The following is a 121896-nucleotide window of genomic DNA, read 5'->3' on the forward strand; positions in this document are numbered from 1 at the left end:
CACTGCTGGTGGTAATTATGACTTACTTGACTTCCTGTCCCAGCTGAGATGTCCTTATCATCTGTGAAGGTTCATCAGTAGTTTGTACTGCTTGGGCAATGTAGTTCCAGAATGCATGTATTAAGTGATCCAGATGTGGATTTGGCTTCTCTTCATTAGATAAGTTGGCTTGGCAACCTGTTGTGAGAATTGAACATATCAGATAATTCAAAAGTTATTTAGCCATTTTGGAGGTTAAAAAAAAAAAATCACATTTTGTGCACAGAGGAGACAAAGCCATGCAGGTTTGCAATAGCATATTTTTTAACAATAGCATATTTTATTTTATATTCTTATAATTTAGCTTCTTGTGGAAAGAGGATGTTTTTCTTCACTGCCATACCAACTCATCCATTACAAAATAGTAAATTAATGTTCATTTTATAAAGGAATTCATACAGTTGCGTAAAAAAGTATGGCAACCACTTGCAGAATCTGTGAAAATGTGAATAATTTTAACAAAATAAGAGAGATCATACAAAATACTAGAGGTCGACCGATATATCACCGATATATCGGGCCGATATTTGTCTTTTTTTAATATATCGGCATCGGCCGATATCCGTGTTTAGTAGCGCCGATTTAAAGCCAGGCACGTCCGCGGGCAGCCCTGTGTTATTGGTGCGGTGGAATGTGCTGCATCCATCGCATGTAAATTGAAACTTTTGGAAGATTCAACAACAGTCCTGGGAGATAAAGATAGCCTAAGGCTTAAATTCTGATATTTCAAAGTCCTATGGCCATATATTTACTGTATATTACTAGTAAACTATGAAGTGTTGCTTCACTTAGTGAAAGAAACAACGGATAGCATAGAACCGTCGGGAACTGGCATAATGCTACAGCTGGTTGAAGGTTCGCTTACTTGTAGTTAACTTTAAGGACTGTAGTCCAAAACTACCAGCAGCTTGCTTGCTAACATATTAGCCCCAATGTTATAAGTTCTGTTTTATTTTTCCTGTATTGGAGTCGGAGAATTTCACTCTGTGCTTGGGGTGGAGAAGGCGGCAGCTCTCACAAACACTGCTGCGTGATTGAGGGCTACGTTACTCCGACAAATATTGGCAATATTAAGAGGATTTGGCATTTCCAATTAATGTAAGCCTGTTACATTCTTCTAGTCTATTATTATTACTATTAGGTAAGCTACTTTTATTATTAAATTAATATCATAATAAATTTGCCCCGCAATAATTTCACAGCGCATCACCGCATAACTGACGTGCTGTGAGGATAATAAAAGATTAGGCTATCAGCTCCTCTTTAAAAATGTTTTAAACATTTTTTAGGTCTATTATACAATGAATTAGACCTATAATTAAAATTATTAAGTCTATAATATTTCCTAACACTGCAGTCATAAATGAAAATTAAGAGCAGCTTTAGGCTACTTCACCAACTTTAAGAAAAAAAAACAAAAAAAAAAACAAGCTGTTTAACACGAAATACTATTCTTCTAATTTTTTCACTATATGTACGGGCCACAAGAGAAATAATGGAATAAATTAAGACAGTTATATACCGTTATCAGCATATTATGTTGAAATTCGTCTCTGAGAGAAAATGCTCCGTTAATGCAGCGTCAGGCAGCTCCGTCACTTTTACTTTCACTTTGAATACTGACCGAGTTTAAGCTTTTGCCAGCATAACTTTTCCGCAAAGTTTGCACGTTGATTCTTGTGTGATATCCATTGGCTCCCCTTCTTGGTTGAACCCCCGCGGATTTGCGCTACGCCACTGCGCAGAAGTGTATGACATTTGTTCGGAAGCATGGTTTGATGCGGACAATAGCCGGGTTTCCATCCAACTTGCAATAATGAAAATTCAGAGAATGAGAATATGCGCATCTGCGTGTGTTTCCATCAACTGTGTAATGCGAAATGGACATCACCCTAATAAAGTGATGTGTTCCGACCAATGACTATATATATATGTCGCACAGTTATTATCCTCATTAAACCTGTCTAACGTTAACCGTCAAGAATGTCAGCCTTGCATACAAGGCTGTATATTTAAGTTTACATTTATGTTCCAACAAACTTGAAAAATTCAGCTTGATAAATGCTCTAAAACTTTTATGTAAATCAAGTCAGTGTTCAATAAATGATGTTAAGTTTAGAAATGTTGTGCATCCACTTATTATTAGTGTGACATTTTAGCATGCAAATGAAGGGGAAAACTTCAAGATATCAGCCCTAAAAATCGGCAGCACATATCGGCCATCGGCTGACCCTGACCTCTAAACATCGGCATCGGCATCGGTTATAGAAAAACCCATATCGGTCGATCTCTACAAAATACATGTTGTTTTTTATTTAGTAATGCCCCAAGTAAGATATTTTACATAAAAGATGTTTACATATAGTCCACAAGACAAAAAAATAGCTGAATTTATTAAAATAACCCTGTTCAAATGTTTGGGAACCATTGCTTCTTAATACTGTGTATGGTTACCTGGATGATCCACGGCTGTTTGTTTGTTGTTGTTGTTTTTTTTTTGGTGATGGTTGTTCATGTTTGTCCTGAGCTCTGTTCTTCAGAAAAATCCTCCAGGTCCTGCAAATTCTTCAATTTTCCAGCATCTTTTGCATATTTAACCCTTTCCAGCAGTGACTGTATGATTTTGAGATCCATCTTTTCACACTGAGGACAATTAAGGGACTCAAACACAACTATTAATAAAGGTTCAAACATTCACTGATGCTCCAGAAGGAAACACGATGCATTAAGACCAGGGGGTGAAAACTTTTTGAATTTGAAGATCAAGGTAAATTGTATTTAATTTGTCTTCCAGGAAACATGCAAGTATCTTCTCTTGCTTCCGAAGGGCAGTACTAAATGAAAAAAAAAAAAGATATTTAAACAAAATAAGAAAGATTTGGACTTCTTCATCCTGTTTAAAAGTTTTCACCCAACGGCTCTTAATGCATCTTGTTTCCTCATGGAGCATCAGTGAATGTTTGAACATTGTTTGAATAAGATGTGCAGTTCTGGACGTCATTTGAAAGGACCAGGCCCATGAGTTACTGTGTACACTGTATGTATCAGCTCTGATAATGAAGTACGGACATTAACATAATGTATGATCTGTCATTAGTACAACCAAAAGTGACTGGAACCTTATCTAATCTTTATTATGTGTTACAAGCAATCATTTGAGATGACCTTTATCATTTCTGCATGTCCTTTGTTAGAGTTGGTTTATTTAAATAATCCTTTTGACACTCATACAGACTTTTAGAAATATTGTTTAAATCTGTGTGTGTGTGTGTCTATATATATATATATATATATAGAGAGAGAGAGACACACACACACATAGTGTCAAATGCCACATTTGAACCTTTCGAACTTGACAGTGACTATTGTATTTTTGTTTTTAAAAACACTTCTCATGAGTAGATAACAAGGCCTTATTCTTTTAAAGAAAAAATTTCTATTTTGTCTGGTGATTTCATTAAAAAGTATGCAAGCCTTATGCATTTTCAGAGGGCTACTTAATTAGATAAAAAAAAAAAGTGAATAGCATAAATGTAATATTTAGAATGACAGTTCAGCTATGATGATCTACGCAACTGGACATAATATTCAGAAACGTGTTAATAAATGGCAGGTGTTTTATTGTTGATAAATAAGACAAATGATTCACTTGGCATTTATAAATTTCCAAGAAACAACACATTTTCTGTCAGAGGTAATAAACTGAAATAAATACACAACAGAAAGAGAGCAAAATTTCTGAATCTGTATAGATGAATGGTTATGGTGTAGGAAGAAGTCTTTGAAGCATCTAATTTCTCTTGATGAAGGATTCGTACAGGGAGGTGAGCTGGTCCTTCAGGTCCTGTGCGTAGGGGTCCAGCTTTTCCTTCAGGTCTTCAGCGTAGGGTGTGAGACTCTGCTGGACCATCTGGGCTCTCTCTCTAATCTGGGTCTGAAGATCCTCAGCCAGAGGGCTCACGGTCTTCTGGAACTCCTGCAGACGCTGGTCAACCTTCTCCTTGATTTCAGCAGTGTAGGGCTCCAGCTGAGCCTGCAGCTCCTTCACGCTCTGCTCCAGGTTTCCTCTCAGCTCCTCACTCTTCTGGAGCAGAGTGGCCTTCAGGGTCTCAGAATCCAGGGAATCTGCATATGGAGCCATGGCCGTCCTGAGCTCCTCCACTCTCTGCTGGATCTGGCTCTTGAGGTTGTCAGCATAGGGCTCCAGCTGGTCTCTCACAGTGATCAGGTCCTGGCCCAAACGCTCCCTCAACACTTCAGCTTCCTTGGTGATTTTGGTCATCAGCTCTTCAGCCAGAGGATCCATCTGTTTCTTGAGGGTGACGGCATATTCGCTGGCCATGTCGGCACTCTGGGTCAGTCTAGCACTGTTAAATGGAGAAAGATGTTCGAGTTTCATATCAGGGCATAAGAAATAGTCTAAATAACAGTGTCCTGCAGGTAAATATTCTTCACTTACTTGACTTCCTGTCCCAGTTGGGAAGACCTGATCATCTTGACGGTTTCCTCTGCGGTTTGTGTTGCCTTGGAAACATAGCTCCAGAATGCATCAGTCAGCTGCTCCAGCTGTGGCTTGGGCTCATCAGCGTAGAATAGGTTGGCCTGGCAACCTGTTGATTGAGCATTTCACTTTGATCAAATGGTTTTGTTAATAGACTGTAAATTTATCAAGCCTTAAAACATTTTCATATTGTAATTTTCTCTGAATTCCTCACCTGTAAATACAGCAAGTGCAAGCACCACAAGAACCTTCATGGTGTTCTAGGTTTTAGTCTAGAAGTAAAAAACACTTTCAATGAATGGCTCTGTCTTTTACATAAATGTAAAAAGTGCTGTATTTTGAATTTACTAAAAAGTTTGAAAGTTCTTACCCTAATCAGTGTGTTTTAACTGATGCTGTCCTGTCTGAAAAACCAGTGTGAAGGTGGCTGGTTCACATCTGTATTTATATAGCATGGGAAGGTGATTGCTGTAGTGCAAACCCAAAGTCCAGTGGGTAGTGCCTTGCTGTCACTACTCCACATCATAATGCCCTGACTGTACCTTCAACCACTACAGACTTTCAGATTCAGTGCAGATAATGATAACAGTGAACTTTGTCTTTAAAAGCAGTAGTGAATATTTTAATTAAGTTTTAATTTGGTTAAAATCAAAATACATATAAAATATTTTAGGGCTTAGCACTTAACATTACACAGATGTCATTAAAGGGAATTAAAATAGAATCCCCAACTGCCTAAAACAAAAAAGAAAAGTATATGTAAAAATATTTGGAAACATTCAATTAATAAAAATCATAAAGCCTAGAAAAGGAGTCATCCAGAATAATCAAATTATTTAAGGTCTATCTTAGGTACTTAAATCAGACAGAGCCCCAAATTTGAACATTTGACCTAATAAAACAATATATGATAAAAAAACATTCTGCATTCCCTGATAAGGTCTGACACGTCACTCGAAGCTCACTTGATTCTGTGTCTGCTGGCATTAAGCATTGTTACTCTTGTCCTTTAGCTTTAAATCTAGGAGTTAACTTTATTAACATTTACAATAATTTGCCATTAAAGTAATAGTAAATAGTTTCAAAGGAAATAGACTCCACTCCACATAAACTGATTGAAAGTATGGAATTATCATGATCCCAACACCAGGTCTGAAAGAACAGAAAGCTGTATAATTATTTAATAACAATATTTGTCTGGTTAAACTACGGTAAGGTAATTCATAATTTTATAATATAAGTCCTTTCACCAAAGTTTACAAAAGTAGTATGCCTCTACATATAATCTAATTTGAATCAGAGATGAGGAAAATGTGTTTCTCTCCACTAGAGAGCACTGCCACTACTAGTGAAGCTATATAGGTTATTTTACTATTTATCAATAAATTTTGATTCTGGTCAAGGAGGAGGCAAGGGAGATGTGATTAAAATTAACTGTTTTTAATCTGTCACTTATTATACATATTATAATACATAGGTGTATTTTATTTGAATATTTCTGCACGCTCATACAGTGCAAGATGACCATGAAGGTCCACAAAACAGTCTAGCATAACCAATGGTGAAAGCAAGGAATTATTAAACTTGTGGGTTTTTCTGAATTGGACATATAGCAATCTTCTACATATCAGTGACAAATAATAATATATGGCAGATGTTTTATTGTTGCAATAACAAGAAAAATGCTAGAAACATCACAATATAATATAGAAATGTGAAATTAAATCTGGGCCTGGAGGTCTTCAGTTGATGCAGCAAAAGATTTTTTCATTTCCTGCAGGTTTTGGTGCACATTCTCCTTGAGTTCAGCAGTGTAGGGCTCCAGCTGAGCCTGCAGCTCCTTCACGCTCTGCTCCAGGTTTCCTCTCAGCTCCTCACTCTTCTGGAGCAGAGTGGCCTTCAGGGTCTCAGAATCCAGGGATTCTGCATATGGAGTCATGGCCACCTTGAGTTCCTCCACTCTCTGCTGGATCTGGCTCTTGAGGTTGTCAGCATAGGGCTCCAGTTTGTCTCTCATGGTGTTCAGGTCCTGGCTCAGATGCTCCCTCAACACTTCAGCCTCTTTGGTGATTTTGGTCATCAGATCTTCAGATGAAGGAGTCTGTGTTAGTCTAGTGTGGTGATGTGGGGGGGAAAGGTGTAATTTATGACAGAAAACATTTCTAATTGTGCTAAAAAATAATATTGCTGGTGGTAATTATGACTTACTTGACTTCCTGTCCCAGCTGAGATGTCCTCATCATCTGTGAAGGTTCATCAGTAGTTTGTACTGCTTGGGCAATATAGTTCCAGAATGCATGTATTAAGTGATCCAGATGTGGATTTGGCTTCTCTTCATTAGATAAGTTGGCTTGGCAACCTGTTGTGAGAATTGAACATATCAGATAATTAAAAAGTTATTTAGCCATTTTAGAGGTTAAAAAAAAAAAAAAAAAAAAATCACATTTTGTGCACAGAGGAGACAAAGCCATGTAGGTTTGCAATAGCATATTTTTAACAATATAATATTATATATTCTTATTTAGTTTCTTCAAACAATGTGGAAAGAAGATGTTTTTCTTTACTGCCATACCAACTCATCCAGTACAAAATAGTAATTTAAATGTTCATTTTGTAAAGGAATTCATATAGGCATAATTTATATTTGCCTACAAAACTATTGTCAAGCATCTACACACAAGCCTATATCAAAAGTGTTTTGAGATCACAAGAAAAAAAATCATGTATCCAAACTTTTGTCTTGTAGAACATGATGTAGATAGTTCACCTAAAAACAAAAATTCTGTCATCATTTACTCCCCCTCAAGTTGTTCCAAACCTGTATAAATTTCTTTGTTTCTTTGGAAGAATGTTTGTAACCAAGCAGATCTCGCCCCCATTGACTACCACAGTAGGAAGAAAAAAAAATACTATGTCAGTCAATGGGGGTCAAGATCTGCTTGGTTACAAACATTCTTCCAAAGAAACAAAGAAATTTATACATGTCCCCACCACTTTTTGCCAGGGTCGATATTGTCCCCACCACACTTTTTGAAACATCTCGCGGCATGGATGTATACTAATACAAAAGAAACATCTCTAGTTGATTAGCAATTCATTCCTGTGTGTTAAATAATAGGCGATCTATCGCTGGGATGTGTTGTTTTTGAAATAGTGCCGAGTGCTCATTGCCGCTGTTATCAGTGGAGCAACAGTGTTCTCTTGGCGCTCGTGCACACTGCGCAGTCTTCACACGGACGAGCGCTTCAATCTATCGGAGACTCTCTATTCATTCCGGTGAAATCACAAAACAAAATGCACATAAACGTGTCCCTGGTCATGATATACAATCACCGTTGAACATGTTTGGTTTTAATGAGAAAAAAAAAAATTACATGAAGGTGGATTAGAACCCAAAACCTCTGGCACGCTGATTCCACATCAGCTCCAAATCTGGATTAATGAACAAAAATTATACCGCTAGTCCATCTAGACAATCTAATGTAAAGTGTGGATCCACGTATTTATTGGCTAATGTAAATACTCTCAAGACTAGCAATATATTGTATTATAGTAGATGTAAGGATGAAACTATCATATTAAACATGATGTCTATGTCAATACATTTTGACATAGACACACACACACACACACATTCCTGTCCCACCCACTCTTTAAAACAAAGTTACACCACTGCTTCCAAATATATTTCTTCGTGTACAGCAGAACTAAGAAATTTATACAGGTTTGGAACAACTTGAGGAGGAAATGATGACAGAATTTTCATTTTTGGGTGAACTATCCCTTTAACATGTATAATAATTTTATATCCTGTTTGGAATTTGGAACCCTGTTTTTCCTTTTTCTTCTTTTTTTTTTTTTTTTTCCTAAGTAATTTATATGAATGGTTATATATCTAACCTGTAAAAACAGCCAGTGCAAGAATCACAAAAGCCTTCATAGTTTTCAGTGCTTAGCCTGTAAAATAACAACACATCTTGTTAATTTAAACAATTTAATATAATGTAGAATATTTTACATAAAACATATTTTAAACTGGTATAGTAAATTTTTCTTCTTACCTTTGTCAGTATGATGTCCAGTGTGAATAGCAAATGTGGTGATGATTGTTTCATATCTGTATTTGAATGGCATTAGGAATATATTTTAATCTCCAGTGGATGTTTTTATCTAGTTATGTTGTGACTACAGACTCTGTGTGACAAGATGTGCAGTTCTGGACGTCATTTGAAAGGACCAGGCCCATGAGTTACTGTGTACACTGCATGTGTCAGCTCTGATAATGAAGTGCAGACATTAACATAATGTATGATAATGAAGTACGGACATTAACATAATGTATGATCTGTCATTAGTACAACCAAAAGTGTGTGTGTTTGTGTGTGTATATATATATATATATATATATATATATATATATATATATATATATATATATATATATATATACAGGTGCTGGTCATATAATTAGAATATCATCAAAAAGTTGATTTATTTCACTAATTCCATTCAAAAAGTGAAACTTGTATATTGTATTCATTCATTACATACAGACTGATATATTTCAAATGTTTATTTCTTTTGATTTTGATGATTATAACTGAGAACTAAGGAAAATCCCAAATTCAGTATCTCAGAAAATTAGAATATTACTTAAGACCAATACAAAGAAAGGATTTTTAGAAATCTTGGCCAACTGAAAACTATGAACATGAAAAGTATGAGCATGTACAGCACTCAATACTTAGTTGGGGCTCCTTTTGCCTGAATTACTGCAGCAATGCGGCGTGGCATGGAGTCGATCAGTCTGTGGCACTGCTCAGGTGTTATAAGAGCCCAGGTTGCTCTGATAGTGGCCTTCAGCTCTTCTGCATTGTTGGGTCTGGCATATCGCATCTTCCTCTTCACAATACCCCATAGATTTTCTATGGGGTTAAGGTCAGGCGAGTTTGCTGGCCAATTAAGAACAGGGATACCATGGTCCTTAAACCAGGTACTGGTAGCTTTGGCACTGTGTGCAGGTGCCAAGTCCTGTTGGAAAATGAAATCTGCATCTCCATAAAGTTGGTCAGCAGCAGGAAGCATTAAGTGCTCTAAAACTAACTGGTATATGGCTGCATTGACCTTGGACCTCAGAAAACACAGTGGACCAACACCAGCAGATGACATGGCACCCCAAACCATCACTGACTGTGGAAACTTTACACTGGACCTCAAGCAACGTGGATTGTGTGCCTCTCCTCTCTTCCTCCAGACTCTGGGACCCTGATTTCCAAAGGAAATGCAAAATTTACTTTCATCAGAGAACATAACTTTGGACCACTCAGCAGCAGTCCAGTCCTTTTTGTCTTTAGCCCAGGCGAGACGCTTCTGACGCTGTCTGTTGTTCGTGTGGCTTGACACAAGGAATGCGACAACTGAAACCCATGTCTTGCATACATCTGTGCGTAGTGGTTCTTGAAGCACTGACTCCAGCTGCAGTCCACTCTTTGTGAATCTCCCCCACATTTTTGAATGGGTTTTGTTTCACAATCCTCTCCAGTGTGCGGTTATCCCTATTGCTTGTACACTTTTTTCTACCACATCTTTTCCTTCCCTTCGCCTCTCTATTAATGTGCTTGGACACAGAGCTCTGTGAACAGCCAGCCTCTTTTGCAATGACCTTTTGTGTCTTGCCCTCCTTGTGCAAGGTGTCAATGGTCGTCTTTTGGACAACTGTCAAGTCAGCAGTCTTCCCCATGATTGTGTAGCCTACAGAACTAGACTGAGAGACCATTTAAAGGCCTTTGCAGGTGTTTTGAGTTAATTAGCTGATTAGAGTGTGGCACCAGGTGTCTTCAATATTGAACCTTTTCACAATATTCTAATTTTCTGTGATACTGAATTTGGGATTTTCCTTAGTTGTCAGTTATAATCATTAAAATTAAAAGAAATAAACATTTGAAATATATCAGTCTGTATGTAATGAATGAATACAATAGCACTTTTTGAATGGAATTAGTGAAATAAATCAACTTTTTGATGATATTCTAATTATATGACCAGCACTTGTGTATATATATATACAGTTGTGGTCAGAATTATTGGCACCCTTGATAAATATGATCACAGATGACTGTAAAAATAAATCTGCATTGTTTATCCTTTTGATCTTTAATTCATAAAATTAGCAAAAATATAGCCTTTCATTGAAGGGAAAGAATTGAAAGTGGGGGGAAAATCACATTATGAAATAAATGTTTTTCTCCAAAACACGTTGGCCACAATTATTGGCACCCTTTTATTCAGTACTTTTTGCAACCTCCTTTTCTCAAGATAACACCTCTGAGTCTTCACCTAAAATGCCTAATGAGTTTGGAGAACACCTGAGAAGAGATCAGAGACCATTCCTTCATGCAGAATTTCTCCAGATCCTTCAGATTCCCAGCTCCATGTTGGTGCTTCTTCTCTTCAGTTCACTCCACTCATTTTCTTTAGGGTTCAGGTCAGGGGACTGGGATGGCCATGGCAGAAGCTTCATTTTGTGCTCAGTGACACATTTTTGTGTTGGTTTTGATGTTTGTTTTGGATCATTGTCCTGATGGAAGATCCAATCACGGCCCATTATTGAATTTCTAGCAGAAGCGGTCAGGTTTTGATTTTTTATCTGTTGGTATTTGATAGAATCCATGATGTCATGTATCTGAACAAGATGTCCAGGACCTCCAGCAGAAAAATAGGCCCACAACATTAAAGATCCAGCAGTATATTTAACCGTGGGCATGGGGTACTTTTTATCCATGTGTGCACCAAATCCATCTGGAGGGTTTGCTGCCAAAAAGCTCTTTTTTTTTAGTTTCATCTGACCATAGAAGCCGGTCCCGTTTAAAGTTCCAGTCGTGTCTGACAACTGAATATGCTGGAGATTGTTTCTGGATGAGAGCAGAGGATTTTCCTTGAAACCCTCCCGAACAACTTGTGGGGATGTAGGTGCTGTTTGATAATTTTTTTTAGGCTTTCTGAGACTCAAGACTCAACTAATCTCTGCAATTCTCCAGCTGTGATCCCTGGAGAGTCTTTGACCACTCAAACCTTCCTCCTCACAGCGTATTAGGGCGATTTAGACACACGTCCTCTTCCAGGCAGATTTATAACATCTTTAGTTGATTGGAACTTCTTAATTATTGCCCTGATGGTGGAAATGGGGATTTTCAATGCTTTAGCTATTTTCTTATAGCCACTTTCTATTTTGTGAAGCTCAACAATTTTTTGCTGCACATCAGAACTATATTCTTTGGTTTTACTCATTGTGATGAATGATTACGGGAATTTGGCCTTTGTGTTTCCTCATGTTTATACTCCCGTGGAACAGGAAGTCATGGCTGGACAATTTCATGTTCATGATCACCCTGGTGTGCTAAAAAAAATTTAAATATGAATGGGAATATACTTCAGAGATATTTTACTCATAAAAAATTCTAGGGGTGCCAATAATTGTGGCCAATGTGTTTTGGAGAAAAACATTTATTTCATAATGTGATTTTCCCCCCACTTTTAATTCTTTTCCTTCAATGAAAGGTTAGATTTTTGCTAATTTTATGAATTAAAGATCAAAAGGATAAACAATGCAGATTTATTTTTACAGTCCTCTTTGATCATATTTACCAAGGGTGCCAATAATTCTGACCACAACTGTATATATATATATATATATATATATATACACACACACATACACAGTGGTGTGCGGTGGTGTTTTAAAATGAGGAGGCAACGTCCTCATTTATGTCCCTGTTACACAATTTTCCTGGTTAAGTTAACATTACATTAAAAGAGAAACCAAATACAATTCTATTTTGTATTTTTACACCATGTAATGTTCTATTTATTAAAACCAAGTATAAATTTCATCAAGTTAGTGTTTTTACGCATTTTTACATTTATTCCAAAATAATAACTAAAGGCAGTAACAATTTAAACAATATATATTATTTATAAACATTCAGCTTTTCTTTTTAAAAGTCAATTTGTTTTCAGCAATCATCAAGCTTGTACACACTGGTCACTCACTCACAGACACAAAGATGTACCTTTAATTTCACCACGCTGATTGCTCACTAAAAACCCCCGCAGGCCTCATGTTTTCAGGCCATTTCGAGTTTGATTTTGACATGAAATAAAGCAGTGATATCTAAGTGACAGTTGTTTACTTACTTTTTAATTAGTCTTCCCATTAACACCATCACTGTCTTCATTCAGGCCGATTCGACGACAACGCGCACGAAAACAAGAGGCGGGATTTATCACATGAACCAATCATGTCCAACTGTAACCGATCATATCCAATAGCGCGATGGAGGCACTGCCTCCTCTCACGTGACTTTCCCCCATTCATTCTCAATTAGCCCCCACTAAACCCACCGCATGCTTTAGAGGCTCTGCTTTGTTTCTATGAGCTGAAGGGAGGCAGAGAGACACGGACTCCCCGCTGTAACTTCACCTGCGGGTGTCGCTGTTTGACATTGTTTCTTTAGAAAAACGAGTGACATTTACACGTTTTAATGTCAAATTTTGTAACTTTTGCGTTGTTTTATTTTTGTAATATTGTTTATTTTCTCATCCAGTTTTTTTTGAGGAGGCACTGATCAGGAAACGCCCCTGATAGATAGAGATATATATCTCTAAGTGTCAAATGCCACATTTGAACCTTTCAAACCAGACAGTGACTGTTGTATTTATAAAAAAAAAAAAAAAAAAAAAAAAAAAAATTGTCTGGGGATTTTATTAAAGTATGCAAGCCTGATACATTTTCAGACGGCTACTTAATTAGATAAAAAAATAACGTATGAATAGCATAAATGTAATATTTAGAATGACAGTTCAGCTATGATGATCTACGCAACTGGACATAATATTCAGAAACGGATTTTAGCCAAAAATCACCTTTCCTGTATATTAGTGTTTGGTCTATCAACCTTAAGATATAAGACCAAAAAGATCTTGTTAATGCCCAATAGTATAATGTAGGTCATGGTTATGGAGAGAAATGGGAATTTGGAGTCACAATGCTCATGGAAGGAAAAACAGTTCTGTTAGTGACACAGGAAGAAGTCTTTGAAGCATCTAATTTCTCTTGATGAAGGATTCGTACAGGGAGGTGAGCTGGTCCTTCAGGTCCTGTGCGTAGGGGTCCAGCTTTTCCTTCAGGTCTTCAGCGTAGGGTGTGAGACTCTGCTGGACCATCTGGGCTCTCTCTCTAATCTGGGTCTGAAGATCCTCAGCCAGAGGGCTCACGGTCTTCTGGAACTCCTGCAGACGCTGGTCAACCTTCTCCTTGATTTCAGCAGTGTAGGGCTCCAGCTGAGCCTGCAGCTCCTTCACGCTCTGCTCCAGGTTTCCTCTCAGCTCCTCACTCTTCTGGAGCAGAGTGGCCTTCAGGGTCTCAGAATCCAGGGAATCTGCATATGGAGTCATGGCCGTCTTGAGCTCCTCCACTCTCTGCTGGATCTGGCTCTTGAGGTTGTCAGCATAGGGCTCCAGCTGGTCTCTCACAGTGATCAGGTCCTGGCCCAAACGCTCCCTCAACACTTCAGCTTCCTTGGTGATTTTGGTCATCAGCTCTTCAGCCAGAGGATCCATCTGTTTCTTGAGGGTGACGGCATATTCGCTGGCCATGTCGGCACTCTGGGTCAGTCTAGCACTGTTAAATGGAGAAAGATGTTTGAGTTTCATATCAGGGCATAAGAAATAGTCTAAATAACAGTGTCCTGCAGGTAAATATTCTTGACTTACTTGACTTCCTGTCCCAGTTGGGAAGACCTGATCATCTTGACGGTTTCCTCTGCGGTTTGTGTCGCCTTGGAAACATAGCTCCAGAATGCATCAGTCAGCTGCTCCAGCTGTGGCTTGGGCTCATCAGCGTAGAATAGGTTGGCCTGGCAACCTGTTGATTGAGCATTTCAGTTTGATCAAATGGTTTTGTAAATAGACTGTAAATTTATCAAGCCTTTAAAACATTTTCATATTGTAATTTTCTCTGAATTCCTCACCTGTAAATACAGCAAGTGCAAGCACCACAAGAACCTTCATGGTGTTCAGTTTTAGTCTAGAGGTAAAAAACACTTTCAATGAATGGCTCTGTCTTTTACATAAATGTAAAAAGTGCTGTATTTTGAATTTACTAAAAAGTCCGTCAAAAGTTCTTACCTTAGTCAGTGTGTTTTAATTGACGCTGTCCTGTCTGAAGAACCAGTGTGAAGGTGGCTGGTTCACATCTGTATTTATATAGCATGGGAAGATGATTGCCGTAGTGGAAACCCAAAGTCCAGTGGGTAGTGCCTTGCTGTCACTACACATCATTACGCCCTGACTGTACCTTCAACCACTACAGACTTTCAGATTCATTGCAGATAATGATAACAGTGAACTTTGTCTTTAAAAGCAGTAGTGAATATTTTAATTACATTTTTAAAATCAAAATGCATATAATATATTTTAGGTCTTATCACTTAACATTACACAGATGTCATTAAAGGGAATTAAAATAGAATCCCCAACTGCCTAAAACAAAAAAAGTATACGTAAAAATATTTGGAAACATTAAATTAATAAAAATCATAAAGCCTAGAAAAGGAGTCATCCAGAATAATCAAATTATTTAAGGTCCATCTTAGGTACTTAAATCAGACAGAGCCCCAAGTTTGAACATTTGACCTAATAAAACAACATATGATAAAAGACGTTCTGCATTCCCTGATAAAGTCTGACACGTCACTCGAAGCCTCTTAATTCTGTGTCTGCTGGCATTAAGCTTTGTTACTTTTGTCCTTTAGCTTTAAATCTAGCAGTTAACTTTATTAACATTTACAATAATTTGCCATTAATTAATACGTAAATAGTTTCAAAGGAAATAGACTCCACTCCACATAAACTGATTGTAAGTATCCTATGGAATTTCATGATCCCAACCCCGGGTCTGAAAGAACTGAAAGATGTTTAATTATTGAATAACAATATTTGTCTGGTTAAACTACGGTAAGGTAATTCATAATTTTATAATATAAGTCCTTTCACCAAAGTTTACAAAAGTAGTATGCCTCTACATATAATCTAATTTGAATCAGAGATGAGGAAAATGTGTTTCTCTCCACTAGAGAGCACTGCCACTACTAGTGAAGCTATATAGGTTATTTTACTATTTATCAATAAATTTTGATTCTGGTCAAGGAGGAGGCAAGGGAGATGTGATTAAAATGAACTGTTGTTTTTAATTAGTCACTTAATATACATATTATATTATACTACATAAATGTGTTTTATTTGAATATTTCTGCACACTCATACAGTGCAAGATGACCACAATCGTCCACAAAACACAGTCTAGCATAGTCAACAGTGAAAGCAAGGAATTATTAAACTCGTGGGTTTTTCTGAATTGGACATATAACAATCTTCTACATATCAGTGACAAATAATAATATATGGCAGATGTTTTATTGTTGCAATAACAAGAAAAAAATGCTAGAAAGTCACAATATAATATAGATATATGAAAACTCAAAAAAAAAAATAAATCAGTGACTGGAAGAGGTCCATTTTTGGAAAGTTCTCAACCTTATCTAATCTTTATTATGTGTTACAAGCAATCATTTGAGATGACCTTTATCATTTCTGCATGTCCTTTGTTAGAGTTGGTTTATTTAAATAATCCTTCTGACATTCATACAGACTTTTAGAAATATTGTTTAAATCTGTCTGTTATGTATGTATGTGTGTATATGTATATGTGTGTGTGTGTGTGTGTGTATGTGTATATATAATATATATATATATATATATATATAGTGTGTGTGTGTGTGTGTGTGTCAAATGCCACACTTCTCATGAGTAGATAACAAGGCCTTAATCTTTTGAAGAAATAACTCCTATTTTGTCTTGATTTTATTAAAAAGTATGCAAGCCTTACGCATTTTCAGAGGGCTACTTAATTAGATTAAAAAAATAACGTATGAATAGCATAAATGTAATATTTAGAATGACAGTTCAGCTATGATGATCTACGCAACTGGACATAATATTCAGAAGCGTGTTAATAAATGGCAGGTGTTTTATTGTTGATAAATAAGACAAATGATTCACTTGGCATTTATAAATTTCCAAGAAACAACATATTTTCTGTCAGAGGTAATAAACTGAAATAAATACACAACAGAAAGAGAGCAAAATTTCTGCGTCTGTATAGATGAATGGTTATGGTGTAAACAACAGGATTTTAGCAAAAAAAGAAAAAAAAAGAAAATCACCTTTCCTGTATATTAGTGTTTGGTCTATCAACTGTAAGATATAAGACCATAAAGATCTTGTTGATGCCTAATAGTATAATGTAGGTCATGGTTATGGAGAGAAATGGGAATTTGGAGTCACAATGCTCATGGAAGGAAAAACAGTTCTGTTAGTGACACAGGAAGAAGTCTTTGAAGCATCTAATTTCTCTTGATGAAGGATTCGTACAGGGAGGTGAGCTGGTCCTTCAGGTCCTGTGCGTAGGGGTCCAACTTTTCCTTCAGGTCTTCAGCGTAGGGTGTGAGACTCTGCTGGACCATCTGGGCTCTCTCTCTAATCTGGGTCTGAAGATCCTCAGCCAGAGGGCTTACGGTCTTCTGGAACTCCTGCAGACGCTGGTCAACCTTCTCCTTGATTTCAGCAGTGTAGGGCTCCAGCTGAGCCTGCAGCTCCTTCACGCTCTGCTCCAGGTTTCCTCTCAGCTCCTCACTCTTCTGGAGCAGAGTGGCCTTCAGGGTCTCAGAATCCAGGGAATCTGCATATGGAGCCATGGCCGTCCTGAGCTCCTCCACTCTCTGCTGGATCTGGCTCTTGAGGTTGTCAGCATAGGGCTCCAGCTGGTCTCTCACAGTGATCAGGTCCTGGCCCAAACGCTCCCTCAACACTTCAGCTTCCTTGGTGATTTTGGTCATCAGCTCTTCAGCCAGAGGATCCATCTGTTTCTTGAGGGTGACGGCATATTCGCTGGCCATGTCTGCACTCTGGGTCAGTCTAGCACTGTTAAATGGAGAAAGATGTTCGAGTTTCATATCAGGGCATAAAAAATAGTCTAAATAACAGTGTCCTGCAGGTAAATATTCTTCACTTACTTGACTTCCTGTCCCAGTTGGGAAGACCTGATCATCTTGACGGTTTCCTCTGCGGTTTGTGTTGCCTTGGAAACATAGCTCCAGAATGCATCAGTCAGCTGCTCCAGCTGTGGCTTGGGCTCATCAGCATAGAATAGGTTGGCCTGGCAACCTGTTGATTGAGCATTTCACTTTGATCAAATGGTTTTGTTAATAGACTGTAAATTTATCAAGCCTTAAAACATTTTCATATTGTAATTTTCTCTGAATTCCTCACCTGTAAATACAGCAAGTGCAAGCACCACAAGAACCTTCATGGTGTTCTGTTTTAGTCTAGAAGTAAAAAACACTTTCAATGAGTGTCTCTGTCTTTTACATAAATGTAAAAAGTGCTGTATTTTGAATTTACTAAAAAGTCCGTCAAAAGTTCTTACCTTAGTCAGTGTGTTTTAATTGACGCTGTCCTGTCTGAAGAACCAGTGTGAAGGTGGCTGGTTCACATCTGTATTTATATAACATGGGAAGGTGATTGCCGTAGTGCAAACCCAAAGTCCAGTGGGTAGTGCCTTGCTGTCACTACTCCACATCATAATGCCCTGACTGTACCTTCAACCACCACAGACTTTCAGATTCAGTGCAGATAATTATAACATTATCTTTAAAAGCAGTAATGAATTTTTTTATTATGTTTTCATTGGGTCAAAATGAAAATGCATATAATTTTTTTTTTTTTTTTTTTTTAACCTTATCACCAATGTAATTAAAGGGAAGTTAAAAGAGAATTCCCTGCTGCCTAAAACAAACAAGAAAAGTATACATAAAAATATATGGAAACATTAATTTAGTGAAAATCTTAAAGCCTAATAGGAGTCATCAAAATTAATCAAATTATTTAAGGTCCATCTTAGGTACTTAAATCAGACAGAGCCCCAAGTTTGAACATTTGACCTAATAAAACAACAAATAATAAAATACGTTCTGCATTCCCTGATAAGGTCTGACACGTCACTCAAAGCCTCTTGATTCTGTGTCTGCTGGAATTTTTCTCTTGTCTTTTAGCTTTAAATCTAGGAGTTAACTTTATTAACAATTATAATAATTTGACATTTGTTAAATAATACATAAATAGTTTTAAAGTAAATAGACTCCACTCCACATAAACCGATTCTATAAGTATCCCATGGAATTTTCATGATCCCAACACCAGGTCTGAAAGAACAGAAAGCTGTTTAATTATTCAATAACAATATTTGATTGGTTAAACTATGGTAAGGTAATTAGTCATTTTATCATACAATTCCTTTCACCAAAGTTGACATAAGAAGTAGGCCTACCTATAATCTAATTTGAATTGGAGATGAGTGGAAAAAATGCATTTCTCACCACTAGAGAGCACTGCCACTACTGGTGATGCTGTATGCTTTAGTTAAACATTTATCAACAAACTGTTTGTTTTGTTTGTTTGTTTTTTAAATAATCGTTTACATTAATAACAGAAGCAAAACATTTATCATGTGACATAAGTACACCAGTATTTATTAAAAATCAATCTTGAAGTGAAAAATCAACCTCAAATGAAACCGCTGTAGAACAATATTGATGGAGTCAAAATTATTGAAGGATCACAAGAAAACTCGCTCATAAAATGCCACTGGTCCAAGGAGGCAAGGGAGGCCAAGCCTCTTCAAATATGTGATGTGATAAAATGAACTGTTTTTAATCAGTCACTATACATATTATAATACATATGAAGCAGTGCATGCCGGTTAGAAATTTTGTCCGACTTGAGGCTGCGTCGATGCCACGTGACTGTGACGTATGGCATCAAAGTACTGCAAGAGCGATTCGAGAGCAGTCGGCTCTGATGACGACACAGCTGTTTCACGATTGGCTGGATTCACTGCTTGGCAACAATCACGTGTCTTTCGTGTTTATTTTGAAACCTTTAGTTCCACTAATGCTCCCAAATCTGTATTTTTATAACAGTAAAAGCTATTTCCATGTAGTCGCGATGCTATATTGTGTAATGTTTATCAAAATAAAACTGATAAAAATGAAGACCTCACTTCTTTGGTATTTAAATAGTATATGCTTATGTGGAACTTTATTCTTGTACAAAGAGACGCTGTAAGCAGTACATAAAGTATTGAATGAAAATGTCCCTGAAACATCTGTGTATTTGACAAATATTGCATTTATTTCACTTAAACTGTGATAAATATGCAAACGCAGTGCGAGCATTACTACAGTAAGCAGAAAGTGTCCAACTTCATGTCTCCGTTTTCAGCTCCTCCCCAACTGCATCCAGCAACTCCTGCCGATTGGTTGCATCCAACTGCAGCCGATGTCAAACACACCTATAGTCTAACATAATCAATAGTGCAAGCAAGGAATTATTAAACTCGTGGGTTTTTCTAAATTGGACATATAGCAATCTACTACATATCAGTGACAAATAATAATATATGGCAGATGTTTTATTGTTGCAATAACAAGAAAAAAACGCTAGAAACGTCACAATGTAATATAGAAATATGAAAATTCAAAAATAACTGTGCAGATTAAATCTGGGCCTGCAAGTCTTCAGTTGATGCAGCAAAAGATTTTTTCATTTCCTGCAGATTTTGGTGTACTTTCTCCTTGAGTTCAGCAGTGTAGGGCTCCAGCTGAGCCTGCAGCTCCTTCACACTCTGCTCCAGGTTTCCTTGCAGCTCACTCTTCTGGAGCAGAGTGGCCTTCAGGGTCTCAGAATCCAGGGAATCTGCATATGGAGCCATGGCCGCCTTGAGTTCCCTTTCAGTCAGTCATATTCAACGTTACGTCAGAACTGAACTGACGAATTGGGATCTCATCTGAGAGCCCAGTTCGTTTGACGGCCACGATCACTGTCTCACATGCCTGGGCATAAGCATGCTGAGAATGCATTTGTGGGTGGCTCATCTCTCGCCTTTCTCGTAAAAGCTTTTCAGTGTGTTGTGTGCCGTCCAGCTGACAGCGCAGGTTGTCACGGCAACCCTGCGCGTCATTCGATGCTCTAGATTCATGCCCCATCGAGACTCGAGTACCTCAAATGAGGTGGAGTCCCCTCTGCTATGCCCCGATCTAGTTCCTCCTTCCAGGGGAGGACTACTTCGGTGAATAGCCAGGGTCTGGCTAGCACTCGCCAGACCATTTTGTTTGCTCATTCGGACCATCAGACTCGGCTATGTGAATCATTTCGACCAGCGTCCCCCCAGGCTCGATATCTTGGCCTGCGGGCAGAGATTGTAGTTCTACTGGCGAAGGATGTGATACAGCCGATGTTGAAGACACGGTTTTACAGACCGTACTTCTTTGTACCCAAGAAAGGCGGTGGGTTGCGGTCAATCTTGGACCAGCGCGTTTTGAATTAGGCCCTTCATATGCTCCCATTCAAAATGTTGATGCAGGGATTCTATGCTTTGCATTCAAGGCACGAGCATATCAGTACAAAGTCCTCCTCTTCTGGCTTTCCCTGTCGCCTCTTGTCTTCATGAAAGTCGTGGAGGTGGCCCTTGTTCTTATGAGGGAACACAATGTTCGCATTCTCGATGACTGGCTAATACTGGCCCACTTGCGATTGTGAATACAGGCCCACTCGTGGTGCGAATACAGGGACCTGGTGCTCCAACACCTCAGCCATCTGGGACTTCGGGTCAACTGGAAAAGTAGCAAACTCTCCCTGTGCAGAGGATCTCTTTTCTCAGCATGGAGTTGGACTCTGTCAACCTGACAACACGTCTCACAACCGATCGTGCTCAGTCGGTGCTGAACTGCCTGAATTCGTTCATGAGCAGGAGAGTGGTTCCACTGAAACATTTTCAGAGGCTCCTGGGGCATATGGCATCAACAACCACTTGGGTGAGACCGCTTCAGCACTGGCTTCACGGCTGAGTCCCGAGATGGACATGACAACATGGCATGCACTCTGCCATTGGCTGGGGTGCCTTGTGCACTGGGCATGCAGCATCTGGCTCCTGGACAGACCTCGACTGCATTGGTACAGTGCACAGCATAAATGAGTACACCCCCATCTGAACAAATACAAAAGATGTATTTTCTTTATGATCACTAATTGGCTTGCTTAGTTGGGGACACTTGACATTTGATATTTAACAGTGCTTTGCATCTGCCTGCATTGACACCATTTTCTTTAAGAGCTGCTGTGCAGCCAAAATTATATACCAGTTATCACTGTAAAGCTGCTTTGACACAATCTGCATTGTAAAAAGCGCTATATAAATAAAGGTGACTTGACTAATACAATTCATGGAAAGATGGCAAAACTAAAATGTATTAAACATATACATAATAAACTGAGAAATGTATGTCATTAATAGCCATAAAATAAGTAAATTGGCCAATTTTGTTTAAATTAAGGATTGCAGAAATGAGTACACCCTAGATTTAATTCAACAAATGTATAATATTTTAGTACTTAGTATGCCCTCCATAATTTTGAATATACTACTCTGACCCTTCTTGGCACGGAGTGTACAAGTTCATGACAAATTGTCACATCTGTCCTGGATGATGAGCTCCTTAAATGCCCTGATCTTTAATAGGGAGTGTTGCTCAACTCATCTCTACAAAATACCCCACTGACGCTCAAGTGTTAAGATTGAGTGCAATACATGTCCACAGAAGGTTTTTCACCTTGGGAGAATGCATATCCTCATTGTCATGTTGAAAAAATGCCAACAATGCAGGGAATGAGGAAAGGGTAACATCTTCTGTTTCAAGTTTGTGTATTAAATTACACAGTGGTGTGTAAATTCATGACAGCATTTATAAAGCACAACTCCCTCACACCTTCAGCGCTCATACATCCCTATATAAGAGCTTTTCTACCACTGAACTTTACTGTGGGAACCAAGCACTTCTTACTGTACTCCTCCTCTAGCAACACCATAACATTTTGGATGCTGTTAGATCCAAAATGATTGATTTTGGTCTCATGAGACCAGAGTATTGATTCCCAGAATCTATATTTTGTAAATATGGGCTTTGGAAATGGCTAACTGACTTTATTGTGCTTTGGCTACAGTGGGTAGTTCCAGTGAGAACAACAACCATGCATGTCACTTCTGCAGGCTGCATCTTACTCTGTGAGATAAACAGTCACTCTTTTCATAGCTTTTGCTGGCTCTGAGACACTCACTTGGTATTTCTCCTGCTCTTTGTCTAGCAAAAAAATCCCTCATCACTAAATGAAAGCTTAAAATGAAGGCCTGATTATTTCAGGGGCCTTGTCACAAGTCCATTGTTTTTGAATTTCTGTGTTACTTTTGCTACATTTTCACACTTAAAACAATGATTTGGTAATCCTCTTGTACCACTGTCCTCTTTTGTGCTAAGAAATAAGTCTCCTGACAGTTCTCTCCCAAGTGCTTCCATTGTTGTCAGCATTAAGTCTGAGAATGATTCAGTGGGCTATATAACACTTTTAATTGTCAAGAAATTACTTCTCTTTGAATGTTTTGGTTCAACATACTTACCTGTTGATCAAACATTGCCTTAAACTTACACCAGAAAATTTTTATTTTGTTTTATTTAGTAACTTTTTTGAGGGTCTACTCATTTTTGTTACACAACATTTTATCACCTTGATAAAAAAATCTTATTTTCCTGAATAATTTTGACATGCTTCTTTGGTAATTGATTAAGCAGACTTGCTGGAACATTATATCTCTAAAGATCCCTAACATGTCTTCTTAGTAATTGAGTAATTGCTGGCTTTCAGAAGTTTCAGAGGGGGTGTACTCATTTATGCTGTGCACTGTACATCAGTTGCCTCGAGATGCTAGCTGTATGGCTTGCTCTGCACTGCTTCAAACCGCTGCTGCACAACAAGCACGCACTGGTCTGGACGGACAACACTGCGGCCGTTGTGTACATTAACCATCAAGGTGGTCTATGCTCCCGTCGCATGTCGCAACTCGCCTGCCATCTCCTCCTTTGGAGTCAGAAGCATCCGAGGTCACTTTGTGCCATTCACATCCTGGGCAAGCTTAATTGCGCAGCCGGTGAGCTCTCACAACAGCCTGTACTCCCGGAGGAGTGGCGATTCCACCCCGAGATGATCCAGCTGATTTGGAGATGCTTTTGGGAAGCACAGGTAGACCTGTTTGCCTCTCCAGGACACGTACCGCTGTCAGTTGTTTTATTACCTGACCAAGAGGACCCTCGGCACAGATGCGCTGGCACGCAGCTGGCTTCGCCCATGTCTTTCCCTGGCAGAGCTGCTCTGCCGTCTCTGCTCGGTATTGTTTTTACCCAACTAGGCTTAGTCTACCACAGAGATCTTCCATATTTAGCACTTCCCTGATTGGACAGTCCATGTGTGTAATTTCCACATAATATATCCTATTTGCAGGATGTGGTCTCCGCAGCATTCCCTTACAGGGATATGCTTTTCCAGTGTTATCCAATCCCAGACAGCAACATAGTGTTGTCCCAGATCCAGCCCACATCTGGTACATGTGGATTCCACACGGGCCAGATGTGGGCCGACACTATGTTGCTGTCTGGGATGTCTCACTGTACAGAACATAAGTGATATACACTTCTCTGTCTAAGCCCTTTCCTTCTTCCGCCCCAGCAGGTGCGGGGGGATTTAGCGGCTTATACAGGGCATTGGAAGGGTCAGCAATAGTGGCGCTTTGGTATGGATCCCAATTCTTCAGTTCAATTCTGACATAACATCAGATGTGACTGACTGAAAGGGAACGTCTCGGTTACATATGTAACCCTCGTTCTCTGAAGGAGGGTACAGAGACGTTACATCTTGTCACCACAATTGCTGTACCACCGCTGAAGTGCTGGGACACACTGTCTTGGCTCCTCAGCGAAAACATAATGTCCGTCAACACTCACTCTTCCTTTATACCCGTTTCGCGGGGTGGAGTGCGAAATGCAAATCTCGCACACCAATGTCCATTTGGCTCATTCGGTTTACACTCAAAGGTAATTGGGCTCTGAGACGAGATCCCAATTCGTCAGTTCAGTTCTGACGTTAACGTTTCCATTCCCTCCTCATTATTACAACCAAAAGTCACTGGAAGAGGTCCATTTTTGGAAAGTTCTCAACCTTATCTAATCTTTATTATGTGTTACAAGAAATCATTTGAGATGACCTTTATCATTTCTGCATGTCCTTTGTTAAGAGTTGCTTTATTTAAATAATCTTTTTGTCACTCATACAGACTTTTAGAAATTTTGTATAAATCTGTCTGTTATATATGTATGTAGATTTTTTGTTAAAGAAATAGGCCTAACTTTTATTTTGTCTGGTGACTTTATTAAAAAGTATTCAAGCCTTATGCATTTTCAGAGGGCTACTTAATTAGACAACAAAAAAAAAACATATGAATAGCATAAATGAATGTTTAGAATGACAGTTCAGCTGTGCTGATCTACACAATTGAACATAATATTCAGAAACATTGTGTTAATAAATGGCAGGTGTTTTATTGTTGATAAATAAGACAAATGATACACTTGGCATTTATAAATTTCCAAGAAACAACACATTTTCTGTCAGAGGTAATAAAAGAGTTGCTAAACCGAAATAAATATACAACAGAAAGAGAGCAAAATGTATTCTGCATCTGTATAAATGAATGGTTATGGTGTAAACAACAGGATTTTAGCAAAAAAACACCTTTCCTGTATATTAGTGTTTGGTCTATCAACTGTAAGATGTAAGACCATAAAGATCTTGTTGATGCCTAATAGTATAATGTAGGTCATGGTTATGGAGAGAAATGGGAATTTGGAGTCACAATGCTCATGGAAGGAAAAACAGTTCTGTTAGTGACACAGGAAGAAGTCTTTGAAGCATCTAATTTCTCTTGATGAAGGATTCGTACAGGGAGGTGAGCTGGTCCTTCAGGTCCTGTGCGTAGGGGTCCAACTTTTCCTTCAGGTCTTCAGCGTAGGGTGTGAGACTCTGCTGGACCATCTGGGCTCTCTCTCTAATCTGGGTCTGAAGATCCTCAGCCAGAGGGCTCACGGTCTTCTGGAACTCCTGCAGACGCTGGTCAACCTTCTCCTTGATTTCAGCAGTGTAGGGCTCCAGCTGAGCCTGCAGCTCCTTCACGCTCTGCTCCAGGTTTCCTCTCAGCTCCTCACTCTTCTGGAGCAGAGTGGCCTTCAGGGTCTCAGAATCCAGGGAATCTGCATATGGAGCCATGGCTGTCCTGAGCTCCTCCACTCTCTGCTGGATCTGGCTCTTGAGGTTGTCAGCATAGGGCTCCAGCTGGTCTCTCACAGTGATCAGGTCCTGGCTCAGACGTTCTCTTAACACTTCAGCTTCCTTTGTGATTCTGGTCATCAGCTCTTCAGCCAGAGGATCCATCTGTTTCTTGAGGGTGACGGCATATTCGCTGGCCATGTCGGCACTCTGGGTCAGTCTAGCACTGGGAGGTGAAAAGTTGAAACGTGTATTTATGTTAATGCAGTTTGAGATTTTAGTATTTCAAACATAAACTGAGACTTCTGGACATTACTTACTTGACTTCCTGACCCAGTTGAGACTCTCTGATCATTTTCAGGGTGTCCTCTGCTGTGCGTGTGGCCTTGGCAACATAACTCCAGAATGCATCAGTCAGCTGCTCCAGCTGTGGCTTGGGCTCATCAGCATAAAAAAGGTTGGCTTGGCAACCTGGAAAAAAATACAAATAATTCTAAGTCCACCAGACAGTTTCCAATCTGCTCAAACAGCTAAACATTGCGGTATGTGTACGTGTTCTTGTTTGCATTTTTCTGTATAATTAATTTCTCTTTTGTTTTTTCCCCATATTTTTGAATACTTTTTATTGCTCTTTTAGTATAGTTTTTCAACATAAAAATTTAAATCCAATTGAAGTCTTGACAAAGGCTTTATCTAATATTACAAAATGTGTTGATAAATAGGTAGGGCATTTCAGCTTCTTGGCCACAAAAGACAACAACATGATTTACCTGTGAATGCCACAAAGGCAAGAATCAGATACAGTTTCATCTTCACAGTTGTTTGCTAAAAAGGAGAAAAAAAAATAAATTAATTATCTACATTTACATGTTTTAAAACATTTAATATTTATTTACACAATATATTTTACTGACACTAAAATACTATTTGCAGAAGTATTTTAGTAATTTTTATAGTCTGTTAAGCTTAAATTACCTTCAAGTCCCCCAGGTATTGCTTAGTCCAGTAAGCCTCTGTGAGTCCAGACAGTCTGAGGCTTTATATATATATGTGTGTGTGTGTGTGCGTGCAGTTGAATAATCTACAGAAAGAAATCAAAGTACAGCATCCAGTGCCATGCTGTCAGTGCCGCTCCCCCCACCGTCACTTCAGCCTGCTGTCACATGATGTTGTGCTTTGAACCTACTGATACTGAATCTACAAATGGATCGCCATAGACATTTTTATTTTTTTTTATTTTTCTCTAGAGTCTAGACAGAGCCTTGGTGTATTCAGTGGGAATTGAACTCAATCTCTGTTGTTTGCTTTAGATAATGAGATCTTTAAAAAGGAATTTTTGAATTTACAGTTTTTGGTCATTATAATTCCATGATGATCAATGATTCATTAACTTTTATTTAGTTTAATATCACAAATAAATAAGTATACTGTTATAAGCAAGTGGGTAGAAAATGCAGTTTCTCTAACTTTTTTTATTTCATATTTTTAATTAAGTACTATAAAGTTATGACCTTTGTGCCTTCACAGTATTTAGTTTAGATTGGGATGTAAACTTTCAACTGAGGGGGCAGTTTTCTTGTACATGTGGCCACATCACCTTTTTTTTTTTTTTTTTTAATCTTTATATCATAAAACATCTTTTAATGTAAACTTTTTTTTGCAATTTACTTTTACTAGACAAAATTAAGAATAAGAATACATTTTGTCATGATACATTCTGTAGAAAACATATGACTTGAAAAAGTGCTTTAAAAATGTTTCTAATTATGGGGACTGCTTATGCAAGCTTTTCCAAGTCTCAAGCCATATGATATGTTTATGTGAAAAAGACAATCACCAAAAATAATAATTTTATTGTAATTTTTATTTATGATAATGATTATTTTAATGATGACAGAATTTTCATTTTTGTGTAAACTATGCCTTTAAAACAATAGTGGTTTTGAATAAAAATAGCAACATAGGAAACACTGGAGCATTAAATGGGGTCATACTTGTTTTGGATTACATGTGCCATTTTTCTGATTCAGATGGTTTTTGTGTTATCTGAAAAGTGACGAGTGTGGACAGGTGATAAATAGCTCTGCTCAAGGACAATGGTGCTTTTGTTGAGTAGATTTTGTTGAAAAAATTATAGATGGATTTTGAAACTAAATGCTTATTTGATGCAATAACACTAATAACTGTATACCAAAAAGTCTTTAAATGCTGTTATTAGTACTTAAGAGACTTGACTCTCCACATTCACTTAGATTGTATATTTTTAATGTACATAATTTGATGTAATCATTTGTGTTGAGCTTTGATTTGCAAGTGAGAGTTGTTGTTTTCATATAAATCAAGCTATAGAGTTTACACTCATGGCTCATTCAGCATTACAATCTGTTAAACCCCAAACCAGACACACCTCTCCCGTCATCCAGCCAGCGTGGAGGGGCAGAGTCCGCTTACAACACTTCAACTGGATATCTGATTTCCTCCACACATAAAAAACATTTACTGCAGCCTTGGGAATTTAGAGCACAGGGGAAAAAAAAACATGCAATCTGTGTCACTCTCTTATGAGAATGTACTGTTTTTTGTAAACATATTAGTGCAAACTTATTTTCATGAGGTTTCAACTTATGTTTGATTGTCCATAAAGAATTAAAAGTAAAACATCTCAAACCAAATCAGACTTTATTACAGTATGACCAACAAATGCATGTAACAGTTGCCTGCCTCACTAAGTTGTATGCATGCACAGACATAGTGGGTATAGCATCAATTGACTCTACAGGATACTTTGGAGTCAGAGAATGTCAACTCCCAGAGCCCAAATGCGACTCATAGACTCCTTAGTGGAGCCACTCCTTGAGCCCAGTATCTCAAATAGCAAGAGAAGGTAACCAGGCTTCTATTCCCTGCTGCCAGGGAAGTCCTGACCTGTGCGACCTTCCTCCTTCCCTCGCAGGGAAGGCAAGAACCTTAAAGGCCTCAAGAGTAAAAGCTCTGATAAAGGTGCTAGCTGTGTCCATACTCTTCATGGACAAAGCCCTTAATGAGTATCTTACCAAAGGGAGTAGTATTTCAACTACAACCTTCGATCTACTGCTATATTCAAGGGGGAGAATAAACCCTTCGCATTACAAGAGTGACATAGAATAAAAAGCCAGATCTTGCCAGTGCAACTCAACCCCTAGGGAAACTGCAGGGGAGCTTAAGCTCTACTTAACCCTATTGTCATGGGGGAGAGCGCTCCACCCTACTTAAGCAAAGATCTTCTCCAGGAACCAGGAGACTCCATGCACTCGTCTGATTATATAGTGGTACCATTTCAAGAAGGGAGGCCACCAGGCAGACTGCCTACTTGCTAGGTTCTTGCAAGGCTTTGCACAAAACCCAGGCATAGGGGAGCATACGGCCCTACTTCAAGACCCAACCAAATTTGCGTTCTACAGAAATAATAAAGCAATACATGACTCATTCTGGAAGATAGTTGGAGAATATAATTTTCCTCTTTACACCAGTCCCAAACCCTAACCCTTTCCCGAACTGACCTTTTTTCAGTAATTCACTCACCCAGCATCTAACAAAGACTACAATTTATCCAATCATAATCAGCTTCCATGCCCCCATTTCCCTCACATTAAATACTTAATAAGCTTCCCAACAGATGGCGCTTCAATACTTTATTACATCATGACTCAGACTTCGATAGTTTTATTAAGAGTGGCCATTCTTTCTGAAGATTAACCACTCTCCAGAAGTTTCACCATCACTATTATGGGAAACGGTTAAAGCAGTAATTACAGGAAAGATAATATCATACTCATAAAACAGGAAAAAGCAGCAACAACTGGAAAATAATGTAGAACAGAATTAAACACCTCACAGATATTAACTCCATCAAGCCAAGTGAATAAAAACAAAGTGAACTGAATTATCTTAAAGGGGACCTATTATGCAAAATTCACTTTTGCATGGTGTTTGGACATAAATGTGTGTTGGCAGTGTGTGTACACAACCACTCTATAATGATAAAAATCCAACCACTCCTTTTTTTTTAATCCCTATAAATCATAAGCTCAGAAAAAGCCTGTTTCCAGATCCCTGACAATGTGATGTCACTTTAGCCACAGGCCCCGCCCACGAATGTTGACAGACACTGCCGTTTTAACATAGAACCGCCCTGAGCGAGTTCACAGCGAGTTCACGCAGTCCGCCATTACTGCACTGACGAGAATGTCTCCCAAGCGTTTTAGGTGTTCTGTAGCTGGATGGATTAATCCACATAGCTCTCTCCATTTACTCCTGAAATCTGAGCCGCTGAAAACGAGGTGGATTAATTTTGATTTCCAAGAAAATGCTCCCTCAACTCTACCGAAATTCGTTTATGTCTGCACGAATGAATTCACACCGGACTGCTTTGTGAACGAATATCAATACAAAGGGACAATACAAAACAGAGGTTGTGCTAAAAATGTGCTACTCAATGATATATAAACACTGTTCGTGATAAAGCTTAAGCTGTAATTACAGTCTCCAGAGTGATACTGGATACGGAAGTAATGAAGGCGAGAGTACTTTATTACAGTTCATCGGAGTTGATTTACGGAAATAAAGTGTACCAGTTTATTAAGCACCACCCGAAAAAGCATAAGGTCTTTATATATTTGTTTACTGTTGTAACGAGTGTTTCTGTGTACTTCACTGTGTACAGTATGTTGATGATAATACAAGGGAAAGAGAGAGAGTTTATGGATAATATTTTAATGCACACTTGCACTGTGTTTTATTAAGCACTTACAGAGATTTTCTAGAGTGAAAACGGATGCTTCTTATTTTGTGTGAAGTACAATAAACATCATAAAACTCATCTGTAAAGTTTTGGCCATCATTCAGACGGTACAACAGGCTTGTAATAATATAGTGGATAAAAACAAGAAGACAATATAAGTTATAACCGTAATTAAACTAAACTATACCTGTTCTATCTCCACGCAGCATATATTCACATATATTTCTGTCATTATAATGCGTCCTGACTGAATCCTGCATTTAAAGGGCCCACCCTGAAACGGCGCGTTTTTGGTCAACCACAAAAAGTGGCGATTTTAACATGCTATAAAAAATTATCTGTTGGGTATTTTGAGCTAAAACTTCACATACACACTCTGGGGACAACAGAGACTTATTTTACATCTTGTAAAATGGGGCATAATAGGTCCCCTTTAAAACTTGACAACATAAACCAAAAAACACAGTTCATTATACAAAAACTTAAATACAAACAATATCAGTATTGCAACAAAATGAGTAGCCAAAATACCTAGCAAATCACCTAAAACTAAAAAGAAAAAGCAATTGTCCCATCTATACAAACAGGCAGAACAGCTCAGAATCCACAAGAAATTAATAATGTATTCCAAATATTATACTCTTCTGAGCATAATCTAGATGAAACAGAAATGGAACTTTTTTAAAAAAGAAGTAAAAACAATATTAAAAGAACAGGCAAATGCATAGATGGACCCCTTACTCCTGATGAACTCCATAAAACACTAAAATGCCAAATAACAAATCACCCGGACCTAATGGATTCCCAGCTGAATTCTATAAACATTTTTGGCAAATTTTATCTGTTATTGCTTAGAGTAATCACAGAAATTAAGATTACATCCACAATATTGACACATAGACTACGAACACAGCCAGTATGACACTTTTATTAAAACCAAACAAAGACCCAATTTACCCTTCTAGTTACTCTCCTTTCTCATTAATAAACACAGATCATTACCAAAAATCATTACCAAAGCTCTAGCTACTAGAATAGAAGCAATTATCCTGATGTTAATCCATCATGATCAAACTTGTTTTATTAAAAACAGAAATGCTTCAGATAATATCCGTAGATTATTCAACCTAATTAGTATTGTTTACAAAAATAATCAAAACATTAGATGCTGAAAAAGCATTTGTTAATGTAAACTGGACGTTTCTATTTTGCACTTTAAGCAGATTCGGTTTTGGAGAGTTGTTCATCCATTGGATAAAAATACTATACACATCACTTAGGGCCACAGTGGTCACAAATGAGGTCACATCACAAAGTTTCACACTTCACTGGTGAACCAGACAAGGATGACCACTCTCTCCTTCCCTATTTTCCATTTTTATAGAACCACTTGCCTCAGCAATATAAAACAATAACATAAGGAATAAGGAATACAAGATATCAACACACAACATGAAATCTCTCTTTATACACATGATGTATTATTATGTTTACAGGACCCCTACAATTCACGACAGGAAACCTTCAAAATTATTATTTTTTTCCAAAATGTCAGATTACACAATAAACTGGAATATATCAACTATACTACTACTTTCTGAGGATGCCTGCAATTCTACAACTCAAAACTCTACTCCGCACCAGGAACATTACATACTTGGGTATCAACATTTCCCCTAAATGGTCAGAGTTGTTTAACATCAATTAAACCCCCCTTTTAAAAAAAAAAAAAAAAATTATCTCAATAATCTAACTCAATAATCTCTCACTTCTACTGGAAAAACAAAACACCTAAAATATCCCTGGCAAAATGACAAAAGACAAAGTCACAAGGTAGCCTAGAAGCACCAAACTTTCAATAATACTTTTAGCAAACCAGCTACAATATTTAGTTAAATGAATAAACAAAAACATTTATAATAACTTATGGAATTGGAACAAAATCAATGCAAAAACACTTCAGTGCTAGACCTTGCTTTCTTAACAAACTCAATTAAGAAAATGAACTACTTTAAGAATATTACCATTATATCAGCTCTGACAGCCTGGTGGAAAGTGAACTAAATTAAAAATTCACCACTAACACCATGTAGGTACACCCCAATAATTTGGCACAACTTATTGATAAATGATTTTCAACTGTACAATAATCCTATTCATTTTCTATCATGACAGTACAAGGGAAATACTCATCTCCATCACTTATTCTGCAACCTTCGTGGGAATTGATGTCAGGAGGAGCCAGGATGAAGTTAGCGGCCTGAGAGATCTGGAGACCCGGTCAAAGCTGAGGTGATGCTGGGACTGGATGTCACCACAGGATTCAGAGGCCTAGGGGGAGCTGCAGTGACAAGCACCTGAGGTAAAGCCACAGTGCCGGTGTACTGAGGCGACTCCGGTGGGACCGAGGGCCAAGCCTGAGACGGAGGGAAGGCGGAGCCCGACGAAGCCAAAGGGGTGGAGGGATGAAGTGTAGCTGATGGCCCGGAAGTCTGTGGTGCAGGCAGAGCGACAAGGGTGCCCGGTGGAGCCTTGAGGACAATGGTCTCAGGTGAAGCAGAGGGAGCGAGGAGACAAGGTGGAGCCGACTGGTCGACAGGCCAAGGTGGAGTTACGGGAACAGCGGCCCAAAGCGAAGCCCGGGGATCCACACTTCAAGGCAGAGCTGGTGCCCAGCAGATCTGAGGTGGAGCCAACTAACAGTATAAATCCAAAAGTGGAGCCAAGGGACTGAAAGGGCGCCAGTGAAGCTTTCTTACCCTTAAAGGATTAGTTCACTTCTGAATGAAAATTTCCTGATAATTTACTCACCCCCATGTCATCCAAGATGTTCATGTCTTTCTTTCTTCAGTCGAAAAGAAATTAAGGTTTTTGATGAAAACATTCCAGGATTATTCTCCTTATAGTGGACTTCAGTGGACTCCACTGTTGAAGGTCAAAATTACAGTTTTAGTGCAGCTTCAAAGGGCTTTAAACGATACCAGACGAGGAATAAGGGTCTTATCTAGCTAAACGATCGGTCATTTTCTAAAAAATTCAAATGTATATGCTTTATAAACACAAATGATCACCTTGCGAGTGCTTCCGTCTTCCGTATTCTTCAAAAAGCTTACGCTGTATGTCCTACGCCTTCCCTATTCAACTTACAGAATGAACACGGCGCCAGTTCAGTTTTTTCCGTATGTTTTCATCAAAAACCTTAATTTCTGTTCGACTGAAGAAAGAAAGACATGAATATCTTGGAAGACATGGGGGTGAGTAAATTATCAGGAAAATTTTATTTCAAAGTGGACTAATCCTTTAACTTGTCACAGTGCGCACATCCTGCTACCTCAAGAGCTGTACACATGTGCTTTAGTCCGAGACAGATCACACAGAGTTCGTATGAATCCTCCGGTGTAAGAAAATCCTTACATGTTGGAGCACACTGTCTAAAACCCTTGCCACTGCCATTGTTCTCCAAATAAAAAAACAGCTCTTGAAGACAAAAAAGCTGATGACGTATTTTGCAGGTGCCCTCTTATACTCACAGGCTCTCCACCTGTGACATCATGGACAATAAATTTGCATATATGGTTCACATGCTCAGACACCGGTCATGCTGAGGAAGTTCCCCATAGTGTCATTGTTAACGCAGCATTGAAGTTCTACTTCGTAAGGGAACTGAGCTAAGCAAGGTGACATACACAACAGATGCCTCGTAAAACACTTCAACCTGCCCATTACTCAGTAATTATTTAGGGCCCGAGCACCGATGGTGTGAGGACCGTATTGTAATTGCTCAGTCAATTATTCCTCTCCAAAATGAATCGCATTTTTGAGGGCCTAAACATGCTCGAAAACTCATGAATTTGCACACGCTTCAGAAGTGGTAAAAATGTATGTCTGATATGGGTTTCAGATTTAGGTGTGGCAAAATGGCTCTATAGTGTTACCTACAAAATTTCAATTAAGTGCCCTTTGCGCAACGTTTCACGTACAGGTATGAAATTCGGTAGACACATGTAACAGCCCAATACCTACAAAAAAAGTCCCTGGGCGCAAAATCTGAAAACCCAACAGGAAGTGAGATATTTTGAATTTTTTCTGCAAAATTTTTGCTGTTTTTGCCATTTCCAGACATTGTACTTTAACGTGGCAGCCTGACAAAGTCTGATGTTTCGCCATGAAAGAGGAAGCTGTTGTAACTCAGGCTTACAGACTTATGAAAAGCCATATTTCTCCTGTATTTACTCGCTAACATGTATGTCACCCACTATTCACAGTTCTCCTAAGGCCATCGGGTGGTGGTGGCCCTGAGTGCGAAGGTCCATTCATTGCTGCTTGCAGCTTTAATTGTACTTGATGTTAGTTTTTCAAGAGTACTGTTTTTTCTCCCTGCAATGATGCGCTTGATGAATTAATTATACACAAGTTATTTGTATCTTGCAAAGAGAAACACACAGACTACAAATACATTACCAACCAAACAAAAACACATTATTTCCATTAGTGTCGTTACGAGTCGCTCTCTAAAATGTATCATTGTGGGAGGGAAAAAAACACAAGCTTTTATGTCAGGTTGTTATGTTGTGATGCTAAGTATAACGGTAAAATTTTGAATATTATGACCCACCGGGCCTGATGTGAGATCCTTCAATCAGAGAAGTTCTCAAATCTTAATCGTTTTTTTTGATTGATATAATGAATCACAATCACTCCTGCCATTCCACAGTTTGCATGCCACAAGGCCACACTCCAAAACCCAGCAGAAAAAGAAAGAGTCCACCCAAAGGATCCGTGAGATGCTGCCCCAGCACCCACAGTACCACACTCCAGAAGGTGGATTTGAAAAAGGCCTAGGCCTCAAACTTCCCAGATTTAGAGTTCTAGAGTTCTGTGGTAATCCAATAGCATCCAATAACAATAAAACCTCAAGAGATCCCGAACTGTTGTCCTTAGGAAATACCACCATTTCAGGCCCAGATTGGATAAAACATCAGGCATAAAAACATAAAACCTCAGACCTCAGATACTCACACAAATACAATGAGCTGACTTGGCTGCCATCAAGGATTGGATTTGGGGAAGAAGAAAAAATTAACGCAGCAGTTTGCTTCAATCTTTTTGAGTTATGAGCAAAAGGATTAATGCAAATTGTTTAACAGAGTTGTTCAACCAACAAACTAATTTCGGTAACACTTTACAATACGGGTGCACTAATATGCATTAATGCATGCACAGATAATCATGAGTTAATGTATGACTCATGAAGAACTAAACCATTAATTAATGATTACTGCTGATTACTGATTACTTACTAATTGTTAAGTAATATGTCATTATGGTTTTGACATCTCCACTAAGCCATGGATTTCAATTTCCAGCCATCTACAACTTTGATTCCACTGTACCAGATAAACTGCCACATCCAGAACCTTGTTGTTCATGGCACAGGAAAGTGTCAGGTTAAGCTTGAGGTCAAGGATTCAAAGGCAGAACGCTGAGAACATGTGGCTGGACACTGCTATTTCGTAACACTGTGTCAAGATCGGACAAAGAGAATAGAACCCATTATAATCAGTGGTAGTGATAATACACTGGATGCGGCACTAATGATTGTGTCCAGTTTAAACACAGTGTAACGGCGGTCAGTAGTTCAGATCCTGGTGTGCTGATATTTGTGTGCAGCCCAACTTACCCATCCTTCAAACACATTTTCTGTCATTACACTCAAAACCCATTAATTACATATTACTTAACAATTAGTTAATAGTCATGTGCCTCAACAAGTAAAGTCATAACATAATGATACATTTTCAAATCATTAGTTAATGATTAATTAAAGCAGACAACTGGAAGTTGAAGTACATGGCTTCAACCCATTGTGGTAGTTAACACATTAATTTACACTTTTAGTTAATAAAATATGTTATTAAGGAATTAATACATCATGACATTTAATTAATAGCAATTCATATATTACTTAATCTATTAATCATATTGACTCTTTATTAGTTGCTGATGCAGTAATCATTAATTAATGGTTTAGTTCTTCATGAGTCATACATTAAAACATGATTATCTGTGCATTAGTTAAGCATGAATTAATGCATATTAGTGCACCCTTATTGTAAAGTGTTACCCTAATTTCATTATTGATTTATAGTTGATTACTCAAAAACAAAAACATGTGTGATAAAGGTCTATTACAGACCTAATGTAAATATTGTGCAGGGAACAGAATTCGGATTAGTTATGCCTGATTGGCTCATGGTGATCGCTTGCTAATGCCAAGTGCAGAGGCAGCATGTTAAAGTGTTCAAAGTGACAAACATTCCAAAAAAAAAAAAAAAATGCACCTATGGGAACAATGCCACCTTGAAATTCAGCTACAGTATGTTGCTATACATATATCACAACATTCACAAGTTACCCATTAAATTTATATACTTTAAACAAAGGCTACATGTTAAATCATGTAAATTATATATAAATTATATGGTCGGTCATATAATTCAGAAACTTCAAACTCATGTACAATCATTCTGCCATTATTGTCCTATTATACCAAGCTGGTGCTGGCTGGCAACTTAAAAAAAACAAAAAAAACAACAACAACAACACAGCAACACACAATTATCCAAATAGTTCATTTTCAGGCCAAAACAATATTTTGTTAAATAAATACAAACTCTACACATTTCAAAATGCTAAAAAACTTTTTCTATACTAACTCTATCAAAACACAGCAAACCTGATTTAAAATCGAGTCATTCTGTCAAAACACCGGCACTAGTTTTCTATCCAACATGAACATATAGTCAATCATAGCACAATGACTGTCAAAATACTAACAGTTGATGACATTATGAAAACTGTATTATTGTCATGTTTCAGTTCTGCCCTACAGAAATTATGAAATCCATAGTTTTTATCTCACTTTTTTTTCTTGCAGTTTTGAGTTTACATCTCACAATTCTGACTTTTTTAAGCGAGTAGAAAAGTCAGAATTGTGAGATATAAAATAGGAATTGAGAGAAAAAAAGAGTTTTTTTTTCTCTGTCTGCTCCTCTGAGTTGTTTTGTATCCACACTGAACAAAACCAGTTCAAGGAGTCCTATTTTACTGTATGTCTTTGTAATGAAAAGAACTTCAACACCTGACTATGCCTCCAACTGAGATTGCAATCTGCTATTTCTGAATATTTCAATGATTAAAAAAATGCTTATCAATTGTTTCAGGATTTATTTTATATAGTTTTCAATACGTTTGAGCTGCTGTTGTTGCAGAAGTAGAGGTTTTACACTATATTTAAAGATTAGAACATTAGGTCTTCATTTCTGACATGCTGTGTTTAAGCATTTGAAATGAGATCAGAAAGATCCATGATTTTAGTATTGAGTAAGCTTGTAATAAAAGAAAATTTAAGCATTTTAGAAACGTATTGATTGACTGCATTTTGTGTAAAAATGACATGAATTGTGTTAATAGTTACTAGGTTACAACAGACGGATGTTGAGCTAATTGCGTTTAGAGTTTTGAAAATGTAACTACACATTGGACAAAAGTATGTTAGCAGTTGAACAAAAACTGTAAATCATGTAAATTATAAGTAATAAGGTTGGTCATATAATTCAGAGATTCAGAAACTCACTCAATCACTTCTGCTGTTATTCTTCTATTACAATCTTGAACAGAGATTCTTCTAGCATAACAGTTTTAGAGAGAAATAGCTAACAGTACAACATCATAATCAGGTATATCTGGAATGTTGTCATTTGTTCATGAACGTCATTCACCCTTGTTTCTGCATGCGAGGAATGATGAAGAGATGCTGGTTTATGTGTAATTTCAGAAACAAAAACCTCAGGATGGTTTTATTCCATTTGTGATGGTTCTAAAAGATGTTATCAAGATTGCTTCACTTTGAGTTGAAGTGGATTTAAATCATTTTATTCCGATTCATAGTTTATGTAGAAACTATTATAGAGCAAAAGAAGAATTAAGCATTTACTCCTCAGTCAATATATAATTATTCTGTAGTAAATGGTAAATTGATGGCTGGGGTAGTTCACAATTAGATAATCAGTAATTTTCACCAGTAAGCACTGCAGTTCATTTTCTACTGTAAGAATGCCATTAGTCAAGGCACATAAAGCCTAAATTATATGAGCCTAAGTTAGCACTTATGCAACTGAAGCAGGAACTAGCCTTTTTTTAACTTCGGAGAGTTGGTCAGGGTCTTCCAAAATCTTTTTAAAAATATGATATATTTATTTATATATATTTATTATTTAATTATAGTTATTATTTAATTGTAATCCATATATGCCAAAAATTGTCCGTGGGTGTGTGTGTGTGTGTGCGTGCGTGCGTGCGTGCGTGCGTGTGTCATTGTTTCCAATGAGAGCTCAATATAAGGAAGTACAAAACTGTACTAACTGCATATGTAAATAACTTGTCAAACTTTCAGAGAATCTCACTTTTGCTCGGTAGTCAAGCAGTTATATGTTTTAACTTTAGCCGTTAATGACTGAAAACTGGTATGTATCCTACTTTTATTTTTTAATAACAGATTTCCATGGTAATAAATGTAAGTGAGATACTAGTATTTCAAAAATATTAAATACTTTGTGTATCCTTTGAATTCTGCTTGCAAATTTTAATGTAAATGATAAAACATCATTCATAAAATGTGATCATTATGATTCCCAGTAAAAATGCAGTTATGTACTTTTCTTCTGCTGAGTTTGGCTGTGGCTCTTTGTCTTGCATCACCAATGGTAAGTTGGATAGTAGAAGGCTTATGTTATATACATTGTCATTGAAGGTGATATATAACTGTTGATTTTTTTAAAATATTTTCGTAATGTCTGAGTATTGTTTTCATATTTCTTGTTCTCAGCTCCCACCAGATATAAATGGTAAGTACAGCACATTCACTGACATTAATCTGTTGTAAAGTTATTGTAATCTCTCAATTGTGCAATGTAAAAGATCCTGTTTTGATTTTGCTGTCATTACTGTGTGAAGTTTTTATCGTTCTTTTTTTCTCATTTAACTTTCAGACTGTTTCACTAAAATTCTTGTTGTCTAGCATTCAGTTCTATTTTCCAACTTCACCTCTCTGTCTTTTGTTTTCTTCATTATATTTTCCTCAAAGGCACTGAGGAATGGAAGGACATTCCTGATATAAACAAAGGTAAAATTACTGTATTATCTCAAAAACCCAAATATATTTATATAAGCAGTATGGTACCTTATATCTGTTTTTGTTCATAAATCATTATTCAGATTTACTGTAAACTGAATGCTATTTACTGTAAACTGAACGCAAGCAGATTTACTGTAAATAACGGAATGCTATTTACTGTAAACTGAACGCAAGCAGATTTACTGTAAATAACGGAATGCTATTTACCGTAAACTGAACGCAAGCAGATTTACTGTAAATAACGGAATGCTATTTACCGTAAACTGAACGCAAGCAGATTTACTGTAAATAACGGAATTCTATTTACTGTAAACTGAACACAAGCATGTTTACTTTAAACTGAATGCTATTTACTGTAAACTGGACACAAGCATGTTTACTGTAAACGGAATGCTATTTACTGTAAACTGAACACAAGCATGTTTACTTTAAACTCAATGCTAGGTTTAAATCTCAGAGAAGGGGACATCATGATGGTGAGTTCTGTTCTAAGAAATTCTAAAAGTACATTGAATACTGGATAATTCAGAAATCAGTCAGTATTATATTTATACGTAAAACAATTGCTTTAAAGCCTAAACAAAGGAGCGCCATTCTTGGGAATCGGTGGGATATTCCCGTCCCATATGAGCTGAGTATGAATCTAAGTAAGAAAAGATGGATTTATCACTTACAGTTTACTAAATCAACTTTTAAATTAGTGTTACTTTTATGTGTTTTTCATCCATCATGTATTTTTGATTGTGATTATAGATATGAACTATAAAGGAGTCATTTTGAGAGCCTTTGAACAATTCAGACTGAAATCATGTATTGACTTCAAGCCCAGAGCAGCAGAAAATTTTTACATCTCTGTGGAGAGTCGTGAAGGGTACAGTATGGTTCCAGTTAGTAATGCACAATATTAGTAATATATGGTATTATAGACTATTCTGATACAGCCTAAAATATGCTATACTGAATCAATAGTATAAAGGCCTTTTACACTACCAGTCAACATATTAATGCACATACACTATGTGCTACATGAATGTGCTGTTATGTCTCACTTATTTTGCAGCTGTTGGTCGTATGTTGGGCGCATATTTTCTGGAGGTCAGACTCTTTCCATTGGAGATGGCTGTGGAACAAAAGCCATTGTTGAGCATGAGTTTCTCCATGCACTAGGATTTTGGCATGAGCAGTCAAGATATGACAGAGATGATTATGTGACCATCAAATTTGAAAACATCATAAAAGGTAGCCCTGCACTTTTATTATTTTTTAGGAAAAGAGTAAAACAGTTAAATACAGACATACACTGACATACTGTTTGCAGCGCCCATTTAACTAATCAGCTCTTAAGTAAGCCATTCTGTATAAACAATCACCTTAATAACTCAACTGGTCTTTATTTTCAGGCTATGAGAGCAATTTCGATAAATACGGTGAGAATGTGACCACCACCCAAGGCACCCCATATGACTATTACTCTGTGATGCATTATGATAAAAATGCCTTCGGTAATGGTAATGGATCCACGATCATCACCAAGCGTCCTGAGTTCCAGGATGTGATTGGTCAACGAATGGACATCAGTGAATATGATGCGATTGAGCTCAACAAACTCTATAAATGCAGTGAGTATTTTAAACATATTGTTTTCATTTTTCACTTTCACTTAAATCCTGATGTTAACACTTTAGTATAGGAAACACATATAAACTATTAACTATGACTTTTCCCTCCATAAACTCCTAATTTACTGCTTATTAATAGTTAGTAAGGTAGTTGTTAAGTTTAGATATTGGGTAGGATTAAGAATGTAGAATAAGGTAATGCAGAATAAGGCATTAAGGTGTGCTTAATAAGTACTAATACATAGCCAATATTTTATTAATATGCATGCTAATAAGCAACTAGTTAAAAGACCCCAAAATAAAGTGTTACCAGACTGATGTAAGGGAGACCAGGGAAAATATGTCATGAATGGGAAGATGCAAGGAAATGATTTTGCCTCAATGTTTGTCTTTTTGCATTACAGATTCCTCCATCTCTTTTCTTGACCACTGCAGTTTTGATGATGAATCTCTGTGTCAGATGAGCGTCTGTTCTGCTGCTGATTATGGCTGGCAGAGAGTGAAGTCAGTGAGTGGCATCAGTGTGACTGACCACACCTACTTGGGCCAAGAACAGAATGGTGAGATCTGTTACAGTCAGTCAGTCAATGTAAAGTGTCTGTTTTGACATCACAGGAAGTGACTTTACTTATACTAACTGCCCAGAAAGAAATGCTTCACTTTGATCCACAGTTGCAGTCACTGTACCACCCAGTTCCACACATCTACCTGTTTTCATGCCTGCAGGGACGTCTTTTTTTATGCACTTCAGCACTGAGGGCAGAAAGGAGGGGAATGCAGCCAGAATGGAGAGCAAGACAATGACCCCTAAAAGAGACTGCAGTGTCCAGTGCCTGCAGTTTTACTACTATCACAGTGGTAATGAGTCTGACCAGCTCAACATCTGGATCCGAGAGTACCAGAATGAAGCAGACAACAGAGGAACTCTCAGACTTATGGATCAGATCACAGGTCTGTCTCTTCCTCAAGTACTACATATTACAAAACATATAGGTCTGTTTTTCAAGATGTTCGTAAGATGTTTAATGTTACTGATTAATTTCTTGCAGAACTCCCTGGTAATTACTGGAAGCTGCATCACGTGTCACTGAATGCAAATAAAACCTTCCAAGTTGTATTTGAAGCCCGTAAAGGAGCTGGAAACTCCAGTGGAGGCTTTTCACTGGATGATATCAATATTTCAGAGACTGAGTGTCCCCACACATGGCAGATAAGGAACTTTTCAATAATGGAATATTCAATACATTACAGTCCATTGTATTACTCTAGTGATGGCTATCGCTTTCAGGCTGCATTAGTAGTGTATCAGAGTTTTCTTGGCATGTATGTTGGTCTGGTATCTGGTGCATATGATGACCAGTTGCAGTGGCCTTGTCCATGGAGACAAATAACCTTCCAGATGCTTGACCAGAATCCACACATACAGAAGCGCATGTCCTCTGAACAAAGCATCACCACTGACCCTACTTCAATTTCTTCCAGTGAGAATCCTATTATTTTTCTCTCACATCACGTTTATATGCAGAATTTTATTTAGCTAAAGATCAAATACATTGTTATCTCTAACTTTAAAGGGCTTTTTAAAAGACATATTTTGTTGTAACAGATGGCAGATTACTGGGACAATCCTCGAAAAAATGGAACTCAAGTCACCATTGGCAATGAGACCGTATATGTGGGTCTTTTTTCGGTCTATACATATGCCATTATGAAAGATGATCTGATCAGAAGAGAGTTCATCAAGGGTGGTGACATCATATTTCTCTTCAATATGCAAGGTAGGTTTTGTGAAGTAACCTCAGAAAAACCCTGTTTTAAGTACAAAATGGGCAGAATAATGGCCAGTGTACATAGAACACTTTTTTTTGTTGTTGTTTAATGGAAACGTGCTAGACAAATGTCTGTGACCGCTCTGTCTCATTGCTTTTTCCACATCTCACACATTAATGCCACGCTATGTGAAATTCAACTTCCTAAAATTGGTCATGGAACACTGTATTTTTTCCATTCCTTTCACGTTCTGAGAACATTTAGCTAAATGTTGTTTACTAATCCTGAATACTTTTTCATAGATATCTCAGGGCTACTTCAGAATCATTCTCTACCCTGCTCTAAAGTGACAGTGAAGAATTTCAACATTTCTCCTGATGTGAGTGCCCGGCAGGGACCATGTGCTACAAGGTGAATATCCTTTTAACTTTTGTTAAAAAAAAAAAGTTTTAAAGGTAGGCCTAATGAAAAATTAAACACTATATTTAAGAAATAAGGTATGAGACTAATAGCTTTTATAAGATAGTAACCACAAAATACTAAAGCTACACAATGTAACTTTTGGCCCTCCAAAAGAAGAATAAAACTGAAGAAGAACATGGTTTCATAGTACGGAGCCCCTAAAGGAACATGGTGGTGGGAAAAAATGAGATGGGAGGAAAAATAATCAAAATAATAATCAAAAATAAAATGCTTTTGCATTCTCTTGCAAATGTTTTGCGTTCCCGCAAGAAACTTTACATTTGCTCACAAGACTTTTGTGTTCCCTCCCAAAAACATTTGCATTTTCTGTGGAATGCAGAACATTTGCGAGAAAATACAAAGGCACTGTCTTATTTTTCCTCACGTCATATTTTTTTTTCTTCCCATATCATGTTTTTTAAGGGCTCCGTAAAGTTCACTTAAGTGATGCTGTAAAAATACAAGTGCGAAGCACCGCGCAGAAGTCTCTCTTGAGAACACACATTTCAGTAGAGAACACAACAGGTTTTGCGAGAGAATGCAAAAGTTTCTCGGGAAATACAAAAGTTTTGCAAAAGAACACAAAAGTTTTGGAAAATACTTTTTCCTCCCATCCCATATTTTTTCCACCACTATGTCACTTTAGGATCTCTGTATCAAAGTGTATTAAGTGAAGACATGGTTTAGAAGATGTTTTTTGCACTCTCTCATTAATAACATTTTGAGGCATTTTAAATAATAATAATAAAAAACAACATAGCATACCTTAAAAAAAAAACATTACACTTATTAATCATATTCATTAAGTGATATTCTTAGGAAATTGTTTCTTGAATAGAAGGTCGGAGCTTTGTAATTTTGAATAATCATTGTTTAAAACACTCTAAATCAGTGGTCAGAGTTTACTGAAGGAAATTTGATACATTCATTTAGTATCTGTTGAAATAAACCTAACAGTATCTTCCCTCCTAGAGCTCTTCCCATACCTCATCAGACAACAACTTCTACACCAAAATCTACTAAGGGGTAAGCCACAATCTCATATGGTTAGATTTTTTTATGTGGATGGAAAATGTTGAAAAAAATCAAAAGCTGCTTTATTATTTGCCTGCAATTATTAAGAAATAAGATCCGGGAGGCTGTGCTATAATGTGTAGGCTATATAGTCATCATAAATAAACTGTATTGTGAGGATTGATTCACAGTAGCATATATTCACAAGTTCAACAGATACCAAATGTTAAAACTTCACATTTTTATAAGCAAATTTATTAAGTTGCATTCTTCTGCTAGAAGATTGCTGAATTCTAAATAGCATACTACTATCAATCAGAAACCAGGACCATTTTATAATGATACATTAAAATGAAACTCCAAATGAACTCTCCAAAATGTGATGAAATTAATATTTTTCCATTGAGGGGCCATTGCGTAGGCAGACAGTGTTTTAAGTTTTTGTATTTATCACATCTATATTTCTCTCCTCTTTTAGTGAATGTCTGGACATATTTTGCAATTCCAGTGCCAAGACAGTTTCTTCTCTGATCCTCTTGGTGGTTTGCTTCCTTTTGCTGGTGAATTAAACACGGGAAGCCACTTTTAATCAATATCCAGGGTCTGACTACACAAGAGTTGTAATCATTGTCAAAATACTGCATCTATCTATGATTCCATTAAATCCATTGATCCATTTTCCAAGGCAACTGTCCTTTTCAGGATTGCACAGACTATCCCTTTGTAGCCTATCCAAGCATCTCAGGTCAGAGGCAGGGAAACACCCTGGATGGATGGCCAGTCCATCACAGGGCTAACACACACTTAGACACATTCACTCTTTCACCCATGCCTATGGACAAATTATTGTCTCCAATTCAAGTATGCTAGATGTCTTGTGGAGGAAACTGAAACACCCGGAGGAAACCCATGCTAAGATGGGGAGAGCATGTAAAGTTCCTGGGCTTGATAACATTGAATGTGCAATTTAATTAAGCTCTTTACACAGACTGTATCTATATAAAGCAATCAACATGTTAATCTTAACTGTAATTCCAATGATTGCAAGTGTATATCTCTTCAATGTTTGATTAAAATTTTGACTTAAAGACTTTCCAAAGTGCCAAATTATTGAATCATTTGGTGACATCTAGTGGTATCATATGGTAGAACTGTAAATCAATTGGGCAGCATGACGATTTCACTGAGAACAGCAACAACATTTTCATAACATAGAGTTTAAATGCTGTGTTCTACATTGGAGAAGTAACCTTATTAAGCCTACTCAAATCTAAGTTTTCCATGTTTCCTTTTTTAAAGTGAGATTTAAATCAAATATTAATCGGGTTTTAACATTTGGTGGTATGGTAGCTTATGTATTGGTGCCACTGGCACATGCCGTTGGCAGTTGTGGCACATTCTGTGACATACCTGGTTTTGAGAGGCACATGCCACTGGAAGTTACAGCACAATAGTGATGTGACAACTGACAGTAGAGTTTAGAAGTGTTCAAAATCACTCACTTGTTAGCTCATTCACTAATCTCAGTAGGCTTAGTGCATGACAGTTGAGTGCACTATATCAACAGTGAATTAAAAACAACTGTAAGAATAAACACATAATATCAAGTGAACTGTTTCACTTGATATTATGTACTTATTATTTTTAACTCAGCTTTTGCACTTAAAGGGAGTGTATAATGCTATTTCATGTATTCTGACTTATTTACACTGTTAAAGAGTTGGATTCTCATGCTAAACATGGCCAACGTTTCAAAACACCAGTTGAACGTATGACAGAGTATTTCTGTGCCAAAATATCCAAACCCTCATAAACTTCGCAATCTTTTTTTTTCGAGTATGGGCCTTTGTAACGTCATAAAGGTCGGAATTCCTTGTACGGGCGTTCGGCTTTACGGAAGTCATTGGCAGCCCTGCACAGGACTTGCTCGAGAAAGATTTATCACTTTGTTTTTAGACCACGAAATCAACAATGTCACCAAAGAAGCGTGTTTTTGGTTGTGAGGGAAAGATAACCTTGCTTTCCAAAGAACCCAGTGTTCAGTGGAGCTGAGAGATTTGTGCTCACGCATTACATTGATGCGCTCTCGATATTTGCTATTAAAATAACCATAGAAACTGATAGTTGCAATCACTTTTTTATTGGTTAAAATGAATGGAGAATATCTTGTGTTTTTCCGTGGTTGCTGGGGGCCTCAGGATCAGTGCTTATGCTTTCAAGGCCCAGTTCTACGTTGGATTTACAGATCGTTTGAAACTGAAAGATGGAGCGGTCACAGCGGTAATGATCCCGGTCATGAGTCGTGAGTAAAACTGCTTCAAATGTCTGTTTTGTCACAAACGTAGTGAATTCATAAATTCATTATTCATCATTCTTCATTCACTATACACTATATTCACTATAGTGATTCAAAAGTTTTCCAGGGATAATGTGATGGTGTATTGTGTGTATAAATACATTTGTTTAGCTGACCATTGATAGCTTGCAGATGATGAAAGATGCACTACTACTCAATAGGTACTCAAGATTAACATGAGATTGGCAGAAACTGTGTGATTTTTAACTTTATTTAGATATAAATAAAGTTAAGCCAAAGTAGTGGAAAGATCTCAAATGCTCATGGGGTTACCTTTTTGTCTATTGTTTTATTCAAATTGCATAATGTAAAATACCAAACAGTCTTTAAAACATTAAAATGACACTAAATCTTGAGCTCAGTTGTAGGAAATTTGAATCCTTAGCATCCCATTATACTGTAGTTTCAGTAATAGACCAAAAACTGAAGTACAATAAAGGTGTGACTTTCTGGAGACATCCTACTGGTCTACTGTCAAAGTACTCAAGTAACACCTGTGTGACATTTTGAATGAAGAAAAGCAAGAAATTGTGGCGTTACCTGTTCCTTAAAAATAGCAGCATGATTTAAATATTACACATTCATTTTCTCATGGTAACCACCACCTTAGGTTAAAAGCACTTGATCTCAATGTAATCTACTGTCTGCTGCTTTATTGCTCAACACCATTGTTCTAAGTCACAAAATGTGCCTTACATGCATAAAATGTTTTTTATCTAATGTTTCATGTAGATAATGAGGTTATGAGATGTGACAGCATCTGAAATACACAACTGAGTTTAGAGTTACAGTGCCAAAACTAGATGAAAAAAGTTTGTCGAGACAAACTTTAAGTTGGCTTGAAAAAGCCGGTCCAGAAAGTTTTGAAGCAGTTATAAAAGTTTTAAAAGTTTTCAGTTTGAAAGTTTCAGTTTTAGTTTAGTAGTTTTGTTAGTTAGATGAGTTTGAGTTTGAATGAGTTTAGATAGATTTAGCATGATTTAGCACGTTGCTAGCATGATTTATCACATTACTATCATGTTCCTAGCATGATTTAACATGTTGTTCGCATTAACACATTGCTAACATGATTTAGCATGTTGCTAACATGATTTAACATGTTGCTAGCATGATTTAGCATGTTGCTAACATGATTTAACATGTTTTTAGCATTTTGCTAACATGATTTAACATGTTGCTAGCATGATTTAGCATGTTGCTAACCTGATTTAACATGTTGCTAGCATGATTTAGCATGTTGCTAGAATGATTTAGCATGCTGCTAGCATGATTTAGCATGTTGCTAGCATGTTGCTAACATGATTTAGTATGTTTGTTAGCACGTTGCTAGCATGATTTAGCATGTTGCTAGCATGATTTAACACATTGCTAGCATGGTGCTAGCATGATTTAGCATTTTGTTAGCATTTTGCTAACATGATTTAACATGTTGCTAGCATGATTTACCATGTTGCTAACATGATTTAGCATGTTGTTAGCATGTTGCTACCATGATTTAACATGTTGCTAGCATGATTTAGCATGTTGCTAGCATGATTTACCATGTTCCTAGCATGTTGCTAACATGATTTAACATGTTGCTAGCATGATTTAGCATGTTACTAGCATGATTTAGCATGTTGCTAGTATGATTTAATACATTGCTAGCATGATTTAGCATGTTGCTAGTATGATTTAATACATTGCTAGCATGATTTAGCATGTTGCTAACATGATTTAGCATTTGCTAGCATGTTGCTAGCATGAGTTAGCATGTTACTAGCATGATTTAACACATTGTTAGCATGTTTTGCTAGCATGACTTAGCATGTTGCTAGCATGGTTTACCATGTTGCTAGCATGATTTAACATGTTGCTAGCATGATTTAGCATGTTACTAGCATGATTTAACATTGTTAGCATGTTACTAGCATGATTTAACACATTGCTAGCATGTTGTTAGTATGATTTAGTATGTTGCTAGCATGATTTAGCATTTTACTAGCATGATTTAACATTGTTAGCATGTTGTTAGCATGACAGCATGTTGTTAGCATGTTGCTAGCATGATTTAACACATTGTTAGCATTGTTACTAGCATGATTTAACACATTGCTAGCATGTTGCTAGCATGATTTAACATGCTTTAGCATGCTTGCTAGCATTATTTAGCAAAGTTCCTAGCATGTTGCTAGCATGACTTAGATAGATAGATATTAGTTAGATAGTTAGATAGTTATTAGTTAGATATTAGTTAGTCAGTTATTTGTTAGATATTAGTTAGATAGATAGATAGATAGATAGATAGATATTACTTAGATATTACTTAGATAGATATTAGTTAGATAGATATTAGATAGATAAATAGATAGTCTTGATAGTCTTGGCTCATTTGAACATTTCGTCAATGGGATTTTTCCGAGTTTTAATAGTCATTTTTAGGAAAACCGTAAGTCGGATCAGTTAGAAAAGATATAGCACACCAAGTCAGAACAGTTTGAAGGTCTGACCCAAGTTGAGTTTGTGGAGTTAAAGCTCTAGGAGGAGTTAGAGTTGGAAATTTACCGTAAGAGGAAGAATAATAATAAGTTTAAATAGCATTACAATAGGTTGGCTTTTTCAAGCCAACTTAATTAGCAATAATGGACAGTTTGTGAACTCTTTACAATGTAAAAGGGAACATGATATAAGGTCATGAGATTATGTTGCTTTCTATGGGATCAAAAAAACTCTTACGGGTTTGGAACGACAGGAGGGTGAGTACTTAATGTCAGAAATTTCCTTTTTGGGTGAACTAACCCTTTAAATACTTGAACATGTCTCAGTATAGCACTTCTATTTTCCTTGTAAATTTTAATGCAAATGATAAAACATAATTCATCGACATTTCATCAAAACACCTTTCATCAAGATCAGGTCTTTCTCTTTACTAAAACACATAAAATAACACTTAATTGACCCTTAGCAAAGAAGTTACTGTTGCTACATCTGACAAGCCATGATGCTCTCACGCCACACATCATGTTCTCATGCAGTGAAAAATATTAAATGGGTCTGACCCTTAGTCACTTTTTAGATACCAAATACAGACATTCCATGTAACAAAAATACCAGAATAAATGGAATATGACTAAGAAAACTATGATTGCCTATTCCTTGTAAATTAAAAGAGGAGGGAATTGTAATCAACCCCTTCAACATAAAATATTAATGTAATGATCAACAGAATTCATCAACTGTTTGCAACTTAAAAAGTTGAATTTGTAATGGATTGTACATAAGTCACAACAATCTCATGCTATATGGGCACTGCCACTGATACACGCTAAAGAAAAAGTTACTGTTTAAAGCTTCTGCCTTTGAACGCATGTGATAAAGATCTATTACAGACCTTTATAGATAACTATTTCTATTATAGAGAGTTATTTATAGATAGACCTTATTACAATTAAATATTGTAAATATTGACTCGTGGTGATCACATGTTAAAGCACAGCATGTTGAAGTGTCAATAAGTGTTTAAATAAGTGAAAAACAACCCACACAAAAAAATGCACCTGATGGGAACTACGCCACCTTTAAATTCAGCTATACAGTATGTTGCTGTACATATATCATGATTCATGACAGTTAAATTTATACACATTGCACAATGGCTACATGTTAAATGATGTAAATTATATTATACAGACTATAACACTTGTTCCTTGATTTACCCCTTGTTTAGTCTGTGTATATATGCCATCAGTTTCAGTTGTTTTTTTGTCAGTTGTTTTCTCATCATGTATGTTTTGGTTTCATGTACTTCTGAGTTCAAGACTGTTTTGTTTTCATTTAAAAATGTAGGCTACTGCTCACACCTAGATACTCACCTCTACTCTTTTTACTGCCATCACCCGTGACATTAGCCTAAGGGCCCAAAGATGTCACAACCCAACTGATGTAACTTCCTTATCAGAAATACAATGATTTACTTTCATTTTTATTGTTTTTAATTTCAGAGATTTGGTGAGGGTTGTTCAAAATCTTTATAATAATACTGTGCTATGATATTTATTATTTAAAATGTAAACAAAGTTGCTTTAATAAAAACAATAAATTTTGCCAAAAAACAGAACAGAACATATTACCAGTGAAACTTCACTGGTGACATGTAATAAGATTTAATTGTTCTTTTTAAAGCTCTTAATGTCTAAGCCTCAATTTAACTCAATGACGGACTACTTCAGATCTGCAATTAATGATTACTCCAACTCACATGCAAAATATAGTAATATAACAAAAAGGAATTAAAAAATTCAGCACTGTAGTTTAATTCTAGTGTTTTCCATAACTTCAAAAACTTTTAATTTCTTTCAGTTTAGCTTTTAAATAAAGTAACCAAAATATATTGTATCATTATTATTATTGATCATTTGTACTGTGCTGATATGCTGTTGAACAAGTTCTGAAAACTTGTTCATTTAAACTGTCTGTACAAAACAGTTTATGCATGTATCATTCTTTCCAATGGGAGCTCATTATAAGGAAGTACAGGACTGCACTACCTGCATATTTAAATAACTTGCCAAACTTCAAGAGAATCTCACTTGGTTATTACCTGCCAAGCTCAGTGGACAAGCAGTTTTATGTTTTATCTTTAGCCGTTAATGACTGAAAACTGGTATGTATCCCTATTTATTCAAGAGTTTTTAATCACATATTTTGATTGTCTTAAGTGTAACTGAGATAGTAGTATTTCAGCATTAAAATACTATTATTATTAAAAAATGTTATATAAATATCATAAAAAAATGTCAGTGAATCCCTTCCATTTTGCTTGAAAATTTTAATGCAAATGATAAAACATCATTCATAAAATGTGATCATTATGATTCCCAGTAAAAATGCAGTTATGTGCTTTTCTTCTGCTGAGTTTGGCTGTGGCTTTTTGTCTTGCATCACCAATGGTAAGTTGGATAGTAGAAAGCTTATGTTATATACATTGCCATTGTAAATGTGATATACAGCTGTTGATTTTTTTTAATGTATTTTTCTTAATGTCTGAATATTGCTTTCATATCTCATGTTCTCAGCCCCCACTAGATATAAATGGTAAGTACAGCACAGTCACTGACATTAATATGTTGTAAATTTATTGGAATGTTTTTGGCATGCAAGATGTTTTTGATTATTGTCATCACTGTGAGAATATGTGATGGCTCATTTTTTTTTTGTCATTTTACTTTCTGGCTGTTTCACTAAAATTACATTTTTTGTCTGCTACTGTCTTTTTCTTTTCTTCATGATATTTTATTTAAAGACACTGAGAAATGGAAGGACATACCAGATATAAATAAAGGTAAAACCAAAATTTTATTTGAAGAACTCAAGTATGTTTATATAAGCAGTAAGCTAACATATCTGTTTTTGTTTGTAAATGTCTATGTCTGTTTTATTCAAGCATATTAACTGTAAACAACACTGTTGTTGTATTAGGTTTAAATCTCAAAGAAGGAGACATCATGGTGGTGAGTTCTGTTCCAATACCTTCTAAAAGTAGAATATTGGATAATTCAAAAATCAGTAATATATAATATTCTCAGGATACTTAAAATAATCATCTGCTTTAAAGTCTAATCAAAGGAGCGCCATTCTTGGGAATAAGTACCAGTGGGATATTCCCGTCCCATATACGCTGAGTGTGAATCTTAGTAAGAAAACAATTATTCACGCATTTTATCAAATCTGAAATATTTAAATTACCTTTAATATTGTTTTCGATTATTGCTTCTGATTTTGGTTATAGGTATGAACTATAAAGGAGTCATTTTGAGAGCCTTTGAGCAGTTCAGACTGAAATCATGTATTGACTTTAAACCCAGAGCAGCAGAAAATTTTTACATCTCTGTGGAGAGTCATGAAGGGTACAGTATGGTTCCAGTTAGTAATGCACAATATTATATATAGTAGCATATAGCCTAAACTGTGCTATATTGAATGTGTAGTATAAAACATTCATGAGTTCATAAACTCCTATACACAACCAGTCAAAAGTTTGGATAATTTGACTACTCCTTATAAAAACTTTTGGCACAATATTTAGAAAAATATACATTTTATGGAAGTATCAGGTTTTCTGGAAGGAAGGACCCAAAAGCAGACAGATGCTTAACTTAGACATAAGAAACTCAAACAGAAGACTGTGGTGAGCCAACTGGCTCCAGGCCAACTCTAAGATGGGTAAATCAAAAGAGGTATCAGACAGGCGAGGGTTATGCTGCCACGTGCTATCGGAAATTTGATAATTCCCACTTTTAAAGTTGTGATTATGAGCTCATCACATTCAAGTTTTAAAATGGGAGGGTATTTATGTGCAATTTTTATCTGGGAAACTCGTATTTACGATAATTCCGAGAGCATGTGAAAGCAGCATTTGACCAGATCCAGACGGGGGAGGAGTTAGATAGGAGAGAAGGTCATTACCATGAGGATACCTGCATAAACTCTTAGGAGAAAAGGTTCTTTATATAGAGTCTTAAAGGGTTCTGTCAAGCTCTTCATACAGAAACTTTCAGGGATTATAAAATAACCCTTTAAATAATTACAACCAAGTTATTTCACCTAAAAATTGTCATCATTTACTCACCCTCATGTCGTTCCAAACCCGAAAGACTTTTGTTCATCCAACACAAATAAAGATATTTTTAATGAAATATATTTCTCTCCATTGGCAGCCTACGCAACTACCAATTTGATACTACAAAAAGTTCATAAAGAGATCATAAAACTAATCCATGAGCTGAGCAGTTTATTTCAAATTTTTTTGAAGAGACTCGATTGCTTTATATAACAGATTGAATTTAGGCTTTTATTCACAGATAAACATTGATCAGTGAACATAAACAGAAGCTCAACCGTACTTGATTTAACGCACGAGAATGAACTTCATTGATTCTTGCACGTCAAGCAAACATGCTTGAGCTTCCACAATCGATGTATAAGTTGATGAATGTTTATATGTGAATAAAAGCTTAAATCTGTTCATCATATAAAGCGATCGTGTCTCTTTGACTAAAACGCTCTATTCATTTTTATTATTTTTATGATATCTTTATGAACTTTTTGAAATGTCAATGTGGGTTGCATAGACTGAAGGGACAGAAATATCTCAGATTTTATATTTTATATTTGTGTTTTAAAGATGAACAAAAGACTTACAGGTGTGGAACGACATGAGGGTGAGTAAATGATGACAGAATTTAAATTTTTGGCTGAACTATCCCTTTAAATTTGTTTTAATCCATTTTTAATTTGTTAAATTTTATGAATTAAACAGCTGATAAACAAAATGAAATAACCCATTGAACATGAATGTATAATACAATTTAAGACATTTTGCTTTATATAGAACCTTTTTGGCATAAAGGGATCTTAAAAATTGAGTCAAGAGCCCTATAGGTTCTATACAGAACCCCACTGAACCTTTTTTCTAAGAGTGTAATGTGAGATGCACACAACACACTGACAAAGAAACAGATTAGATGGAAGAGAATTTAAAGCAGAGAAGTCTTAAAGAATTTTAAAGGGTTAAAGAAATTGGTAACACTTTACAGTAAAGTTGTATTAGTTAATGTTAACTAATGCATTAAATAATGTTAACTAACCATGAACAACACCTCTGTTCAGCATTAGTTAATCTTTGTTAACGTTAACTCAAGCTTATATTAATGCATCTATTCATGTTAACAGCTCAAGTAGTTAACATTAGTTAATGCATTAGATAACATGAACTAATCATGAACAATGCCTATAAAAAGCCTTAATGTTTTAAGGTTAACTTACTGTACATATTTACATTAGTTTATGTAGCAGTTGACACACTAAGGGTGAACATTTCTAACTCACCACCTTACCCTAAAGGTAAAAATGCCATTGTGTACCTTATCAGCATTATTTATTAATAAGGCATTGATTTGGGCTGTAAACATAATTCTGAAGTGGATACCATCTGAACAGTAACAGATATTGTTCATGCACTTTACTATCATTACTTACATTCAACAAAGCATTTATTAATGGAATTTATGAGCCTTACTGTAAAGTGTACACTATTTCAACATTAACTGATGTGTAACATTTGTAGACCCTTTATTAACATGACTTACCATTAACAAAGCATTTAAATGAATACAATTTCTGTAATTGTTTAACCATTTTGTAATATTTAGTTTGTTTGGCATTTTCTCCTATGCAGTGACTGACAATACATAAGATTCACCAAACATTTATAACAGTATAGTTTTAAGAAATGGTTATGGGTAGGTGTAGGATTAGTGGCTCAAAAATATCATTTTAATGTTATATTTTTACTAAAATTGTAATTTTTCTAAACCTTTATGTCCATTATATTATTTTAACATTCTGTATAAAATGTTTAGGTTCGGGATGGGGTTTAGGGATCTTACATTTATCTACAAAAAGATAAAAGGGAAATTATACATATATTTATGACAAAAGGTTCGTAAATATTTTACGTTTTTTGCAGTATTTTTACATTTTAGTGCTATAAATGTCAGTATTGTACATTTCAGCACCTTTCTAAACGTACAAAAATGTACATTGTGTCTTTGAAAGTTACATATTAATACGTACGTATTAACAATGAGACCGGACTGGTAATAAAGGTTCTGAAAAGGTAATTGATGAATTGCTTTCACTCATTTAAGGTTCAGTAAAATCAATAAGGTTCACAAATTCCATTAATGAATGCTTTGTTAATGGTAAGTCATGTTAATAAAGGGTCTACAAAATGTTAGTAATACATCAGTTAATGTTGAAATAGTGTACACTTAACAATAAGGTTCACAAATTCCATTAATAAATGCTTTGTTGAATGCAAGTAATGATAGTAAAGTGCATATAAACATGAACAATATATCTGTTACTGTTCAGATGGTTTCCACTTCAGAATTATGTTTACGGCCCAGATCAATGTCTTATTAATAAATAATGCTGATAAGGTCCACAATGGCATTTTTACCTTTAGGGTAAGATGGTGAGTTAGAAATGTTCAGCCTTGGTGTGTCAACTGCTACATAATCTAATGTAAATATGTACAGTAAGTTAATGTTAAAACATTAAGGCTATTTACAGGCATTGTTCATGATTAGTTCATGTTATCTAATGCATTAACTAATGTTAACTGCTTGCGCTGTTAACGTAAATAGATGCATTAATATATGCATGAGTTAACGTTAACAAAAATTAACTAATGCTGAACAGAGGTGTTGTTCATGGTTAGTTAATGTTAATACAACCTTATTGTAAAGTGTTACCAAGAAAGGAATACTTTTTCAGCAAAGATGCAATAAATTGATCAAAAGTGACAATAAAAACATTTATAATGTTACAAAAGCTTTCTATTTCAGATTAATGTTGAACAAAGAATTGATGAATTATCAAACTGTGTTCAACATAATTATAATAAATGTTTTGAGCAGCAAATCAGCATATTGAAATAATTTCTGAAGGATCACTGGAGTAATGATGCTGAAAATTCAGCTTTGCCAGCACAGGAATAAATTGCATTTTAAAATACATTCAAACAGAAAACAGTTTTAAATTGTAAAAATATTTCACAATATTTTTGTTTTTGCTGTACTTTGGATCAAATAGATGTAGCCTTGGTGAGCAGAAGAGTTCTTCTAAAAACATTTTAAAAAATCTTAATGGTCTAAAACTTTTGAATGGTGGTGTATATAAACATTTAACATTGTTTGGTCAGTAAGTGTTAGTTTTGGATACTTTGTGAAGATTATCATTTTATTTCTAGGCCGCTTTCACAGGCAGGGCTTAGCCTAAGCCAGGATTAGGCCTTAGTTTAATTAAGATTTTTAAGTAGCTTTTATAAACGTACACAAGAAATCATATGGTGTTCCTCTTGAGACAAAACGTCTCAGGTTACGTATGTAACCATGGTTCCCTGAGAACAGGGAACGAGACTCTGCGTTTACCGCTATGGGGAACCGTCACTTGTGACAGGTGTCCGAATGCCAAAGAATCACACCACTCCAATCCTATTGGCCGGCGACAGCCTATGACGTCATCATAGCACGAACCCGGAGTATAAAGGGAGCGCCTCAGGAAGCAGTCGACATCTACTCGTCTTGAGGGACTGTTCAGCAGGCAGCCCGAAGCATGGCAGGGCAACGCAGAGTCTTGTTCCCTGTTCTTAGGGAACCATGGTTACATACGTAACCTGAGACGTTCCCTTTCGAAAGGGAACTTCAACTCTGCGTTTACCACTATGGGGAACGATATACCCACGCCGCCATGCTAAAGGAGAGTGCATGCCAAATGACCAGACAAAGGGAACCATGTTTTGGATACTTTTGGACCCGAAGGGGAGAAATGCCAGGGGCAACTCCCCTTCGGGTCACGCAAGGCTGTCAGTGACAGCATTCCCTACGGCCAACAGCCCAAGCTGAGCCTAAAAGAGACCTTCCGCAGAAAGCCTTCCAAGGCTGCTCAAAGCATCTGGGACCAGCATTCCGTGGAAAGTGGTCCCTTAAAGGGAATGTGGCCAGGAAACCAAAAGGAACCCTGGCCAGTCACTAGAGGGGAACAAAGTCACCCTCAGCGCCACAAAAGGAGACTGTACTAATCTGGTGAAAGCCAAATTTAGTCTGGGCCAGCCCTGTCTGATACACAGAATCTCCAAAGCGCATTCTTCAGGGAAGAGAGCAGGTAAGAGCGACTGCGAAAGGGCAGTGAGTAACTCAAACCCACGCGCAGAGATGGGCATCCTGGAGAGCAGAACTCAGCTGAGCGCTATAAACCCTCGTATTGAGGGGAGTATAATCCGCTCATCCTAGGATCTACTCAGTGTCTGATTAAAGCACTGAGGAGGCTGTGCGCTAGAAAAACCCTGGTACAGGGGAGCACAAACCAGCCTAGGGCTGGTCTCAACGGGAGACTTCATAGAAGTCTACAACCAATGACCAGCTTAGGGAGCTAAGCACAATTACACAGCCAACCCAAAGGGAAGTACGAAGCTCAACCTGACAGACAGACCATACTGTAGGCACGTAGTCATGGAGGCCGGAAAAAGGGCCTTCAACATAACTAAAGTTCTTAAAATCGAACTAAATATCACACAGAAACTCAAATGGTATGGTGGTACTCCAGGATGGCCCAAAGGCCACTCACCTGAAAATAGCATGCTGGGTGCACAGCCAACCAGTAATTAAGTAGCTGTGAGTGCCCACGAAACAGTCCGTCCAACACAATCCAACAAGCAGTGTACTCGGTAAAGAACCTTTTACTCTTTAAGCAAGAGTAGTACAGCGTACGCCATCACACGCTAAAGAAGGCCCCATGGGCCTATAACCTCAGCAGACACGTGGCATCAGCTCGTGGCAGTGTTATCAAGCTCCAGGCAGAACAATCCGACTACAAAAGGAGGTTAATGAGTCAGCCGGAGCCCTGGCCAGCCAGCGACATAGAGTCCCTTTTACTGTCTTCAGTAAAGAATGTCAAAGAAACGCAAGAGGTACATGCCAGCATGTTCCCAAAGGAGGCCCAGAGGGCCTACCTGTCACACGCGGCATCAGCTAGCGGCCACTAAAGTTCTAGGAGCAAAATAGAACAGAGTTAAAAACAAGGTAACTACTTAGCTCAACCAGAGCTAAAGGAGACCATGTTAAAGGAAGTAAAACCGAACAACCAGCTGGTTTTAACACAAGAACTCACCCTGAGAGGCAAGCCACTCAGAACATGTACTCGGTAAAAGCACCTTTTACTCTCTAAACGGAGGAGTACACAGCCAAGCTCCAGCATGATACATAGGAGACCTACAAAGGCCTACGACTCGTAAACACGTGGCGTCAGCTAGTGGCAATCACGACCCATCCATGGTGATGAGTCACATAGAAACCAACACACAACTGTGCCAACATGCAAACTGAAAGGAGGCCCTTGTGGGACCTCAACCTCCATGAACACATGGCATCAGCCAGTGGTAGCTTCATGACTAAACCAGCCAGTAGGCCAAGTACTCGATAAGACACCTTAACACTTGGATAAGAGGAGTACACACTGCGCCACAGTGCTCTGAGAGGCCTGACCTAGGGCCTACTCTACAGAGGTGGGAGTGGCCGATGGCGGTGAGAGTCAGCAAACAAGACTCAACCATGGAAATGAGTCTAAATATAACCAAACCAGCTGGGCCAACATAAAAACTGAAAAGGAGGCCTGGCAGGGCCTACTACTTTTAGCACCATGTGGTGCCAGCCAGTGGTCATAAATAGGGACCAAGCTCAAAGGGGACCAGCTCTAGACCCAACAAGCCAATTGTGGGTAACTAGCTACACAACCTGAGCTAAGCCTACACATTCCAACAGGCAATGTACATGGTACAAATAAACATGCTATCATGGTCTAAGGGAGGCCCACAAGGCCTACCACCTCAAACAAACATGAGCATAAGCCTGAGGCAGTGCTAAGATACGTGAGCAAATTCGCGATCGTAAACCAACAGCGTCTGATACAAGCTGTACTCAGAAAGAGGCTATCAAAAAGAGCCAACAGACTTAACAGTATATGTAAAACAGCTGCTGTGGTCATGATCAAATGGGAGCTAACAGAGATCATACTATTCTAACCAGAGTAAGACTCTACACTCAACCTGAGTGTGCAATCCAACAGGTGATGCACTCAGTGGAACACAAACCCTAACCGGGGAGTACAACAAAACACCACGTTCTTATATAGAGGCTAATCACAGCCTGCTATCACGGAACCAGGTGCTAACCTGTGGCAGCACTAGAGTAAGCGCACATATATGAAAGTATGTAGGGCTAAAGCTTAGAACCCAAAGCAAAAGGTAAATGCTTTGTAATACATGCCATCCAAACAGGATAAATGTTTTCACAAAACAGATCTGAGATCTGTATTGAACCCTTGAGAACGAAAGCTAAAAACATTTAGCACCGTATACTCAAACTTGAATATAATTCAAGGGGCTCATGCGAAGACATTATAAGCATGACAAATTTACTGCATAACTTATCTTCTCAAAGATAAGGGCCTAACACCTGGGAAAAACAGCACCAGGAAGGCTAATAACAGCCTACAACCTTAGCCGTTAACCTCAGCCATAGCACCTACATAATATCAAAAGTGGAAATGGGCATACGGCCAGCAACTCCCTCAGGAGGAGACCAGAACTAGGAACTATACAACCTCATAGGGATAGTAATAAGGGTGATGTAACAAACAAGCACCTAAACCTAGCTCTAGCCTAGCCGCTAGCTAAGGCGTACTGGGCCAAGCAAAGCTTGGGCTCCATTTTGAATCCTTCAAGTATGAGGAGAAAATGAAACACTACAAGCAAACAGTGTCAGGTGGCTGATAAAGCCGACCTGCACACAAATAACTGAAGTGACGAGTGCTAACTCAAACCAGAGTATTAGCGGAGAAGCTACTCTAACATAGGAGGCTACAAAAAAGCAGCCTGCATGTTTTGAAAACTAGCCAACCTAATACTACAGTTATTTTGCCCAAAAGAACCCCTTCTAACTTTACTGACTACATACTCAGGAAAGCTATACAGGAAAAACAAGGTCTACATTTTTTATATACAAAAATACAGACCCAGCTTACCTTCCTGCGGCTCGTAGAACAAAGATTTTCCCCTCCTTATTTTTATACATGGAGGATGAAATCAAAAAGTTCTTTCAAGCCTAAAAGCACTTTCACTATCAAGCCAGAAGGTGGCCTTTAGAAAAAATATGATCAAAGGCCCAGCCGTCAGCCTAACTGTAAAAGACACACCTGAGCAGGATATAAAATATATATACACAGATATATATAAATATATACAGGAGGTGAAAGAAGAGAGGGTAGATAAAAATCGCCCTTTAAATAGCTGGGGGATCGATTACAAACGCAACGGTGTTTACAACCGGTCACCCAGGAGCGCTCGCTACGATAGCAGCCGCCGTACTGCCTCAGCACACACGGGGCTAGAATCACCAGGCACAGATGCAGACACCTCTTCCCTCGAGAAGAGTGCCGAACGAGAACGGAGCGTCCCGATAGGGAGACGCGCACAGTAAACAACAGACAAACACACCGACAGCGCCCTCAAGCACCGTCTATGCGCGCTGCTCTCCAGACAGAAAAAACGCCAGAAACGTGTAAATCAAGTGTCAAAAACCTGGGACACGGATGAACACATTCTCCTGAACGTTTGTAAGGCATATATAGAGTAATTCTTTACCGGTGCTGAAAACAATGGCATAAACAGAACAATCCCTCAAGACGAGAAGATGTCGACGGCTTCCTCAGGCGCTCCATTTATACTCCAGGTTCGCGCTATGATGACGCCATAGGCTGTCGCCGGCCAATAAGATTGGAGTGGTGTGATTCTTTGGCATTCGGGCACCTGTCACGAGTGACGGTTCCCCATAGCGGTAAACGCAGAGCTGAAGTTCCCTTTCGAGAGGGAACAATATTTTAAGACATGTCAGTGCAAGTTGCTTTCAGTTAAAACAGCTCAAACATGCATTTTAGTCTAAGACTAGCTTAAGCCTTGTCTGTGAAATTGGGGGCTAGTGTTATTAACATTACATTATTGTAACTATGTGCGACGTGAATGTGCTGTTATCTCTCACTTATTTTGCAGGTGTTGGTCATATGTTGGGCGCACATCTTCTGGAGGTCAGACTCTTTCCATTGGAGATGGCTGTGGAACAAAAGCCGTTGTTGAGCATGAGTTTCTCCATGCACTAGGATTTTGGCATGAGCAGTCAAGATATGACAGAGATGATTATGTGACCATCAAACTTGAAAACATCATAGAAGGTTGCCTTGTAGTTTCATTATTTAGTTTTTAACTTTATTTGTTTTTTTAAAGAGTAAAACAGTTAAATACAGACATACACTGACATACTGTTTGCAGTGCCCATTTAACTAATCAGCTCTTAAGTAAGCTATTCTGTATATTCTGTATAACTCAACTGGTCTTTATTTTCAGGGAAGGAGAGCAATTTCGATAAATATGGTGAGAATGTGACCACCATCCAAGGCACCCCATATGACTATTACTCTGTGATGCATTATGATAAAAATGCCTTCGGTAATGGTAATGGATCCACGATCATCACCAAGCGTCCTGAGTTCCAGGATGTGATTGGTCAACGAATGGACATCAGTGAATATGATGCGATTGAGCTCAACAAACTCTATAAATGCAGTGAGTGTTTTACACACTGTTTTCATTTGGGCTTTTCTAGATTTTATAGATTTTATAGTTTATGTGGATTCTATGTAAGTTTAAAATGTTGCAGTTTTTTGGTTGTTTAATATTTCAATAGGACTTAAAGCCTGATGTAAGGGAGACCAGGGAAAACATGTCATGAATGGGAAGTTGTAAGGAATTGATTTTGCCTCAGTGTTTGTCCGTTTGCATTACAGATTCCTCCATCTCTTTTCTTGACCACTGCAGTTTTGATGATGAATCTCTGTGTCAGATGAGCGTCTGTTCTGCTGCTGATTATGGCTGGCAGAGAGTGAAGTCAGTGAGTGGCATCAGTGTGACTGACCACACCTACTTGGGCCAAGAACAGAATGGTGAGATCTGTTACAGTCAGTCAGTCAATGGAAAGTGTCTGTTTTGACATCACAGGAAGAGATTTACATTTTTAATTGCCCAAAAAGAAATGCTCCACTTTCATCCACAGTTGCAGTCACTGTATCTCCCAGTCTCACACAACTACCTGTTTTCATACAGGGACGTCTTTTTTCATGCACTTCAGCACTGAGGGCAGAAATGAAGGGGACACAGCCAGAATGGAAAGCAAGACAATGACCCCTAAAAGAGACTGCAGTGTCCAGTGCCTGCAGTTTTACTACTATCACAGTGGTAATGAGTCTGACCAGCTCAACATCTGGATCCGAGAGTACCAGAATGAAGCAGACAACAGAGGAACTCTCAGACATATGGATCAGATCACAGGTCTGTCTCTTCCTCAAGTACTGTACATATTATGGGGAAAAAATACCTCGGCCTATGCTTTTAAAATGTTGCTAAGATGTTTAATGTTACTGATTAATTTCTTGCAGAACTCCCTGGTAATTACTGGAAGCTGCATCACGTGTCACTGAATGCAAATAAAACCTTCCAAGTTGTATTTGAAGCCCGTAAAGGAGCTGGAAACTCCAGTGGAGGCTTTTCACTGGATGATATCAATATTTCAGAGACTGAGTGTCCCCACACATGGCAGATAAGGAACTTTTCAATAATGGAATCTTCAATACATTACAGTCCATTGTATTACTCTAGTGATGGCTATCGCTTTCAGACTAAGTTATCAGTGAATCAGTATAATCTTGGCATGTCTGTTCGTCTGGTATCTGGTGCATATGATGACCAGTTGCAGTGGCCTTGTCCATGGAGACAAATAACCTTCCAGACGCTTGACCAGAATCCACACATACAGAAGCGCATGTCTTCTGAGCGAAGCATCACCACTGACCCTACTTTGATTTCTTCCAGTGAGAATCCTATTATATATTTTTCTCTCACATCACGTTTATATGCAGCATTTTACTTAGCTAAAGTTCAAATACATTGTCCAATGAGAATCCTATTATTTTTCTGTCACATCACATGTTTTTATGCAGCACTTTATTTAGCTAAAGATCAAATACATTGTTATCTCTAACTTTAAAGGGCTTTTTAAAAGACATATTTTGTTGTAACAGGTGGCAGATATTACTGGGACAATCCTCGAAAAAATGGAACTCGAGTCACCATTGGCAATGAGACCGTATATGTGGGTCTTTTTTGGGGCTATACATATTTCATTATGAAAGATGATCTGATCAGAAGAGAGTTCATCAAGGGTGGTGACATCATATTTCTCTTCAACATGCAAGGTAGGTTTTGTGAAGTAACCTCAGAAAAACCCTGTTTTAAGTACAAAATGGGCAGAATAATGGCTGGTTCACATAGAACACTTTTTTTTTGTTTGTTTTTTTTTTGTTTAATGGAAACGTGCTAGACAAATGTCTGTGACCGCTCTGTCTCATTGCTTTTTCCACATCTCACATTAATGCCACGCTATGTGAAATTCAACTTCCTAAAATTGGTCATGGAACACTATATTTTTTCCATTCCTTTTACGTTCTGAGAACATTTAGCTAAATATTGTTTACTAATCCTGAATACTTTTTCATAGATATCTCAGGGCTACTTCAGAATCACTCTCTACCCTGCTCTAAAGTGACAGTGAAGAATTTCAACATTTCTCCTGATGCGAGTGCCCGGCAGGGACCATGTGCTACAAGGTGAATATCCTTTTAACCTCTGTTGTGTTAAAACATAAAATTATTATTGTTTTATAAATGTATTCAAAATTGTATTTATTCAAAAATATTTTTCTAAAAATGTACTTTAAAAACAAACACTATATTTGAGTCAGTACTAAAATAATTGGAGTCAGAACCCAAACCCTAACCTAATCTGACTCCATTAAATTTGTTGTTATCCCTTAACCTCTTATTTTTAAGTGTTAAAAAAAGTCGGTAACACTTTATTTTACAGTGTCATTGTTACACACGTTACATGTAGTTACTGTAGTAATAACTATTAATTATGCATAATTACATGCAATTAACCCTAAACCAAACCCTCATCCTAACCTCAACGCTTTAGTAAGTACATGTAGTTAATTATTATTACTCAGTACTTAAATATATAATTACACTGTAATACTGACACTTTAAAATAAGTGTAACCAAAAAGTCCTTCTTAGAACTGATAGGAAAATGTAGCATTTAACCTGAACATGTAGATAATCACTAGCTTTCAACATTATCAGTTATAAAATGATTCCTAAATCCTTTAATGCAGGCAAAGTGACATGTTTAAATAGAATGGAACAACATACTGTATAGAAACAAACGTTAACAGTTCATGCACTGATGTGCAGAAGAGGCAGAGTAAAAGCCTTTCTCCAAGATCAACAGTTAACTTTCCTTCTTGTTCACCTCATGTTTAATGTAAGAGTGGGCACAGCCATTTGTAAATTGAATGTTTGGCTTCTGGTGTCATCTGCTTCCAGTTATTTTTAGATGTACAAAACAGATTTTTTTTTTTTTTTTTTTTTTTTTTGCTAACTTGTATTTCTTACCATATTATTTTAATGTATTGTTGAAATTATAAACACACTGGTTTGTTACTTCACTGCACTTTGTTATTCTTCTAGTTATTTACCTATAGCGGCGGTACCGCCGCTCCCTATACGCAGAGTACGCAGTTTGCGTAGGGCACCAACTCCCAGGGGGGGCAAAAAAAAAAAAAGTCTAAATATATAAATAAACTAAGAACTAGGTAATATAGTAATATTACTATTTTATATTAATATTAACCTAAAAATAAATGTAAACAGAAACATAGATATTAAAAAGAATTATTAAGAACGCACATGCCATTCCCTCTTCGCCCCGCCCCCACCTCACACTGACAACAGCAGTCTGGCGCTGAGAAGCGAAAAAGTAAAGAAAACAAGATTAATCATGTGTATCATTTTTAGGTATGTTCACAAACATGAGGAACTTTTTATTTATGACTATTGTAGTTAATGGGTGAGATTAATTCAACGTGTTTCACGACGTTAAGGATTTGACTACCACCAACGCATCTCTCTGATTTGATACTAATGCAATTTTTTCATCGCTATAATTCCAATATTTTAATGTGCTAGGTATTGGATTTTCAACCATGGTAAAGATATTTGTAGCCAGATTTCACGATTCAATTCATTCTGAGTGCTCGATTTCGCCAAAATATATAAAATAAAAAGTAAAATCATAATTAGACCGTTTTCTAAGGCTTCACGATATATTAAACAATTTAAAAGATGATAATATAGCAAACCCTCTCTGACTCTGCATGTTTTGATGACATGTTCTTGTTGAAGAAATTACAGTGACTGCAGCATTTATATCATAAAGATGTGGCCAAATATTAAAGATTAAGTGGACATTTGAAATAAATGTTGCTTGGCCAATATTAAAAGGATTTGATCATGCTGTAAAAACAATAGCAAGAAGTGTAACAACAACAATCACCTAGCCGCTGGCGCCCTCTGCAGGCATTTGATATAATACATAATGTACGTAAGTTGATTGTTGTTTACATAATGTATTTTGACAGTGTTGTTTAAAAAAAAAAAAAACATAAAATAACTTGCTTTTGTTACTTTCGTTGAAACATTTATTATTGCCTCTATGTTATTATATAGCCTATGTATTTTAAGTCATTTTAAAGACTGTTGTTTGCTTAGGTCTATTGTTATAACCACAAAAAAAAAAAAAAAAAAAAAAAGTTTGTAGAGGGGGTTGGGGGGCAACAGCAATACAGTCAAGTCAAGTCATCTTTATTTATATAGCGCTTTTTACAATGTAGATTGTGTCAAAGCAGCTTTACATTGATAACTGGTACATTGTTTGGCTGCACAGCAGCTCTTAAAGAATAGTGTCAATGCAGGCAGATCAAAGCACTGTTGAATATCAAATGTCAAGTGTCCCCAACTAAGCAAGCCAGAGGCGACAGCGGCAAGGAACCCAAACTCCATCAGGTGACATTAGGTGGCAGACAAGTGGCAAATTGGTGTTAAAATGGAGAAAAAAACCTTGGGAGAAACCAGGCTTAGTCGGGGTGCCAGTTCTCCTCTGGCCAACAGTGCTTTGTTACAATTCAGGTTGCTATCATAAGTCCAATAGGATCGCAACATTAAAAGTATTTATTTCAGTTCCATCCAATTGAGGATCGTATTGAGGATCACGCCGGTATGGACGGTTGTTGAGGAACTGTGTCGTGGCTGTCGTGTCGATGAGGCCCTCACAGTGGATGATCTAGTTGACTCAATCTCTGCTGATACGTCAGGGCTGCGTTGTGGTCATGTCAAGGTGCAGGTCCTTGGTCTCACCTGGATACGGCCCGGATCCGGTTGACTACGGTGAACCTCGGGATAAACAGAAACACTAATATTAGCGTAGATGCCATTCTTCTTCTGATGTAACGAGTACATCAGGCGTTATAGGAAGTGTTCCCGGTTCCGGCTGACCTAATTTATGCAGCCTAATAATCCTTTAATGGATTTGAAAATATAAATTGGTAATGTGTTATGTGTATGCCAGGTTAAAGAGATGCGTTTTTAGTCTAGATTTAAACTGACAGAGTGTGTCTGCTTCCCGAACAATGCTAGGAAGATTGTTCCAGAGTTTAGGTGCCAAATAGGAGAAGGATCTACCACCTGCAGTTGATTTTGATATTCTAGGTATTATCAGCTGGCCTGAATTCTGAGATCGCAATCGACGTGAAGGACTATAATGAATTAGGAGCTCGCTCAGGTACTGGGGAGCTAAACCATTTAGTGCTTTGTAAGTAATTAGCAAGATTTTAAAATCTATACGATGTTTAACAGGAAGCCAATGCAGTGTTGACAGAACTGGGCTAATATGGTCATACTTCCTGGTTCTAGTAAGAACTCTAGCTGCTGCATTTTGTACGAGCTGTAGTTTATTTATCAGGCGAGCAGAACAACCACCCAGTAGAGCGTTACAGTAATCTAGCCTTGAGGTCATGAACGCATGAACTAACTGTTCTGCATTTTTCATTGAGAGCATATGTCGTAGTTTAGATATATTTTTAAGATGGAAGAATGCGGTTTTACAGATGCTAGTAACATGGCCTTCAAATGAAAGATTGGTATCAAAGAGCACACCCAGGTTCCTAACTGACGACGAAGACTTAACAGAGCAGCCATCAAGTGTTAGACAGTATTCTAGGTTATTACGTGATGAAGTTTTTGGTCCAAAAAATAGAATCTCTGTTTTTTCTGAATTTAGTAGTAGGAAATTACTGGTCATCCAATTTTTTATATCAGCTATGCATTCCGTTAATTTTGTGAATTGGTAAGTTTCGTCAGGGCGCGAAGAAATACAGTTCTGCTTAGGGCACCCATTTGGCCAGCAGTGGCTGTATAGCAGCTAATGAATCAGAAGTCTACTTCCATGTTGCAAAATAAGGTGGATACACTAAACAAAGCATTGTTAACACATGAGTGGAATACAAAGATCAAAACCAGCTAAAAAAAAATTAAAAGACCATAAACCTGAAGGCAAATGGGTGGTGATCTAGAGGGAGAGAAACACATTAACATATTCTCCTCAATGCACATTAAAAGAATAGGTCCTAGATTGTACATTAGGACAGTTCTATCAGTTTACAAGCTGTCAGATGAGACCAATCATGGTGTTACATGTTAGAACAAACAAGTTATTAGTATGTAGTAGGAAGCAAATGGTTGTGTACTAGAGGTACAGGCAACTCTGCCGCCCCAAACAGAACCATCCTGTGCCTGGATTGTCCGAACAGTCCTCATTCAATCATCATATTCATGATTCCCTTGCACCAGATAGGCCTTAAAGGGTTAGTTCACCCAAAAATGAAAAATTCTGTCATTAATTACTCACTCTTATGTTGTTCCACACCCGTAAGACCTTTGTTCATCTTCTGAACACAAATTAAGATATTTTTGATTAAAACTGAGAGGTATATAATTCATCCATAGACAGCAATATAATCAACACTTTCAAGGTCCAGAAAGGTATTAAAGACATCGTTAAAACAGTCAACGTGACTACAGTGGTTCAACCTTAATTTTATAAAGTGACGAGAATACTTTTTGTGTGCAAAAACAAAACAAGAATAATGACTTTATTCAACAATATCTTCTCTTCTGTTTCATACTCTGTTTGCGTTCAGCGCTTCCCGGTTCTACGTCAGAATGCCAACCTGGTCTCATGGAAAGATGTACTTGTGGGAACATTTTTGCAAGTCGCAAAATACGTACCAATGCTTACATATCACTGCAGTTTCCAACAGAAATGAACACTAGAGGCAGTAAAACAGCAAGCACTTTAAATTGTTTTCATACACAGCTATGATTACAGGGTCAGATTATGGATGCACAATATTATGTTATGATCTCAAAACACTTTCACCAAAGTGCACAATTTGTAAACAAATACATTTTGGACTTTGCATCGCTTAACCTGCTCCATATGTTTCGCTTTTCTGACATAAGTTTGCTCGGTAGCTCAGCTGATACGAAGTTGTACTTGGGCTTGGGAACGAATCCCGTGAAAGACGAGTCATGGTAAAAGAGCTTAAAGATGAGAGATCAAAAACAAGCTAAAATGCCATGATTACAAATGCTCACATTTGCTTTTGTTAACACTATCGGGTAGGTTTAGGTGTAGTGTTTGTGGTAAGTTATTTTTAAATGTATCATAAAACCAACGTAATAAAAACGTACCATATTCACATTCATCTGTTTCGGGAAAAAAGTGAACACGCTTTTAGCGCTACTCAGTGGACATTTCACATTGAAACTGCCACGAAACGTGTATGGTGCTACGTATTTTCGTTTTGCAAAAATACAGGTACGTTTTTCTAATGTGCCTGGGCTGCGGAATGCAGGATCAGTATTGGCCGACGCTGTTCACGTGAGCAGTACGACGCATTCGTGTGATGCTGATGCAGGAGCCGGCCAACAATGAGTCGACGTTCTGATGTAGAACCTGACAGGGTTTTCATTTTTGGGCGAACTAACCCTTTAACATACTGTGATGATGAAAGGCATTGCCCCACATTTATGTCACATGTATACCTTTAAAGGAATTAGTGATGTACTAGGGCAGTAAAGAGTTCCACCATTATTCACTCAGCCCTACACAGCTGAAGAGCAATGTTTTACAATTCTAAATATTAATGTCTAAACTATTTTTAATTCATGCTACAAAATGGTGGTCAGAAAGCATTCAGAAAATTTTTGCATCTGATGATATACACCTAACAGTGTGTTTTGTTTGTCTGTTTCCTATAGAGCTCTTCCCACACCTCAGTCGAACTCAACAACTAGAACTACAAGAACAAGCCCCACTGAGGGGTAAGACATTCTCATAATGTTACTTCATTAGTGCATCACTGCAATATTTGACCAATAATTTATGAAAAGCTGTGCTATATTGTGGATATATTCTTGGCTAAAGAGCGCTGTTATACACAACACACACCAGAGTAGCCTATATTCACAATACAACACAGCTTCAAGTAACTTATTGCTTTTTAAATACTTATCTCATATTAAAAACATAAAGGACACATTTCACTAAAACATTATTTTAAACAAATTCATCAGCTGGAACACAGAGTCCAGCAGACATAACAGAACATTGCTATACAACTAAAACACCAATCTGGCAGTGATATGATGATGTTTCATGTCATACTCATAACTGTAAATAGGGATGGATATATCAATACACACACAATTCACAAACTTTGACTAAGTTTGATTTGATTGATTCATTTGGATGTATTTCAACCTTTTTATTATACAAATGTGTCATTAAATGATCTGAGATGGGTTCACAGAGAAGGCCCCTACAGTAGCAACTGATTTCGGTAACTGAGAGGCTAGGGGAGCGCGGGGCACAAACTAACGAAAGGTTAGTTATAACACACATGGTTTAAATACTTCCACACACGCTAGCATGAAGAAACTTAGCGTATTTATTAGTTGCCATATCGGCAATATATAGATTCAGAAATCTTTGGAAGATATCACTGAACATTAATTTAACAATAGCAAAACTAAATTTCTTACTTAAGCTAATTTTTCATCTATATAATTTGTATTTATTTAAAATTAGACAAATCTGATATTATTTTAATCTCCTATCTGTTGTTTAGCTGTTTGGGTAGTTCTTTAATGCTTCAGAAGACACTAACCAGGTTTAAATTCCAGTTGCGCAGAGAGGGTTCGTTGTAACACTGCGTTACAATGTGCCCTGCTATTAGAACTGTACTATTCTATACAGTTACGATACAACTGGCATAATCAACTTTTATGAATTTCTGTTGAGAAACCATGGAAAAAAAGGTGAATAAAGACTGAGAGGAAGAACCTGGACATCCAGAAAATATTATTTCAAGAAATGTTCAGCATTTGTACTGTCTGTTTGTCTCATGTTCTGTGAGAGCTGTGAGTGGAGGGAGAGGAGTGTTTTTGTTCAGTTCAGTACAACATGCCCCATCATGTTACAATGTGCCCCACCTATGGGGCATGTTGTCACATTTCACTTCCCTTCTTTCGGGGTAAATAAAGAGGAAAGTATACACTGTATTAATGAAACAAAGCCACATATTTGTACCAGACATGTGTGAAATTAATGTGGAACAAAATAAATTCTCTGAACCCGTAGATTTACACAAACTGAGAAAGTCAAAAAGTGTTAGGTTGTGCCCCGCTCTCCCCTACATATTTGTGCACTTTTAGATTTTTTTGTGTAATCTGCTTGGATATTTTTCCTATTTACGGAGCCCCGCACACACGCAAGAAAAAAAAATCAAATCGTGAGCATGATTTAGTAATTCGTTCCCTTGATTTAGCCTACTTAACCAAGCGCACGATTTAGCCTACTATTTTTGTCCTGCATGTCATGTCCGGGGCTCCATACCTATTGAATGTCTTGAGGAAGTTATTAATTTTTTAATTAGCTTATATTCGTTTGGATGCAATTTGGATGTTGTTGATTTTATATTTTTTTGTGAATGTTTGAGTTTTTTTTTTTATTATTATTAATTTGGATTAAGATTTGTTATGTTGGCATTTTTGTAAGCTTTATATATTCATTTTTTGTAATATCGCACTGCCTGTGTTATTGTTGGCAATATGTTTTTTTTTTTTTTTTTGGTTGGCACCCATTATAAGATGACCTTCACAGACTATACTGTTTGCCCTATATGTTTTCCATTCACTAAAAAGAACTGGTTTGTGAGAGTCATTTGTTTGTAAAATTATTTATTACATGCACATTATGAAATGTACATTATCAATATATGCAATGAAATTAATATTTTACTTTTGCATTAATGTTTATCTTCACATTTGTATCTCCCTTTTAGTGATTGTGTGGACATATTTTGCAATTCCAGTGCCAAGACTGCTTCCACTCTGATCAACTTGGTGCTTTGCTTTCTTTTGCTAGTGAGTTAATCATGAGAAATCACTATTATCACAGCCTCATGTCTGACCACACAGGAGTTCAAAGCCAAAGAACTGCACCTATCTTCAGCTTTCTGGGATATGATAGTTAAAATATGTATTGTTAATTAAAGAATCTGCTTACATGGCTTATCTGTATTCATATATCTACAATCAATGTTAATCTCAGCATTAATCATAATACTTAACAATATATTCTCATTTTGAGTTCTTACTGTAATCATAACGCATGATTCAAACATTCTCTGTAGAGGTTAAGGTAAATATTTGTAATGTTTGAGTCATTTCTATGTGATAAATCAATTCTTGAATACTATTGGTAGTATAAATCACAAAACAGTTCTGCAAGAAATCAATGACTAAATAAATATGACTATGTGTTTGAATCTAAATGTAAGAGAATATGCACGTAAATTTTACAAAGATGAAAGCGTCTGTCAGCTCTAAAACAGCCCGCTGTTCAAGTCATGAAATGAAGTGTATGAAGCCTGTTTGGCCTGCGAATAACCTGCAAGATTCTGGTGGCATCTAGTGGCATATGGTGGAGCTTCCACTTGTCCGCAGGTGAACAAAATGGTTTTTAATATATTATGTATAAAATAAGTGAGAAGGTTTTCTGATAACAGCATGATGGCTATTTGAGAAAACCAACTGTGGCTTAAGTTTTCTGTCAAGATGTAGTTAGTTTAATGGCACAAGTCACAATTCATTTTTTAAGTGACTGTCAAATGTGTTTCTCTGCTTTTCTGACTTGTCTTGATAAACTTCTATCACTGCAATAAACTTGACTTTCAGCAAATCACTTTTTTCTTCACGGTTCATCCTTCCATTCACTCTCTGACACTTTCTGACAGGTACATCTGGTATAGACTAATCTAGCATGAAACAATCAATGAAGACAGGAGATAGATCTCAAACAACAGCATGAAAACTCAGCAGATGGCAGTACAGCTCTGATTTGGTTACAGACACTTAAAGCATTGAATGAAAGCTCTGAATACTAACTTACAAATTAAAACACTTTCACAATAGCCTGCATTTTGAGCCTTAACAGCATCTTCTTACATTTGAAGAGCACTGGGGTGCTGAGATTATGACAAAAAAATCTACTAAGACCAGTGTGTAGGCATTTTAGTATGAGAATGCAACATTTTTAACAAATCAGGAACAAATATTACATACAATATAATCTGATTTAAGTGAAAAAAAAGTTGATGGCCTTTTTTTTTTTTTACTAATGCCTACACACTGTATATTTTACATGTTTGTAATTTAAATGTCCAACAGCATCTCATTTATAGGCTTTCATACCCAAAATTGGGTATATGGAGTGTGAATCTCAGCTTGAGTACCCTAACAGTTTCCATGGCGTCCTGCTCCTCAGGTGATTGGCAGATGGATTTGAGCATGAGACCCGAGGTCGGTCATGGCAGAGATTGGGATGATGTGAGTTAAATGCATGAGGCTTCTAGGCATCACACTATTCTAGGCATCACACTTAAGGCCCATTCCCACCAAGAACAAATTCTGTAACAATGATAATGATATAGCCTAATGCCAACTATATTAGCGCTCACACCAACGGGATGACAACAAGCGCACGCTGCAGTTGTGTTCCATGAACAACCGCAGGACGCAATTTAATGTCAGATGGATGACTGGCTCTGGTGGGGTTTTTTAAGTGGGTCACATGTGAGGTGACATAACACATTGTGGTTTAATTATACAATATATATATACATATATATATATATATATATATATATACAATAATTAAATCACAATGTCTTATATCACCTCACATGTGACTCACTTCAACCAAACACCAATAAACATGTTTTGCATAACTCTTGTAAGAGTTTTGTTTTTATACTCAAGCTGTATTTTCTCATATAACTCACTACCTTTTTCCATAAACAAACATCACAATGTATTACAATCTCCAACCACTGTATAACTGAATAGTTGAGCAAACCATTGGTTACACAATATAAACATTTAAACTGGATGATTCACTGGACTACAGTGAATATACATAATCAGAAGAAAGATCATTAAAACATATTATAATATCCACAAAGACCAAAATTCACTCTACAAGTGATGATTGAGCATTAGTGATGACACCTACAGTTAACAAGCAGAATCACTGAAGACAAGAGGAACAACAAGAACTGACAACAAAGAGATGAGAAGACAGCAAAACAGCTATACACCTGACTCACAGCCACACAGCCTTAGATGAAGTCAACTGCAAATAAAATCAATGTCTCACCAGAGGATGCTTAAACATCTTTGCATACACTGCTTGCATATAGACAGCTGGCCTACTCACAATCAAATCCCGCAAGACCATGCTGGTGAACCAGTGTCACCAGCTCCGTTTTGCCTGAAAACAGCATGACTATGCTGGTCCATCAGCTGGACCAGTACTATACCAGCACTAACCAGCATAAACCAGCCTGGACCAGCATGGAATTTAATCGATATCAATATTTTTTTATATCTTACCATAAGTATTTTGGTATCACAAAATTATTTCATTCAATATGACAAGGTAAATAAAAACTGTTCTTTACTAAAATAGAATGTGTTTTTTCCCCATATTTCTAATTATAATTATTTAGGGGTTTGTAAGAGAGATTATACTTGTCTAGTTATAAATCCTGGGGGGAAAAAAAGTTTGGGATTAGCAAATTACATTTAGATCTGAGATAGTTGAGGCAGTTCTAATGTGGGCCAGGAGGCTGTTCCATAGCTTAGGTCCAACAACAGCAAAGGCCTCTATTCTTAAGTTTGGACCTGGGAACGCAAAGTAATTCAGATTCACCAGATCTAAGAGATCTCAACGGAATGTATGGGTGCAGCAAGTCAGATACGTTTTTTTTTTCTCCATTTTCTTCCCATTTCTATCTCAGGATGCCCATCTCAAGGTTACTACAGACCTCACCAGCTCCAGTGTGAACCCAGCCTCAATTACAAAGACTACAGATGAAGCCAGCAATGGCAGAAATTGAACTTGTCACAACATTTTCAAAGGGTTTGCCCCAGTAAATCCTCACGGTGGCCCCAAAGGGCAAAACAGCTGTGGGAGCTGCATGGGTGAAACACAGGAGGAGGGTTTTATGTGGGCAATCCACTGTAAGGATTTAGAATATACATCACAATACTCACAGATTTTAAGTTTCTAGAATTTTTAATCGCATATTTTGATGACCTTACATGTAATTGAGATTATGATTTCCAGTGAAGATGCATTCATGCACATTTCTTTTGCTGAGTTTGGCTTTGGCTTTTTGCCCAGCATCACCTATGGTAAGTTGCTAGACAGCTTATTCTACAGCACATTGTCATTGAAAAGGGGGTATATTGTATTTTTTTTTTTTTTTTTTTTTAAATCTATTTTTCTTAATGCATGAATTTTGTTTTCATATCTCATGTTCTCAGCCTGCACCAGATATAGTTGGTGAGTACAGCACAGTCACTGACACTGTTTAAAAGCTATTGTAATGTTTAATATGTGTGTAGGGTAAAAGATCCTGTTTTGACTCCTTGCTATACTACCCGAAGTTATGATTTACTTTTAGGCTGTTTCAGTAAAATGATAGTTTGGTCTTGCACTGAATGCAGTGCACACAATGCTCTGTCTGTCTTTTGCTTTCTTCATTATATTTTTCTCAAAGGCATTAATAAGGAATGGAAGGACATTCCCGATATAAACAAAGGTAAAACTCAAATGCATTTATGTAAGCAGTAAGCTAACTTACTATTATGCATTTTTTATATGTACATCATTATTTTTACTCCTGTTTAATTTAAGCATATTTACTGTAACCTGAACACTTGTTGTATTAGGTTTAAATCTCAGAGAAGGAGACATCATGGTGGTGAGTTCTGTTCCAAAACATTCTATAGATACAATATTAGATAATTCAGAATACAGTAGATATAGTATTCTCTTGATACTTAAAACAATCTGCTTTAAAGCCTAAACAAAGGAACGCCATTCTTGGGAATCGGTGGGATATTCCCGTCCCATATGAGCTGAGTGTGAATCTAGGTAAGAAAAGATGGATTTCTCACTTACAGTTTAGCAAATCAACTTTTAAATTAGTATTTCAATTAAACTGTGTATATTTTTCCATCCATCATGTGTTTTGATTGTGCTTTACAGGTATAAACTATAAAGGAATAATTTTGAGAGCCTTTGAGCAGTTCAGACTGAAATCATGTATTGACTTGAGAGTCGTGAAGGGTACAGTTTGGTTCCAGTTAATACACCTATTCCATAGACTATGCTGATAAAGACTACAATATGCTATACTTTATTTATGGAATAAAACATTCTCAAACTCCTCATTTTTCATTTGCCACCTTATGAAGCTGGTTGAGAAGCCAAGTGCAGAACTGGCAAAGTGTGGCTACCTATAAAGAATTTTAAATATAACATCATTTTGATTTTTTTATGACATTTTTGTTCTAACATATGGACTACATAATTTGACTGGTAGTGTTGTTAACATAACCTTTATTCACCTATGTGCTATGTAAATGTAAATATAGTGAATATTTCTCACATATTTTGCAGGTGTTGGGCGCATATTTTCTGGAGGTCAGACTCTTTCCATTGGAAATGGCTGTGTAACAAAAGTCATTGTTGAGCATGAGTTTCTCCATGCACTAGGATTTTGGCATGAGCAGTCAGGATATGACAGAGATGATTATGTGACCATCGAATTTGAAAACATCATTAAAGTTTGCCCTATATATATTTATTTTATTTTAATTTTTTTTTAGGAAACTAGCAAAAAAGTCATTTGATTAATTTGGTTTACTGATCATGACAGTGAAGTGTCCATTTAATTAAAGAGCACAAATGGCCGCAAATGCATTTGCTATTTAAACAACGTGGCGCAGGACGTGAAAATGATAACTGCATTGGGCTGAAACTAGAAAAAAACACTTGTGTCGCGTCTGGCGCCGCATTGTACCGGGTGTATGATAGGGCCCCACATGTTTAATTAGAGTCCTGACCTGAAGACATCTACATGCCAATATTTAGTTAGTCATAGGGCCACCTGCTGGCAACAGGAAATGGCATGCTTTGTACTGTAATTCACTCCCAGAAACACATTTAAATATGCCATGAAGTATCAGACATGCTAGAAACATGTTAAATCATGAAACAGGAAACCAAGTGCTAAAGTATGCCATGAAACAGGAAGTTGTTGTAACTCAGGCATACAATGTCCGATCTGCTCCAAACTTCACGTTTGATAATAGCCCTGGCCTAAAGACATCTACATGGCAGTATTCAGTAATAGTTAAAGCGCCACCTGTTGGCAGCAGGAAGTGTGGCACTTTGAAATGACTTATGAAAAACCATATTTCTCCTGTATTTACTCACTAACATGTATGTCACCCACTTTTTACTGTTTTTCTAAGGCCACCGGGTGGTGGTGGCCCTGAGTGCGAAGGTCCATTCATTGCTGCTTGCAGCTTTAATTGTACTTGATGTTAGTTTTTCAAGAGTACTGTTTTTTCTCCCTGCAATGATGCGCTTGATGAATTAATTATACAAAAGTTATTTGTATCTTGCAAAGAGAAACACACAGACTGCAAATACATTACCAACCAAACAAAAACACATTATTTCCATTAGTGTTGTTGTGAGTCGCTCTCTAAAATTTATCATTGTGGGAGGAAAAAAAAGAAAAGAAAAAAACACAAGCTTTTATGTCAGGTTGTTATGTTGTGATGCTAAGTATAACGGTAAAATTTTGAGTATTATGACCCACCGGGCCTGATGTGAGATCCTCCAATTAGTTCTCAAATGTTAATCGTTTTTTTTTAATGATATAATGAATCAAAATCACTCCTGCCATTCCACAGTTTGCATGCCACAAGGCCACACTCCAAAACCCAGCAGAAAAAGAGAGAGTCCACCCAAAGGATCCACACCTACAGTGCCACACTCCAGAAGGTGGATTTCAAAAAGGCCTAGGCCTCAAACTGCCCAGATTTAGAGTTCTAGAGTTCTGTGGTAATCCAATAGCATCCAATAACAATAAAACCTCAAGAGATCCCGAACTAGAAGAAAAATGTTATCCTTAGGAAATACCACCATTTCAGGCCCAGATTGGATAAAACATCAGGCATAAAAACAAAAAACCTCAGACCTCAGATACTGACACACATACAATGAGCTGACTTGGCTGCCCTCAAGGATTGGATTTGGGGAAGAAGAAAAAATTAATGCAGCAGTTTGCGTCAATCTTTTTGAGTTATGAGCAAAAGGATTAATGCAAATTGTTTACCGGAGTTGTTCAACCAACAAACTAATTTCATTATATAGTTGATTTATAGTTGATTACTCAAAAAAAAAAAAACATGTGTGATAAAGGTCTATTACAGACCTAATGTAAATATTGTGCAGGGAACAGAATTCGGATTAGTTATGCCTGATTGGCTCATGGTGATCGCTTGCTAATGCCAAGTGCAGAGGCAGCATGTTAAAGTGTTCAAAGTGACAAACATTCCAAAAAAAAAAAAAAAAAATGCACCTAATGGGAACAATGCCGGCTTGAAATTCAGCTACAGTATGTTGCTATACATATATCACAACATTCACAAGTTATCCATTAAATTTATATACTTTAAACAAAGGCTACATGTTAAATCATGTAAATTATATATAAATTATATGGTTGGTCATATAATTCAGAAACTTCAAACTCATGTACAATCATTCTGCCATTTTTGTCCTATTATACCAAGCTGGTGCTGGCTGGCAACTTAAAAACAACAACAACAACAACAACAACACAGCAACACACAATTAGCCAAATAGTTCATTTTCAGGCCAAAACAATATTTTGTTAAATAAATACAAACTCTACACATTTCAAAATGCTAAAAACCTTTTTCTATACTAACTCTATCAAAACACAGCAAACCTGATTCAAAATCGAGTCATTCTGTCAAAACACCGGCACTAGTTTTCTATCCAACATGAACATATAGTCAATCATAGCACAATGACTGTCAAAATACTAACAGTTGATAACATTATGAAAACTGTATTACTTGTCATGTTTCAGTTCTGCCCTACAGAAATTATGAAATCCATAGTTTTTTCCATTCAGTTTCCTTCTACTGCATTTTTGGTTGAGTGTTGAATGTGTGCATTATTGGCAACATACTATCTAAAAGTGAAAGAGTTATTACTTTATAGAATGTACAATAGAAAAAAAAAGTAGAAGAAAGTAACAGAATTGCTCAGGACAGTCATTGGTCAAATGAGTCCCCTATACAGACCTTCAGTTGCCCCTTGGTTGAAATCTCTTTCTGGGGGTGGGGTGGGGTTTTGATGGTGCCCCTATAGAGGGTGGGATGGTGTCCCCTTTGTAGTTAGTGACCTACTCAGACCACATATTCTGTGTATATGGAACAGTGGTAGTGGAATTGTTGACATGCTGTGTTTAAGCATTTGAAATAAGATCAGAAAGATCCATGATTTTAGTATTGAGTAAGCTTGTAATAAAAGAAAATTTAAGCATTTTAGAGACGTGTTGATTGACTGCATTTTGTGTAAAAATGACATGAATTGTGTTAATAGTTACTAGGTTACAACAGACGGATGTTGAGCTAATTGCGTTTAGAGTTTTGAAAATGTAACTACAGATTGGACAAAAGTATGTTAGCAGTTGAACAAAAACGTAAATCATGTAAATTATAAGTAATAAGGTTGGTCATATAATTCAGAGATTCAGAAACTCATACTCAGGTTCAATCACTTCTGCTGTTATTCTCCTATTACAATCTTGAACAGAGATTCTTCTAGCATAACAGTTTTAGAGAGAAATAGCTAACAGTACAACATCATAATCAGGTATATCTGGAATGTTGTCATTTGTTCATGAACGTCATTCACCCTTGTTTCTGCATGCGAGGAATGATGAAGAGATGCTGGTTTATGTGTAATTTCAGAAACAAAAACCTCAGGATGGTTTTATTCCATTTGTGATGGTTCTAAAAGATGTTATCAAGATTGCTTCACTTTGAGTTGAAGTGGATTTATATCATTTTTTCCGATTCATAGTTTATGTAGAAACTATTATAGAGCAAAAGAAGCATTTACTCCTCAGTCAATATATAACTATTCTGTAGTAAATGGTAAATTGATGGCTGGGGTAGTTCACAATTAGATAATCAGTAATTTTCACCAGTAAGGACTGCAGTTCATTTTCTACTGTAAGAATGCCATTAGTCATGATTAGAAAAGGTCTCCAGAAGAAGCCAGAAGGCACATGAAGCCTAAATTATATGAGTCTAAGTTAGCACTTATGCAACTGAAGCAGGAACTAGCCTTTTTTTTTTTTTGACTTCAGAGAGTTGGTCAGGGTCTTCCAAAATCTTTTTAAAAATATGATATATTTATTTATATATATTTATTATTTAATTACATTTATTATTTAATTGTAATCCATATATGCCAAAAATTGTCCATAGGTGTGTGTGCGTGTGTGTGTGTGTGTGTGTGTGTGTCATTGTTTCCAATGAGAGCTCAATATAAGGAAGTACAAAACTGTCCTAACTGCATATGTAAATAACTTGTCAAACTTTCAGAGAATCTCACTTTTGCCTGCCAAGCTCAGTGGTCAAGCAGTTGTTTTCACTTTAGCCGTTAATGACTGAAAACTGGTATGTATCCTACTTTTATTTTTTAATAAGATATTTTCATGGTAATAAATGTAATTGAGATACTAGTATTTCAAAAATATTAAATACTTTGTGTATCCCTTGAATTCTGCTTCCAAATTTTAACGCAAATGATAAAACATCATTCATAAAATGTGATCATTATGATTCCCAGTAAAAATGCAGTTATGTGCTTTTCTTCTGCTGAGTTTGGCTGTGGCTCTTTGTCTTGCATCACCAATGGTAAGTTGGATAGTAGAAGGCTTACGTTATATACATTGTCATTGAAGGTGATATATTGATTTTTTTTTAAATATTTTTGTAATGTCTGAGTATTGTTTTCACATTTCTTGTTCTCAGCTCCCACCAGATATAAATGGTAAGTACAGCACATTCACTGACATTAATCTGTTGTAAAGTTATTGTAATCTCTCAGTTGTACAGTGTAAAAGATCCTGTTTTGATTTTGCTGTCATTACTGTGTGAAGTTTTTAATCGCCTTTTTTTCTCATTTAACTTTCAGACTGTTTCACTAAAATTCTTGTTGTCTAGCACTCAGTTCTATTTTCCAACTTCACCTCTCTGTCTTCTTTTGTTTTCTTCATTATATTTTCCTCAAAGGCACTGAGGAATGGAAGGACATTCCTGATATAAACAAAGGTAAAATTACTGTATTATCTCAAAAACTCAAGTATACTTATATAAGCAGTAAGGTACCTTATATCTGTTTTTGTACATAAATCATTATTTTTACTCCTATTTTATTCAAGCATATTTACTGTAAACTGAACACAAGCATGTTTACTGTAAACTGAATGCTATTTACTATAAACTGAACACAAGCATGTTTACTTTAAACTGAATGCTAGGTTTAAATCTCAGAGAAGGAGACATCATGATGGTGAGTTCTATTCTAAGAAATTCTAAAAGTACAGTGAATTCTGGATAATTCAGAAATCAGTCAATATCATATTTATACGCAAAACAATCTGCTTTAAAGCCTAATCAAAGGAGCGCCATTCTTGGGAATCAGTGGAATATTCCCGTCCCATATGAGCTGAGTATGAATCTAAGTAAGAAAAGCTGGATTTCTCACTTACAGTTTACTAAATCAACTTTTAAATTAGTTTTACTTTTATATGTTTTTCATCCATCATGTATTTTTGATTGTGGTTATAGGTATGAACTATAAAGGAGTCATTTTGAGAGCCTTTGAACAATTCAGGCTGAAATCGTGTATTGACTTTAAGCCCAGAGCAGCAGAAAATTTTTACATCTCTGTGGAGAGTCGTGAAGGGTACAGTATGGTTCCAGTTAGTAATGCACAATATTAGTAATATATGGTATTATGAACTATTCTGATACAGCCTAAAATATGCTATAATGAATCAATAGTATAAAGGCCTTTTACACTACCAGTCAACATATTAATGCACATACAGTATGTGCTGCATGAATGTGCTGTTGTCTCTCACTTATTTTGCAGCTGTTGGTCGTATGTTGGGCGCATATTTTCTGGAGGTCAGACTCTTTCCATTGGAAATGGCTGTGGAATAAAAGCCATTGTTGAGCATGAGTTTCTCCATGCACTAGGATTTTGGCATGAGCAGTCAAGATATGACAGAGATGATTATGTGACCATCAAATTTGAAAACATCATAAAAGGTAGCCCTGCACTTTTATTATTTTTAAGGAAAAGAGTAAAACAGTTAAATACAGACATACACTGACATACTGTTTGCAGTGCCCATTTAACTAATCAGCTCTTAAGTAAGCCATTCTGTATAAACAATCACCTTAATAACTCAACTGGTCTTTATTTTCAGGGAAGGAGAGCAATTTCAATAAATACAGTGAGAATGTGACCACCACCCAAGGCACCCCATATGACTATTACTCTGTGATGCATTATGATAAAAATGCCTTCAGTAACGGTAATGGATCCACGATCATCACCAAGCGTCCTGAGTTCCAGGATGTGATTGGTCAACGAATGGACATCAGTGAATATGATGCGATTGAGCTCAACAAACTCTATAAATGCAGTGAGTATTTTAAACATAATGTTTTCATTTTTCACTTAAAAACTGATGGTAACACTTTAGTATAGGAAACACATATAAACTATTAACCACAACTTTTCCCTCCATAAACACCTAATTTACTGCTTATTAATAGTTAGTAAAGAAGTTGTTAAATTTAGGTATTGGGTATGATTAAGAATGTAGAATAAGGTAAGGCAGAGTAAGGCATTAAGGTGTGCTTAATAAGTACTAATACATAGCCAATATTCTATTAATATGCATGCTAATAAGCAACTAGTTAAAAGACCCTAAAATAAAGTGTTACCAGACTGATGTAAGGGAGACCAGGGAAAATATGTCATGAATGGGAAGATGCAAGGAAATGATTTTGCCTCAATGTTTGTCTTTTTGCATTACAGATTCCTCCATCTCTTTTCTTGACCACTGCAGTTTTGATGATGAATCTCTGTGTCAGATGAGCGTCTGTTCTGCTGCTGATTATGGCTGGCAGAGAGTGAAGTCAGTGAGTGGCATCAGTGTGACTGACCACACCTACTTGGGCAAAGAACAGAATGGTGAGATCTGTTACAGTCAGTCAGTCAATGGAAAGTGTCGGTATTGACATCACACTTATACTAACTGCCCAAAAAGAAATGCTTCACTTTCATCCACAGTTGCAGTAACTGTACCACCCAGTTCCACACATCTACTTGTGTTCTGAACAATTCACGAGTTCACACTTACAAATAATCAGATAGTAAATAGTATGAGTAGTAGTATGCGTATTTGGCATGCTGTCCGAGGAGAGGGCCCCGAGCTTGGTATTTTGGCCCAAACCCAGAGTACTCCCCCCGTATTCTGGTTAGGAAAGTAACCAGGCAAGTGTGAGGAGACAGGGTGGTGGAGGGATGCTGTAAAACTGTCAAGGAATATGGGTGAGTCGACTGTGTCTATATATATGCTTCCACTCATGCTGATTGGGTAGATATGTTGATTACTGATTGCTAACAGCTGGCTGAAATGAAATGATGATTAGTCAGATTATTTGAACGTTGCTCCTCCCGAATTTTGTTACTAAAACATCATTTCACGAGATCACACTTACAAATAATCAGATAGTAAATAGTATGAGAAGTAGTATGCGTATTTGGCGTGCTGTCCGAGGAGAGGGCTCCGAGCTCAGTATTTTGGCCCGAACCCAGAGTACTCCCCCAAAAATTGCAAACCAATGCAGGACAGCAGCCGGAAACATTACTGATGACCCCCAAAAATTGCATTGCGTAGGCTGAATGTGCTGTTTGGAGGGTTAGGTTGAAGGTCCGGGAGAGTTCTCGTCATATGGATGAAGACATTACTGCTGTGGCAGTGAAGGTGAGTTTAGACAGGGCTGAGCTCCTGCGGGAGCCGAGGCGACATCACTGCTGCGGCAGTGGAGAGAATAGCCAGAGGAACTGAGCTCCTGCAGGAGCCGAGGCAACATCACTGCTGCGGCAGTGGAGAAATTGGCCAGAGAATCTGAGCTCCTGCGGGAGCCGAGTGAACATCACTGCTGCGGCAGTGGAGATATTAGCCAGAATAACTGAGCTCCTGCGGGAGCCGAGGGAACATCACTGCTGCTGCAGTGGAGATATTAGCCAGAATAACTGAGCTCCTGCGGGAGCCGAGGCACATCACTGCTGCGGCAATGATAGAAAAATTCCATTGTATTGGAATGGTATTAGTTGAGTTGGATATGGTGGCTTGCATTTATGTGTGAGAGAACGAGCTGGAGCTGAAGTTAGCTGATAGGTGTTCGTTGGGCTTCATTAATATGGAAGCGATTAGATCGGATGTAGTTCTTAAAAGCTTCTGATGACCAGCGACCAAATGTTTGAATCTTATGCTAGGAGAGGCCTTTTTGGGCGGCTGTAGTTGCTGCTCCTATGCGGAATGGATTGTAGGGTTCTAGGGGAGGCAGCTTGAATAATGTAGTTGAGAGAGGTGTCAAGGAGAGTTTTTAGTGGGTGGTTTATGGAAATATCAGCTCTGAATAATAAGGTACCGGGGTTGGGAATGGGTCTACCTCTGGTGCCGACAGCTTGAATTTCTAAGAGGATCTGATGTTGTTGGCAACGGGGTTTGGTTCCAAGGCTGTAACATTTGGTTGGATGGGCATCAGTGTTGTAGTAGACAGGGTGAACGGCGTTTTGCTTGTGGGACAGTGCAAGGAGGAAGAAAGGCCGGGACCGAGGCCGTTAGTGGAGGCAGCCTCACGCTCAGGTCGGCCCCTGGAGCCAGGGGAGGGATAAGGAGGTTAGAAAAAAGGGAAACTGAGAAAGGGAAATTGAGGCGTCTAGGCCTGTACCGTTAGCAGAGGCAGCCTCTTGTTCGGGTTGGCCCCTGGAGCCTGGGAAGGAACAGGGTGGTTAGAAAAAGAGGGAAGCTGGGGAAAACAGGACGTCTAGGCCTGCGCCGATAGCGGAGGCAGCCTCACGCTAGGGTCTGAAGTTGAACTGTAGACCAAAGACCAAAGAGATGTAGGGTGAGAGATGGCGGGATGAAATGGCTGAGACGGCTGAGCTTGCTCCGCTAGTAGAGGCATCCTCACGTTAGGAGGGAAGGCATTCACCAAGAGGGGCGGGCATTGTTGGATGGAGTGCGGCGCCGGTGAAAGCCGCAGTGTGTGGCTAAGCGGAGGGAGGAGGAAAGTGGGGAATCTGGGGCACGGCCCAGGCTTGCTGCTGCGGCCTGATGCTTGTTTCTAGCACATGAATTGAAGATACAAGAGTGAGGAGATGCAAGATGAAAGAGTGGCCCAGCTGAGCGAAGATAACAGTTTGGACTGTTTAGGAAGGTGGAAGCGAACATAATATCCTATTGATTCCTTATGCAGTGAGGCCTGGAAATTAACTGTATTCGAGTTAAAGCCCAGAAATTCAATGGACGTGGCTGGACCCATCATTTTATCCGGGGTGATTGGAAACCTGATTAGAAACCTGCCATTTCACCGGGGTGAAATGGCAAACTTTTACAGAAACAGTTTAAAACATGAATTCCCCCTATCAACACTGATACAGATGGCATAACTGTGGAAATTAATTCAGGGGCAGAAAACGAGAAGGATTTTACCTGTGCTTTGGCGGGGTTGAGCCGATGGGGTGGAAAGTGTGAGTTGGCTGGGACTGAATCTGCGCTGCGGCGCGGCTCTGGCTTGCTGAAGGCCTGCTGCAGCGGCCTGATGCTGGAGGAAGGCCCGTTCCTTCACGGGAAGAGGCGGTATTGCCCGAGACTCAAGCTTGGTGCTCGACTGCCTTGTTGTCCATTTCTTTATGGCAGGAATGATAGAATGGGCAGGACTAGGAAAATACACGGAAGGAGATCGCGGATGTTTCGATCGCAGTGGCAAGAGTAGGCCTCGGCATCTTAGCATGCGGGGACCCGTTTGCTTGGGCTGACGCCCCCCCAAGATGGATCGGCGGCGGTGTTAGGCGGTGTAATTGCTCCTAGTAAGGCCAGAGGATTGTGGCAAAGATTCCTTGAGGACGAAAGATTCTTCATCGGACACAAAGAGATTAATTTCGGACATGGTGGGAACTTAGGGCGGGTCAGATGCTGTAAAACTGTCAAGGAATATGGGTGAGTCGACTGTGTCTATATATATGCTTCCACTGCTGATTGGGTAGATATGTTGATTACTGATTGTTAACAGGTGGCTGAAATGACGTGATGATTAGTCAGATTATTTGAACGTTGCTCCTCCCGAATTTTGTTAATAAAACATCATTTAAATTAAATTCAATTCGAAGGGTAAACATCCCCACCTAGCGGCAAACATATACAATTCCATTTTAACAATTAACGAATACATTAAACACATTAAAACAACACATCTTACAACATACCTGCACAATGGAGAAAACGTGAAAATAAGGGAAACTGCATGGAAAATTAAAATCACTTCTACATAAAACAAAGACAATGCACAAATTAATTACGATTGGGCCTCGTAATACAAACTAAAAATAACTCAATATAAAACAACACATTCGACGCCAAACACATATCAACAGTTCTATAAGTAGTTCATTGCAGGATAAATCCAAAATAAAGCAGTTAGTTGTGTGTTATTAATCATTTTAACGTATAATTCTCCGGCTGCTGAAAACGTGCAACTTACCCACAGCATGTCTCATTATCTCTGCTGTGGGCGGTCCATATTTCACGTGCTAAATGCCATCACGCAGCAGACAGATGGCGCTGTCTCCATTTATGCATCAATTTAACACTTTTACACACAGTTACACCTGCAGGGACGTCTTTTTTCATGCACTTCAGCACTGAGGGCAGAAATGAAGGGGACACAGCCAGAATGGAAAGCAAGACAATGACCCCTAAAAGAGACTGCAGTGTCCAGTGTCTGCAGTTTTACTACTATCACAGTGGTAATGAGTCTGACCAGCTCAACATCTGGATCCGAGAGTACCAGAATGAAGCAGACAACAGAGGAACTCTCAGACTTATGGATCAGATCACAGGTCTGTCTCTTCCTCAAGTACTGTACATATTATGGAGAAAAAAACACCTCGGCCTATGCTTTTAAAATGTTCCTAAGATGTTTAATGTTACAGTTTAATCTCTTGCAGAACTCCCTGGTAATTACTGGAAGCTGCATCACGTCTCACTGAATGCAAATAAAACCTTCCAAGTTGTATTTGAAGCCCGTAAAGGAGCTGGAAACTCCAGTGGAGGCTTTTCACTGGATGATATCAATATTTCAGAGACTGAGTGTCCCCACACATGGCAGATAAGGAACTTTTCAATAATGGAATCTTCAATACATTACAGTCCATTGTATTACTCTAGTGATGGCTATCGCTTTCAGGCTGCATTAGTAGTGTATCAGAGTTTTCTTGGCATGTATGTTGGTCTGGTATCTGGTGCATATGATGACCAGTTGCAGTGGCCTTGTCCATGGAGACAAATAACCTTCCAGATGCTTGACCAGAATCCACACATACAGAAGCGCATGTCCTCTGAGCGAAGCATCACCACTGACCCTACTTCGATTTCTTCCAGTGAGAATCCTATTATTTTTCTCTCACATCACGTTTATATGCAGCATTTTACTTAGCTAAAGATCAAATACATTGTTATCTCTAACTTTAAAGGGCTTTTTAAAAGACGTATTTTGTTGTAACAGATGGCAGATATTACTGGGACAATCCTCGAAAAAATGGAACTCAAGTCACCATTGGCAACGAGACCGTATATGTGGGTCTTTTTTGGGGCTATACATATTTCATTATGAAAGATGATCTGATCAGAAGAGAGTTCATCAAGGGTGGTGACATCATATTTCTCTTCAACATGCAAGGTAGGTTTTGTGAAGTAACCTCAGAAAAACCCTGTTTTAAAAACAAAATGGGCAGAATAATGGCCGGTTCACATAGAACACTTTTTTTTTTTTTTTTTTTTGTTTAATGGAAAGTGCTAGACAAATGTCTGTGACCGCTCTGTCTCATTGCTTTTTCCACATCTCACATTAATGCCACGTTATGTGAAATTCAACTTCCTAAAATTGGTCATGGAACACTATATTTTTTCCATTCCTTTCACGTTCTGAGAACATTTAGCTAAATGTTGTTTACTAATCCTGAATACTTTTTCATAGATATCTCAGGGCTACTTCAGAATCACTCTCTACCCTGCTCTAAAGTGACAGTGAAGAATTTCAACATTTCTCCTAATGCGAGTGCCCGGCAGGGACCATGTGCTACAAGGTGAATATTCTTTTAACTTTTGTGTATTAAGTGAAGACATGGTTTGGAAGATGTTTTTTGCACTCCCTCATTAAATAACATTTTGGGGCATTTTAAATAATAATAATAAAAAGCAACATTGCATACCTTCAAAAAAAAAAAAAAAAAAAACATTACACTTATTTTTTTATATTCATAGGAAATTGTTTCTTGAATAGAGGGTCGGAGCTTTGTAATTTTGAATAATCATTGTTTAAAACACTCTAAATCAGTGGTCAGAGTTTACTGAAGGAAATTTGATACATTCATTTAGTATCTGTTGAAATAAACCTAACAGTATCTTCCCTCCTAGAGCTCTTCCCACACCTCATCAGACAACAACTTTTACAACTACAACTTCAACAACAACTTCTACACCAGAACCTACTTCAACAACAACTTCTACAACTTCAACAACAACTTTTACACCAGAACCTACTTCAACAACAACTTCTACAACTTCAACAACAACTTCTACACCAGAACCAACTTCAACAACAACTTCTACACCAGAACCCACTTCAACAACTTCTACACCAGAACCTACTTCAACAACAACTTCTACAACTTCAACAACAACTTTTACACCAGAACCTACTTCAACAACAACTTCTACACCAGAACCTACTTCAACAACAACTTCTACAACTTCAACAACAACTTCTACACCAGAACCAACTTCAACAACAACTTCTACACCAGAACCCACTTCAACAACTTCTACACCAGAACCTACTTCAACAACAACTTCTACAACTTCAACAACAACTTCTACACCAGAACCTACTTCAACAACAACTTCTACACCAGAACCTACTTCAACAACAACTTCTACACCAGAACCTACTTCGACAACAACTTCTACACCAGAACATACTTCGACAACAACTTCTACACCAGAACCTACTTCAACAACAACTTCTACAACTTCAACAACTTCTACAACTTCAACAACAACTTCTACACCAGAACCTACTTCAACAACAACTTCTACACCAGAGCCTACTTCAACAACAACTTCTACAACTTCAACAACTTCTACACCAGAACCTACTTCAACAACTTCTACACCAGAACCTACTTCAACAACAACTTCTACACCAGAACCTACTTCAACAACAACTTCTACACCAGAACCTACTTCAACAACAACTTCTACAACTTCAACAACAACTTCTACACCAGAACCTACTTCAACAACAACTTCTACACCAGAGCCTACTTCAACAACAACTTCTACAACTTCAACAACTTCTACACCAGAACCTACTTCAACAACTTCTACACCAGAACCTACTTCAACAACAACTTCTACACCAGAACCTACTTCAACAACAACTTCTACACCAGAACCTACTTCAACAACAACTTCTACAACTTCAACAACAACTTCTACACCAGAACCTACTTCAACAACAACTTCTACACCAGAACCTACTTCAACAACTTCTACACCAGAACCTACTTCAACAACAAGTTCTACACCAGAACCTACTTCAACAACAACTTCTACACCAGAACCTTCTTCAACAACAACTTCTACACCAGAACCTACTTCTTCAACAACTTCTATAACTTCAACAACTTCTACAACTTCAACAACAACTTCTACACCAGAACCTACTTCAACAACAACTTCTACACCAGAACATACTTCAACAACAACTTCTACAACTTCAACAACAACTTCTATAACTTCAACAACTTCTACAACTTCAACAACAACTTCTACACCAGAACCCACTTCAACAACAACTTCTACACCAGAACATACTTCAACAACAATTTCTACAACTTCAACAACAACTTCTACACCAGAACCTACTCAGGGGTAAGCCACAATCTCATATGGTTAGATTTTTTTATGTGGATGGAAAATGTTGAAAAAAAAAAATCAATAGCTGCTTTTTTATTTGCCTGCAATTCTTAAGAAATAAGATTTGGGAGGCTGTGCTACAAAGTGTAGGCTATATAGTCATAAATAAACTGTGTTGTGAGGATTGATTTACAGTAGCATATATTCATAAGTTCAACAGATACCAAATGTTAAAACTTCACATTTTTACTAAAACATTCTAATAAGCAAATTTATTAAGTTGCATTCTTCTGCTAGAAGATCGCTGAATTCTAAATAGCATACTACTATCAATCAGAAACCAGGACCATTTTATAATGATACATTTAGTAAAATGAAACAGTTACTTATTGCATGAACTCTCCAAAATGTGATGAAATGAATATTTTTCCATTGAGGGGCCATTGCATAGGCAGACAGTGTTCTAAGTTTTTGTATTTATCATCACATCTGTATTTCTCTCCTCTTTTAGTGAATGTCTGGACAAACTTTGCAATTCCAGTGCCAAGACTGTTTCTTCTCTGATCCTCTTGGTGGTTTTCTTCCTATTGCTGGTGAATTAAACATGGGAAGCCACTTTTAATCAATATCCAGTGTCTGACTACACAAGAGTTGTAATCATTGTCAAAGCACTGCATCTATCTATGATTCCATTAAATCCATTGATCCATTTTCCAAGGCAACTGTCCTTTTCAGGATTGCACAGACTATCCCTTTGTAGCCTATCCAAGCATCTCAGGTCAGAGGCAGGGAAACACCCTGGATGGATGGCCAGTCCATGACAGGGCTAACACACACTTAGACACATTCATTCTTTCACCCATGCCTATGGACGATTTATTGTCTCCAATTCAAGTATGCTAGATGTCTTGTGGAGGAAACCGAAACACCCGGAGGAAACCCATGCTAAGATGGGGAGAGCATGTAAAGTTCCTGGGCTTGATAACATTGAATGTGCAATTTAATTAAGCCCTTTACACAGACTGTATCTATATAAAGCAATCAACATGTTAATCTTAACTGTAATTCCAATGATTACAGTTGTATATCTCTTCAATGTTTCACACTCTCTTTAAAGCTTTGATTAAAATTTTGCAATATCTGAGACTTTCCAAAGTGCCAAATTATTGAGTCATTTGGTGACATCTAGTGGTGTCATATGGTAGAACTGTAAATCAATTGGGCAGCATGATGATTTCACCGAGAACAGCAACATTTTCATAACATAGAGTTTAAATGCTGTGTTCTATATTGCAGAAGTAACCTTATTAAGCCTACTCAAATTTTCCATGTTTCCTTATGGATATTTAAAGTGAGAATTAACCCTTTGAGCGGTACGGACCCACATATGGGATTTAGAACGTTCAGCAACGTCACATAACTGCCAGATTCAAACTGTGCTTTCGCGCTTTGGCTGTCAGACGGACGCGCTCAGCGCTTGTCATATATCACAGCTGTGCAGTGTTTTCAGCCACATAATGTTTCTTTTAAGGTTTCAGACATTTCAATATGCATAAGCACCAGTAAAGCAATACATTTAGAGTTAATAAAACACACACTGATGTCAGACATCAGTGGAAGCAGCAAAAATCCGACTGACAGGACTGCGGTGCAAACTAAGATGGCGGCGCCCATCTCGCGTTGTAGATCAAGATAAAGATCATTTATAAAGGTTTTTAAACGACAAAGCACACTCACTTACACATATTTGAGAATCGAAATATCAGATAGTTGATGACATGGTAAGCAAGTGTGTGAATATTTTAAATAAATAATGAAAAACAAAATAATAGCGATCCATCTGTCATACAGTGTTATTGTGGCTGCGTTCAGCGTATGTACACGCATGACGCGTCACCATGGAAACAATAAGGGCAAACGTTCTAAAATAATGGTCGCCTTAAAAAAAACTCACTCTGGAGGGTCAGCTAGAATATTTTAAACTCAGGCTTGAAAGGGTTAAATCAAAGATTAACTGGATTTTAACATTTGGTGGTATGGTAACTTATGTATTGGTGCCACTGGCACATGCCGTTGGAAGTTGTGGCACATCCTGTGACATACCTGGTTTTGAGAGGCACATGCCACTGGAAGTTGTGGCTTATTCAGATGAATTTTGAGGCATTTGCAGGTGGCACATGCCACTTGAAGTTACAGCACAATAGTGATGTGACAACTGACAGCGGATTTTAGAAGTGTTCAAAATCACTCATTCGTTAGCTCATTCAGTAATCTCAGTATATAGGCCGAGTGCATGACAGTTGAGTGCACTCATCCAAAAAGCACATAAATCATAGGCGGAAATGGAGAACTGCATTTCATGCACTGTTTACCGTAACACAACAAGGTGAAACATAGCCTACATCCTCTGGCGACAGTGGGCGTTTACACACATATGCATCACTTCTTAGCATCGGAAAAAAACTTTTCTGCTGTTGCTTTAAACAAACACCAGAATTCAAGGCAGCGCGCATTTGTCTTAATAGATCAGTTTTAACAGTCAGAATTCAAACATAAACATACCTGTAACACAACAAGGAGAAACATATCCTCTGGCGACAGTGGGCTTTTACACACATATGCATCTAAAAGATAGATTCACCTGTGTTTGCAACGCACATGGTGAGCAAATTGCATCTAAACTCCACAAAGCTCATCAAATACAATCATATTAACTTAACATCTTGTTACACAACATCACTGAACTTTAATCTTAATATTACTTGTGAAATTAACAAGTATTAAGTAAAAATAATAATAATAATAATAATAATAATAATGATAATTTCGCCGGAGCACATTTTACCTACTACCTCTCAACATCGGATAAACTTGTTTGCTGGGAATGGGGGTGTGGTTTCACAGGCAAGCCAAATGACACACTAACAGTCATTAGGTTTCCAAACAATTACAGTTTTTTTCAACTGCTTACACACATTTTTCAAAACTTTGCCTCTTTTTTTCAAAACTTTACACACAAATCCAAGAATTGCACACACAAAATACAAAATGCCTCACATCTCTTGCAAAATGAAGCACTGCATTCAAAATATCACAAACACATCTCAAAAGCAAACATTTGTCTTACGTTGCAAACACATTTGCCATATTATTCTATTTTTGGATATATCATATACACACAGTTATTCAAAACCTAAAGCTCTTCTAGAATACAGTTTGTACAGTATAAAAATCATTGTCTTTGGAATGTCCCCATAAAACACGGGAACCCTGTGTGTGTGTGTGTGTGTGTGTGTGTGTGTGTGTGTGTGCGTGCTTGTTTTTGTAATTTATGAGGACACAAATTTGTATAATTACATGGGTATTACACTGGTATTAAACATGTATTAAAAATGACGTAAACATGAAATATGAGGACATTTCATGAGTCTTCATATTTAAAATAGCTTTAAAAACATACTAAACAATGTTTTATTACAAATGTAAAAACGCAGAATGTTTTCTGTGATGTCTTGTTTTCTTTCACGTCTCAGTTTAGGGGTAGGGGTAGTGTAGGGGGATAGAATGTACAGTTTGTACAGTATAAAAACCATTACGCCTTTAGAATGTTCTCACTAAGATAGCAAAACAAACCTGTGTGTGTGTGTGTGTGTGTGTGTGTGTGTCTGTGTCTGTGTGTGTGTGTGTGTGTCTGTGTGTCATTCTTTCCAATGGGAGCTCAGTATAAGGAAGAACAGAACTGCACTATCTGCATATTTAAATAACTACCTGCAAACTGTCAACCAGTTTAAGCTGTTTTAACTTCAGCCTATAAATGACAAAAACTGGTATGTAGCTTATCCCCTTTTATTCAAGAGCTTTTAATCACATATTTTGTGTAACTGAGATAGAAGTATTTCAGCATTGTTAAAGGGTTAGTTTACCCAAAAATACAATTTGTCATTAATTACTCACCCTCATGTCATTCCAAACCCATAAGACCTTCTTTCATCTTCGGAACAAAAATTAAGATATTTTTAATGAAATCCAAGTTTTTTGGGGGTTTTTTTAATCACCCATAGAAAGCACCGTATTTACCGTCCTTCAATGTCCAGAAAAGTAGTAAAGACATTGTTAAAATAGTCAACATGACTACAGTGGTTCAACCTTAATGTTATGAAGCGAAGAGAATACTTTTTGTCCACAAAAAACAAAAATAACGACTTTATTCAACAATTTCTTCTCTATCCTGTCAGTCTCATACGCAGTTGACGCAGTGAACGCAGTGTTTACGTCCGAACGCCGTCTCGGTATTGGCTGGCTCCTGTGTCTGAAGTGCTGAACTGCATTATGTTGCTTTCTATGGGATCAAAAAAACTCTTGGATTTCATCAAAAAAATCTTAATTTGTGTTCCGAAGATGAAAGAAGGTCTTACGGGCTTGGAGGGTGAGTGATTAATGACAGAAATTAATGTCTCAGTGTAGCACTTCCATTTTCCTTGTAAATTTTAATGCAAATGATAAAATATCATTCATCGTCATTATCAAAACACCATTCATCAAAATCAGGTCTTTCTCTTTACTAAAACACATAAAATAACACTTACAGTTTTTCTCGATTGCTTAAACACTATAACCAGACTTTTGAACTAAAATAACACCATTTATCAAAAAGCACACCCATTTCCCTAAACTATAAACACTATTCTCCTGTTTTGACATGAATCAGATTTGACATGAATCTGTCACTGCAAAACTCTACACACAAATACCTTCATTTCTCATTGCCTACACCATGTTGTCATTTATAAAGCACTAGCATTCAATATTGTTCACTCAAGTCAGCATAGCTTGAGCTCATTTAGCACACAGTTACCCACGTGGAAACACTAAGAGTCAAAATTTATCACACACCAATCAGAACCTTCAATAGAGAGATAAAAGAGCTTGAGTCAGTTAATTCAGTTTTGGAACAATGGATCCAGAGAGACGTGATTGAAAAGGTTGAGGACACCAGAGAGGAGGAGGAGGAGGAAGAGGATGAGCAAGAGCAGTAAGGAGTGGAGGAAGGGGTGAAGGAAGAGGAAGAGGAGGACGAGGACGAGGGGCAAGGAGACAAGGAGTCTCAGATGAAATTCGTGCCACTAGTTGACCATGTCCTTGTCCATGGTATGAACAATGGAGGCTGGGCAATGAGTTCAGCCAAACTTCAGTTGCTTCACCATCGCCTCGATCATAAGAACCTTCAGGGAGGAAAACAGGTAGGTGTACACTGAAAAAAAAATGATACTTTGGACCAACCTAAAAAAATTACTGTAATTTGTTACAGCTAAATTTATTAGTTGTAGTATAAATTTACTATTTATACTATTAAGTATAAATTTACTTTGAACTAAACTAAATAAATTGCTGTAATTTTGTTACAAGCAATTTTATTAAGTTTACTCAAGTTAAATTTCTGATTCAGTACAAAGTATATTTTTAATAATACCTTAACCAATTTATTTTCTTTAGTCAATACAAAACTTTATTTAATGCAAGTCAATATAATAAAATGTTTTGCTCTGCTACAGATTTTACCATGAACAAAAGCTATATATGCTTTAATATAAAAAAGAAAAATTACCAGTAAATGCTTAATTTAGTTGACTTAGTATAAATAAAGACAGGAATATTCTCTTCCAAAGGCCTTAATGTTTATTGTGATGTCATTGTCTTTTTAAAATATACATCACCTTCTCTGTTGTCAAAAAACAAAACAAAAAAACAAAAATAAATAAAAGTCTCAAATGAATTTTGCTGCCAGTTAGGCTAGCCGGTACGCGTTTCACACATCAATGCTTGAGGAAAAAAAAACAGTCTCAATGCATTGTGAAGGAGAGGATCCTCATCTTCCTTGATGACAAACATTGTACATCTCTCAGGATCTGTTTTAGCTTCATCTTTCTGAACAACCTAATAAAAGACAAAGACAAGACATTTTTATTACAAGTTATTTTGGTAAAATCAGTGCCTATATGAAAAATATGTACACAAAGAAATTCTCCCAATCAAATCTCAAAAGGTCTAGTTATAAAAAAAATGTAATGACTTGCAAAGTCCAGCAGATACTTCATATCGGCTCTTCTTCTTTTCTCATAGCAACTTGACTTTATCACAAGTAAAGCATTGGTACAAGTATTATATAATATCTATCTTCAAAAAGTCATAACATGCTGTGACCAAAAATATTAAATAGTTTAATGCATGGACAGATGTATGAGATTTAGGCAAATGTACAAGTATTTTTATATGACCTGAGACCATGTTTATGAGCTTAATGGTTAAAAAAAAATGTGGTTTCGAATTGTTTAAAGCTTAAGTGATTAATGCAAAACTACTTACCAGATACTCCTTGATAAGTTTGTCCACATCTTCCCCAAGGTACACAATAAGGCATTTCAGCAGACACTCCCTTTTTTAATTCACCTCGAGGCTCTAGGTGAGAGCACAAACACACACATATTACATTATTATGCAGTCCAACTTTGCATTTTCACTGATGCAAACAATACACAATGCACACAATTACAGTACATGATGTAGAAGTATTGTCCATTGTTCATGTTAATTAATGTAGTTAATTTATGTTTAACAAATGAAACCTTATTGTAAAGTGTTACCAAATAATCCATCTCTGTGAGTCCATATAATGCAAGTGGATTGGCAGCTTAAAGTTGATACTTCAACAGTGAGATAAGCGAATTGTGAAACCACGAATACCACTCCTCTTTCTCCGCATCACTTCTTGTGTGAGCTTCAGAATGTACTTGTGTCACACTTCACAACAATCTCATTAACCTGTGTATAACCATTGACTGGAAGTGAATGTTATAAACCTAAAAAGCTTAAAATATTTGTTTTTTTCTTACACACACCTGTCGTTTTAGGTCAGAACACATTGATTCATCAACTCGCGTCATGTGAGTTACCATTGTTCACTTTGTGTGGGTTTTTGAAGTGTCAACTTTAAGGGTCCCATACACTTGCATTATATGGAATGACAAAAATGGAATATTTTTCTAAAAATCTTAGTTTGTGTACATCTGAAGAAAGAAAGTCAAATACATCTGAGACAGCATGAGAATGAGTACATGATAAGAGAATTTTCATTTTTGGGAGAAGTCTCCTTTTAAATCCTTTTTCTGCCAAGCAGGAGTGTAGAACTCATTACATACCTTCTCTAAATTGTCTGTTTTTCCTGCCATGGTTAAGAGATTTTGAGCAAAATGTAGTACAACATACAACACACAAATGTCTGAGAACAAATACTTTTAGCATAATTTTTACTCATGCACTTTGTAATATATTAAAGAAACTAACCTCATATTTGCATGTATTGCTTTAGAATCATCATTCATCTCTCCCCATCCGCATAATTACACCAGCAGTTGTCTGTAGTATGATGGTGCAGATGAAAACAACTCTTAATACATAAATCCTTAAGAAATACTTGATATCTTAAAGGGTTAGTTCACCCAAAAATGAAAATAATGTAATTTATTACTCACCCTCATGTCGTTCCACACCTGTAAGACCTTCATTAATCTTCGAAACGCAAATTTTAAGATATTTTTGTTGAAATCCGATGGCTCAGTGAGGCCTGCATAACCAGCAATGACATTTCCTCTCTCAAGATCCATTAATGTACTAAAAACATATTTAAATCAGTTCATGTGAGTACAGTGGTTCAATATTAATATTATAAAGCAACGAGAATATTTTTGGTGCGCCAAAAAAACTAAATAACGACTTATATAGTGATGGCCGATTCATAACGCTCCGAAGCTTCATGAAGCAGTGTTTTGAAATCAGCCATTATTATAGTATAGAGTTTTTGTATTTGATCTGACACAATAAATTCAGTTTTCTGCTATAATGTAAATTAGTAGCTGGAAGTAAAATTAAGTGTTGTTGGTGCCGTATTACGGTGTACTCTACTGTAACTTTTGAGTGCTGTACTCTGTTACAACACATCAAAATTGCCTTACACACAGATAGCGTTTCTGTCTGCTTCCATTTTGTAAAAAGTATGTGTTATAGGCACAGTAATCAGTACTTCCATTTTTGTAGGACACAGAGATGATGGAGTGGAAGAAGCCTGACTAAACATTTCAGTTGATACGTGCCAGGGGTGGATCAGGCATGCAAGAGGATTTTCCCCCCGCTGCTTGGATAGGACCAGTACTGCCTGTGATGTTGACAAGATTCTCTGGCCTGTCCCAGACCAAAGATGTGATGCTGGGGCAGAATATTTTTGTTGTTGTTTGGTGTATTGTACTGTACATTACATTAAGGAATAAAAAAAATGTGCAAATGTATACACATGTTCATCATGTAAAAGTTCCATGAGGGGGAGAACCACAAGCAACATAACTTATTACTGTTTTTTGGTTTTGGTTTTTATAGTATTGTTTTGAATTTATCTCACCAGTGTGTAAGACTATGTTGTAGTTTGTGTGTTTTTGAGGGCTTGTGTGTGATGTCTGAGGGCAAAGTTTGTTTTTTCAGCAAAAGTGAATGGTTTTGAGTGTTGAGCTTCATTTTGACCTGAAAATAGGATGTTTGGGGAATTAGGTGAGACGTTATGGATTTGTGTTTACTGTTTTGAGAATATGAGGCATAGTTTCAAGAAATGCGTTTTAGCAATTCAGAAAAACTGTAATTGACCCTTCGCAAAGACCCGCCCCTTAGTTAATGTTGCTACGTCTGAAAAGTCATGGCGTGCTCACGCCACACATCGTGTTCTCATACAGTGAAAAAATACTAATTGGGTCAGACCCCTAGTCACTTCTTAGGTACCAAATACAGCCATTCCATGTAACAAATACCAGAATATATGTAATAACTAAGAAAAAAAAAAATTGATTGTGTTACAGAAAACAGACTAACAACAATGTTGGAATAATGAGAGAGCTTATTCAATGAAGCAAGTAACAAGCAGGTGAGTATAGCAAGTTCAAGCAATAAATGCAATAATGGTAGGAATACTGACAGTTCTGTTTCGTTGCAGGTGATGGAGGAGGTTATGGATGAAAGCAGCTGAGGCACACACAATTTGGCTGGTGAGTGGAGAGAGATCGGAGTCTGATATGGAAGACGCTGGAGACACAGAGGATCAGGGAGATGCTGGAGACACGGCGGGTCAAGAGATGATGGAGGTAATAGCATACACTGTACAGAGGTAAGTGCTGACAGGTAAGTGAGTCCTTCTTCAAACAAGACCAGACAAAGTGCCAGAGTGAAGTGTGTGCTTAAATGCTGGTTGCAATGATGAGGTGATGATGATCAGGTGCGGGTGATTGCTGAGCGTAAGCAGGTGAGCAGAAGGAGAGATGATGGGAAGTTCAGGGAAGGTGATGGAGATGGTGACTGTGACAGATTGCCTATTCATTGTAAATTAAAAGAGGAGGGAATTGTAAATCCACCCCTTCAACACATTGGTGTAATGATCAACAGAACTCACATGGGCACTGCCATTGATACACGTTGAAGAAAAAGTTACTGTTTAAAGTTTCCGCCTTTGAACGCGTGTGATAAAGATCTATTACAGACCTGACTTTAAATATTGTAAATATTGACTCGTGGTGATCACATGTTAAAGCCAAGTGTAAACACAGCATGTTGAAGTTTCAATAAGTGCTTAAATAAATGAAAAACAACCCACACAAAAAATGCACCTGATGGGAACTATGCCACCTTTAAATTTGCATCTATATCCTCACCTCTTCTCTCCTTACTGCAACCAACCCGTGACATTAGCCTAAGGGCCTACCTGCATATGTAAATAACTTGTCAAACTTCAAGAGAATCTCACTTGGTTATTACCTGCCAAGCTCGGTGGTCAAGCAGTTATATGTTTTAACTTCAGCCGTTAATGACTGAAAACTGGTATGTATCCCCTTTTCTTCAAGAGTTTTTAATCACATATTTTAATTTTCTTAAATGTAACTGTGATATTAGTATTTCAGCATTAAAATACTATTATTATTAAAAAATATTATATAAATACTATTAAAAAATTTCTCAGTGTATCCCTTCCGTTTTGCTTGAAAATTTTAATGCAAATGATAAAACATCATTCATAAAATGTGATCATTATGATTCCCAGTAAAAATGCAGTTATGTGCTTTTCTTCTGCTGAGTTTGGCTGTGGCTTTTTGTCTTGCATCACCAATGGTAAGTTGGATAGTAGAAAGCTTATGTTATATACATTGTCATTGTAAAGGTGATATACAGCTGTTGATTTTTAAATGTATTTTTCTTAATGTCTGAATATTGCTTTCATATCTCATGTTCTCAGCCCCCACTAGATATAAATGGTAAGTACAGCACAGTCACTGACATTAATATGTTGTAAATTTATTGGAATGTTTTCAGCGTGCAAGATGTTTTTGATTATTGTCATCACTGTGAGAATATGTGATGGCTCATTTTTTTGTCATTTTACTTTCTGGCTGTTTCACTAAAATTACATTTTTGTCTGCTACTGTCTTTTTCTTTTCTTCATGATATTTTATTTAAAGGCACTGAGAAATGGAAGGACATACCAGATATAAATAAAGGTAAAAACCAAAATTTTATTTGAAGAACTCAAGTATGTTTATATAAGCAGTAAGCTAACATATCTGTTTTTGTTTGTAAATGTCTATGTCTGTTTTATTCAAGCATATTAACTGTAAACAACACTGTTGTTGTATTAGGTCTAAATCTCAAAGAAGGAGATATCATGGTGGTGAGTTCTGTTCAAAGACCTTCTAAAAGTAGAATATTGGATAATTCAACAATCAGTCAATATAATATTCTCAGGATACTTAAAATAATCATCTGCTTTAAAGTCTAATCAAAAGAGCGCCATTCTTGGGAATAAGTACCGGTGGGATATTCCCGTCCCATATACGCTGAGTGTGAATCTTAGTAAGAAAACATTAATTATTCATGCATTTTATCAAATCAAATTTGAAATATTTAAATTACCTTTAATATTGTTTTCGATTATTGTTTCTGATTGTGGTTATAGGTATGAACTATAAAGGAGTCATTTTGAGAGCCTTTGAGCAGTTCAGACTGAAATCATGTATTGACTTTAAACCCAGAGCAGCAGAAAATTTTTACATCTCTGTGGAGAGTCGTGAAGGGTACAGTATGGTTCCAGTTAGTTATGCACAATATCATACATAGTAGAATATAGTCTAAACTGTGCTACATTGAATGTGTAGTATAAAACATTCATGAGTTTATAAACTCCTATACACTACCAGTCAAAATTTTGGAGAACCTGACTACTCCTTGTAAAGACTTTTGCCACAATATTTAGAAAAATATACATTTTATGGAAGTATCAGGTTTTCTTGGACCCAAAAGCAGACAGATGCTTAACTTAGACATTATAAGAAACTCAAACAGAAGACTGGGGTGACTGGGGCCAACTCTAAGATGGGTAAATCAAAAGAGGTATCAGACAGGCGAGGGTTATACTGCCTTCACGTGCTATCGGAAGTTTGATAATTCCCACTTTTGCAGTTGTGATTATGAGCTCATCACATTCAAGTTTTAAAATGGGAGGGTATTTATGTGCAATTTTTATCTAGGAAACTCGTATTTACGATCATTCCAAAGAGCATGTGAAAGCAGCATTTGACCGGAGAGACAGTCCATATAATGACCAGATCCAGATGGGAGAGGAGTTAGATAGGCGAGAAGGTCATTGCCATGAGGATACCTGCATAAACTCTTAGGAGAAAAGGTTCTTTATATAGAGTCTTAAAGGGTTCTGTCAGGCTCTTCATACAGAAACTTTTAGGGATTATAAAATAATTTAGTTGTAATTATTTAAAGGGTTATTTCACCTAAAAATTATATCATCATTTACTCACCCTTATGTCGTTCCAAACCCTGAAAGACTTTTGTTCATCGAACACAAATGAAGATATTTTTAATGAAATATCTTTCTCTCCATTGGCAGCCTATGCAACTACCACTTTGACGCTACAAAAAGTTCATAAAGAGATCATAAAACTAATCCATATGAGCTGAGCAGTTTATTTCAAATTGTTTTGAAGAGACTCGATTGCTTTATAACAGATTGAATTTAGGCTTTTATTTACAGATGAACATTGATCAGTGAACATAAACAGAAGCTCAACCGTACTTGATTTAACACACGAGAATGAACTTCATTGATTCTTGCACGTCAAGCAAACATGCTTGAGCTTCCACAACCGATGTATAAGTTGATGAATGTTTATATGTGAATAAAAGCTTAAATCTGTTCATCATATAAAGCGATCGTGTCTCTTTGACTAAAACGCTCTATTCATTTTGATTATTTTTATGATATCTTTATGAACTTTTTGAAATGTCAATGTGGTAGTTGCATAGACTGAAGGGACAGAAATATCTCAGATTTTATATTTTATATTTGTATATTTTTGTTTTAAAGATGAACAAAAGACTTACAGGTGTAGAACGACATGAGGGTGAGTAAATGATGACAGTAGTGAATGTTCATGATTAGTTCATGTTATCTAATGCATTAACTAATGTTAACTACTTGAGCTGTTAACATGAATAGATGCATTAATATATGCATGAGTTAACGTTAACAAAGATTAACTAATGCTGAACAGAGGTGTTGTTCATGGTTAGTTAATGTTAACTAATACAACCTTATTGTAAAGTGTTACCAAGAAAGGAATACTTTTATTCAGCAAAGATGCAATAAATTGATCAAAAGTGACAATAAAAACATTTATAATGTTACAAAAGCTTTTAATGTCAGATTAATGTTGAACAAAGAATTTATGAATTATCAAACTGTTTTCAACATAATCATAATAAATGTTTTTGTGCAGCAAATCAGCATATTAAAATTATTTCTGAAGGATCACTGGAGTAATGATGCTGAAAATTCATCCTTGCCAGCACAGGAATAAATTCAGTTTTAAAATACACTCAAATAGAAAACAGTTATTTTAAATTGTAAAAATATTTCACAATATTTCAGTTTTTGCTGTACTTTGGATCAAATAAATGTAGCCTTGGTGAGCAGAAGAGAGTTCTCCTAAAAACATTTAAAAAAATCTTACCGATCTAAAACTTTTGAATGGTGGTGTATATAAACATTTAACATTGTTTGGTCAATAAGTGTTATTTGATAGTTTTGGATACTTTTTTGTGAAGATTATCATTTTATTTCTAGGCCGGTTTCACAGGCAGGGCTTAGCCTAAGCCAGGATTAGGCCTTAGTTTAATTAGGATTTTTAAGTAGCTTTTATAAACGTACACTAGAAGAAATCATTTGGTGTTCATCTTGAGACAAAACAATGACACTGACATATTTTAAGAGATGCCAGTACAAGTTGCTTTCAGTTAAAACAGCTCAAACATGCATTTTAGTCTAAGACTATCTTAAGCCTTGTCTGTGAAATCGGGGGCTAGTGTTATTAACATTACATTATTGTAACTATGTGCGACGTGAATGTGCTGTTATCTCTCACTTATTTTGCAGGTGTTGGTCATATGTTGGGCGCACATCTTCTGGAGGTCAGACTCTTTCCATTGGAGATGGCTGTGGAACAAAAGCCGTTGTTGAGCATGAGTTTCTCCATGCACTAGGATTTTGGCATGAGCAGTCAAGATATGACAGAGATGATTATGTGACCATCAAATTTGAAAACATCATAAAAGGTAGCCCTGCACTTTTATTATTTTTAAGGAAAAGAGTAAAACAGTTAAATACAGACATACACTGACATACTGTTTGCAGTGCCCATTTAACTAATCAGCTCTTAAGTAAGCCATTCTGTATAAACAATCACCTTAATAACTCAACTGGTCTTTATTTTCAGGGAAGGAGAGCAATTTCAATAAATACAGTGAGAATGTGACCACCACCCAAGGCACCCCATATGACTATTACTCTGTGATGCATTATGATAAAAATGCCTTCAGTAACGGTAATGGATCCACGATCATCACCAAGCGTCCTGAGTTCCAGGATGTGATTGGTCAACGAATGGACATCAGTGAATATGATGCGATTGAGCTCAACAAACTCTATAAATGCAGTGAGTATTTTAAACATATTGTTTTCATTTGGGCTTTTATAGATTTTATAGTTTTATAGTTTATGTGGATTCTATGTAAGTTTAAAATGTTGCAGTTTTTTGGTTGTTTAATATTTCAATAGGACTTAAAGCCTGATGTAAGGGAGACCAGGGAAAACATGTCATGAAGGGAAGTTGGAGGAAGTAAGGAAATGATTTTGCCTCAGTGTTTGTCCGTTTGCATTACAGATTCCTCCATCTCTTTTCTTGACCACTGCAGTTTTGATGATGAATCTCTGTGTCAGATGAGCGTCTGTTCTGCTGCTGATTATGGCTGGCAGAGAGTGAAGTCAGTGAGTGGCATCAGTGTGACTGACCACACCTACTTGGGCAAAGAACAGAATGGTGAGATCTGTTAGTCAGTCAGTCAGTCAATGGAAAGTGTCTGTTTTGACATCACAGGAAGAGATTTACTTTTTTAATTGCCCAAAAAGAAATGCTTCACTTTCATCCACAGTTGCAGTCACTGTATCGCCCAGTCTCACACAACTACCTGTTTTCATACAGGGACGTCTTTTTTCATGCACTTCAGCACTGAGGGCAGAAATGAAGGGGACACAGCCAGAATGGAAAGCAAGACAATGACCCCTAAAAGAGACTGCAGTGTCCAGTGTCTGCAGTTCTACTACTATCACAGTGGTAATGAGTCTGACCAGCTCAACATCTGGATCCGAGAGTACCAGAATGAAGCAGACAACAAAGGAACTCTCAGACTTATGGATCAGATCACAGGTCTGTCTCTTCCTCAAGTACTACATATTACAAAACATATAGGTCTGTTTTTCAAGATGTTCCTAAGATGTTTAATGTTACTGATTAATTTCTTGCAGAACTCCCTGGTAATTACTGGAAGCTGCATCACGTGTCACTGAATGCAAATAAAACCTTCCAAGTTGTATTTGAAGCCCGTAAAGGAGCTGGAAACTCCAGTGGAGGCTTTTCACTGGATGATATCAATATTTCAGAGACTGAGTGTCCCCACACATGGCAGATAAGGAACTTTTCAATAATGGAATATTCAATACATTACAGTCCATTGTATTACTCTAGTGATGGCTATCGCTTTCAGGCTGCATTAGTAGTGTATCAGAGTTTTCTTGGCATGTATGTTCGTCTGGTATCTGGTGCATATGATGACCAGTTGCAATGGCCTTGTCCATGGAGACAAATAACCTTCCAGATGCTTGACCAGAATCCACACATACAGAAGCGCATGTCCTCTGAACAAAGCATCACCACTGACCCTACTTTGATTTCTTCCAGTGAGAATCCTATTATTTTTCTCTCACATCACATGTTTTTATGCAGAATTTTATTTAGCTAAAGATCAAATACATTGTTATCTCTACCTTTAATTGGTTTTTTAAAAGACATATTTTGTTGTAACAGATGGCAGATATTACTGGGACAATCCTCGAAAAAATGGAGCTCGAGTCACCATTGGCAATGAGACCGTATATGTGGGTCTTTTTTCGGTCTATACATATGCCATTATGAAAGATGATCTGATCAGAAGAGAGTTCATCAAGGGTGGTGACATCATATTTCTCTTCAACATGCAAGGTAGGTTTTGTGAAGTAACCTCAGAAAAACCCTGTTTTAAGTACAAAATGGGCAGAATAATGGCCGGTTCACATAGAACACTTTTTTTTTTTTTTAATGGAAACGTGCTAGACAAATGTCTGTGACCGCTCTGTCTCGTTGCTTTTTCCACATCTCACACATTAATGCCACGCTATGTGAAATTCAACTTCCTAAAATTGGTCATGGAACACTGTATTTTTTCCATTCCTTTTACGTTCTGAGAACATTTAGCTAAATGTTGTCTACTAATCCTGAATACTTTTTCATAGATATCTCAGGGCTACTTCAGAATCACTCTCTACCCTGCTCTAAAGTGACAGTGAAGAATTTCAACATTTCTCCTGATGCGAGTGCCCGGCAGGGACCATGTGCTACAAGGTGAATATCCTTTTAACCTCTGTTGTGTTAAAGCATAAAAATTATTATTGTTTTATAAATGTATTCAAAATTGTATTTATTCAAAAATATTTTTCTAAAAATGTACTTTAAAAACAAACACTATATTTGAGTCAGTACTAAAATAATCCCTAACCTAATTAAATTTGTTGTTATTCCTTAATCTCTTATTTTTAAGTGTTAAAAAAAGTCAGTAACACTTTATTTTACAGTGTCATTGTTACACGTTACATTACTGTAGTAATAACTATTAATTATGCATAATTACATGCAATTAACCCTAAACCAAACCCTCATCCTAACCTCAACGCTTTAGTAAGTACATGTAATTAATTATTATTACTCAGTACTTAAATATATAATTACACTGTAATACTGACAGGAACTGATAGGAAAATGTAGGATTTAACCTGAACATGTAGATAATCACTAGCTTTCAACATTATCAGTTATAAAATGATTCCTAAATCCTTTAATGCAGGCAAAGTGACATGTTTAAATAGAATGGAACAACATACTGTATAGAAACAAACGTTAACAGTTCATGCACTGATGTGCAGAAGAGGCAGAGTAAAAGCCTTTCTCCAAGATCAACAGTTAACTTTCCTTCTTGTCCATCTCATTTTTAATGTAAGAGTGGGCACAGCCATTTGTAAATTGAATGTTTGGCTTCTGGTGTCATCTGCTTCCAGTTATTTTTAGATGTACAAAACACTTTTTTTTTTTTTTTTGCAAACTTGTATTTCTTACCATATTATTTTAATGTATTGTTGAAATTATAAACACACTGGTTTGTTACTTCACTGCACTTTGTTATTCTTCTAGTTATTTACCTATAGCGGCAGTACCGCCGCTCCCTATACGCAGAGTACGCAGTTTGCGTAGGGCACCAACTCCCAGGGGGGGGCACCACCTTTGCTCAAAAAAAAAAAAAGTCAAAATATATAAATAAACTAATATTCTGTAGGTAATATAGTAATATTACTATTTTATAGTAATATTAACTTAAAAATAAATGTAAACAGAAACATAGAAACACGCAACACGCCATTCCCTCTTCGCCCCGCCCCCACCTCACACTGACAACAGCAGTCTGGCGCTGAGAAGCGAAAAAGTAAAGAAAACAAGATTAATCATGTGCATCATTTTTAGGTATGTTCACAAACATGAGGAACTTTTTATTTATGACTATTGTAGTTAAGGGGTGAGATTAATTAAACATGTTTAACGACGTTAAGGATTTGACCACCACCAACGCATATCTCTGATTTGATACTAATGCAATTTTTTCATCGCTATAATTCAATATTTTATTTTATAATTCAATATTTTAATGTGCTAGGTATTGGATTTTGAACCATGGTAAAGATATTTGTAGCCAGATTTCCCGATTCCTCAATTCATTTTGAGTGCTCGATTTCACCAAAATATTAAATAAAAAGTAAAATCATAATTAGATCGTTTTCTAAGGCTTCACGATATATTAAACAATTTAAAAGATGATAATATAGCATAACAGAGTGCTATCATATATAAACCTACTCTAACACAGGAGAATACTTGTTCCCTTGCGATACTACACGAGTACTGCGTCGTTCGTCTTATTAATTAATATTGATTATTGATAAGACAAGACGCTATAGGAAAAACTCCTTTTTCTCCGATTCTGAAGCCTTTATATAATCACGCAGCGTGAACTGCACGGCCATTGGTTCGTGAAGTTAATGAAAACGAACCAATGACGGCATGGAACGCGCAAGCCAATGGTGAGCGAGCCCGCTCGAGCCCGCCAAAAGGGGCGGGATCTCGGGCTATATAAGTGGCCATCTCACCATGGCAAATCGATTCATTCTCCTTCAGCGACACAGATATCATCTCTTCGCTTGATCTACGAGACTTGAAGCCGCCTTCATCTGCAAGCAGCTGGATTCACCGCTGATTAACTCACCGCTCTGCAGCAGTTTGATCAGCTCGCCTCCCTGCTCGCCACTCTCTTCTGCTCGCTGCTCTCAAGCAGTTCGCCGCTCTCTAGTAGCCTCCGCCTCGAGCAGCCTGCAGCTCTCGCCGTTTTCAGCTGGCCACTCAGATCGCCGCTCTCGTGCTACACTGATCGCCCGCTGCTTCGCAGCAGCCAGATCAGCTCGCCGCTCTCAAGCAGCTCTGTTCACACGCCGCTTCCTAGCAGCCTGGTCAGAGCTTCGCCCCCAAGCCGCCTGCAGTTCGTGCGAGTGCATTACAGTGTATCCTTTGCAACACTGTTGCTTCTAAAAGAGCTTTTTCTAAAGAGCAAATTTCTGCAACGTTGATACAAATGTCACGCCACGATTGTGGCACGTGCAGAGCCCCTCTGCACGCTGATGACGGGCACAGTGAGTGCGTGCGATGTCTGGGCAAGTCCCACGCAGAAGCCACGCTCACTGAATCGACCTACTCTCATTGTGAGGGTATGAGTCTTGCCCCTTTTGCTCGCGGATAGCGTTCTTCTCAGAATGCGACTCCGCCCCTCGCGCCCTCCCGTTTTCTTCCTCCCAGGAGCCGGTGAGGAAAAAACAGCGGGGCAGAGGATCCCAGCGCTCGGATGAGAGTGAGCTCACGTCGGTTCAGGTCCCGCGTGCCTCACTCTCTCCACATGAAAAGGTTTCCCCCGTCATTTTCTCTCGCCCGGACCAATGCCCCTCTGCCATCGCGAGCGACTTGGTCTCGTTCGGGGGATCTAATGATGAACCACAGGTTGACAGCATGTCCTTGGCGGCTTTGGATGCCGAGGAGTGGTCGGGCTCGCTTCCTGACCCCGCCCCCTTGCCGTCTTTGGAGCCGATTGACACCAGGGCTTCAATCGACTCGGAGCTCACCCGTGTGCTGTCCAAAGCAGTCGAGCAGCTCGGTCTGAAGTGGTCTGCGCCTGAGGAACCCACACGCAGCCGCTTAGACGAGTGGAACCTGCCTGGATGTCGACAAGCACCTCCTCAGCGGTCAGCGCCCTTCTTTCCAGAGGTGCATGACGAGCTCACTAAGTCATGGCGCGCTCCCTACTCTACCCGCCTGCATCCTTCTGCCTCTCACACTCTCACCTCTGCTGACGGCGCCGGGCAGAAAGGAAATGAAAAGCTGCCTCCCTTGGATGAAGCTGTGGCCACACACCTGTGCCCGCTCGCTGCCATTGGATGGAAGACGAAGGCCACCCACCCATCCAAGCCCTGCCATACCACCTCGGCCCTCGCTGGATGGGCATACACCTCGGCCGGTCAGGCAGCTTCAGTGTTACGCTCCATGGCTGTACTCCAGGTGTACCAGGCGAAGCTCCTCAGGGACCTGGATGAGGCTGGGCATGACTCAGCCACCTTCAAAGAGCTGCGTAGTGCCACGGACTTGGCCCTATGCGCCACGAAGACCACGGCTCAGGCTATTGGGCATTCGATGGCCAGCCTGGTGGTGCTGGAGCGCCACTTATGGCTCAACCTGACTGAGATCAAGGACGCGGATAAGGCCGTCTTCCTTGACTCGCCAGTTTCCCCCACTGGTCTCTTTGGGCCCGCCATCGATGGTTTCGCCGAGTGCTTCACAGTGGCACAAAGTCGTCCCATGCGACACAAAGTCGGCCATGCGACACTTTTTGCCAAAACACTCCAGCTCCTCTGCTTCGAGCCGCCCTAGGTCAGCGCCAGTTCAACAGCAGCCGCCCAAAGACAAGCCTGTGCCACATTCTGAGCACAGACGGCGCTCACGCTCTGCTAGGCACCACCCTCCTCCGGTGCAACAGGGACCCCGGCCCAAGATAGCGTTGGACCCTGCGCCTCAGAAGTCGGCCTGATGTCCAAGAGAGGAAGAGGAGGAGGCTAAGTCCCGCCGCAGCCAGACCACCCTCCAAAATGCCTCGCCCAGTTTTCCTGTCACCCCGTTCAGTTCCGGGTGTTCAAGAAAAAGTGTTTGTTGCCTGCACAGAGCCTGTTCAAACGCCCTGGCAGTGCACCGCTGTGATAGCGGACATAAAAAACAAACATACTCAAAAAGAGAGCAAATTTCCTCTTCCACCCGATACACGCACCACAGTCCCTCACAGCGACTTAGTGCTAGAACCAATTCAGCCCCTCGCCACACGGGCCGAGGCCTGGCAGGCCATCCCCGGAGTGTCAGCTTGGGTTCTGAACATAATAAAGCGAGGTTATGTACTCCAATTCGCTCAAAGGGCCCCGTTTTTCAACGGCGTGGTCCAAACCTCTGTGGAAAGCAAGGAGGCACATGTCCTGCATTCCAAGGTAAACACCATGCTGGCGAAATGCTGGTTCCTCCAGCACAGAGCGAGTCAGGTTTTTACAGCAGGTACTTCCTCATCCCCAAAAAGGATGGCGGTCTCAAACCCATTCTCAATCTCAGACATCTGAACAGGGCCCTGATAAAGCTCTCATTCAGAATGATCACTTTGAAGCAGGTCTTCCCGCAAATACGCCCGGAAGACTGGTTCTTTACACTGGATCTGAAAGATGCTTATTTTCACATCCAGATAGCCCCCCATCACAGGCAATTCTTGAGATTCGCCTTCCAAGGGATGGCATATCAATACACGGTCCTTTCATTCGGGCTATCTCTGGCTCCCCGCACTTTTACGAAGTGCATGTATGCGGCTCTCTCCCCATTGAGACAGATGGGTATGCGCATACTGAACTACCTCGATGACTGGCTCGTTCTGGCCCAGTCGGAGGCGGAGCTAGTATCCCACAGATCCATCATCCTCAACCACTTAGAGTGCTTGGGGCTCAGGGTCAATTTTACAAAGAGCTCGTTATCTCCCAGCCAACGAGTGTCGTTCCTGGGGATAATTTTAGACTCGAGCCAATTGAGGGCCACAGTCACTCCAGAGCGTTCTCTGGCCATCCAGCAGCTCCTACAAACCTTTACGCCCGGGGCTTCTCTGCCACTCAGAACGTTTCAGAGGATGCTAGGTCTGATGAGTTCAGCATCTCCGGCTCTGCAGCTGGGCTTGCTTCACATGCGCCCTCTGCAGCTCTGGCTGAAACCACGGGTCCCGCCCCTAGCCTGGCAACATGGTCGTTGCTCGCTCAAGGTGAACCAGGCGTGTGTCACAACCCTGGCCCCTTGGACGAACCCTTGCTGGTTCAAGCACGGCGTGGCAATTGGAGCGATAGACAAGAGGGCCGTCAGGCCTTTGGTGCTTGGAACGACCTGCAAGCTGCATATCAACCGCCTGGAAATGATGGCAGTATATCGAGCTCTCCAGGTTTTCCTTCCTTTTCCTGGTGGGACACCACGTCCTGGTCAGATCAGACAACATGACGGTGGTGTCCTTCATAAATCACCAGGGCGTCCTCTCTTCAAAGCCCCTCTTCACTCTAGCGAAAACCATTCTAGAGTGGGCCCAGTGCAACCTGCTCTCGTTGAGAGCAGCACACATACAGGGCGTGCTGAACACAGGGGCAGGCGTGTTGTCACGGAGCAACCTTCCCTCAGAGGAGTGGTCACTCCACCCCCGCTCAGTCCAGAGAATTTGGGACCTCTTCGGGAAGGCAGAGGTCGATCTCTTATACCTTATATCTCAGAAGACAATCATCACTGCCCAATATATTTCTCAAAAGCCAGGGACGCGCTGGCCCACAACTGGCCCAGCCTCCTCCTTTATGCTTTTCCCCCAATCGCGCTGATTCCCCAAGTAATCAGACGAATCAGGGAAGGTGCTCACAAAGTCCTCCTGGTGGCTCCTCTTTGGAGGACCCAACCATGGTTCTCGGAGCTATCTTGGCTATCGCCCCTGGAGCCATGGCCAATCCCTCTGAGACAGGACCTCCTCTCCCAAGTGAGAGGGACAATATGGCACCCCAGACCCGAGCTGTGGGACCTTCATGTGTGATTTCTCAATGGGAGCCTGCAAGCCTCCCTGAGATTGTCTTAAACACTATCTCTCAGGCCAGAGCTCCATCTACAAGATGTCTAATCATGATTAGTATCGAATCATGATTCGGATCGCGTGTCAAACCGCCAAACTGCTGAAATCACGTGACTTTGGCGCTCCGAATCGCTGATTCAACACGCTGATTCATAATGCTCCGAAGCTTCCTGAAGCAGTGTTTTGATATCGGCCATCACTATATAAGTCGTTATTTTGTTTTTTTTGGCGCACCAAAAATATTCTCGTCGCTTTATAATATTAATATTGAACCACTGTACTCACATGAACTGATTTAAATATGTTTTTAGTACATTAATGGATCTTGAGAGAGGAAATGTCATTGCTGGCTATGGAGGCCTCACTGAGCCATCGGATTTCAACAAAAATATCTTAATTTGTGTTCCGAAGATTAACGAAGGTCTTATGGGTGTGGAACGGCATGAGGGTGAGTAATAAATGACAGAATTTTCTTTTTTGGGTGAACTAACCCTTTAAGTCATTTTAAAGACTGTTGTTTGCTTAGATCTATTTTTATAACCACAAAAAAAAAAAAAAAAAAAGTTTGTGGAGGGGGTTGGGGGGGCAACAACAATACATTTCTGCTTAGGGCACCCATTTGGCCAGCAGCGGCCCTGTATAGCGGCTAATGAATCAGAAGTCTACTTCCATGTTGCAAAATAAGGTGGATACACTGAGCAAAAGCATTGTTAACACATGAGTGGAATACAAAGATCAAAACCAGCTAAAAAGAAATTAATAGACCATAAACCTGAAGGGAAATGGGTGGTGATCTAGAGGGAGAGAAACACATTAACATATTCTCCTCAATGCACATTAAAACAATAGGTCCTAGATTGTACATTAGGACAGTTCTATCAGTTTACAGTTCTATCAGTTTACGAGCTGTCAGATGAGACCAATCATGGTATTACAAGTTAATAGTATGTAATAGGAAGCAAATAGATGTGTACTAGAGGTACAGGCGACTCTGCCGCCCCAAACAGAACCATCCTGTGCCTGGATTGTCCAAACAGTCCTCATTCAATCATCATATTTATGATTCCCTTGCACCAGATAGGCCTTAAAGGGTTAGTTCACCCAAAAATGAAAAATTCTGTCATTAATTACTCACTCTCATGTTGTTCTACACCCGTAAGACCTTCGTTCATCTTCTGAACACAAATTAAGATATTTTTGATGAAATCTGAGAGGTATATAATTCGTCCATAGACAGCAATATAATCAACACTTTCAAGGTCCAGAAAGGTATTAAAGACATCGTTAAAACAGTCAACGTGACTACAGTGGTTCAACCTTAATTTTATAAAGTGACGAGAATACTTTTTGTGTTCAAAAACAAAACAAGAATAATGACTTTATTCGACAATATATTCTCTTCTGTTTCATACTCTGTTTGCGTTCAGCGCTTCCCGGTTCTACGTCAGAATGCCAACCTGGTCTCATGGAAAGATGTACTTGTGGGAACATTTTTGCAAGTCGCAAAATACGTACCAATGCTTACATATCACTGCAGTTTCCAACAGAAATGAACACTAGAGGCAGCAAAACAGCAAGCAAAAATCGTTTTCATACACAGCTATGATTACAGGGTCAGATTATGGATTAATAAAGACTTGTTTTCACATCTCCTTGCACAATATTATGTTATGATCTCAAAACGCTTTCACCAAAGTGCACAGTTTGTAAACAAATACATTTTGGACTTTGCATCGCTTAACCTGCTCCATATGTTTCGCTTTTCTGACATAAGTTTGCTCGGTAGCTCAGCTGATACGAAGTTGTACTTGGGCTTGGGAACGAATCCCGTGAAAGACGAGTCATGGTAAAAGTGCTCAAAGATGAGAGATCAAAAACAAGCTAAAATGCCATGATTACAAATGCTCACATTTGCTTTTGTTAACACTATCGGGTAGGTTTAGGTGTAGTGTTTGTGGTACGTTATTTTTAAATGTATCATAAAACCAACGTAATAAAAACGTACCATATTCACATTCATCTGTTTCGGGAAAAAAGTGAACACGCTTTTAGCGCTACTCAGTGGACATTTCACATTGAAACTGCCACGAAACGTGTATGGTGCTACGTATTTTCGTTTTGCAAAAATACAGGTACGTTTTTCTAATGAGCCTGGGCTGCGGAATGCAGGCTCAGTATTGGCCAACGCTGTTCACGTGAGCAGTACGACGCATTCGTGTGATGCTGATGCAGGAGCCGGCCAACAATGAGTCGGCGTTCTGATGTAGAACCTGACAGGGTTTTCACAACATACTGTGATGATGAAGGGCATTGCCCCACATTTATGTCACATGTATACCTTTAAAGGAATTAGTGATGTACTAGAGCAATAAAGAGTTTCACCATTATTCACTCAGCCCTACACAGCTAAAGAGCAGTGTTTTACAATTCTAAATATTAATGTCTAAGCCATTTTTAATTCATGCTAAAAAATGGTGGTCAGAAAGCATTCAGAAAAATTTTGCATCTGATGATATACACCTAACAGTGTGTTTTGTTTGTCTGTTTCCTATAGAGCTCTTCCCACACCTCAGTCGAACTCAACAACTAGAACTACAAGAACAAGCCCCACTGAGGGGTAAGACATTCTCATAATGTCACTTCATTAGTGCATCACTGCAATATTTGGCCAATAATTTATGACAGGGTTTTCAATTTTGGGCGAACTAATTCTTTAACATACTGTGGTGATGAAAGGCATTGCCCCATATTTATGTCACATGTATACCTTTAAAGGAATTAGTGATGTACTAGAGCAATAAAGAGTTTCACCATTATTCACTCAGCCCTACACTGCTAAAGAGCAATGTTTTACAATTCTAAATATTAATGTCTAAGCCATTTTTAATTCATGCTACAAAATGGTGGTCAGAAAGCATGTGATTGTTTGCTGCCTGCCCTGATCCTTGCCTGTACCCTGATTCTGTTTGTCTGCCGCCTGCCTCGACCATTGCCTGCCCTTGTTTATGTTCCTGCCTTTGCCCCTGTCTACCTGTGTAAATATTGTTCTTAATAAAGCTTGCAAATGGATCCTCGCTCTGCCGACCCATCATTACAGCAATATTTGACCAATAATTTATGACAGGGTTTTCAATTTTGGGCGAACTAATTCTTTAACATACTGTGGTGATGAAGGGCATTGCCCCACATTTATGTCACATGTATACCTTTAAAGGAATTAGTGATGTACTAGAGCAATAAAGAGTTTCACCATTATTCACTCAGCCCTACACAGCTAAAGAGCAGTGTTTTACAATTCTAAATATTAATGTCTAAGCCATTTTTAATTCATGCTAAAAAATGGTGGTCAGAAAGCATTCAGAAAAATTTTGCATCTGATGATATACACCTAATAGTGTGTTTTGTTTGTCTGTTTCCTATAGAGCTCTTCCCACACCTCAGTCGAACTCAACAACTAGAACTACAAGAACAAGCCCCACTGAGGGGTAAGACATTCTCATAATGTCACTTCATTAGTGCATCACTGCAATATTTGACCAATAATTTATGACAGGGTTTTCAATTTTGGGCGAACTAATTCTTTAACATACTGTGGTGATGAAAGGCATTGCCCCACATTTATGTCACATGTATACCTTTAAAGGAATTAGTGATGTACTAGAGCAATAAAGAGTTTCACCATTATTCACTCAGCCCTACACTGCTAAAGAGCAATGTTTTACAATTCTAAATATTAATGTCTACGGCATTTTTAATTCATGCTACAAAATGGTGGTCAGAAAGCATTCAGAAAAATTTTGCATCTGATGATATACACCTAACAGTGTGTTTTGTTTGTCTGTTTCCTATAGAGCTCTTCCCACACCTCAGTCGAACTCAACAACTAGAACTACAAGAACAAGCCCCACTGAGGGGTAAGACATTCTCATAATGTCACTTCATTAGTGCATCACTGCAATATTTGACCAATAGTTTATGACAGGGTTTTCATTTTTGGGCGAACTAATTCTTTAACATACTGTGGTGATGAAAGGCATTGCCCCACATTTATGTCACATGTATACCTTTAAAGGAATTAGTGATGTACTAGAGCAGTAAAGAGTTTCACCATTATTCACTCAGCCCTACACTGCTAAAGAGCAATGTTTTACAATTCTAAATATTAATGTCTAAGCCATTTTTAATTCATGCTACAAAATGGTGGTCAGAAAGCATTCAGAAAACTTTTGCATCTGATGATATACACCTAACAGTGTGTTTTGTTTGTCTGTTTCCTATAGAGCTCTTCCCACACCTCAGTCGAACTCAACAACTAGAACTACAAGAACAAGCCCCACTGAGGGGTAAGACATTCTCATAATGTCACTTCATTAGTGTATCACTGCAATATTTGACCAATAATTTATGACAGGGTTTTCATTTTTGGGCGAACTAATTCTTTAACATACTGTGGTGATGAAAGGCATTGCCCCACATTTATGTCACATGTATACCTTTAAAGGAATTAGTGATGTACTAGAGCAGTAAAGAGTTTCACCATTATTCACTCAGCCCTACACTGCTAAAGAGCAATGTTTTACAATTCTAAATATTAATGTCTAAGCCATTTTTAATTCATGCTACAAAATGGTGGTCAGAAAGCATTCAGAAAACTTTTGCATCTGATGATATACACCTAACAGTGTGTTTTGTTTGTCTGTTTCCTATAGAGCTCTTCCCACACCTCAGTCGAACTCAACAACTAGAACTACAAGAACAAGCCCCACTGAGGGGTAAGACATTCTCATAATGTCACTTCATTAATGCATCACTGCAGTATTTGACCAATAATTTATGAAAAGCTGTGCTATATTTGTGGATATATTCTTGGCTAAAGAGCGCTGTTATACACAACACACACCAGAGTAGCCTATATTCACAATACAACACAGCTTCAAGTAACTTATTGCTTTTTAAATACTTATCTCATATTAAAAACATAAAGGGCACATTTCACTAAAACATTATTTTAAACAAATTCATCAGCTGGAACACAGAGTCCAGCAGACATAACAGAACATTGCTATACAACTAAAACACCAATCTGGCAGTGATATGATGATGTTTCATGTCATACTCATAATTCTAAATAGGGATGGATATATCAATACACACACAATTCACAAACTTTGACTAAGTTTGATTTGATTGATTCATTTGGATGTATTTCAACCTTTTTATTATACAAATGTGTCATTAAATGTCTACAAATTTAAAAAATTGATCTGAGATGGGTTCACAGAGAAGGCCCCTACAGTAGCAACTGATTTCGGTAACTGAGAGGCTAGGGGAGCGCGGGGCACAAACTAACACAGGGTTAGTTGTAACACACATGGTTTAAATGCTTCCACACACGCTAGCATGAAGAAACTTAGCGTATTTACTAGTTGCCATATCAACAATTTATAGATTCAGAAATCTTTGGAAGATATCACTGAACATTAATTTAACAATAGCAAAAGTAAATTTCTTACTTGAGCTAATTTTTCTTCTATATATTTTGTATTTATTTAAAATGAGACAAACCTGATATTATTTTAATCTCCTATCTGTTGTTTAGCTGTTTGGGTAGTTCTTTAATGCTTCACTAACTATCAGAAGACACTAACCAGGTTTAAATTCCAGTTGGGCAGAGAGGGTTCGTTGTAACACTGCGTTACAATGTGCCCTGCTATTAGAACTGTACTATTCTATACAGTTACGATACAACTGGCATAATCAACTTTTATGAATTTCTGTTGAGAAACCATGGAAAAAAAGGTGAATAAAGACTGAGGAAGAACCTGAACATCCAGAAAATATTATTTCAAGAAATGTTCAGCATTTGTACTGTCTGTTTGTCTCATGTTCTGTGAGAGCTGTGAGTGGAGGGAAAGGAGTGTTTTTGTTCAGTTCAGTACAACATGCCCCATCATGTTACAATGTGCCCCACCTATGGGGCATGTTGTCACATTTCACTTCCCTTCTTTCGGGGTAAATAAAGAAGAAAGTATACACTGTATTAATGAAACAAAGCCACATATTTGTACCAGACATGTGTGAAATTAATGTGGAACAAAATAAATTCTCTGAACCCGTAGATTTACACAAACTGAGAAAGTCAAAAAGTGTTAGGTTGTGCCCCGCTCTCCCCTACATATTTGTGCACTTTTAGATTTTTTTGTGTAATTTGCTTGGATATTTAACCTTTAAATATTAATTTTTTGTAATATCGCACTGCCTGTGTTATTGTTGGCAATATGTTTTTTTTTTTTTTTTTTGGTTGGCACCCATTATAAGATGACCTTCACAGACTATACTGTTTGCCCTATATGTTTTCCATTCACTAAAAAGAACTGGTTTGTGAGAGTCATTTGTTTGTAAAATTATTTATTACATGCACATTATGAAATGTACATTATCAATATATGGAATGAAATTAATATTTTACTTTTGCATTAATGTTTATCTTCACATTTGTATCTCCCTTTTAGTGATTGTGTGGACATATTTTGCAATTCCAGTGCCAAGACTGCTTCCACTCTGATCAACTTGGTGCTTTGCTTTCTTTTGCTAGTGAGTTAATCATGAGAAATCACTATTATCACAGCCTCATGTCTGACCACACAGGAGTTCAAAGCCAAAGAACTGCACCTATCTTCAGCTTTCTGGGATATGATAGTTAAAATATGTATTGTTAATTAAAGAATCTGCTTACATGGCTTATCTGTATTCATATATCTACAATCAATGTTAATCTTAGCATTAATCATAATGCTTAACAATATATTCTCATTTTGAGTTCTTACTGTAATCATAACGCATGATTCAAACATTCTCTGTAGAGGTTAAGGTAAATATTTGTAATGTTTGAGTCATTTCTATGTGATAAATCAATGCTTGGATACTATTGGTAGTATAGATAACAAAACAGTTCTGCAGGAAATCAGTGACTAAATAAATATGACTATGTGTTTGAATCTAAATGTAAGAGAATATGCACGTAAATTTTACAAAGATGAAAGCGTCTGTCAGCTCTAAAACAGCCCGCTGTTTTAAGTCATGAAAAGAAGTTCATGAAGCCTGTTTGGCCTGCGAATAACCTGCAAGATTCTGGTGGCATCTAGTGGCATATGGTGGAGCTTCCACTTGTCCGCAGGTGAACAAAATGGTTTTTAATATATTATGTATAAAATAAGTGAGAAGGTTTTCTGATAACAGCATGATGGCCATTTGAGAAAACCAACTGTGGCTTAAGTTTTCTGTCAAGATGTGGTTAGTTTAATGGCACAAGTCACAATTCATTTTTTAAGTGACTGTCAAATGTGTTTCTCTGCTTTTCTGACTTGTCTTGATAAACTTCTATCACTGCAATAAACTTGACTTTCAGCAAATCACTTTTTTCTTCACGGTTCATCCTTCCATTCACTCTCTGACACTTTCTGACAGGTACATCTGGTATAGACTAATCTAGCATGAAACAATCAATGAAGACAGGAGATAGATCTCAAACAACAGCATGAAAACTCAGCAGATGGCAGTACAGCTCTGATTTGGTTACAGACACTTAAAGCATTGAATGAAAGCTCTGAATAGTAACATACAAATTAAAACACTTTCACAATAGCCTGCATTTTGAGCCTTAACAGCATCTTCTTACATTTGAAGAGCACTGGGGTGCTGAGATTATGACAAAAAAATCTACTAAGACCAGTGTGTAGGCATTTTAGTATGAGAATGCAACATTTTTAACAAATCAGGAACAAATATTACATACAATATAATCTGATTTAAGTGAAAAAAAAGTTGATGGCCTTTTTTTTTTTAAACATTAATGCCTACACACTGTATATTTTACATGTATGTAATTTAAATGTCCAACAGCGTCTCATTTATAGGCTTTCATACCCAAAATTGGGTATATGGAGTGTGAATCTCAGCTTGAGTACCCTAACAGTTTCCATGGCATCCTGCTCCTCAGGTGACTGGCAGATGGATTTGAGCATGAGGCCCGAGGTCGGTCATGGCAGAGATTGGGATGATGTGAGTTAAATGCATGAGGCTTCTAGGCATCACACTATTCTAGGCATCACACTTAAGGCCCATTCCCACCAAGAACAAATTCTGTAACAATGATAATGATATAGCCTAATGCCAACTATATTAGCACTCACACCAACGGGATGACAACAAGCTCACTTCAACCAAACACCAATAAACATGTTTTGCATAACTCTTGTAAGAGTTTTGTTTTTATACTCAAGCTGTATTTTTCTCATATAACTCACTACCTTTTTCCATAAACAAACATCAAACATCACAATGTATTACAGTCTCTGTTGTGTATGCAAACTGGACTACAGTGAATATACATAGAAGAAAGATCATTAAATATCCAAAGAGACCAAAATTCACTCCTCTGGTGAGACATTGATTTTATTTGCAGTTGATTTCATCTAAGGCTGTGTGGCTGTGAGTCAGGATCAATCATCGCATTAGTGATGACACCTACAGTTAACAAGCAGAATCACTGAAGACAAGAGGAACAACAAGAACTGACAACAAAGAGACGAGAAGACAGCAAAACAGCTATACACCTGACTCACAGCCACACAGCCTTAGATGAAGTCAACTGCAAATAAAATCAATGTCTCACCAGAGGATGCTTAAACATCTTTGCATACACCGCTTGCATATAGACAGCTGGCCTACTCACAATCAAATCCCGCAAGACCATGCTGGTGAACCAGCTTCACCAGCTCCATTTTGCCTGAGAACAGCATGACTATGCTGGTCCATCAGCTGGACCAGTACTATACCAGCACTAACCAGCCTGGACCAGCATAGTCATGCTGTTCTCAGGCAAAACAGAGCTGGTGGAATTTAATCGATATCAATATTTTTTTATATCTTACCATAAGTATTTTGGTATCACAAAATTATTTCATTCAATATTACAAGGTAAATAAAAACTGTTCTTTACTAAAATAGAATGTGTTTTTCCCCATATTTCCAATTATAATTATTTAGGGGTTTGTAAGAGAGATTATACTTGTCTAGTTATAAATCCTGGAGAAAAAAAAAAAAGTTTGGGATTAGCAAATTACATTTAGATCCTTTATCTGACCATTTCCAAGTATGGAGTGCTGTATTAGACCCCCTGATTATTATTAGAAAACAGTTTTCATTTCTCATGATACACAGCTCTATTTTTTTCTAATATAAAATTTCTAAATTATCCAAGTTACAGTGTGTATTGAAATTAATACAGACTGGATGACCAGTAATTTCCTTCTATTAAATTCTTATAAAACAGGGATATTATTCACTGTGCCAAAATCCAGTACCAGTTAAACCAGCTTCCACAGTTAAAGACCTCTGTTTTATATTAG

General features: G+C 37.7%; 7 protein-coding genes and 2 long non-coding RNA genes across 23 annotated transcripts; 3 read left to right on the forward strand and 6 right to left on the reverse strand.

The window, feature by feature from the left end:
- Positions 1-3638: 3638 nt before the first annotated feature.
- Positions 3639-5000, reverse strand: LOC127496990 (apolipoprotein A-I-like). Its single transcript, XM_051865046.1, has 4 exons — positions 4911-5000; positions 4755-4812; positions 4499-4649; positions 3639-4406 (listed from the first exon to the last, which is right to left on the reverse strand). The coding sequence occupies exons 2-4, from the start codon at positions 4792-4794 to the stop codon at positions 3830-3832; spliced, it is 768 nt and encodes a 255-aa protein (XP_051721006.1). The 5' UTR covers positions 4795-4812; positions 4911-5000; the 3' UTR covers positions 3639-3829.
- Positions 5001-6027: 1027 nt separating this feature from the next.
- LOC127496992 (apolipoprotein A-IV-like) lies at positions 6028-8901 on the reverse strand. The gene is made up of 4 exons (XM_051865049.1): positions 8602-8901; positions 8441-8497; positions 6749-6899; positions 6028-6651 (listed from the first exon to the last, which is right to left on the reverse strand). The coding sequence occupies exons 2-4, from the start codon at positions 8478-8480 to the stop codon at positions 6261-6263; spliced, it is 582 nt and encodes a 193-aa protein (XP_051721009.1). The 5' UTR covers positions 8481-8497; positions 8602-8901; the 3' UTR covers positions 6028-6260.
- Positions 8902-13289: 4388 nt separating this feature from the next.
- LOC127496989 (apolipoprotein A-I-like) lies at positions 13290-18121 on the reverse strand. 2 transcript variants are annotated; one of them, XM_051865045.1, is made up of 4 exons: positions 18084-18121; positions 14569-14624; positions 14312-14462; positions 13290-14219 (listed from the first exon to the last, which is right to left on the reverse strand). In XM_051865045.1, exons 2-4 carry the CDS (start codon positions 14606-14608, stop codon positions 13643-13645), a joined length of 768 nt encoding a protein of 255 aa, XP_051721005.1. In that variant the 5' UTR covers positions 14609-14624; positions 18084-18121; the 3' UTR covers positions 13290-13642. The 2 variants fall into 2 exon arrangements, with proteins under 2 accessions (XP_051721005.1, XP_051721004.1); XM_051865044.1 differs by lacking the exon at positions 18084-18121 and adding an exon at positions 14726-14804.
- Positions 15994-18175, reverse strand: LOC127496991 (apolipoprotein A-I-like). The gene is made up of 4 exons (XM_051865048.1): positions 18084-18175; positions 17927-17982; positions 17671-17821; positions 15994-17578 (listed from the first exon to the last, which is right to left on the reverse strand). The coding sequence occupies exons 2-4, from the start codon at positions 17964-17966 to the stop codon at positions 17002-17004; spliced, it is 768 nt and encodes a 255-aa protein (XP_051721008.1). The 5' UTR covers positions 17967-17982; positions 18084-18175; the 3' UTR covers positions 15994-17001.
- A 6937-nt stretch (positions 18176-25112) lies between these two features.
- Positions 25113-26954, reverse strand: LOC127496985 (apolipoprotein A-I-like). Its single transcript, XM_051865041.1, has 4 exons — positions 26837-26954; positions 26632-26686; positions 26182-26332; positions 25113-26087 (listed from the first exon to the last, which is right to left on the reverse strand). The coding sequence occupies exons 2-4, from the start codon at positions 26669-26671 to the stop codon at positions 25511-25513; spliced, it is 768 nt and encodes a 255-aa protein (XP_051721001.1). The 5' UTR covers positions 26672-26686; positions 26837-26954; the 3' UTR covers positions 25113-25510.
- Positions 26955-42050: 15096 nt separating this feature from the next.
- Positions 42051-63848, forward strand: LOC127497449 (meprin A subunit beta-like). The gene is made up of 3 exons (XM_051865928.1): positions 42051-42407; positions 42506-43063; positions 63788-63848. The coding sequence occupies exons 1-2, from the start codon at positions 42173-42175 to the stop codon at positions 42991-42993; spliced, it is 723 nt and encodes a 240-aa protein (XP_051721888.1). The 5' UTR covers positions 42051-42172; the 3' UTR covers positions 42994-43063; positions 63788-63848.
- On the forward strand, positions 51416-119891 carry LOC127497446 (meprin A subunit beta-like). 10 transcript variants are annotated; one of them, XM_051865918.1, is made up of 20 exons: positions 51416-51700; positions 51919-51986; positions 52113-52131; positions 52340-52378; positions 52516-52547; positions 52652-52730; positions 52826-52943; positions 61706-61884; positions 62057-62275; positions 83308-83463; positions 87178-87402; positions 105438-105869; positions 105997-106170; positions 106461-106569; positions 115041-115103; positions 115909-115971; positions 116338-116400; positions 116767-116829; positions 117196-117258; positions 118999-119891. In XM_051865918.1, the coding sequence occupies exons 2-20, from the start codon at positions 51924-51926 to the stop codon at positions 119087-119089; spliced, it is 2250 nt and encodes a 749-aa protein (XP_051721878.1). In that variant the 5' UTR covers positions 51416-51700; positions 51919-51923; the 3' UTR covers positions 119090-119891. The 10 variants fall into 10 exon arrangements, with proteins under 10 accessions (XP_051721878.1, XP_051721876.1, XP_051721880.1 ...); XM_051865916.1 differs by lacking the exons at positions 105438-105869; positions 105997-106170 and adding exons at positions 87511-87942; positions 88068-88241 and having other exon boundaries at positions 51449-51700; positions 87166-87402; XM_051865919.1 differs by lacking the exons at positions 51416-51700; positions 51919-51986; positions 52113-52131; ... (6 more) ...; positions 83308-83463; positions 87178-87402 and adding exons at positions 80393-80867; positions 81040-81107; positions 81225-81243; ... (6 more) ...; positions 104797-104952; positions 105115-105339.
- On the reverse strand, positions 89120-90418 carry LOC127497450 (uncharacterized). 5 transcript variants are annotated; one of them, XR_007925549.1, is made up of 7 exons: positions 90316-90418; positions 90127-90285; positions 90019-90069; positions 89803-89883; positions 89479-89667; positions 89290-89448; positions 89120-89259 (listed from the first exon to the last, which is right to left on the reverse strand). It is a non-coding gene; the product is annotated as an uncharacterized LOC127497450 (long non-coding RNA). The 5 variants fall into 5 exon arrangements; XR_007925545.1 differs by having other exon boundaries at positions 89479-89637; positions 89743-89883; XR_007925548.1 differs by lacking the exon at positions 89479-89667 and having other exon boundaries at positions 89290-89478; positions 89716-89853.
- Positions 100322-101065, forward strand: LOC127497451 (uncharacterized). Its single transcript, XR_007925550.1, has 4 exons — positions 100322-100390; positions 100611-100678; positions 100803-100821; positions 101026-101065. It is a non-coding gene; the product is annotated as an uncharacterized LOC127497451 (long non-coding RNA).
- Positions 119892-121896: the final 2005 nt, after the last annotated feature.

The sequence above is a fragment of the Ctenopharyngodon idella genome, chromosome 16 (assembly GCF_019924925.1).
Source record: "Ctenopharyngodon idella isolate HZGC_01 chromosome 16, HZGC01, whole genome shotgun sequence".
Lineage (NCBI taxonomy): Eukaryota > Metazoa > Chordata > Actinopteri > Cypriniformes > Xenocyprididae > Ctenopharyngodon > Ctenopharyngodon idella.

Coding starts and splice junctions, on each gene's coding strand:
- LOC127496990 (XM_051865046.1), bottom strand. CDS start 4,794: ATGAAGGTTCTTGTGGTGCTTGCACTTGCTGTATTTACAG. Junction 4,650..4,754: donor TGCACTTGCTGTATTTACAG/GTGAGGAATTCA, acceptor CTCAATCAACAG/GTTGCCAGGCCAACCTATTC. Junction 4,407..4,498: donor CAACTGGGACAGGAAGTCAA/GTAAGTGAAGAA, acceptor TCCATTTAACAG/TGCTAGACTGACCCAGAGTG.
- LOC127496992 (XM_051865049.1), bottom strand. CDS start 8,480: ATGAAGGCTTTTGTGATTCTTGCACTGGCTGTTTTTACAG. Junction 6,900..8,440: donor TGCACTGGCTGTTTTTACAG/GTTAGATATATA, acceptor TTCTCACAACAG/GTTGCCAAGCCAACTTATCT. Junction 6,652..6,748: donor CAGCTGGGACAGGAAGTCAA/GTAAGTCATAAT, acceptor TCACCACACTAG/ACTAACACAGACTCCTTCAT.
- LOC127496989 (XM_051865045.1), bottom strand. CDS start 14,608: ATGAAGGTTCTTGTGGTGCTTGCACTTGCTGTATTTACAG. Junction 14,463..14,568: donor TGCACTTGCTGTATTTACAG/GTGAGGAATTCA, acceptor CTCAATCAACAG/GTTGCCAGGCCAACCTATTC. Junction 14,220..14,311: donor CAACTGGGACAGGAAGTCAA/GTAAGTCAAGAA, acceptor TCCATTTAACAG/TGCTAGACTGACCCAGAGTG.
- LOC127496991 (XM_051865048.1), bottom strand. CDS start 17,966: ATGAAGGTTCTTGTGGTGCTTGCACTTGCTGTATTTACAG. Junction 17,822..17,926: donor TGCACTTGCTGTATTTACAG/GTGAGGAATTCA, acceptor CTCAATCAACAG/GTTGCCAGGCCAACCTATTC. Junction 17,579..17,670: donor CAACTGGGACAGGAAGTCAA/GTAAGTGAAGAA, acceptor TCCATTTAACAG/TGCTAGACTGACCCAGAGTG.
- LOC127496985 (XM_051865041.1), bottom strand. CDS start 26,671: ATGAAACTGTATCTGATTCTTGCCTTTGTGGCATTCACAG. Junction 26,333..26,631: donor TGCCTTTGTGGCATTCACAG/GTAAATCATGTT, acceptor ATTTTTTTCCAG/GTTGCCAAGCCAACCTTTTT. Junction 26,088..26,181: donor CAACTGGGTCAGGAAGTCAA/GTAAGTAATGTC, acceptor TTCACCTCCCAG/TGCTAGACTGACCCAGAGTG.
- LOC127497449 (XM_051865928.1), top strand. CDS start 42,173: ATGCCTGCAGGGACGTCTTTTTTTATGCACTTCAGCACTGAGGGCAGA. Junction 42,408..42,505: donor ACTTATGGATCAGATCACAG/GTCTGTCTCTTC, acceptor AATTTCTTGCAG/AACTCCCTGGTAATTACTGG.
- LOC127497446 (XM_051865916.1), top strand. CDS start 51,924: ATGCAGTTATGTGCTTTTCTTCTGCTGAGTTTGGCTGTGGCTTTTTGT. Junction 52,379..52,515: donor CATACCAGATATAAATAAAG/GTAAAACCAAAA, acceptor TTGTTGTATTAG/GTTTAAATCTCAAAGAAGGA. Junction 115,104..115,908: donor AGAACAAGCCCCACTGAGGG/GTAAGACATTCT, acceptor TGTTTCCTATAG/AGCTCTTCCCACACCTCAGT.